This window comes from Athene noctua, chromosome 1 (assembly GCF_965140245.1).
Source record: "Athene noctua chromosome 1, bAthNoc1.hap1.1, whole genome shotgun sequence".
Taxonomy (NCBI): domain Eukaryota; kingdom Metazoa; phylum Chordata; class Aves; order Strigiformes; family Strigidae; genus Athene; species Athene noctua.
In genome coordinates, this window is record NC_134037.1 from 144197090 (window position 1) to 144339359 (window position 142270).

General features: G+C 41.5%; 5 protein-coding genes and 1 pseudogene across 11 annotated transcripts; all 6 read left to right on the forward strand.

Annotated features, from left to right (window-relative positions):
• Positions 1 to 1192: 1192 nt before the first annotated feature.
• On the forward strand, positions 1193 to 32985 carry TMPRSS7 (transmembrane serine protease 7). The gene is made up of 18 exons (XM_074899023.1): positions 1193 to 1292; positions 5422 to 5620; positions 6468 to 6598; positions 9074 to 9141; positions 9937 to 10130; positions 11039 to 11077; positions 14944 to 15172; positions 16570 to 16700; positions 17939 to 18051; positions 19710 to 19816; positions 23262 to 23398; positions 24496 to 24603; positions 25243 to 25353; positions 26464 to 26580; positions 28041 to 28218; positions 28395 to 28663; positions 30506 to 30642; positions 32815 to 32985. Exons 1-18 carry the CDS (start codon positions 1242 to 1244, stop codon positions 32983 to 32985), a joined length of 2490 nt encoding a protein of 829 aa, XP_074755124.1. The 5' UTR covers positions 1193 to 1241.
• A 1758-nt stretch (positions 32986 to 34743) lies between these two features.
• LOC141957476 (suppressor of tumorigenicity 14 protein-like) lies at positions 34744 to 58313 on the forward strand. Its single transcript, XM_074899034.1, has 17 exons — positions 34744 to 34838; positions 35180 to 35348; positions 36014 to 36138; positions 37047 to 37114; positions 38070 to 38251; positions 38348 to 38386; positions 39134 to 39350; positions 42169 to 42308; positions 43790 to 43887; positions 44879 to 44991; positions 45881 to 46014; positions 49597 to 49704; positions 50799 to 50918; positions 51536 to 51719; positions 52406 to 52677; positions 54806 to 54942; positions 57593 to 58313. The coding sequence occupies exons 1-17, from the start codon at positions 34758 to 34760 to the stop codon at positions 57749 to 57751; spliced, it is 2346 nt and encodes a 781-aa protein (XP_074755135.1). The 5' UTR covers positions 34744 to 34757; the 3' UTR covers positions 57752 to 58313.
• Positions 58314 to 60565: 2252 nt separating this feature from the next.
• C1H3orf52 (chromosome 1 C3orf52 homolog) lies at positions 60566 to 70586 on the forward strand. 2 transcript variants are annotated; one of them, XM_074899055.1, is made up of 6 exons: positions 60566 to 60850; positions 64477 to 64600; positions 65154 to 65287; positions 66166 to 66236; positions 68096 to 68295; positions 69269 to 70586. In XM_074899055.1, coding segments are annotated over exons 1-6 (582 nt in total). In that variant the 5' UTR covers positions 60566 to 60799; the 3' UTR covers positions 69271 to 70586. The 2 variants fall into 2 exon arrangements, with proteins under 2 accessions (XP_074755156.1, XP_074755147.1); XM_074899046.1 differs by lacking the exon at positions 60566 to 60850 and adding an exon at positions 61217 to 61561.
• Positions 70587 to 88208: 17622 nt separating this feature from the next.
• On the forward strand, positions 88209 to 96608 carry LOC141958050 (OX-2 membrane glycoprotein-like; annotated as a pseudogene).
• Positions 96609 to 106210: 9602 nt separating this feature from the next.
• LOC141958067 (nectin 1a-like) lies at positions 106211 to 110006 on the forward strand. The gene is made up of 5 exons (XM_074900567.1): positions 106211 to 106214; positions 106987 to 107325; positions 107599 to 107765; positions 108873 to 109022; positions 109656 to 110006. Exons 1-5 carry the CDS (start codon positions 106211 to 106213, stop codon positions 110004 to 110006), a joined length of 1011 nt encoding a protein of 336 aa, XP_074756668.1.
• Positions 110007 to 116973: 6967 nt separating this feature from the next.
• LOC141957493 (OX-2 membrane glycoprotein-like) lies at positions 116974 to 135949 on the forward strand. Of its 6 annotated transcripts, none has more exons than XM_074899083.1 (6): positions 116975 to 117037; positions 119774 to 119855; positions 120652 to 120978; positions 121655 to 121921; positions 123644 to 123760; positions 132935 to 135949. In XM_074899083.1, exons 2-5 carry the CDS (start codon positions 119798 to 119800, stop codon positions 123754 to 123756), a joined length of 765 nt encoding a protein of 254 aa, XP_074755184.1. In that variant the 5' UTR covers positions 116975 to 117037; positions 119774 to 119797; the 3' UTR covers positions 123757 to 123760; positions 132935 to 135949. The 6 variants fall into 6 exon arrangements, with proteins under 6 accessions (XP_074755227.1, XP_074755184.1, XP_074755200.1 ...); XM_074899099.1 differs by lacking the exon at positions 116975 to 117037 and adding an exon at positions 117613 to 117820; XM_074899093.1 differs by lacking the exon at positions 116975 to 117037 and adding an exon at positions 117968 to 118240.
• Positions 135950 to 142270: the final 6321 nt, after the last annotated feature.

Here is a 142270-nt window from a genome sequence, read left to right on the forward strand (position 1 = left end):
AGTAATATGGAATAAATTAATAGATTTTTGTGTGTTACTAAAGCGTTATTAAGGTCCAGACCTTACAGTATCACTTCATATGGTTAAAATATGTTGCAGTTCTAGAACAACTAACAAACAATGACTGAGGTCACAAATATTGTGCTTCAGGCCCTAAGCCAAAGACTAACACACAGACAAGAAATATATTAGTTTACAGGTACATTACCTAACTGTAGGAATTTCTGCCTTGTAGTTGAAGTAATCTATTGCTGGTTACACAGATGGAGCATAGATCATGTCTGGAGCTCACCTGTTATGCGGTCTGACTACTTCTTTTTTATTCTATACCTCTACATTACTGTGGTGCTAAAGTTTTTATGATTGTTAGTTTATGTTTTATATCTTCAAAGATAAATTAATAGAATGGTTATTTTTTTTTTAATAAGAAGTTGGCATTTCTCCAGTGTCATTTCTGAAGTTGACCCAAGGAAGGCATTGAGATTGTTAATCACTTGAAAGTAAAGACAGCTCTATAGTTAGCATCCATTGAGGAAAGTACTGTTTTACATCCTCTATAAATATTTAATTACCAAAGAAAATAGGATGGAACTGTTATGGTACAAGTGACTTCCTGCATCTGATTACAGAAATGATTCTCAGTTTGAAGTCCAATCTATTTTAACAATACAAAATATGTTGCCTGACCAGTTTAGTTTTTCGTTACAATAAAATAACCAACTTTGAGTATTCAAAAGGTACATTGCAAAATTCTAGAAAAGAGTCAAAATGCTCCTCTTGGTTTGCAGTTGTTACCTGCTATTTGCAGTGCTCTTTCTCAAGGTGCTTACATTTATTTTCCTACTTTTAGTTGCATGATTTGGCTCTCATAGTTACATTTTACTTGCTACATTTTCATAGCAATTAATTTTGTGAAGTTTTAATGATATATAGATTTTAGCACTGTGATTTTGCATTTTAACAAGTTGGTGTCTATTTCATCTTAAAAAGACTTATGAAAAGCCTATTTTATTCAGTCTGACTTTGATGTCTACAGTTACATGATAGCATCCTTCTAATATTCACAAAGGAGCAATAGGGCAGATGAGATTACAATTGGAAACTCATCAAAGTAAATTGATGCCTCTTTTGGTCCTGGACATTGCTGTTTGCTGTCTTCAGCTTCAGAAGTGGAAGTGGACTGAGAAAAGGTGCAAGGCTCTTTTTCAGCTCGGACAAGCAATAAAATTAACTCTGCTGGAATGGATGAAAAAAATGATCACCCAGCAGCTAAACCTGAAGATGAACTAAGCGTAAGTAGGCGACTTAAGCGTTCTTGATTTCATACACTTCTTGAGCCTGCTAAATCTCCTGTGATCTACTTCTCAAGTATTAAACTTAACATCACAGTTAGATTTCATATAATTTTCTGTTTTGTAACTCAGTCTGGTAATGTGAACATACGTTTGTGTATCTTCAGATATGTATTTTCAGGCAATTGAAATAATGGGCTTGTCAATGTGACAATATGAAAAATATGTTTTGGTGTCATAGCAGCATGTTTTTCCAAAAATAAATCAATTTATAGGCAAGAAAGGCAACATTAAGGTCAGTAAAGTGTTTTGCTTTTCCCTGAGAATACACAGAAGGGGGTTATTGCATGAGCGTTAACTCATGACAAAGAAGTAATTAAATAATTTAGTGTGTGGTGATAGTCAAATTGCAACTTTAGCTGGAAACCAATTCTAGAATACAAGAACTAAATTGCAGTAGAGAGGAACCCTTATTAAGAATTGTGATCCTTAGTAAAGGAAGGGGACATCTTAACTTTGCCTTTGTTTTTCTTACTATAAAATGTTTATGGTAAACTAATATAATCTAAGAAAATATTTAAAATGTAGTGCATAGAATTCAATATTCCTGTGAATCTTGTGTAACAGAGAACTTTGCCATGCAAGCCTTGATACATGAAGTGCATTTTTTAAAAATAAGGTTGAAATTGCAGTAGACACAATAAGTACATTAGTTGTTTCAAGTGCATGCTTATAGTCCAGTGATGTCATCTTGAGCAGTCTTTAATGATCCTTGACAGGATCTAATTTTTAAAAATAAATCTGTCTGACTAGGTCTATAGCTCCAAAGGGATGACATGAGAAAATTTAAATATAAAATGTCCTTGGGGGAAATCTTGATCAAAGTGGCCCAGATTTCAGATGCCAGGAGTGAGCATTCATTGACCTGTCTCAAGTGGTCATAATGAACACCTGTGTGTATAAGGGAACTGTACATGACAGAGCAGAGCTTTAAACAAATAGGTAATTTGGTTTTCATCCTTAAAAACAATTGTACTCAGTAAGATTTTTAAAATATACAGATGATGGGCAAAATGAGTCCTTCTTGAGAACAGGTAAAGCAAGTGCAGTTAGTTACCTAGCTACAAGATATGAGTCTGAAATCTTCAAGTTCAGTGTTTTCACATTTTGTTTGAGGAAACTGTGAAGTGTACTTACCTCTGGGTCTTATTACCCATTATTACTTATTATTCATTTTTCTTCTCATCTTTGAACATCCTCAACTCTGTGGTCAAAGATTTCTAGCCATTTTATTTGACTAAGGAACCGGCAGGATATTGGTGGGGATGTTGCTTATGCTCTCTCTGTGATGATACACAGACCTCTCTTATTGAAAGCATTACTAGGGCATAATATCAGAGGATCATAGAAAAATTTACATTAGTGGGGACTCCTGAAGGTTTTACTTTTTTTTTTTTTTTTAAAAACAGGGCTAACAGCAAAACCAGAACAGATTTCTTGGGGCATTGTCCCACTGAGTTTTGAGTACCTCCAGGTTCCCTGACCTCTCTGGGCATGGCTCAGGTGCATGGCCCTTGTGGTGAAATACATTCCCACCACCCCTACACCACAGTCTAGCTGGAATTTCCCCTGCTGCTGCATGTGACTGTTGTGGCTGTCTCTTCACTGTGCATCGGTGAGAAAAGTGTCCCTCTTCTCCATAGCCCAATTTAGATAGGGAAATCTATAATTAGATTTACTAGCACTGTCTTTGCCTTCTTCTCTCCAGCTAAACAACCCCAGGGCTCTCAACTTTTGGCCCTACATCATATCCTCCAGCCCTTTGCCTCTTGGTGGTCCTCCCCTGAAAGCAACATCTCTGTTATACCGATGGGCCCAAAACTGGATATGGTACTTCAGATGTGGCTCTACTAGTGTTGGGTAGAAGGAAACAACCACTTATTGTAGATTATTCTACAGCACTGCTTTTGCAAATGCCCAGTACTAATGCTTGTCACTTCCTGGGTGTCAGGCTCCATCAGCACATAGTTTTTGTAGCCACTCTATTACACTTGGCATCCCACGCTGATAACTTGGAGTGTAGTTCTTAGATGGGTACTTCTTGACTTTCACAGTCTTCTCCCTCCTGAAGTGAAATATAGTTAGTAGGGATGAAAAATGAGCCTTGTGTTCACACCTTTTAGTCTACGACAGGCCACGACCTCTTGCAGCGCACCTTCTGAAGGGCTTCAAAGAATGTAATGATGGTAAACAGCCTGGCAGCTTGTGGCAGCCTTCCTCCTTGTAGCTCTGCAGAGGCTAAGTAGGGCCTGTTGAGTACAGGGAACAGCAAGATCTGCCCAAGTCAGGGTCTGCTCTTGTATGTGCATCTGTTCTAGTGTGATTGTGAATTCTTCGGCATATTTCTGTGTGGGCACAGAAGGGAATAGGTGATGGGACAGGGGTTTTTCCCTCAGCAGAAAGAGGCTATCTGCACCTTGAGCAAATCATAGACCAGTTATCACTGGTCTTTGTCAAAGATTCTTGGTTTGCGTTGCTGAGAGATGCTGCACCTCTGAGTAGGTCCTAGACCACAAGTAGCATAACAACTGTGAGGTGAGGGCGGCCCATTGTGAAGATGCCCTTAAAATGCATCTAGATATTTCAAAGACATGGAAAAAGATCTTTTTTTAATTTTGGTGTTCATCTTTAAAATGGTGAAGTTCAGTTTTGTCTTTGTGTATGTGAGGTCTTGAGCCAGGTCTTTTTGTCTCAAAGGCTGTTTTGTGCTTCATAGAAGACTCCCCACTAAAAGTTTTGCTGCTGATTTCTGACTGGTGTTTGCAAACACCTCCATTCATGGAGAACCCACAACTTCCTACGGCAGCCTCTTGAGAGCTTCTCTCTCACTAGCATCAACATGGTTTTGGAATATTTTTCCTGAGTGTTCCTTATTGATCTGGCAATATTATGTAACTTACGTTATAGTCATGATATAAGGAGAAAATCTAAGGTTTTATAGATCTAATTCTGGTGCAGCTGAGTATCACAGCTATGCTTGTGTTCATACCAATGTACTTGGTCATTAATGCTCTGAGCTCTCCAGGAACTCTCCAGCTAACCTCTGCATAGATGAGACAATGAATTGATGTGAGAAAAGGTGATTGAACCTTTTGCTGATCTCTCAACAAAGTGTTTGACTGCCACAAGAGCTATCCAAGTGGGAATTTTATGCAGTCAAAGAGATTTCACCAGGCAGCTCTTGTTGTGCCTGCAGTGACTGATAGACATTATTTGTATGCTTAAATGCGTTGATTATCTCCTGCAGAGGAAAATGCCTGGGGGAGTGTCTGGTACAAACAGATTTTCCAGAACAGACCAAACTGTAGATAGATAAGATATTTATAGGAAGTAGAAACTGCTCCTGCAAATGCAGAAATAGTCACATAGTAGTTTTTTGTACCTAGATGAGATGGTCAGGAGATATTCTGAATCTAGCTTTAGAAAATCTGGCACTGTAGTTCTAAATAAACTGTCAAGGAGGTGGATATCCAGGTGATGATCTTGACCGGGTTACATCCCAGCAACATGTGCTGTGTCCTCTTGTTTGTTGGAGGGAACTTCTCAGAGGGAGCTAGACATGCAGGATGAGGATGTCTGTATCCACTGTTCCTCATCCTGAAAAGAAGTGGAGACTTTTTTTCTGAGGAATGAACGGGTTGAGCCCACTTGTATTGGGATATTCTGGTCTGAGAAGAAATCGGCTTCCTTTTGAACAGCAGTGACATTTTGACCAGCACTGTCTACCTTTTGGACTAAAGAGGGCTAATTTACACTTATGAGGTGTGCACAAGGATACTGACATTGATTCAGATGGTTAATGCTAGCTAGCTGTTGCATGGTGAGCTGTTATCCTAGGGTAAATGGTGGCTTTACATCCCTATGCAACAGGAACTGACTCCGTTATCAGCAAGTGTCTGGAAGAAAAGGACCTTACCTTCTGACTGGAGTTTTAAACTGCCACTAAGTTAATTTTAGTTGTGTATATGCAGTAACAAACAAATATATGTGGGAATCTGTTCTAGTCATTGGTCAGTCAATTGCTGTTGGAAATGTTCCACATTTTTTGTTGTCTTTCACCTTATTTTAGGTAGCCAACATCTCAGCCCAAATGGTAGCTGCAGAAGATAAGATGGCAAAGAGGATTCTGGCAAGGAAAAAGCATGGCAAATTGAAATTGAAGAAAAAAGATAAGTTGCTGTGGAATTTTCAAAATAAAATAATTCTTTTTACCCTCATTCTATTCATTTTAGGAGTTGTAACCTGGACATTACTCTGGCTCTTCATTGGTGAGTTGCTGAAAACTCATGCTGATTTCACACATCACTGTTCCCAATAACACTTTCAGTTGGGTTTACAATCTCACTTGTCCTGAAGGCTGTTTCTCAGATAAACATGGAACTTATTTAAATGGGGCCTGAAAGACTCTTGGGCATCTTTAAGACTTCAGACAGGTGAATTAAGTAATTTTAAGAGCAGGCATAGCTTTTCACTTTAGGAAGTGTGGCATATTCTAAGTGTTATGCAAAACATTTTTTCACATGTGCTAGTTAATTCCTAAGACTCAACAGTTCCTATGAACTTGATTCCTCAAATTTTGACTTCCACTGCGTTTCTTGGCCTGCTGAAGGCCAGGTAAATTCTTTGTGTCTCATGTAGAATAGATTCTAAAAAATAAAGGGGAGTAAAATATAGAAGGCAAATATTTATTTTAAGACCAGTAAAAACACTGGGGAGGACAAGAAATGATCACTTCTGTGGAGTGTTTCCTTCTTGCTTAATGTGTCTAAGTGGGCAGTAAAAGCTATGTTCTCCTCTTTAAACCCTCAATGCTAATACTGACTAAGATTCCTTAGGGATGCTCCAGAATCTGGATGTTGATATTGCCTTCGTTATGCTGGTTCATCTGTATGGTGGTATCTTATCATGCATGTAGGCAACAGGTGCTCAATTAGCCTTCATACTGTGGTACTCTTCTACAAGAGTTTGGCCTTGAAAACGTAGTGTTCATCTGGTAGTTCTTTTCACTGTAAGGCTGAATAGATTAATTTGGTTTAGAGTTTAATCAGAAAAAATTTCATTGTTATTAAAAAAAAAAAAAAAAAGGAGGCTAACTGTCTTTTTTGTTTCTTGCAGTCCAGGCAGAAAATAAAGATGCGTTGTATTTTGTTGGGCTGTTTCGTGTTGCCAACATAGAGTTTCTTCCAGCATATAGGCAGAAGGAGTCAAAAGAATTCCTCTCTGTGGCACAGAATGTACAGCATGTGGTAAGATGAGTGGGCAGCTTGGCTAGCAAAAAGAGCAGAGCTGTGAGCAAGAGGTACAACTTTCAGGTGCCATTAAGTCTGCTGTGGTGTTCTCCCCCCCCACCTCCAGAAGACTGTGTACAAAGGGTGGCTATCTGGAGGCAGGAGGGAAATGACTGCTTTCAGCTTGTTAATCACAAACTGAGTTTTGAAAAGATCTGTTTGACTTTTACATTTGCTAAAAATTTTATTTATTCCCCTCCCCAAATCTGTCTATGAATAGAACTCTACACAGCCCTTCAAAACTTAATTGCTACTTTTGAGACATTAAACCGATGAAGTCTTTTGCATTGAAATTGGTAACTGCTGCCAGTCTTAGAGCATCTATAATTACCCTAGAGCTCTCAAACATATTTACATTTACATTTCCCTCTGATGCCAGGTATTCTAAAGACCATTATTCTTCACAAACACCTTGCACCTGGCAAAGCAGAAATAGCACTGTTGTAGGCAGTTAAGGCTCCTCTACAGTGGGAAGAGAGGGGTGAGAATATTGGTTAAGACAGAATTTTACTTTAAAGACACTTGATGGGGAGGAAAAAGACTTCAATGCCAGGAAATGCAGCACTGTCCACATAAGGATTCAAGTAATAGTAAGAAAACTGATAAAAAACCAAAAAAATTATAATAACATCAGATGGAACCGAGAGATTTTTTGAACAATTGCCAATTTTTTGTCATTTTATAATATGAAATCATGTTCCTGTTTTCCAGCTCTATCTCTCCCCACCCCCCTACCCCCCCCCCCCAAAAAAAAAAAAAGAAAAAGAAAAAAAAAGCTGGATCACAAAGGACTTGAAAGCAGAGCATCTATTTTTCCTAGTCCTGCACTTTAACGACTGAAGTGCTTTCAGGTAGGGGTACCAGATGGTGACCACAAGAAGTGTCCTTTCCCCACTCTCCATGGAGCAGCCCTAGCCTGCTGTGAGCCCCAGGTCTTGCTCTTGTCCTAGAGCACCCTGCCATTGTCATTGTCACACATGGTGGGGAGAGGTGGCAGCAGGTGTGAACTGTCAGTGTCACCATCTCCTACCTGAATGTAACCCGGAAATTACTTTTTTGTCTGTAAACTTTGCCTGAACTCACCAGCAGATTTTACATTGCTGAAACTGCGCTTGGTGACAATGACTGTTGAGTAAAACTGTTAGTAGGGATGTGTGGGGGACATAGGATTTTGTTTTTCTCCTTGAAACCCTTTTGTTCATGCTCCTAGCCCAGAGACTCTCCAAGTGGTAGTGGAAGAACATCTCAAAATAGGCTTCTTTCCCCTTCAGTAGTAATAGTAATATTTGAAAACCCTTGCAGCCTAATATGGAGAAAGATTGATCTCCACCCGTTTTATTTAGTCACTTAAAATAATTGTTCAAACTTCCTGTGTCAAACCCTGAAAGTTAGGACTAAATAAAAGGACTAATATTGATGTGATTTTTACAGCATTTGCTTGAAAATAATCTCTGTTACAGTCCCTTGTGCATTATTTTAACCATGAAGCATCAGGATGAGGTCTGAACAGCTTGTTGTACATGCCACCTTGTGGTTTACAAGCGTCCCTCTGAACAAGAGGAATGAAAGTTATTGTCACACTGGTCTCATCACACACATACAAAGAACTGGTGGAACTAAGAGCTTGCTTTCCCCAAAAGCAGTCCCACAGCATGAAATCAGCAGTTTTTCCTTCTCCACATATCTTACACTGTGTATTGGAAAGAAATACATTAAGAATCTGTTAGTGAAGAAAATAGATAGAAACTGAATTGAAATACAAAAAAAATCCACAAAAACATTAGGAAAAACTGTTTAACTGTGAAGGTGATCAAACACTAGAGCAGGTTGTCCAGAGAGGCTGTGTAGTCTCCGTTCTTGGGGATATTCAAGTGGATGCGGTCCTGAGCAACTTGATGTAGTTGATCCTGCTTTGAGCAGAGGGGTTGGACTAGATGCTCTCCAGAGGCTCCTTCCAATCTCAGTCTTTCTGTGATTCTGTGGAAAAAGCTCTGACACGTGCTGTTAACTGCACCTTAGTACCAAGATGCAAAATGTTATAAGTACATGCTTATTTCGTGAACACTGGCCCCAAGTTTCAGCATCAGGCTAGGGAAGCCCTCTGTGTATGGGATTTGCTGGGCAAAGAACGTGCACTCTTTTCAAAACTCATTTCTTTGGAAAAAGCATTGCTGTACATGTCAGCTGTCCACGGGCAGAAGATTTGATGTTTCCTGTGAATATGGGACTTGTTATGGGCACATTGAAGAGCTGGTCTGTTCATGTCTGCTGCTCTGCCTCGCTTGGCTGCTGTATGTCTGGAAATGTGCGCAGACTGCATATTCTTGGTGGAAAAGAGGATGTTTCTAGGAAAGCCTAGGTATATAACATCTCTAGGAATGGCTGATTTTCAGAAATGCTAAATATTTATGGGCTTAATACTTTCTCTTTCAGATGAACTTGGTCTACACAACCTCCTCTTTCTCCAAATTTTATAAGCAGTCCACAGTTTCAGAAGTCAGGTAAAACTGTGGTTAATGTAGTTGTATATCTGTTGGGTAGTGTATAATGTATTAAGCCTACAAAAGAAGCCTATTTTTGGTGGTTATGATTTAATCTCATTGCTATGCACTTGATCTGATAGCAAAATACGTTTATAACGTGTACCAAGTCATTTCACGAAAGTAAGGGCAAACTAAAGTCATGTAAGTAGTTCAGTATTGCCTGCCAGGAGTATAATCAAAGGTAAACAGAAATAATATCCCTAAAAAGGTTTGGTGATGTTTTGGCTGATAGGTCACACAGACGTTTGACCACTAAAACATGCCATTAGAGCACAACTCCATGTTATTGACCATGTTGCACATATTTTATAAGTGATATTATTGGTATAAATCTGTTTTCTACTGACAGAAGAAGGGGAAAATCCCTATGCTGCAATAAAGTACATTTATTCTCATATATGCATGTAATTAATGCTAGAGGATTCGTTATTCCAATCCAGTGACATTTAGGAGATAATCCAGCTCTAATTCAAGTAGATATGATGATTTTCATAGATCTCAAAAGTGAGGAGCCCTTAGGAAGTCACCCTGGTGAAGATCCCCAACTGGGTGTGAGGAGTGCATTTTGGGCTTTTTTTTTTTTTTTTTTTTAATATTTTTTAGGAGAGAAATACATTCAGTATGTTAAAGCAACAAGGCAGGATGGAAATAAGACATACTCTTCTAACTTTGTACTTCAGAAGCTCATGCTGAGAATCTAGTCTTCAGAAAACTGTCAACATGATGGTAATCTGTAGGACCTTTTCATTTCAGTAACAACAACAATGGAGGCCTCCTTATTCATTTCTGGATTGTATTTGTGGTACCACAGGCGAAAGGCCAAGTGTTGTGTGAGGATTGTGTGGCTGCCATTTTAAAGGATTCCATTCAGACAAGTATCATTAACCGGACCTCAGTGGGAAGTCTTCAGGGCCTTGCAGTCGACATGGACTCCATTGTACTAAGTGGTTAGTATTAAGTACATCCCCATATCCTTGAGGAAACACCTTGTTGAGCAAATACTTTTATCTTGGAGTAGCAAATTCTATAAGTAAACCAAAATCTTTATACAGCATTTTTAGTTTCTAATATTAAAATTATTATTATAGGAAAAGGGGAAAAAAAAAAAAAAAGGAAAAGGAAATTTAAAACCAGATTTGAGGTCAAGTCAAGGCACAAAGTATCCCTGCGAACATTGATTGCAAAAATTCCTTTACTTGGAGTGTTTATGTCCAAATTCAGGAGCTAAGCCTGACACTTGGTAGTCAGCTCACATTTGAGTTAGTCTGTGACTAACTATATAACTAACTAAGTATAAAAAGATGAAGGGTTAAGGTTTCCGCATGGATAAGACTTTAGCCCCTCCACTGAGAATGAGATAAAGAAGCAGATTTTAAAACTGCCCATTCATTAAATCACTCTTGCACCATTCCTGTCTGGGGAAGAAATTAGCAATGCAGGACTCAATTAGCTGTTTAATGATATTAGCTATAACATGTTGTATGATTTTCAGCTCTATGTTCAAAGGACAGAACAAGCTTCATATGAACAAGTCTGTCCAACTGAAAACTGAAAAAGGCTGTGGCCAAGGGTGAGAAAATGACCTCCTGGGTACCTCTGCCTCAGTCCTTCAATTAAATTTGACTGCTTAATTGACATGCAGTCCCTTCGTGCCTCAGGTGCTAAGACCTCTGGTGACATGATACCTCCAAAGTTGCCTGCAGACTTTGCAGAAATGAAGGGGGCTTGTGCAACCTCCCTTGTTGACATACCTGTTCTGTCCTGTGTTACAATTAAAGAAGGGATTAAATTATTAAATCCTGAATTCTGGATTTTAGGCAAATGAGAAGACTCACACAACTCTTTTTCTGTACAGCAGGTCTTCGATCAGATTATTGGTCAACAACAGGAACAGGTAATTCATGATTTTGGCAGCTTCTTGACAGAGAAGAGGTGGAGAACAAAGCTTTTACTTCATGTCTTAGACTCAAATATACTATTCAGAGGGTTAAATTCACCCTTGGTATTTATGTCCTTGCTATAAGAGTGACCAAGAGTCTTGCATGTGACAAATACAGAAACTATCTGCCTTTAGTCTGACTGGTAAATTTTTCCGATGTACCAGGTGGCATGGTAGGAAATAAAATCAGTCAGTTGTTTGCTCTTCACTCTGTGTTGAAGAGAAGATTAAGCTTTTCTACACTGGGCAGTACTTAATTTAAATCTATTTATTGGCTTTTGAGATAAACAATAGCAATGCTTCTGTCCATTCTTTATCCTCCTTTACTCCTTTTTCTCCAAGTTTAATGATGAGTTTTTCTTTTGAATGAATTCCCTAACAGAAATTAGTTTAAGCAGTTCGGTTTTGCCAGGGCTGTGGGAGACACTACTTATATACCTGCTTGGTTTCATGTTGTAAACCTCCCAGTAGGGTTCTCTGACAGTGTGGAGAGACTTCACAAGTAGTTTAAAAGTACAGTGCATCTATGTTCACTAGTATGTGGATTAGCTACCTAGAAGAAATGTACTACTACTAGGCTTCCATAGCCTAGTGTGTTGGCCTCCGTTGTTCCTTGACACAGGCTTGCTTTTCCTCTTGTGAAGTTGCACCCTTTCAGTTTCTTAAGGGCTTTATAGCTTTCCATGTCGTATTTGCCTTTTCTGAGACATTAACTTGTGCTGTTTCAACAATTACATTTCTATCTGTGATTTCCTCTTCTGTTATCTTGCAAGGTTTTAGCCTGCATACTTTCTCAGAATTCAACAATTACTTTAGTCAGTGCAGCCAAGTAAAGGTCTCCTAGTACTGCTGTCCACCAGTGGACTTTAGGTCACAGACCCTGGCCCATGGTTTGCAATGTTTAGATTGATATCAGCCCATAATTTCTCAAATTCAAGTCAAGTTTTCTACAGCATTCTTTTGCTCAAAACCATTCCTGACTTAAACTGCAAAGCATAGCAATATCAGCCTTTGTCACATCTCCTTGCATGCCTTTTAATTATATAAAATAATTTTGTGCGTTAGTTCTAGTATAGCAATTTCATCTCCCAATTCAGTGTTCCAGGAATTAGTACAGTTGGATCTTACGTTTCAAATTATTCCACAGTGCATTCCCTAAAGGAGAAGAAAATAGGAGCAGTGAAACACAAATATTGATTCTAAGGCTTTTTTAGGACTTAAGTGGTATCTTTCATGCAAAGAGAGAAGGATGACCTGCCACATTGCAGACATCTTTCAGAGACTTACAGTGCCACAGGTGACAACTTGTATCTGTGAGAAGTGCGGTGCTGGCATGCAATGAAGTTGCAGCAGAACAACAACAGGGATTGCCACAGGAGTTGAGAAAGTCATTGCAGTACCTTGAAGTGTGCCTGCTTAGGACGACAGGATAAAGTGCAGAGGTGACAACTAATGCAGCAGCATATGAGGAAGGTGCATCACCTAGTTGTATTTTGAGAGCAATGGAGTTACTTTGGCATGAAGATGCACCTAGTTATTGGTTCAGGCAGCACATTTATTGAAGAATGGGTTGGAGAAGGGACTTGTAGAGATTCGGCTGGTGTGAGTGACTTGCATTGCTATGGTATCTGGCTATGCTGTATGACTGTAACCAGCTTTGGTTTCAAGCTGGTATGTTTGCATTACTTATAGTTCCAGAGCCAGCTCTGAATTCTCTCCATTGTGGTCCACACCAACAGTGAGCTAGTCACGTTATTAACCACTTAGTAGAAATAATGGTAGTCACATAATTCTAAAGATTATGATCAAAGTTGGCTTTGATAAGGGTGAGTAAATAAGAACAAATAACTCCTCTGAAAAGAATGTTATTGGAAAAAGAGAAGAACAAAAGGGAAGAAGGAAGAACAATGGCTCAATCAAAGCTTTAAATAGTTAAAGCAGTTATTCAGTTGAATGGCACGTGACCCCTACAGAACATTCATAGCATTAGTTTCACGACTATAAATTAGAAGTGGGAGTCAGACAAAGCTTGCCGCTTCCTGTCTTGATAACTCCTGGTTAAAAGGTCGACATTTAATTTGAGTCAATAACTGATAGTAAACTCTCACTGTGCTCTAATTGGTGTTCCACAATAGTAGCTATTTCAGAGACTTGTCTTTTTAATTAGCAGAAATTAATGCAAATATTTACTTTAGATCTTATTGTTCCTAATTTGCACTTTCCGCCTTCTTACCTTTCAAAGAGCTATGTTAAGAGTTTTAGATATGACAAAACAAAAAAATCCCTAAGCTTTTTGCTGAATGGGAGCTGCAATACTGAATTGAAGGCTAATGGTATCCCGGCTTGCATCAGCACTAGTGTGGCCAGCAGGGACAGGGAAGGGATCTGACCCCTGTACTCGGCACTGGTGAGGCCTCATCTCGATTCCTGTGTTCAGTTTTGGGCCCCTCACTCCAAAAAGGACATTGAATGACTCGAGCGTGTCCAGAGAAGGGCAACGGAGCTGGTGCAGGGTCTGGAGCACAGGTCGTACGAGGAGCGGCTGAGGGAACTGGGGGTGTTTAGTCTGGAGAAGAGGAGGCTGAGGGGAGACCTCATCGCCCTCTACAGCTACCTGAAAGGAGGTTGCAGAGAGCTGGGGATGAGCCTCTTGAACCAAGTAACAAGAGATAGGACAAGAGGGAATGGCCTCAAGCTGTGCCAGGGAAGGTTTAGACTAGATATTAGGAAGCTTTTCTTTACAGAAAGGGTTGTTGGGCATTGGAATGGGCTGCCCAGGGAGGTGGTGGAGTCCCCATCCCTGGAGGGGATTAAGAGTCAGGTTGACGTAGCGCTGAGGGATATGGTGGAGTTGGGAACTGTCAGTGTTAGGTTAATGGTTGGACTGGATGATCTTCAAGGTCTTTTCCAACCCAGACGATTCTGTGATTCTGTGCAATAAGAACCTCAATATGTTTGACTTGAAAGCAAAATTATTTCAGCTTAATTGGAAAATTCAATAAGAGTAGGGTAACTTTCTGGTGATTCTTATCTAAATTATGTTACAGCCACTTTTTGCCTTTTTTTTTTTTTTTTTAATGGAAGTGTTTTGTAAGTTAGGCTACATTGTTTACGTTTCACAGTACTTCCATTTCTGACCGTGACTAATGGTGCAAAATTTTTCAAGATCTGACAGGACTAACTCTCAGTCTGAATTATAATTTTGACCCTGCTTTGAGCAGGGTATTGAACAGGAAAGGTCCTAGCACCCTTTCCAACCTGAATTAATTGGTGAATCTGAATTTAGTGGTAGCACTTAGAGCTCATTTCACAATAAAACATGGAGAAGCCTGGTGTTTGATCATTAATCTAAACAACCCATAGTAACGCAAAAATTTAACGTGATTTTTATTTTGTGGGGATTTAATTTATTATAAATATTCTAATAACTGGAGGGGAAAGCAGTTGATTTCTGCCTTGATGAACGTCTCTCAGTGAACAATTATTTAAGTATTTTATCCTCTGGGGGCTCCACAGATCTTTAACTGCAAATACCTATAGTACAAAATGGCAGTGCTTTTGAGCAAATACCCCACAAAGACTTATTTACACATCGTACTGTTTGTGACGTTCCGTAGTTTTTATGAATAGACTTTTCCTTGACCTCAGACTTGTAACTAAGAAGAAAGAGTGGCATAGACTACTTTGTTTTCACGTTTAGCTATGTTTTCATGTGTTGCTTTAGTTTAAAATTATTTTTAGGACTATTTTTCTTTGTACTCCATGAGGATTTAACAGTTTTGTAGTGAGTGTCCAGTGTTGAAAATGTGATGTTTCCACAGGAACAAATTGTATGTATGATCTGTATGCTGATCGCCTACATGAGCACTTTCCTCTGGATATCCATGCTACCTCAGGGGGAACGATCTGCTATTTTAAGCTGATTGCATCAGTGGGCCATCTTATTCGCCTTTCAATAGTATCCCTTCAGATTGAAGCAGATAACTGCATCACTGACTCGCTAACCATTTATGACTCTCTGATGCCAATCAAATATAAGATACTTTACCGGTGAGTATAAATTTTCATTGAGAATTCACTGACAATAATTTATTTTGGTTTTTCTTCAGTTGATTTATTGAGCGCATTTTTGGTGGGATTTGGTTTGTTTTGTTAAAAATACTCTGATTTCATGCATTATGCACACAACACCTGGCAAAATACTGGAAAATTTGATCTTGTTAATTAAAAAAAAGGTTAAATAGTCTTTAAATTCTTTATTGTTCAACTGGAGTGCATCTTCACCTAACTACAGAACTATGAGAAGTTCACGCATTACTGGGCGGAATTTTCTGTTTCTTGTCAGGAAACAGGTGCTACTTAAAAGAAAATGTTAACATTTCCTCCTTTAAGCAAATGCTTCTTCCATTTGAAAGTTAGTGCTCTTCATATGAAGACTGAAGTTGTAAAACTAAGTCTCGTTATTCTTTGGATACTTACCACAGCGCCTTTTTTTAGCTGCTCTATTTGAATATTTTAGAGGGTTATTAAAATCTAGAGTTGAAGCTCTGATGGGTTAAGGGATATGGACTCTTTTTTTTATATATATATATATTTTTCTAATTTTTCTTTTTTTTTTTTTTTTTTTTCTCTCTTTAAAGATCCAGTAGGCTTGTTTGGTGATATTTTTTTTTGTTTTAAATTCCTGTTAACTAATACCATAGGGCTCTGTAATACCAGAAGGTGAAGACAGCACCTCCATCAAGTAAACGAAGAGCTCAGTGTTTTGACGCCTGAAATCCTATTTTGTGGACTGTCATTGTGTGTATAAGCCTCAAAAAGAGCATTGGCTTTTCAGTCCTCTTCAAGAGCTGTCCTCTAGTAATCTGAATTACTTGAATTACTCACTGACTTATCTCTGAAACAGCAGATGATGTTCACTTACTTGTCAGTATCTGTAGAGGACTGAGGATATCTGCTAGGTAATGCATATGGAAAATAACTTTTTTTTTTTTTTTTTTTTTTTTTGAGATTGGCTCAGGTTCTTAATTTCTGACTTGAAGGATTTGTCACTCTCCAATCCCAAGATAAATCTGTTGGTTTAAAAATAGATTTTCTCTTTCTGCAAGCCTTTTTTTACTATTGGCTTCATTCATTTGTGCTTGGAGTAAAGGTTGAAAGTCAGTATTTTCTCCCAGAGCTAACCATTCCATCTTCCTTTCATGTTTGCATTTTCTTTCTTTTTTGTAAGAAGTGACTTTCCAAAACTGAGTTTCTAACTGGACTTGTAACAGGTTCTTTTGTTTTGAGAGCATGGAGTTTTTACTAGGTTTTTGAAGTTGGTAAGCTCTGCACCAGTGGAAAACTTATACACAGATTGAGAGCAATGTGTTGGGGTTTTGGTTTGTTTTTTGTCTTTTGTTTTCTACCGATTGCTTTCATATGCTTTCTCCTTGCTTCTCCCCCAGAGCTTGTGAACCAGCTGATTCACTGATATCACTTGTGTCCACAAATAATCTCATGCTGGTAATGTTTAAGGCAGCACAAATAAAGGAACGGAAGGAATTCCATGGCTATTTTGAGGTCATTACACAAGAAAGTAGGTTTTTTCTGTGTTTGGAAAGGTTTTTTTGGTATTGTTTTTGTCTAAGATCCCAAAGTGGCTGTTGTGTTCCTGACTATGGCTAAATGACTACTGTATCTCAGTTTCTTTTTTTCTCTGTGCTTGTCTCTCGCCTTCATCTCCTTTGGATTACTGGGTTTCTGTTTTCCTCGTGAGTAATTTAATCTGTGCAGATTAGCTGTTTTAAAGTGAAATATGAAGGCAGAAGGCTGAAACCACTGAATTAATTCGGTCAGGACTGCAATGGGCCAGTAGATGGAGTTGTTATTCCAGGTGTAACACTGCTCTGGCCTCTCCTGGTTTGGGACTCGGTGGTGATGTTAAAGGTGGAAAGAGTTCAGCACTAAAAACTGCTTTCAGAAAATAAAACTTCAGTAGCTTTGTCTGCATTTTCTATCGATCCCTGCCTCCTCATTGGCACAAAGGAGTTATGTGCATCAAGTCTATCATCCGATTTTTATTGCTTTAATCTTTAAGACAGGGCTAGATCATAATCACAAATAGTACAAAGGACATCACGCTAGTAGCACAAGGAGAAGAATCTAACACAGCCCAATACAAGGAATTAAAAACTGCTCAGAAAGATGATGCATGCTTTCCATGTTGAGAGTAATTAAGCATAAAAATACCATCATAAAAGCATGTGATGAATTCTCCATCGTAAGTATCTTTAAATTCAGGGCTGTTATTTTTGGTTGATTGGTTTAAATTCGGGGCTGGGTTTTTTTGTTGTTTTTTGCGTGTGTATTTTTGTTTTTAAGGAACTCTCTAAATCTATTGAGCAGTCATAACAGACAGTTTTGGTTTCCAGGAAGCTGGCTAGATTAGCACGTTGTCCATTTCTCTTCTAACTGGCTGAATTTTAAGACTGGAGATCCTCATGTATCATGCAGCGTGGATGTACTGATGTGCAACATTGTTCACTGAGACTTATTTGCAGAACGCTCTTCACTGAAATAACCGATATAAAACTTCACAATGTTTTCTTCTGGTTCTGCAGAGCCCAGCAAGCATTCCTAGACTTTTACATTCCTCATCTGTCTGCATCATTAGGAAGGGTATCTCTTTACAACTCAAACCCAGATAAATGTAGTTCTTAAGCTGCCCTGTTTTTCAGTGGAAGACTTCTGATAAATTTGGATGCTTAGCCTACTGAATAGCTTTGCTGGAAGAATATTAAGGCTTACCAACTTTTGCCTCCTTTTCTCCCCTAGGGTGTGGAGAAGCAATAGTAACAAAAGAGAAAATTGGCTATGAAGGGAGAATCACAAGTCCATATTACCCAAGCTATTACCCTCCAAAATGTCTTTGTGCATGGAACTTCCAGGTAACATGAATCTCTCAGGCACTATTGTGTGTTTTGGCCACACAGAACCTGCAAGTATAGCAGAAACAATTATGTAGGGAGTAACCTGCATCCTTACAGATGTGGCAGTTTCTAGAAATTATATAGCTGAATAGCTGGCTGTGCTCAGGTTTTCTGTATTGGGTTTTGTTGGTTGTGTTTTTTTTTTTTCCTGTGCACTTACTTGTAATGAAGAGAACATAGTTCCTAAGCTGTCCAGTTATAAAGGTGAGAAGCTGAGATAAGTTTTGATGTTTAGCCTGCAGAACTACTTCATGGCAGAGAACAGAATACTTTACTGTTCCTCTCTTCCCACTCCCAAAAATTTGGGAAAAAAAGTATGTACGAAAGACTCCTCTAACCTACTTATTACTGCTGCTTCTCTGATATATCTTTTCAGTCTATTTTGTTATGCTTAATAAATTGAATTTTTGTCTTCTAAGATGGTCTGTCCTACCATCTGAATCCCACAGACTGTTTTTTCTTTGTATTTTTTTTCTGTATCTTTTCAGGTACTTTCCTAAAAGCAAATGACCAAAAGTTTACATTGATTTAAAATAGTTTTGTCATGCCTTGGCTGGTGACACTAGCGGTTCCCTATTGATGCTGCTAAAATATGATCTTTGATTTATGGTTTGCCCTTCAGTGTTTTCCTCTCTAAAGAATATGGCAATGGATATGATGCAGTACACTGTTTACACATCTTTCTGGTTACACTACTGACACTTCGTTAAGCTAGCGGTTGCCCATGTTGGACCACACCAGTCTGAATGGAGTCCAGCTAGCCATGATCTACGGCCTCTGCCCCTTCCTTTTCTCAAAAACTAAGGCAATTACTTTTTAATGAAATTTCAGGTCTTCAATTCACTCTGGACTTCTGAGGGAAAAGTTCCTGGATGCTTAACATGGGCAACCCCCAAGACTTATTTCTCAAAACAGATTAATTTCCCAGTAGCTCAATGTTGAAACTTCCTTCATTTCCCAAATCATGTTTTGTGTAAGAGAGAAGGAGAAAAATCTTCATTTCTGGATTCTTGTCCTAAACCAGCCCTTCTTTTTAAAAGAACATTGTCTTGTCTTGCAAAAAGGTTCTGTTCCTTTTAATAAAAGAAATTCAAATTAATTATGAACCCCATGATACTGCCAGGATTAAAAATCTTTTGGACAATGTTAAAGAATGCTTGGCTGAGCAGGTGCTATTAGAAGACTACAATATTGTGGTAGAAATAACTCCTAACATTACAAAGGTGACACGGGTATTCAGTGCAGTATCTTAGCTAACAATCCACTGGGGCTGTGTGTCCCTCCACAGGTAAATTTGGATGTGTTTGAGTGCTTTGATCTTGATACAAAAGCTGCTTTCTATGGCCAGTGGCTTTTTGAAGATGAAAGCACTGTTGGCTACAGGGGGAGAAAGCCTGCAGCTGTGGTGGGGCTTTGCCAACCTTTGCTTTTACTCAAGACTGAATAGCTGGCAGGTGACTCAAGTGCTGGCTGTTGAGATGGCAAAGTCAGCACAGGTCCCAGAGCATGGTATTGCCAAGCACTGTAATTGCTGAGATAAGCCTAAAGACTTTGCTGTACTATGTCCACAAAAGAAAAAAGAAGACTGCTTGCACTGTCTTTCTTGCTCACAACAGACTCCACAGAGGAGCCTTGGTATAGCTCTGAAGTTTCATAATTACACCATCAGTGAGAAGAATGTTAAAGGCTGTGAGCGAGGTTGGTGGAAAATTAATGAACACATGTAAGTACTTTTGCATGGGCTATTAAACTGTTACCAAAATAAATCTTCCTATCACTACTGCAGCTCACTTGGAGTTCCCATAAAGACTTCACTGGTGTCTCTTACCATTCTTTCACTTTGACGGATGATGTAACAAAATCTTTGTAACTTATATATACATATAAAAAAAAATTCTATTGAAAAGTATGACAGATCAAAAAAAGAGCCTTTGATACTCTCTGGACAGAAAGAAATGGGAAGAGTTGCATGAAGGCAGATGTTTTGTGAACCCTAAAATAATTCTGTGATTTCTGGGATCATTGAACAAGGTCTGTTAAAATGCTTTTAAGTGTAACTTAATTCTATGATTGCTCACAAGGATGCCAAACCTAATTAACTCCTCAGTGAAAGCAATTACAATGAGATTATTTGGAACAGAAGAGTAAGTTCTTCCACATTCCAGTCACTGGCTCTTGAAAGAGAAACCGCACAGGTTGACTGCCAAGGTATCACTTTAAGTGGTTTTTATTAAAATATTGCTGCTATTTTAAAATTTAAATACTGCTGCTGTCCCATGCACATTATCCACCTATTTTTCTCCTCAATTTTTAAAATCATCTTTCCATCACTGAGTGACGAGGCAAGGTTAGATTTGGGATGTTGGAAATTTGAATTTTTTTAAACACTTTGTTCAAATGGAAACCTCAGTAAGATCAGACTTGCAACTGAATTTCTGAACTTGTTACTGAAACTAAGCAAAGTCAGTCAGGCCTTTAAAAGTCTAACCGAAAAAATTACAGAGAGGAGAAAAAAGTTTCTCTATTCTTTGATACCATGTTGTAGATATACAGAGAAAATTCAATTCATCAGAAGTTCCTAAAATTGTGCCTTGATGGGAATTGGTTGCTGGACTAGATGGGTACATAAAAAGACCAGTCAAAACAGACAACATTTGGTGTGTCTGTGGAGTTTTTTGGTGTTCTTTTTATGACACAATTGGAAAGACTCAAGATACTAAGGATGGCTGAGATACGAATCGAATAAAAGCAAAAGCTGGAGAAAAAAACCAATGATGGGTTCAAATTGTAAGAATTCTCTATATGAAAGAGCAGCTTTTAAATAAGCCTACCAATTACACATTCCACAGAATTAAATGTCAGAGTGTGACCCTTAGAAATGCACTCAGGGTTACTTTTGAAGTACTGCACAGGAACACATGCTTCTGATTTCTGATGCAAGTTGCTGATGATATAAGTAGATCAAGACAAGTTTTTCTTTGAAAGCATCTTCACTGAAAACAAGGCTTTTGAACTTCTAAGAATTTCTGTTCTATGTCTGCTTTCCATGGAAAAAAAAATCATTTAAATCACAAAACACTTTGATATTTGTTGTCACCCCTCCATATTTTAATGGTTAATGAGATGGGGGTGAGGGGACGCCCACCTTTTCAGCTTCCTGCAATTGAAGCTTACAGCGTGCTTATTCTATCTAAAGTAAAATGGGTTCAGAAGCTTTAGGAGGCTGACCTTGGTAAATAAAAGCTGCTGCCGTGAAGATGGTGCAGATAAGGTTCCTTCAAACATCTAAGGGCAACTTTATCTAACAAAAGACACTGAATTCAACCATGCAGTTCTTCCTTCTCTTTCTTCCAGTGGACATGCAAATGTTCCTCTGCCTAGTTAGAGGAGTTACAGCTGATGAACTGCTTTCGCTGAAATTCCTATAGGCAGAAATATCGAGTCTCTGTGAGCAGAAGGTTAGAGGTTTAGGTGAACAAAAAGGTTGCCAGTGTTTTATTTTGGTTAAAGCTGTTGGTGCAATGTCCCATTGTCTCTGCTACAGAACGCGTATATCTACTCATCCCCTGGAAAGGTATCGCACTCCTTGCTTCAACGTATGGGACAGGATCCCCTTAATTAGTTTCTCTCTGTGGCAATGGCAGAATTACAGAAGGTGCCTTGCAACCTCCATTTGCCCTGGACCTGGAGAAATGGCTAGAAAAATGCCAATAGAAGGCTCCGATTGATCTGTAGCTCAGTCTTAGAAATCCCACAAGCATATGGCATTTCTCACTGTGTGCAGGGAATAGCTTCCTTGATGTAGCTGTCTTGGCTCTTTCACAGATGGGCTGGAGTTTCCTCTACTTCTGGTGTGATGAGGTGGTTTTATGTGGCTGAGAACTGGTCAATGGAGCCTGCAGGGGGGTTTTTAATGGTGCTAAGGTTTCTTGGAGGGAAGTTGTCTAAGTCATTGACAGAAGGAAACATGTAAAAAATGTCTGTGGGCTAATTGAGGGGAATCAGATGGTTAGGTGACATTTTGCTGTGCACTTTGGCAGGCTGTTTTTTTAGGTTGGGAACATTGATGGCAGAGACACTAAAATGAGTGAGAATATGACTTCACTCAGCCTTGATAGATTATTTCTTTTTTTTTTTTTTTTTCCTTTTCTTTTTCTTTTTTGACAGTTAACTCTCCATAGTCTTTTAGACTGATAAGTACTCTTCTTGGCAGGAGTCTTAAAGCCAGATATTTTTCTCGTAAGTGCTGAATTTTGGGGGCATTTTAGTGGAACCAAGGAGAGGATTCTTATTTCTACTTCTAGAACAATCTGTACTGTCAGTGTTCACTGCTTTACTACATTTAAAATTGTCTCCCATTTTTAAAGCACAATCCAGCAACTTTTCCCTGTTAAAGAGGTTTTTGGTTTGCTTTGCTTTTTTCCCAACTAGAGTAGCATCTAAATGCCAGTTGCAGCATCTTTGATGAAAGGGGCAATAGAAATGCATTAGCAATGTATGGATTAAATGTTTGCTTGAATCAGGGAGCATTCAGGTTTCTCTGAGTTAAATGGCACCTAGGCAGAAGTCCAAGGAAGTTCTTTGCCAAAGATGTGCACCCAAGGGTTTTGTCTTAATCTAGACTAGTTATTTGAAGTAATGATTTTCAAAGGTAAAATTCCAGAATATTAATGGTGGATGAAGGCTGGGTGACTACTTAGAAATATTTTCAGTTTCCCTAAATCTGTTCCCTTCTACCTCCAAAATTAGCTGGATCAATTTTACCACAGTGTCTTTATGCACCTTTTTTTAAGGGCAATCCTCAAGATCAGAGCACTGTGCTGACATTTCCTCTCCTACCAAATTTACTTAGTGTTCCCAAAAATCCAAATCTTTTGAAAACAGATATCAGAAGTGGTGACAAAAGTACCCATGTTTGTCTTGATAAATTTCCTCATTACATCTCTATTCTTTTAGACTTTCTGGCAAAACATCCTGCTTGCATGTGTGTGGCCATGAAGGACTACATCCAGCATTTTGGGCAATTTGTGTACTGTTTCAGATTTTGGTTCTTAATTAAAGTATGGCAACTGACTGTATTGTTGAATTTCAGAGATGTTGACATTTAAATTATATGTAAGGCAATTTTGATGTGGATGCTGCTCTAGAATTCCACTGAACACTTTTAGGTACTGCGGTTACTATGTTGATCACCAAACAGTCTTCCACATTGCAAGTTCTGCTGTCAACATTGAGCTTCAATGCAGTTCGAAGGTCTCGGAGAAGCCACTTCTGGTGGAGTATGGCAGCTATAACATCAGCCAGCGTAAGATGGATTTTATCTTTTTTAACACATCTTTGCATTTCAGACCCGTGAAGCAGCATTTTTCAGGTCCAGTAAGACTTAATTAGATTTATGCAGGAAATTCTCTGTTGGGTTTTTGTTTATCTTCTTTTCTAATCTTGTCAAGTTAGGTAAGTAGCAAACAATGAGCCTTTTCTAGCTTATCAAGGCTATGCAGCTAAGGTTTGTGGGCATGTGCAGCATGCTCTGGTTTCCTGTACGCACACAGTCTGCTGTTTTCTGCACAGTCCTTAAAGTTTCCTGCGTGGCTATGGCCCCAGTGCAGTCAGCTGAAGTAATCTGTTCCTGCTTGGTTTCATCCCCAACGTTTTGTTTGTAATGTTTCTCTTACTACAAAGAACAGAGAGTACCAGATAACCAACTGCCTATTCCAGTGTTTCCATCAATTTAAATGCAAGCAGAAATCTGAGCTGAAAAACATCTCAAAAAGTTGATAAAAGAGTCTACTTGAGTTTTTTTCAAGTCCTGAAACATGCAACTGTTTTCTGATACTTTCTCCCTTGTGTTAATCTTACATATTCATGTTGTTAAAATAGTAGAGAAGCAATGCTTTGTAGTCACAGTTACTTGTCACATTAGAGCAATTTTATGCATTGCATATATGTGGAGTATGTAAAAAGATGGTAACTTCATGATTTTATTGTAAAAGGCAAACATTTATGTAAGTCATAAGTCACCTCAATACAGGTTATTAACTGAAGTTGCAAAGTGCTGCAAATTTTGGTTATCGAAAGCAAGACTGTCTTTTAAAAGAAGATGCTATTCTGAGCTGTTTTGTGTTGCACCATAAAACACTGGCTGATTTGATGCAGTCCTAGTGTAGAGCCTGCAGTACATATTGCAGTAACAGCTGAATTGGAACTTTAGAGATGTTTTTGTCTTCTTTTTTAAATCCCAGTTTGAAACATCTGAACTTAATTTAAGTGTTGGCAATGCATACAAACTATTAAATTCAGATCAACTTCGTAATTCTTTGGAACAGCTGAGTGACTGTAAATTGAAATGAGCTGGCAATATCTGGGAAAAAGAAATTTTAAGTTGTTTTTCTTTACCTGCAGCATGTCCACCTGGACATTTCAAGTGTTCTACTGGCTTCTGCATCCAGCAGATGCAGCGCTGTGATGGGATAAACAACTGCTTCGATGAAAGTGATGAACTCTTTTGTGGTTTGTATTTACTTACTAGAGATCTTGACTGGAAAACTCAATGAATGTATTCTCTGGTCTTAGAAGGCAGTTGAGACAAGGTGAAATTTTTTTGGGGGGGAGGGTGGAGGGTAGGGGGGGCAAGATGTTTCCAGCTTCCTTTCTATCTTCAGGTACAGACTATCAGTCAGTCTCTTGAGTGCTTAATTCACAGTTAACAAGGGACAAAACTAAGAATGAAGAAGATACAGTACTGGAAAGCATGAGGAAGGAAGGAAGATGTGAAAAATAGCCATAATAGGTTATATTTTAGTTTTCCCTTGTGATAAATGCTGGTAAAGTCCTGTTCTGTTTTGACATGAGCTATTTTATTTTCATGGGGAAATGACCAATTAGGGTGCATAGAGTAGGTGAGAGTGATAATAAAAGTCCCCTGTGAAAAAGAGTTAGAGCTTGGGCTGCTCCACTGGGTGCAGTGTGTGAACTGGGATAGGTCACTGAACTCCTTTGTCCTTTATTTTCTCAGTGCATAATGTGGCATTCATACTCATCCTTGTACCATATGGTGGAAGTATGAAAGTGGTACCCGAGGGTAGTCAGAAGAGTAGTGGTAGCATTATAAGCACGCTTCTGTAGCTGATTTGACTTATGTTTTTAAAGCTGTCCCTGAGTGGAACTGTAACTCCAGCTTCACCATACAGGATAACCTGCTTGCCTGCAATGGTATAAATGATTGTGAGAATGGAAAAGATGAGCAGAACTGCACCCACAGTAAGGCTACTTTTGTGATTAATTTTTGTCTCTCTTCTGTTATCTGTCCAATCCTGACTTGAATACAGATGCTGTATTCAAAGAGTTAAGAGGCACTATCGAATCTAACTCAGGCTATATAATTCTATTCAGTGTTCTGATACGCTTACACACAAGTCACTATTGATTTTAAACTCTTTCTTTTTAATAAGCTTGTGAACATCTTCTGTCAGAATTTTGCTGAAACAGAAGTAAGTATTGTGGGTGCAGGATGGGGATCTAGGGATTTTAAAGCTGAATCACAGATTTTATCTCTTTAAAGCATAATCTGTGCAAATTATTTCCTAGATCTGTTTTATCATCTGTAAAATTTCTATAAAAATGACAGTTTCTCTGGAGCAGTTTTCAGGATTGTAAGGTTAATGTTTTTAAAATGCTATGCAAGCTATAAATTTAGCATTAGGTGCATGAAAGTTTTTAGCTGGCCATTTCTTTAGAATAAATGGACACCAGAACATATGAAAGGGAGCACAACTGGGAAGTACTACAAATAACTTCCTCAAAGTAATATTTTTAAACCTGTTCGACTAGGCAGTCTGCAAAAATGGTTACAGGATATTTCTGCGTGTTGACAAGAAAAATAAATTGGGGTCGATTGGCCTCATTTATTGCAAGCCACAGGAAAAAAGGAAAATGCCGAGGTTGGGAGTTGCAGTTTAGCTGAATACAATTAGTAAGACTGCTTTCACTGTGATCTTTCGTTTCATCTTTAATACTGAAGTATAAAGGAGGGCTTCTTTCTATAGTACTGGATGCTTTTTCTTTTTGGCCTAACACTTGCTACAGCTAAGTTTTCGCTACTATATCCATGTTCATTAGTGCTGTGGGAAAGGATGGGAGGATATCTTTGTTCAGAGTCAGCCAACTTGATGCAAGCTTTAGTATAGATGCAGTTCCTCTTGAATAGTTTATTCTACTTAGAGATTGGCTTAAGCCATCCTAGCTAAAGTGCTCTTTCACTATGTTCCCTCCTATCTATTAATGCATGTATGAATCTTTTATCTGTGCAGACGTGTCTTCACATCTTAAGCTGAGCCAATAGTATTTTTTTTTTCCCCACAACTATTTCAGGTATTCCTTGCACAAAGCACACATTTAGGTGCAGAAATAACATTTGCATTAGGAAACAAAATGCAAAGTGTGATGGGACTTTGGACTGTATTGATGGAAGTGATGAAAGCAGCTGCAGTAAGTCCCTCTCAAATGCTCTTTTTGTACTTTGACCTTTTCACACAATAAAGCCCTTTATTTCTTCCTGTTTTAGAGTGGGTACAACTCATGCAGCAGATGCTGAGTTTTTATTGCATGTTCTCAGCGATAGTGGGGTAACAATTAGCTATAACTTTGTCCAGGTCCGGTTGCAGAATTTTCTAAGTTCTTGTGGGAGGGTGAGCTTACTGTTATAGGGAGTCTTAGTCAGCTGTAATGTTTATTATAGCTATGTTAAGGAGCAGGGAAGCAGGGTTAATTGCAGAGTGAACTTGGCTAGCTGGTAAGGCAGCATTTTTGTTGCCTGCAGCAGTGTCAGGTGTTTCTGTTGGAGTCATACTGTATTTGGATTTCAGGAGTGATACAGCTGCAATGAGATAAACCCCACAAACTTCCCTGTATCTTCTGGATGGTTAAGACCCTAATATTTCATAGTATCAAGCTAGGTTCTATCTAGGTTATCAAATCTTCCTGAAGAAACCTCTGTACAAGCTTTTATTTTGCTGTAAAGTGAACAGATGACTGTTACTGAAGTAGCAATAAAAGCAGGGTTAGGATTAGTTGCTTAAACTCAATGTTCTTGGGTATTTTATTTGGCCCTCAGCTGTTTCTGGTATACTATGTGTAAATCAAATCTGCTAGTACCTGCCTTGTGTCCAGTAGGACACCTTAAAAGATTTACCTATATGCCTACTTGAGGCTGGAAACATTAATGTTGCTTTTGACTCTGTCTGGGTGCTGGAAAGGGCTTTATGTGCATATGTACTATGATGGGCACGAGGCCCTATAGAGAGATCTGTCTTCCTTACTCTTCAAATTAGCGTGCAGATTTTTGTGCTGAAACATGACTTCTTCACTCAGGAGTTAGCAATGTACAACATTTTCAGATTTTCAGTTGTTTCCATGCAAATTATTGATTGGACCACCCGGTTTCTGAAATAATAAATGACCAAACTCTACATATGTGGCTACTACTATAAACATATTTCTAGTATTGTTGCCACTGTTTTGGCAACAAATAAAGGTCCTGATGATGCTGAACTTCCTTTCCTCTTGATGGACTATTTTCAGTTCAGGGCTGACAGTATTAAAAAGAGATGAGAGATTGTTGATTTCTATATATTCATTCTGACGCTTATGAAATCAATGGATCCTTTGACATTTCCAACAAAAGAAATATTTAGAGGCCAAATTCTGCAGCAGAGCTGGAAAAGAAACTTATTAAGTTTCTCAGGTCAGTGCCTTTTTTTAATGGAGTCACCTCTTGTTTCAGGAATAGAGTAGCCAAATAGAGAAGTTTTCTAATTAGAAGAGTAGGGCAAGGAAATAGATTTCAAAACATTTCAAAGCTTAAGATCCTTTAATGCCCTGTGTGGGAAACAGTCTCGTTAAAGGAAAGCACTGGGGATGGGGATTATAATGTGGAATATCCATTGCAGGTTGTGGCAGCAGCAAGAGCAGCAATCCCATCTCTCGGATTGTAGGTGGCACGAACACTGAGGAAGGTGAATGGCCCTGGCAGGTCAGCCTCCATTTTGTGGGAGCTGCTTACTGTGGGGCATCAGTGATATCGAAAGAATGGCTTGTGTCTGCAGCTCACTGCTTTCAAGGGAGCAAGTAAGCAGTCTTCCCCCTAACTCTGTCCCAAACATCACCAGTGTCCCCAAATGCCATTAGCTTCCAGAGTTTGAACTGCACTGAAGTGGGATTTGTCCTCCTCTTTGTCCTGCTCCACTGCCAGCAGGTGTTTTGGGGTACTTTAAGAGATGGCTTGTTTGTTTGCTCCCAACCAGGCTGGCTGACCCCAGAGCATGGCGTGCTCACCTGGGGATGCAAACGCAAGGCCGTGCAAAGTTTGTATCTACGGTGAGACGGATCGTAGTCCATGAATACTACAACAGCAGGAACTATGACTACGACATTGCACTGCTGCAGCTGAGCAAGCCGTGGCCGGATACAATGAGCCATGTCATCCAGCCAATCTGCCTGCCTTCCTTTTCACACAAAGTCCGCAGTGGTGACAAGTGCTGGATAACAGGTTGGGGCCAAAAGCAGGAAGCGGGTGAGTTTTATAGCTTCAGTTGAGATAAGTTTGTTCCCAGGTGAACAGCAGCCTTCACAGCCATGGGTGTGCATGCAGGACACCTGCTTTTGTTGCATGACTGAGGTGTGCAGAAAATCATAATGTTTTGAATTTACTGTCCTATGAAAGTAGGTTTCCATGTACACATACCTTCATATACTCAGGAAGACTATCTGTTGCTCCTGTGGATCTGGAAGCCCTGTGTACTTGTGTTATTAGCTAAGGCTTGCAGGGAGCTACACTTACTCCGCAATAACATGGTATTGTTTTTCTGCTTTGTTACTCTTGGAGGTGTGTTAGCATGCCTAAATGGACCCTTTGCTGCTTGCTGCAGGGAGATGAAATGGGTGAGTCTCCCTCCTCCTGCCTCTGCAGGCTGAACAGCCCTGTAGCGCTGACCCCAGCTGTGAGTGCCATCTCCATCCTCAGTGCGTGCCTTGGCAAAATGGCCACCCTACTGACAAAATGGCCACACCTGTGATGGCAGGCTGCCCCATGGCAGGGGTAGGCCTAGCCCTCCCACCGGCTTGTCCTGAGCTGCCTCTTCCCTTCTGCGAAAGCTGGTACCTTCTGCCCCTCTTGTGGCCACTTTTCTGAAGACCTTCCGGTGTAACCGTAGGTGTGATGGCTTCCCTTGGCGTAAAGCCCTGGGTCTGCCAGCAAGGGTGGTTTGTCTGCCCCTGCAGAGGCCCATCCTCGCCTGCCCTCTCAGGGCTGACATCTCTGTGCTGGCCCGGCCATCCCGCAGCTCTTGGCGGGTTGTACGAGCAGCAAATGTATGGTGTGAGGCAGCAGCAGGTAGTTAACTTCCAGTATTTTGACTTGGTGTTCACAGCGACAATTACCACCTGCTACATTACATTCAGCCTCTCTATAAACTGTGAGGAGAATATATGGTTGTGAACCAAGTGCATCCACCTTGCTGGGAAATGACGGTGGTAAGGGTGTGTGGTGTAGTGTCTCTTTTTTGCCTACTGGTTAGTCATATGTGAAATTTAAAAGGTAACTATTTGAAAGATAAATGTGATGCCTCAAAAAGAAAAAAAAGGGTTTTCTTTTCCCCTTCATCAGTTTACACAGTTTTATTGCAAAGGCAGTCTTTCAGGTATTCTTTAAGTATACTTCGTTGCATACCAGCTTTATCAAATCCTGAAACAAAGTTTCACAATGTAAACCAGCACTTGCATATTTGAATATATTGGTGAGGTTTCTTTGGCTATTTCCAGATTTTGAGAGGATTACCTGATATTATTAGTGCTGTTGTACTGTAAGGACGGGACAATTCAGTTTCATTCTGTTTATCTGTAAGTATTTATCTTATAAAACAGAGGTATTTTATCAAAACTTTCAGAGGACCACATTTTGAGATATGTCCAAGTTCTTTATGCTGCCAAAAGAGCAATTTGCATTCTCTAGCTCTGACTCATAATCTTAATTTCAGATCCCACACCTTCAGAGATACCGCCCTAATTGCTATTCTGTCTTGTGATGATCGGAAAACCTTTGTAAAATTCTGTTTCCTTTTAAAAATAAGAGGAGAACAAATTATGAAGTCTTGAGACATTTGCAAAAGGCATTAGAAAAAACTTTTTGGCCAACCCTAGTGATTATGCCGTTGTATTTGGTGCAGCTAAAGGACACAGATATCTGATACTTAGAACAGGCTTTCTGTGCTATTGTAATTAATTACTTGGAACCTGGATTAACTTGGAGGTCAAAAGTATCTGTGGACATTTTCTGAAGAATTATTGTTTTGTATTTCAGTGGATGAGTAAAATGTTAAGCTCTGTTGAATGTTAAGCTCTTCTTTCTGTTTTCCAGATGATGAAGGTTCAGCAATTCTTCAGAAAGCAGAGGTAGAAATTATTGACCAAACATTATGTCACTCCACATATGGAATTATCACAGCTAGGATGTTTTGTGCTGGAGTACTGTCTGGGAAAAGAGATGGGTGCAAAGTATGTATCTTAGCCCACTTCGCATAAAGTTTATCTTGTCTTTGTTGCATGATGATATGTAAGAATTTACTGGCAGACCACTTTGTGGTCTATATATTTCAGTTCTGAAAAACAGCAATGTAAGAGTTCTCTATCAGCAAGTTCGTCATCTGGGTGTGTTCAGAGTTTTGCTGCTTTATGTGCATGAGTAGCATCACTAAGTTTCAGTTGCAGGCCAAGGACTGAGCAGTTTGTTATAAGCCCCTATAACAAGTTGAAATGAGGCAATTTTTGGCTCAACGGTCTCTCAGCTGAAGAAAAAAACTGGGAAACTAGCCTGCCTCTTTTCGGGACCCCTCCCTCCCAGCTTGGAACTACAGGGCTATCTGACGAGATGCAGATATATTTCAAATGTATAATATTTGTGATCTGGAAGTGCTGAAAGATAATAAACATGAAGTTCTGAGTCTAATTCTAGTGAATAGTAGTACAACTATATACACACACACACTATATTTATATAATATATAAGATTTTTATTATAATATTTAGAACTTACATAAATAATATATATTTACGACTAAAATAGTAGTAAATTTACTGCTAAAATAATAGTAAAGCTACTTTTTTATGATGGAGATGATCTGGAGTCCTCAAGATGTTCTAACTTTCACTGGTCTACATAAAAAGTGAGAGAGACCACAATGGCTATCAGGACAAGCAATGTCTGAGGGCTTTCTGAAGGAGTATAATGAACCAGATGCTTTTTAGAGATTAGTGAGACCATTGACATCAAGCATCATTTTCACTAACTGGATAATTTTTTTTCTGTAGTTATCTGTATGGCTACTCAAGATATAGCCAAAGAAAGGCAGAATTTACTCTTTTTTTTTTTTTTTTGGCTGCATTTCTGTAAGGGCAAATGATCTGTGACTGTCTGACTGTTAGAGCTGATAGAAATGTGAGATTTCTGTTTTGTGAAAAATGCTGATGTCCTGCTTTTCTTTTGTCTCAGTAATTAAAGAAAAAACTTGAAATTTGACTATTTAAATGCAAAATGTTAATTTTCAAGGAAGGAAAAAATTATCTAAGTTAAAGATTTAACAATTTTGTGAAGCAATTCAAGATAATCCTACTTTGCGCAGCAGGTGACTTTACTAGATCATCTCCTGATGTCCCTTCCAGCCTGCATATCCTAAGACCCTATAAAGTTAAAGCGAAAGAATTTGCTAGCTTTAACAAAATTTAGGACTGGAAGGATGGTACTTCTCCTGCAAAACCTTTAGATTTTAACAACTCACCTTTTGGTTTTGGAAGTCCTTTATTGCATCCAGTGTTCTGGTAAAGTTTAATTTCCTACTAGCTGTCTTTTTCAGAGTTGCTGTGTGCACAGCAGAGTCTTAACAGGAAAGTATAAACTTGGTTAAGAACTTTTCCTCAAATAGTGGCGCTTTTTTTTCCCTGAACCTCTACCAATATATTTCTACAAGAATACTCTATACAGGAAGAGTACTATTTGCTTTGTCCTGTATTATGGAATTATGCCATCCTGTATAAAAATTTAACATCCATAATAGACTTTGTTTTAAATACTCTAATTGCAAAGACATTATGTGCCCCTAAACATTACATGCTGGTTTGTATCTACTAGAGGACAACACTTAGGGTTATTTTTTATAAAAACCCAAATCAATTAAGGGATTCAATCTGTTTTCATTTACCTTTAACTTGACAGAAGTTATATCGTTATTAAATATTGTGGTTTATTTTATTTATTTGATTTTTGATTTTTTTTTTTTTTTTAAAGCTTACACTTTTTTTGGAGTTAGGTGTGTAACCTATAAAAAACCATACATATTAACTAGCAGATTTGGAGTCTAGCTGTAGGCTTGAGGATTGGAAACAAAATGTGAATTTCATATCTAGTCTATAAAAAGTAGTATTTTTTATTAGTGTCTATAAAGAGAGAGAGAGAGCTAGTCCTCTCTCCTGTGAAAGAACAAACTTTGGTACAACTGTGCAATGCCATCAGCTTCAAGGAAAAAAACCCCTGTTGACTGTCTAATGGTTTGAACTATGTGAATGGGAAAACAAAATAATAGTTGGAATTACTCAGGTAAAATATCTCCTGTGGAATTTTGTCTCAGCTTTAATAATACATACTGTAAACACATGCAAATCAATTCTTTTTAGGGTGATTCCGGTGGACCACTGTCATGTCAAAGCAATGGAGATGGGAAATGGTTTTTGACTGGCATTGTTAGCTGGGGTTATGGATGTGGAAGACCAAATTTCCCAGGTGTCTACACAAGAGTGTCAAATTTTGCACCATGGATTCACAGATATGTGCCTTCAGTCTTGTAACTTGAAAACTGTTTTCCTGGAATAAAATATGTCCTGGATATCTTCATTAAAATTTATATTTTGTAAAACTGTTCAGTGGTGGAATTTCTTTGCATGTCTACCTGCTGATTCTGCAGTACACATATGGAAGTAACAAATGCCCTTTGTTCAAGCCTTGGTGAAAGAGGAAGAGAACTATTCCTTGTGGTGGTGGTTCTATGCAGATGTCTGGAGACACAGCAGAAGGTGCAGTAATAAACTTCTGGCACTTTGTACTCGTTTTCCAGGCACCAAGTGCATGTGCAATCATCTGTCAGGAAGCTGAAGATACAACTGACCACCTAGAGGTAGAGCTTAAGTTTTACTTGGTCTTTTCCTCTGAGATGTGTATGGCCCAATTCAGTAGTAACTGTGAAGTAGCAATCAACTGTTAGTACTCTTGCAAATATTACTTTCTCTAGCTCCTCTACCAAGAACAGCTGACAAGGAGAGGAGGGATTGCAAAAAGTAATTCAATCCTCTCAGATCCACAGGGCTCTCATTTTTGGAGATCAGAAGTTTTGCAGTTAAGCATGGAACAAACCATTAGTCTTATTTGTTCTCCAGCTTTCATCTTAATTAACTGTATGATGTGAAGCTACTAACTTCTTTCTGCTTAATTTCCCCATATTCAATTTCATTGACCTGAGAATTTGAATTCTTTGTCTTCAGGCAACCTTAACAAGATGAGTAAACATGGTGATGTGTGTTATTGCAATGATCTCGTCCTTGCCCAGATAAAACTGATGCTTCTACCCTCTGAGAGGTATTGAGATGGAATTGGGTTCTCTGAAAGTATATAATTTTCAAAAAGTCCTGATAAAATTTTTAGAGATGATGTAAAAGAGCTTTTGTTTCCTATAGACTTTTTCTGTGAGTTTCTTTTCCACGAGGGAAGCGGCAAAGTATCAGTCAGTCAGCGGGTTGTGTGTGTAGTGGAGATAGGCTGTTGAAAGAAAGAGAGGACTTGAACAAAGCAGTCTGTCTACAGTTGTAGTTTGCATTCCTGGGCTGTGAGGATTGCTTTCCAATTAATCCCTTTTGTAGTCTCTGTGTTGGGATTTAATCCCTTTTTGTTTTCTGGGACTGAGATTTCTTGGGCATGTTTTGTTTTTCTAGGTTTTGTTCTTTGTGCTCCCTCGCTTTCTCAACATGTGTATAATACGCTTTTCCCTGCACACATCCTTGATTTTCTTATTTTACATGCAGAATACCCCGAACTTGTTGGTTTGCTGACTTAAAACTGTTTTAAATTTCAAACAGGAAACGTGAACAGGAATTGCTTTGCAGTTGTGTTTATTCTGGGGTACCAGCTTGAGGATGGAAAATTCTGATGGTCTGTGGAATTATGCATTTTTTCGCTCTCATAAATATTTCTGGATTCCACCAGGTGTTCTTTAGAAGTTGCCTTGTTTACCTTTCTTTGGGACATTTTTCTCTGTAAATTGCTTTCATGTCCTTTGCATTGTGTCATAAATTATTTCTTACTCTTGTATTTCTGAAAGAAGTGATCTGTTTTCAAATGATCAGATCCATATCCTACTTAGCCAGTTAGGAAAACAAAGAGTTACAGTGATGGTAACTTCTCTCCACCTTCTTTGATTGCAGATCAGCTGGCTCCAGCTTCAAGCAGTATGGCAAAGACGAAATGAGAGAAGCCTGGTGTGTGTGGTGGGGAGAGCAGCATGTTTAAGAAATGAGGTTCATTTAGGATTTTGTTATTAGGTTTGTCCAAAGGAATTGATCAGGGCATCATGATACGGTCTCTCCCCTCCAGCCGGGTTTCTGTGTACAGCATACCAGCTCCATACGACTCTGAGCAGACTGCAGGGCAGGTAAGAGACACCAGCTAAGCTTTATAAGTAGGAACACAGTAAATGATCTTTCTGTCCACTCTGGTGTGTATTGAACTCTGTTCTTCGTATGCAAATTGCTCTTTACCAAAGTGATAACAATTTTTCCCCCACTTATGTAGCTTTGAATGCATGCCGCAAATAAGCAGCAGAGAAATATGTGGGTTTCATGTGTGGCATAGCTGATAAAATGAAAGGTGTTATCTCAATTTAAACCTCTTTAAAAACTAGAATGGTAAATATACTAAAATATGGAACAATAAATAGCTCTTCTTCTTCTTCTGTTTTCTTACTAACTGATGCCTTCCCATGTCTTTCTCTAGGAAAATCTGCATATTCACTACTGCCCAACCGGCGGAGGAGGCTTGGGTCAGAAGTATTGTTTCTCCAAATGGATGAGGTTGTGTTTCTGGAGAAGATGGCTTCTAGGAATATTACCTATAGTTTCTTTAATAGTTACAGTAATCGTGCTAGTCCTGCACTATTCATTCTGTAAGTTTTACTCCCCATCATGGTCTGGATGGGTATTTTACAGTGTGGGGATGATTAGGAGAAAAAGCTCTGCACAAAGCAGCTAAGCATGTAATGCATGTATAAACTATTGACTTTCCCTTCTCTTTAATGTCTGCTAAAGCAACAAAATGCACAATAATTAGCAGTTAGTAGTTGCGCAAGAATAATGAAGGTATGTATTTTATCTCTAACCTTTTTGTCTCTGCTTGTGAATACCATCATTATTATGTCTTCATTCCCAAGAACCTATAAGATTAAACTGTCTATCTTTTATTCACTTTTTCAAAACCAAATGGATACCTAATTTATGTATGCTCCTTCCCAGATCTCAACACATAGCCATTAAAACTGTATCTCTTCAGAAGGGAGCACTAGAGCACTGCAAAAAATGGAAGTTTAACAATTAAAGCTTCCTAGTAGAAATGCCTCTCGGAACCTGTACATCATTGCTCTCCTTTCCTTCTGGGCATTACTCTGCTAATGGGCTTTACTCAGCACTTTGGCTATTACTTCATGTTTCTCTTAAGAACTAATACCTAGAGACACACCAAGGACAAGTACATGCTTCTGTAAGCTTCTTGTTCCAGAAGCTTTTCTGCAATGTTGTTAGGTGTGCTAATTTTTTTATTCTTCTTTTTTATTAGTTCCAGCTTTCTCCTTTATTTATATTGGTGGAAGTGTAGAAATTCCTAATTTGACTTATACAAATGACCTCAGTGATCCAAAGTCACAGAAATTCCTCCTGCAAGCAGAAGCAATCCAAAACTATGTAAGTTCCCACATGAATATAACCATAATTTCAAAATATTTACTACAGAATCAGACTGGGTATGGGGGCTGCAGTTAATCACATTTTTTTTTCCTTCAAAATTGTAAGGTTAAGGCTAGAAAGTGTCTTAGTGGTTTACCGGTTCAGGAATGTAGATAGACAGCAGGGGTTGTGTGTCTCGTCGTAAGGCCAACACTTTCTAGGTAATAAAACCTGGAGGTTTCATGGTTATGGACAAATTATTCTTCTTAAAGGAATCGGGACCGTGTTTTCTGTTTTGTTTTGTTTTGTTTTACTTTACTCAAACACTCTTCTTTGCTACATTTTAATATATTTTTTTAAATTGCAGCTCCAATTCAATGCTCAACTTTTTGTTTTGTTTTCTCTTATCCTCCACAACAAAGCTTGCTTTCTTGCACTTCTTACGTGAGTTACTATTTGTGAGATCAATGCTGTTTCCTGGGTACATGTGAACAGCAGACTTAAACACAAAGCTGTTGTCTGTTAGCCTGTATTTCCCAAAAAGAACTTAATCTAGTGTCTCAAAACTGCTTTGTGCACAGCCAATACGAGTTGCTCATGTCCAGATTATATGCCAGAAATTTAAAGACTGAAACAAAAATATAAAGGTATTCATAAAGGCTTCTTTTTCATGGCTAATTATCAAGAGCTATCTCAGTGGTCTTGAAATGTGATGTGATTTAAAAGTTTGGGTTTTTTTCCAGTGAAAATGAATGCACATTTATGATCCTTATTTGATACAGTTTGTGAAAATGATGGAGAGTACTTGTAATATGGGAGGACTGAGGAAGACAAAAGGAAGAAAAAGACAAATACTTTATAGTGTAAGAGATTATACTGACACTAAAATGTAACTACATTTTCTTATACCGTTATTGAACTGTCAGTTTGCAGAAACATATGGGTCTTCCTCCTTGAGAAAGTACTATATGAAGTCTGTAGTGGCTGCTTTCAGGTAGGTACTGTTACAGCATATCCTGTAAATTTGAGATACCCAGTTGTGTTTGTCTTTTTAAATGCATTTTAGATTTGTTATGTGAAGGAATATGCAGACCTCTATAACATAGAATGAAAAATGCAGAAATGCACTTAAGTATATGAGCTAAGAGCTAAATAGTGTGACTTCTGCCTTACCCTGTAGAACTGTGAAAGAAATGAAACCTAATTTAATTGTTCCTTGGGTTGTGGGTTGATTTGTAGTCTGTTCAACTACTTTTGATTTTTGAAATACAATTCTCTACCACCTGCAGAATCTTATTTTGGTTTTGTTTGTTTAAATGAAGTTCCTTTTTTAACATCCCTAAACAAAATATAAAGGTATAATTTTGGGCGGGGCACTCTAATTAAGCTCCTGGTGAGAAATGTAAATACATTGAGCAGATGGCTACTACTGTCCTGGCAGTCTCTGAAAACTTCTGAAAGGTCAGTCCATAGGCCGTTTTGAAAGGAGGAGTGTGATGGACTGTCTCATGTACACATACATGTTGTTTGTTTCAACAAGAATTGTCTGAAATGTCTTATCAAATATGGGCATAAAATTATGTTGTCATATGGTGCTAGCCTCAGTTAAAAACTATGAAGGAGAATGTATTGGACCTGTAATAATATCCTAAAACTGTATAATTATACAGCAGGGATGGAAACATCCAATTCCATACAAATTATTTCAAGGATTTTCTGAGAGGTGTAGTTTTCAGTCTCAGTATGTAACTGTTCAAGCAGAATATTTTCCAAATACAAACAATTGTTAAACAAGAGCTTTTTGCCACCATGTTCAGCTGCTACCCTTTGCACAGCAGTTGAACTGGCTTTGAAACTGCAAAAGCCAAAAATGCAGACCAGTGGAGAATATGTCCAAAAATACTAATAATTAGAGTGTATTTATGATGTGGGGTTTTTTCCCTCCACAGTGAAGGAGAGTCTGGACTCCGAGCTTACTACTGGAATACATTCTGGGCACCACAAGATATGGTTGCTTCTCTTAAAAAATTAACTCCAGTGGAACAAAAAGAAATCAGTAGTAAACAAGCAGCTCCCATGTTCAGTTCTTCAGGGGAGGAAGATTTTGATCTTGTTACAATGGAGCTTTTTGGTAACAATGTACCTGTCATTTAATACCTATTCTGTCTATTTTTCTTTCCCCAGTCTGTGTCTTTGGCTTGTGTGGCTGATAGTTATTAAATTTCAGTTTCAGATTCCACAGAATATGATATGATGCTAAAATCAGGTAATTATGCTTCAATCTGAACTGGTATTACTTTGGGGAAAAAAACCCTGTAAAAGAAAAATAGCAGTTTTCCAGTTATTCTTACACCTGTGGGGCCTATGAACCAAAACAGACTAGGGGTCTCCCTAGTTCCAAATAAAGGCTGGGGTGAAAACACATTATAGTGTTTATTCTGATGTTCTGACTAGAATGGTTGAAATTTAATAGTTCCCATTGAATTGCAATGAGCTGTGGCTCCTTTACTTTGACATCTTTTAAAAAGCTACTATACAAAATTATACATAATTTATTTGCCTTGTGACTAGATAATTTTGGTTATTCATAGTTAATGATCAGTCAGATACTGTAGAGCTGTAATTCACTTTGCCTGGTTTCTCCATATCAAGCACACCTTGAGATTGACTTCATATAATTAGTGTACTTACTACATGGAGAAGGGTGAAGAGAAAACGGCAGAGGAAGCGGTAGACTTCAAGCAGAGATGGTAGCAGTTGCAGCCAAGTTGCACATTCCTGTTTGCTGCGTGTTTGATGCGCAAACTTCCTTGGCCAGAGCAGGAGAAGGTGATGCAGCCTGGTAGGGAAAAGGGGATAGAGTTGTAAAGGTAAGGGAAAAAAGAGATTAGAGTAGTCAAGACTTGCAGGTAGGCAGTTGTTGCCAACTCTTCTGAAATTTTACCCAATAACTTAATTTATCTTCCAATTTAACAGTTTTTCAGTCACTGATCTAGCTTCTTTTGTATAGCAGTATCCTTTGACCTGTATGCCAAGCCAGGTAACAACAGGACTCTAACTCTGATGAATCCCAAAAAGTCTTCTTATCAATGGAGGCTGCGAGTTCCTTCTAACTATGTGGTGAGACTTGTAGTTATCACTTTGCATGGTGTCACTCCAGAGAGCTGTGCATCACACCACTTATCAGCATATGATTTCCTTCTTCCTCTGCAGAACAAGATCATTACAAGGTATGATAGTACAGAGCAAAAATGTTTTTTGAGCTGAACAGAAACTCTCTGAAACTGTAACAATGTCAAACTGATAATAAACAGGCTTCCAAAATATAAGATTCCAAATACAACTTAGTTAAAAATCTTGTATAAGGCAATAAAAATATCATCCATATTATCCACCCCCCCACCCACCCCCCTCCGAATTAGATTCATAGAGTATCTTGAGTTGGAAGGGACCCATAAGGATCATCATTCCTCACAGGACTACCTGAAACTAAACCATATGACTAAGAGCATCATCCGGAAGCTCCTTGAACTGACAAGCTTGGTACCATGACCACTTCCCTGAGGAGCCTGTTATAAATTCCTGTGGGTTTTATTTTACTTCATGACTAATTTTTAACGGTTTGGATTTCATACAATTGCTGTCACAACTCAAAAAGATACAGACTTTCTTTTTTTTTGAGTATTGTATTCTGTTACTTTTAGAAAATACGTGTTTTATAGCAGTTCAGTCACAGGCAAATCCCTGTTCATAACAGGGCTGTGTGTCTACAGAAGTCTTCATCCTTAGAGTCACTGTGTAGTCCATTTACATAAGTGAGATCAAATGATATTTAACCTTCAGTGGCCACACTGCTCCTGCTTTCCAGAGTCATATTTTATGTATGGACGTGTTACTTACCATGAACCTGTCTTCATTAACAAAACAAATAAAGAAGTTTTTAGAATCTGAGGATGGATGGTTTCAAGGAGGGAATTTTTTAAAATTTTCTTTTTTTAAAAAAGAACTTTCAGGGAGAGGCTAGCTGAGCATGCAGATTCAGTTAGCAGTGTCTGAAACACACTTATTTAATAGTGCTTTAACTTTCTTGAGTAGGGGGTCATCTTCAGTTCTGTTAACAGATTTATTTCTCTCCTTATGCAACAAGACATGAGATCTTACTACTGCTGGCAGACTGTCAGAAGGCCAGGCCTGAAGCAAACACAGGGTTTTATAAGGAGTTAGTCTCAGATAGTAGCATAGCATGGAGAATCCCATTCCTGATGCTGGGCTGCATCTGTTCTGCTGCTGATTTTGAGTTATTGCTGGGACTGTTACTCCATTGCGTGTTATTAGCAACAGCTGAGCTTTTTAGGAACCAGAAACATAGTCAGCCATGTGCATTAAAGCACCTGGAAGCTAGCAGAACCAACACAGGTGTATGATATAACATGTTCAGAGACCATCAATGCAGTAAGCTGTAAGACAGAAGGTTCAAGGACGTGCATTGATGTCTGTCTATCAAAGAACTGGAACAGAATTGGTGACTGAAATGATGTTAAAAGCCTGATTGTACCTCTTGTACCTCCAAAAAAGTCATCTCTTTTTGATTATTTTTTATTGCCACCCTAGCAAATGTGTGGTTTTGCATATGCCTTTTAGTTTTCTGCTTAAACTGAAAGCAGCTAGTGACATATATTGACAGATGCAGCAGAACTAATAATAATAATGCCTTCAATATCCACAACAGCCAGGAATTACTGTATTATAGCCATTATTCCCTGATGTTCAGGTCTAGGATCGCTCACACATGGTGACTAAAATGATTCTCATCATTTTTTGTAAACTGCAGTAATGTAACTGTTCATTGACCGATACTAAAGAGTAAGTGATCTGAGACTGAGAGATATACTGTAAAAGCGGTTGTCTCATGTGGACAACTCTTCTCATATGTGCTTGCCTTCCTATTCTGATAAAACTGTGACAAAAGGTACAGCCAGAAGATTAGCCAGGCTATCAGCTGGGTAGAAGATCAAGATGCTGAAAGATTCCAACATAGCAGTGTGGAGGGGATTCAAATTGTTCATTTTATAAAGGATTTAGCAGGTATTATGATAAAAAGGATATAATAATGTCTGCAAAAGAGAGGCAAATCACAGATCCATTGTACAGTGTCTCACATGAAATGGGAACAGGGAATAGCCTGCTAAAGCTAAAGATTAATACTTTCAGTTTAAAGTTCAAATATTCAATTTTGACGCTGCCACTCTGGATCTCAGTGATTTCAAAGAACTTGATGCAGGGCTGTGATAGAAATATTCTGTTCCTTTGAGGTCTAATCTTAATTGCTTTCATTTGTTGTGCATAGAAAACGAGAAAGCTGTTAGAAATCTTTTACAGACAGATTTGTAAATGAAAGAAATCTGAAATGCGCTGTGGATTTCCAAATGGAATAAATATAAAAGTGAATTTACAGATGCAAGAAATAACCTTCCAAATTACAAGTGGTAGTAAGTTTTCAAGCTTCAGGATATAGATTAACTCATCATTATTTAAACAAAAGAACAATAAGAAGAAATTGTTGCCATGCATGGGGCTTCACTTCTTGTGTGACAGCTTTTGTGACATGAAACCAAGCTGAATGGTAATAGAATGGAATGCTTTGGGCTTGTTATCTATTGCATATAGATGCTGCTCAACACTGCTACAATGGAACCTCTTGCTTTATCAGTGTTACCCACTACTTCTCAGTGCCATTATCACTACTGAAGTAATATAATCTGGCACTGCCTTTCTGATGCTTCTACAGGTCTGAAAACTCCAGGGCACCTGTTATGCAAGAATATCTGTGATGTTCCCCCCGAGTGACTAATCCTCAATGGTGGGAAACTAGCATCTTGTGTAGTATCAATTGGGTAGAAGAATAAAGGGGAAGTGGTAGCCAGGGGAATACTTCTGAAACACAGACAACCAGAACAGTGTTACTTCTGCCCAGTTTCTCAGCAAAGATGACTGAAATGTGGGGAATGTTTTGGGGGTTTTTAAATGCAATTTTCTGTAATATTTCAGATGGTGTGGACCTGGGGCCTGGACTCCTCCTATTGTACGTTTAACTTCATCAAGTAATGTAATGTTGCTTACCTTCTCACTGGACCGAAGAGAAGAAAGCAACATGTTAAAAGCTCATTTTCAAGCTGTTCCTAAAATCAGTAAGCAATTAATAGAAACAAGCATCTGACGTGAGCACACTTATTCCTGTTGTTGGTTCTAAAAAAGCTGATATTACCTGAACGTATCTGGGGGGAGGGAACGTTGGCATATAAATCAGGGAATTGTCATTCCGATCCACTTAAAATGTCTGAGAACTGAACAAAGAGAGCTGAACATGTAGAGAATATCCTTTGGTCTGGGCAATTTTTTGTCTTCCTGATTACTACCCAAGCCATACTTTCCAGACATTAATCTTTCTGCATGGGTAGCACTGAGCAGTGGTAGTGGAGCAACGAGCCAGATAGCACCACAGGCACTATATGTCTAAGCAAAACTAGATAGCCCAAATGATACAGCAGTGCTTTTATCAGTTTTGGCAATCTATCATCAGCTTGGGGAATGCGTCTTTAATGAAAATGGAAAACAAGAGCAAACACTTCTAATATGTCTTTTATTCTTTTCTGAAAGCACTGGTCAGTGTGATTAACTGTATAAAAAAAATGTATTCAAGACCCAAGAAGCATATTCCAAACCTATGGAGTGTTAAGAATTTTGCAGGAGTTCTGGATGATTAGTGAAATGTTTGAATAACAATAAACTGTAGTATTTTACAGGAGATATAGGGGCTTCACACGTGAAAGTAACCACAGTTATTTGGTAAGCTCTAAGTGAAAGAATTTTGACAATGAAGCAAATTTTTATTTTTAAACTTGTGGAATAAATTGTAAGGGATAGACTTCTCCAAAGCTTAGACATTTCAACTTATGTCTCTGTGGTTGCTGCTTAGGCAAATATTCATCCCATGCACATTACAAATTAGAATTGCTTCATTGTTCTGAAGATGGCCATTCCAAATTATGTATAGCCCAGGTTTTGCCATAAAATGTTGCTGTTTTCAAAAGTATCTCAATTTCTATTATATTCATGTTTGCATTTACTAAGTTACCTAAAGGGAACGAAAAGCACTAAGTACTAGATATCTAAGAGATTTCTTTGTAGAAAATAAGCCCTCAAAAATACTGTTCAAATGTGGCATGGATTTTCAGACTGAGAACTGACACACAAAATTCCTGCTTTACATGAAATTAATCTGAGGTTTCACTTCATTGGGCTGATTGCTTTTTAATTTTTGAAAATGTCTACAGAAAGGTCAGGAGTAAATTGGAAGGAGGAGGTCTGCTGTGTCTCCATTTAATTGCTTCTTCCACTTACCACGAAAGAATGTTTTTAGAAAAACCTTCAGAGGTGTTTTGTACTTATCCTTAATTGTAACTGGATCCAAAACTAAGATAAATTCAGCAGGATGGGGAAGTAGAAGCTATGTGATTTTCTGTTAATACAGGCAAAACTTGAGTTTAATACTCGCACAACACATTCTTCCACCCCTGTACATAAAGAAAGGTCCTAGCAAGTGAAGTAGGCTCTGTACTTTAGCCCTGCTGAGGTAACAGTGTTCCTTGCTGATATATTTCTCTCCTAGTCTGTGGTGGTCATTATATTTCCTGGAATGGGACACTGAGTTCCCCTTATTACCCAAGTTACTACCCACCAAACATTGACTGCAGCTGGATCATCAGAGTAAGTGCTGGGAACTCTTCTGAGCAGTGATGACTTTGCTTTATGTGATAAAACTGGGAGAAATGGCTTTCCATTTGGGTGAAATGGAGGGAAAACATACTAAGACCACTGTACCTGACTTCTCAGGCACCCATTTCTTTCCTGTCCCATGTATAAGTGCCAGCTATGGGAGGGAAACATCGCCAGCTTCCAAAAGTTTGAGTATTATTCATGAGAGAAACAAAGTTGATGGGTAAGATGAAAACTCATAGCAGCCAGAGAAAATCGCTTTGCTTCTATGTCAGAAAGAAAAAAAATGGTCAAGTAAATCATGCCTCATACGATGGATAACACACTGGATTTCCTCGAACTCTGCAGAAACAGGACCTTTTCTGGCTCAGAAATTCAGCTCTGGATTTCCACCAAGCCCTTTGGCAGAACTTAGAATATGCTCATGATTCCCATCAACTTCCTGGGGTGTTTATCTGTTACTCCATTTAAGCATTGAACTACTTTTTTAACTTTCCCTGGAAAGTTCTTCATGTCTGTGAGTTGGTAACAGTCTCTACCTTTCACCTGTTCAATGAAAATTATTAGCAGCTTGTAGCACAAAACTCTCATCTGTGTGCAGGAAAGGAAAGAAAAATGCTTTCTAAAACAGAGAGTTGTCAGCTAATGCAGTTGAGTGACTATCTGCCTTAGGTATCTTAAATCTTTTATTTGTCCTACTGGAACACGTGACAGTACAAACATAGCATGAACCTCAGATATAGTGCTTTGTGTTGGCTGCAGGAAGGTGTACACTCCTTTATCTGGCCAAAGTTGGATCTAAAAATATTTCTATATATGTTTAAAATAGCAAAGTTTTTTCGTTCTTCAAAGGTGCTGGTTTGCAAAATAAACAATGCAGTATTTTCAATCTGATAAGTCAAACAAGATTTACCACCTTAGAAGCACAGACCTTTTCATTTTGTGGCTGTGTGTATCAGGATATTTATCCTTTCATTTTTAGGCACCATTGCCTGGCTACAAGCTGTCATTAAAAATCCTCATAATACAAATTCAAGAGAAGTCTCCAGGATCCAGTAAATGTGATAAAGACTGGTTAGAAATTGATGGGGTTAGGTGAGTAAATACACTATTAATTTGCACTTTAATGTTCTGCACAACATACTGTACTTAAGAAAAAAATGTCTTGTCACTTCCAGTGCACAAAGATATATTTCAGCAAAACCTGGCATGCTTCCACTGAATTTCAGCAGAATAATGTTCTTAATCCTGCCCTGGTACTAAACACTTGTCATTATATTAATTTAAGCATCCTGCTTTTTCTGCAGTGTTAGGCACTTACTTTGTTGCTGCCCTCAAGAGCAATGAATGACAGAAAACTGCAGGTTTTTATACAGCTGCAGCTGAACTGTAAGCTCCTGGCAATGGTCTTGACATGAGTGAAGAGCTTGTATCATCTGAAGCTTCATTTTTCTATACCACTTTTCAGTGATTGTAATTGTTTTCTGTAAATAAGACAAATTGCAATCTGTGTGCTTAAAACAATACAAAGAAACAACACCACCTCACCCAAAAAGATCCCCAAATCAAAAAGCCAGTATTCAGAGTAGTTTGTCTCTTGGAAGGAGTGTATTGAAACCAGCAATTTGGTTGTATGATTCCATTACTGGATTTTTAGCCTTTGGTTTTGCAAACCTAAATGGGAAATCTGAAATCAAGCATGCTTAGAAGTCCTTTGTATTTACAAGGTAGATTCTGTCACTGATCATCTGGCTGTATTTCGTTTCAAAGTTTGCTAGTCCCAGGAAAGTTGTGGAGTGGAAGGAATTTGTAAATAGGCTTTCTAATACTTCTGTTGGGCTGTTTTAACACTAAAAAACAGCTGATATTTATTGTACCGTTTTAAAGCTTTTTGGCATTGTTAGTCTTTTGTAAGTGGAGAGGTAACTGGATGGTAATGATCAATCCAGTTAGAAATTAATTATTCTCACTTTTGCCTTGCTAGATACTGTAATGCTCTTTCAGAAAGCAACAGAAACAGAGAATATGGCTATTCTGTTGCAATCAACTTCCATTCTGATGAACTGGTTACCCACAGAGGGTTTTATATTGAATACAAAGCCTTCAGTCACACAGACCGTAAGTCAATAAGCGTGTACTTTGCTTTTTAAGGAGAAACCTTCAAGAAACCATGCTTGACAGACCAACCACATACAAATCAACCTGCCTTTTTTTCTTAACCTAATTGCAAGACATGAATGTTTAAAATGTTATTATGTATTTCATTGAACAAATAGATGTACAAAATTAGGTAAAAGATGTTTTTAGAAGCTAGTACTTATTTTCCAACTTTTAACGAACTTTTGTACAATGAGAAATAAAATTTCCCAATTGCTGTAGATCTAATTATTTGGCATTTTGCTGACATGTTAAAATAGCCAAGCTGCAAGATGAAAATAGTATGTCAGCGAGCCTCTAAGCATGCCTCTTTTGCCAACAGGAGTTAAGCATGAATAGTTAGTCCCTTTAAAATCAAAATCAGCATGTTCTGGATAAGCTTCCAGGTTTAGAGAAACTAAGTCTTCATGGGTAGTCAGTGAGGACCTCTCACTAGCAGGTGTTACAGAAATATGGCTGCGGTTCTTACAGCCCTTTCCTGACTCCCCGGTCTAAGTGCTTCTGGATCAGTGTTAGATTTTTGGGGGGCTTCCAGAGGGTGGAACAGGGATTTTCAGGAGATACACATATTTACTTGTGATATTTCTTTGAAAAGACACATCTACAATGTATCCTTTGTAAATGTTTTCTCTTTCCTTTACCCAACTAATGTCTAAAGTTCTCTGTGATTTCTAGAGATCTGTTCAGTTTGTACAACCTCTTCATACCCTCAGCTTGCTCGACTGAGTGTAGTTCTGTTCAGTGCTGACTTAAAAGTATTTATGTATGAAGGGTTCTGGTGCAGATTCTTGCTTCACGCCTTTCATTAGAAATAAAACAGCAGATTTTATGGCCAGTTGTTCTACAGGACTCGCATATTTTCAGGGATTTCTTTTTTCACCATCTCTTTCTATGGGAAAAAGTTACAAACTATACTGAGTCTGTGCCTACTCTGGTTATTGCCTCAAAACCGGTTCAGACACGAGTCAAGGAGTAAGAATACCTTTTTTAACGGAGAAAATCCCCAGCGTTTATTGCATGTACAGGTCTTCCTGTGTGTTCTGCTCAGTTTCTAGCACTGAGTCAGCAAGCAGACAGCTCAAAGTTGTGTAATCAGTTCTTAGTCACAATTTTAAGGATCTGTATTAAGAGTCACCAGGAGGGGTAAATTAGCTGTGACGTGTCAGTATGAAGTCGATACAGTAAAGGTATTTGTAGAGAGCTATCTGAGAGAGAAGAATGTATTGAGAGCACTGGTCTTCCACAACAGCCTTGCCTATAGCAGTAGTAAGGGGGGGCGGGGGGAATAAATTAATTTTCTCCTACAGCTTTAGTACCTGCAGTCACCCACCTCAGATTAGCTTCTTTCCATTGTTGGGAGCCTAGCAAAGCATGGTTATTAAAAAAATAACAGGCACTGCTCTGAGTTGACCCAGAAAGGAAATGACAGCCATCAGCTGAATAACTTCAGGGAATGATGAAAAGAACCTAGAGAGACTCCTGCTCTGAGCTAGTGCTGGCTGTGTAGTGTCCACTGGTGTCACGTGCAAGGCGGTGAAGAAAATTGAATGACCCCTGACTCAAACTGATTAAATAAATGTGGGACAAATGTGTTTGGTCCTTCAATCTGATCTAGCTGTTAATTTGCCTGTGGTGCTAGAGGGGAAAAAGAAACCTTAGCATTGATACTAGTCATTAGTTTAAGTGAAAGTGAAAGAAAATCTTGGTGAAAGGTGGTTTTGTAATGAAATTGCTGGAGTAGAAAAGTGTTTGATAAAGCACTTCACATTAGACATGAAGTTGGAATGCTGTAGTACAGAGATGAATTTCTACAACATTTTAATGCCAGGAAATTTATATTTGTAATACTAAGGAGAATTCCCTGTTTTGATTTTTTTTTTTTCTCTCTCTCCTCTGATGCTCCTGTGTAAAACACATTACCTTAGTACATTGAAGAGGTGTTCACTATTATCTATCACTTATCTGTGCTGAATCAGTTTCAACCCTTAGAGTGAGGTAGTGAATGTGAATTTAATTTTCTAATTCCATTTATGTGAATATTGATTCGTTTAATTCAGACTGCTTGATAAAAGTCTTTGGCAGATTATGCCAAGTAAGATAGCATTTCCTTTTTTAACATTCAATTTAGTTTATAAAGAACACTGACTTTGGATTTTAATAGCCATTTTAATATTTCTTCATAGTACAGACTTGCATTAACGCATTTAGATGATAACAGCATTTCTAGTTTGTTCTTAGATGTGCATATAGAACATGTGTTCCTTCAAGTAATCAGTCTGAAGGCTGGAAAGGCTGCTCAGATGTCAGTGATGAATTAGACTGTGGCAGGGCAATTATATTTTATTTGTGTTCTCCTGTAAAGTTTGTTCCAGGAAGTTTAGAGAGTGACTGAAATTATCTCTGAAATATTGGTGGCTATCTTTAAGATCACATGAAGGATGTGGGTGAAGATCTAAAAGTCTAGAGAAGAGGCTGTGTAATGCATGTTTTTAAAGAGTGGGACAGCAGAAAAAATTAGGAGGGAATTTTACACCAATCTCTACAAGTTAAGCTCAAAAAAAAAAAAAAAAGTCAACAAGTAGTCAAAGTAAACTATCTGCAAACAGTGAAAAAGTTATTAAAAACCAGCATGGAGTTTGTAATTTTATTTTAGTTCTCTGTTGTGGGAGAATAAATAGAGAAGTTGTACTTTGACACTGTCTTGTGTGACAAACTTATCAGTAAGGAAAGGAAACACAGTGAGAAAAAAAAAAAAAAAAAAGGGAAACTGTTTCCAGAGAATGATTGCCAGTGACTCATTGCCAAAACATAAGGATTATTTTTACTCTCATTCTGCCAGTATCTGTTATAGGACATCTCATAATTTTTGTTAGTGATCTAAATGATGGATTAGAGGAGATGCTTATGAAACAGGAAAGTGTCACACAATAGAAAGAGGGATGTATTTAAGAGGGATGCATTTATAAATGATCCTGACAAGCTGGAGAATGTATATGGAGAAAATTATACTCCATTCAGTAAAGACAAGATCTGAATTTAAGTAATCAAATAAACATGTGGATTGTCTAAATTGCTTTCCTGCTGAAAAATGGCTGGGGGGTGATAGTGGCTCAAAAGCTGACTTGGGAGTCACAAAATCGTACAATTTTCTGCGTGTGTTTTGTGTTTGTTTGGTGTTTTGTTGGGTTTATGTGTCACACTAGGGTATAAGACAGGAGTTTGCAAAGATCGTCCCAGTCACCACTGGAAAGGTTTCAGCTAGAGACCTGTATTCAAAGTGGGCACTGCACATCAAAGATAGTGAAAAATGAAGGGATGCCGGAGAGAGTGACCAGAAGGTAATCCAGGTAACCCAAGAGAACACAGCACAAGTTAGGTAACGCAGCAAGTCTCTCTGTCACTGGAGGCTATCAAAACCAAGGTAGACTCATGTCTGGCAGAGATGGGATAGTAACATCAAGGTGACCTCTGGTAGGGAGTGTAGCACATGGCTGCTAGCCAGCCACTTGGATTACAAAGCATTTACAGACATTTCTTCTTCAGGTTGTAATCCAGAAAAGTTGAACTGTGGTGATGGGAAGTGTAAGCATCAGTATAAGAATTGTAAAGATGATGACAGCTGTGGGGAGGACAGTGATGAAAACAACTGCTGTAAGTATATATTTTTAGCTATTTTCCAAAAGATGGTGGAAGGACAGAAGCAGGAATATGCCTATTTTAATGGATAAACGTAGCATTTCTCTATATTTTTTTTCATAGCACAAAGTACTAGCTTTGTAATGGTGAAAACAAAACGTGCAGAGAATAACTAGTTCCTGGGAAAGACTAGACAAGTAATTAATGAAGCAAAATCCAAGATAACAGTGATATAATTTAGGTGACCTAATCACAGCTTGCCGGTGATCCTGTTAGAAGAGCACTTTTTCCCCAACTGCTGCCAGATCAGTACCAAATAATGTAAGGGAGAGAGACATAATAGCTTTGGGACTTTTGCCCTTTGTCATGTGCATGGTCCCCTGACTATAGATCTGCCATGGTTACAAGGCATTGCTGGTACTACTAATGTCTTCCTAGTGACTTGCTCTATTTTACCTTTACGATTTTTGCCTTGCTTTGAATCTTCAGTCCCTGAGGTAGCCAGGAGTATATCCTTGTCTGTCGAAAAAAAAAAAAAATTAAAAAAAAATCCCTCATCCCTCCCACTGTTTAAAGGTTACTGTAAACAACTGATAATAGGAATGATAGTAATGGAGAGATCTGTCAGGATTCCCACATAATAAACTGTGATAGTCCCTAGCCAAAAATTTATTGGAGGGAGGTATAAAGCTCTTCCACAATTTTCTCAACTTTTACTTAAAAAAGGTTAACTTTCAGATTATACCTGCTGCGAAGATTTATAATTTGTAATGTCAGTAGCAATGGTGAAAGTAAAACAACAGATCTGACAAACCTGGCTTGCTCAGTTTAGAGTTAAGTAAAATGAGAGTGAGGACAGTTGGAGGCTCTGTCTTTTTACTCATGGGCAGTGGAGACTGAAATTAGTGTGTGCAGTAATAGGAGCGGAACACTCACCCTGTCCCCTCTCCATAGAGGGTTCAATTTACACAACTACAGACTATGACTTCAAGCAGTTTGGAATGTGTGTCTTGGAACAACTTTTCACCAAATTGGTTGAATGTACGAGGCTTTATAATTTGAAACTGTGATTCCAAACATGTGACACTATCTTCTCTCTCTTATTTCAGCCTACAGAAACTGCTCCCCTCATGCATACAAATGCCTCAATGGAAAATGCTTGCTGAAACCAAATCCTGAGTGTGATGGGAAAAGAGACTGTGCAGATGGATCTGATGAAATGAACTGCGGTGTGGTGACATTTATTTCAAAATTAGTTAATGACTTAGGAAGACGAGTCAGTAATTTGTGCTATGGTCAAGCATTATTGGATTAAGAATTGATTAAATCAGATGTGGATTTAAAAAAAATGAATCTCCTGGTAATATCTGTATGAAAATGTCTGTCTTCAGTTTTACACTGTTTCATTTTGAATGAACTGATCCATTCTGTCTATGATGACTTATTTCAAGCAGTGCACACTTCCAGGATACGCTGGTAGCTCTTAGTGCTTATTTGAGCTTAATGAAATGCAGTCAAGGAGCTGTGAATGTAAGGAGGGAGAAGATATGAGATTTTATTCGAGTGAGCTTTTGGAAACAACCCAGCTTAGAATTGTGCTTAAATGTCTTTTAGAGTTAGTAACCTCTTTACAAAGCTCTAAGGGAGTATAAACAATGATTGGCTTATTTCTGACTTGTCTCCTGAGTGAAAATAGGCAAGTACCCTTACATTTTTGCCAATTCCACAGTAGGAAAATACTTTTTTATCAACAGCATTTTGGTCTGTGGATAACTGTGTGTTAAATATAGCAAAGTGAAATGAGCTTGTGTCTTTTGTTACTATTTTATTCAATTATTTCTATCAGCTTGTGGAAGACAGCAGTTTAAGAAAAACAGAGTTGTTGGCGGTGAAGATGCAAGATCTGGAAAGTGGCCTTGGCAAGCAAGTTTACAGATGGGAGCATATGGACACATGTGTGGTGCGTCTGTTGTTTCCAACAGGTGGCTCATATCGGCTGCCCATTGCTTCCTGGATTCTGATTCTGTGAGGTATGAAGAAGTTATACTGTCATAGAGTATTTGCAGTTTAATAACCTCACAGTGATGCTTTCAAAAGTCTTCAGTAACTATTTCTTGTCTAGATGATTCAGGGTATAGCTGACATGATATCACTACTTGAACCCTCGATATTGTATTCTGCTGGCTTCATAAGTCCTAAGTATCTGAAGTAATTATTTTGCCTCTAATGTCAGTTAATCCTGCATGATAAACCAAAATGTTTTGTTAGATCTAGGGTAAACAGCACTTTTATAGAAGGCAGGGATTTTCTGAGTAGGACCTATGGCCTTTTCTCTCAAGAAAAGGACTATTTATTGGTAAGTGGGGTGTAAAACTCAACAATGTTCAGCTTAGTGTAAATTGAAAAGACATACCTCCTACATGTGGCAGAGGAAATACAGTTTAATAATATGTTTTGCTGACTTCCAAAGCATGGTGTATTGCAAGGAATTGGTTTCCTAATTTCCTGGAGCTATTATTTTCAAAATAGTAAGTAAAAACATTACTTAATATTTTAGGAGACAGAGACTATAGTGCATCTATCTTCCCAAGTGGTATTCTACTCCATTCACTTTGATTTTGATGAATGCCATCAAATACTGAAAAGCAGATAAAATGGAGTGAACTGACACTGCATTACTTTCCAATGGGATCTTCTAAAAACATTCTCTTTACAGATACTCTGTTCCTTCGGGGTGGAGAGCATATATGGGCTTACATACTATTAATGAAAAGAGCAGTCGTGTAGCTGTGAGATCAATCAAAAGGATTATTGTCCACCCACAGTATGACCAATCTATCTCAGACTATGACATTGCCCTGTTGGAAATGGAGACACCTGTGTTCTTCAGTGAGCTGGTACAGCCCATTTGTTTACCCAGCACCTCTAGAGTATTTGTTTATGGAACTGTCTGCTATGTAACTGGCTGGGGAGCCATAAAAGAAAATAGTATGTTCATTTCCTGGATATACTTCTTGCAAGTTTGGCTTAATTTTAAACTCTAACAATGAAATATTTATAGTTGTAAGAAAAAAACCCTGCGGTTTACTTAGTAGGTCTATAAAAGACTAGAAAATGTCCCCTCAGCTACTGTCTGTGAATTCTGAATGTTTGCTTGGGTGGCAGGTGATAAGTAACAATATTCATACTCAGGTGTCACAAGACCACTGAAAAGCAAATGACTGTAGATTTACAAAAATCTGCTTACTTTCATGCTTATGGCTCATTTTGTGAATAGATCATAAGCAACTTTACAGGTAAGGAAAACAGCAACTTGCAACTACTGCAGAGAAAGAATTTGTCTATAAGACTGTGTTAGACAATATTGGGCCATGAACAGCAATAACTGCAAATATATCGTGGAGGTTTTTTATTTTGTCTGTCTTAACCAAAGGCAATTGCATGTATGGACCATGAAGAGTTCTGCCTCTGAGCAGCTTGGAGTAGCATGCTGCAAGTGGGAGTGCAGGAAAAAAGCAAATGGAGTTGGAGAGGGGCAGTGGGGTAGCGCATGGGTTATTGGCTCTGTTTTGGCACTAAACAGGAGCCAGCTTTGAAACTTGGGCTTAGACAGCTCCTCAGCATTGCAGCGGTCCCCACAATTGCGCAGAGACCTAGTTCCTCGTGTTTAATCAGAAGCGATATACTATGGTAATTCTGGCTTTCTTAATATGCCTTCTTAAAAAAAAGGTTTAAAGCTAGATAATAACATAATAGCTTCATGAAGTGCAAATGGCTTTACAAGTGATAATTTATTACAATTCTTGCATTTAACAAAATAATATAGGTAATATCTAAAAGTCAATATAGTGGCATGTGAAAAAAACATTTTCCTATTTTACCTCTTTTGTTCCCAGCTCACCCTCAGAGCTGAAAAAGTAGCCAAACTAAAGCCCAGTACTTCCTCTGATCATCCAGATATTGAAAAGGCTGTGTTCACCATTGAGCCAAAACGTGACTGAGGATATTTAGTTCACAATGACACCTTATGCCAATACTATAGTACAGAATTAAACTCCTAGCATCACTTGTGACTTACAGGTTTGATTTAAAAAAATTATTTCTTTTTCCCCTCTCAGTTTCACTCCTCAGCTCCTTCCTTAGAAGTGAGAGTGTGGAAAAGAATGTAGAAATTTCATTTAGTAGGTCTTGGACAATGTTCACAGCACAACCATAGTGTAAATAACAACAAAAAACTTTGGGCATAATTTGAAATGGCATTCAAAATTATTCACACTGTGTGGAATCTTGTATTATATTCATAATTTTCCTGGCGTTTTTGCTACTTTCTATCAGAACAAGCTCATAAGGATAAAGACTAAGGAAATTGAAAGGTGGTGCTTAGGGTCCTTGTCCTGGTTTAAACCTGGACGGCAGCCAAACACCATGTAGCCATTCGCTCACCCTCCCCTGTCCCAGGGATGGGGAAAAGAATTGGATGGATAAAGGAAGAATCGTAGGTTGAGATAAAAACAGTTTAATAATTGAAATCAAATAAAACTGTAACAATAATAGGAATGCACAATGCGATTGCTCAGCACCCCCTGACTGATACCCAGCCTGTTCCCAGCTAGTGATCCTGGAAAAACCAAGATCCTGCAATCGCAATCCCGGAAGTAAGAGAGAACCCCCCCTTCCCGGCTGACCCTCCTTGGTGTACTGAGCATGACATTACAGGATATGGAATATTTCATTGGCCAGTTTGGGTCTGTTCCTTGGGCAGGACATGGGGAGTTGGAAAGCCCTTGATCTCCAAGCAACAACTGAAAACATCAGTGTATTATCAGCATACCAAATCCCATACTGAATGCAAAGCACAGCTCTATTCTAGCTACTAATAAGAAAAATTAACCCTATCCCAGACAAAACCAGGGCAGACCTCTGTCTAGAGGGTAGTGTAGACAACAGCTTTTGAAAGCTGAGGCCAGGCAGCAATTGAAGGGAGAGGGATTACTCTCCTGTCATCAGCTGGGTAGATTTTGAGTTTGGAGCAATTATTTTTTGTTTTGATAAGTGGTATCTCTGTTAGAAATCTGTACTACCATAACCTCTGCCATACCATTTGTATTTTTTCTAGGTCATCTTGCCAAAACACTGCAGGAAGCTCAAGTGAGAATAATTAACCAAAGTGTCTGCAACAAGTTGTATGATGATCTTATCACATCACGTATGCTGTGTGCTGGGAATCTTAATGGTGGAGTTGATGCATGCCAGGTAATCTGGATTTTATAGAAAAACTACAAAGGAATATTTGCTTTCATTGGAAAACTGTTCAGAGTTGTGGGTTGTTTGTGGGATTTTTTTCTTTTTTTCTTAGTAATGCAGTGAGATGTCTTGAGTGCATGGTTAATTTAACATGGCAGTTAAAGGCTCTCCAAAATAAGGAAGGAAATTTAGCATAGATAATCTCTGAATCTCTTGAGAAATGTTGCTTTGAAAAGACAAGGAACAAAATGTGTATCGAAAAGAATTCTTTTTCTTCAACAGTTACATTTCCTATAAAATAACAGAGATATAAGGATAAATGGAATAAAGTTAGGGTCATCTGCAATTTTTTCTCTTAATATTGATTTTTTTTTCCTTTTTTGATGTCTGGATGTGGGTTTAATAACTGCAACAGAATAATGAGTAGTGTATTGTTACATTTACAAAGAAATGCAAAAGGCAAAGGTAAGCTAGGTTTGGTAAATGCAGTTTAAATGCTCCCTTTTAGTTTCAAATGTTCATTCATGTGTATAACTACAAGTTCTGATTACATGGTATCATATGACCTAGTTTATTTGCACACACAATCAGAAACTGCTCTTGGAATGTACTTTAACTGTCTTGACTCTACTTTCCTTCTCATTCTCAGTTACTAGACTAATTGTGTACTTTACCAGTATTTAAATTTATCATGATGAAGATCCATTTTCAAAATTACCAACATGGTTATTATACCAGTTACTGTGTAAAGGGAGAGAAATGTCTTATTGATGTTTAGACTGTGTTAATTTGATAAAACTATTGGGCAATATAAAAATGTTACTGTTTTAATATAATAATTTTTGCAAGATCATAGCTCATAATGGGTCAAACTTCTTTATACACAATAGATTATTGGCAGGATCTTCCTTCAGTCTCTAAGTTCTAATTTTGATAATAAATTTGATAATAATAATGAATTATTATTCTTAATTCTAAATTTTAATTAACTATGTACAGTTTGCCTATTACCTTAGGCCTTGGCATTGTTTTACTAAAACATGTTGGTTTAGAGGCTCGATGTTCCTCCAGAAAATGTGTTGTTTAAGAAATGCCCTTGAATTTTTAGATGGACATACTAACCAATTCAGCTATATACCATACTGGTCACTCCAGTTTCCAACATAATATGCTGTGTTTGAGCCCTAGCACGCTGGCTCTCTGGGCCTTTAAGTTCTTACTCTGGGTAGTGCCTTTGCTATTTCTTTCTTTTCTGTCACTAGTGTATTTCCTGTGCAGTGCTAGGGAAGAATGATGTTGGCAGTTCAGGAAATTCCCACAGCACACTGAAACCCTTTTACTACAGTTCCAGACTTGTGGGCATCTTGATTTGTTTCATTTCTTCATGGACATGTACACTGTGCATGTACTGGATGTATTATGTGAAACTTCCAAACACCTTTCCTCTTTAGAGGATGTGATACTTATAGTGAGAAACAACACATTTACTCTTTCAGACTCTGTTTTCTTATCACTCCAGGATGTTTTCTGATCTTAGTTTCTCTTTTTAGGATCCTTCCTCTCTCCACCAGCATACAGCCCCTTCGGTCTTTCAGAACTGGTTGTGTAACTGGCTGGACTATGTAGCCTCCTTTCTTAAGGCACTTTGAGATCAGCCTCTTGGATTATCAAAATTGCCATTATGACAGCAGCCTCTTTCTGTCTTCTTTTCTTATCTCTAGATAGTTTTGTTTGGGTGGTGAAGGCTTTCTCTTTTCTCGGTATATGGCTTTCTTCTGACCTCTTCCATGTTTTAGCTCCAACAGGGGGCAACAAACAAATCTCAGGGTCAACTTGGAGGCCGCTGGCTGCATTGTATGCATGAGGAACAGCTGCAGACATAAGCTGCATTCAGAGCTGCTTGGAGTTCTCTGAACTGGTCTGTTCACAGAAGGCATACAAATTTAAACTGATAAAGGGTACAAAGTGTTTGTGATCCCAAATACATTTTGATTCTGCGAGCTGAAGTAAATTAGAATTTTTACTTTTCTACGTTACTTTACAGAGCTGCATGTTTCCTTTTGAGAAGCCAGTTCTTATTTGCACATTCCTTAGTTTTTGTTCCTTCCTCTCCCTCTAGGAACGTAAACGAGGTCTTGATTATGAAACTACTAATAATACTTAATTGTGCCTCATTTGGTTTTTTGGTTTTGTGTTTGGTTTGGTTTTCTTGGTTGGCGGTATGTGGTATCTTTCTGTTCCTTTTTAATACACAATGTAAGAGTTGTACCTTCAACCTGTGAACAATTTGTGGTCAAATGGTAGCAGAATTTCCACTTTTCTTCCCTGTCTTCTCTTCTCCCCATTCAGCCTGTGATCAGTTGCTTTACGAATCCTGTAATGGGACATTAGCAATGAGTAATTTTTTAAACAACTTCTTGCCATTGCTATATATTGATTAGTGTGCTACTTCCATAACTTAAAATAAATTTGACATTTAGCTGGGTACATTCTATCCAGAAATAAGATTATAATATTAAATTGTAATTTGGGAAAGAGGGGGGCCGGTATTTACTGTCCTTAAATAACCTGACAGTGCTCTGTGTGTGTGTGTGTGTGTGTGTGTGTGTGTGTGCGCGCGTGCCTGCATGCACTAATGGCTGAACTCCCTTCATTTTAGGGAGATTCTGGAGGTCCCTTGGCCTGCATGGGAAAGGGAAATAGATGGTACCTTGCTGGCATTGTGAGCTGGGGTGAAGGATGTGCTCGACGCAATCGTCCTGGTGTATACACTAAGGTGACAGCCCTTTATGACTGGATTCGTCAGAATACAAACTGATCTGCCAAGGAGAAAACGCAGATCATCTCCCTTATGAAAGCGGTTTCCTTCCATCATGTCCACCTCTGGTAGTGTAACATGAGAATGCCATTGACTGTTTCTCTGTGAAGGAATGCACTTTCTTTATGAAGAAACTATCATGTGTTGTTCACCTAGCAGTAACTGTTCAGATTCAGAGCAACTTCAAATTCCTTACGGATTCATTTTCATTATCCCCAGCAGCAGAAACAGCACTGCCTTAAAACCAAAACAAAATGGGTTAGAACCTGTAGCAAAAAATCCAGCCAAACCTCTCTTGAAAATCTTCTCCCCTCCTTTCATCTCACTTGATACCTATATGTCTCCATATATACATATCTGGATATACGTGGCCCAGTCCTGTATATACTCAACTCACATATATATTACCTTAGTCATGTTACACGATTCTAAACGTAAATTATTTCATGTTTCTTGGAAATACAAATACTATAATCAGCATAGCATACAAGGCTGAGATTGATTCATTCTCTAGTTACATTGTCACTGCACGACTTTCATTTCTGGGCTGTAACTTTTGTGCTGTCTCCTGTGTTTTCCTAAAAACATCAGATATATAGTTCACAAATGTTAGGATGCAAGAAATTTTCATTAAAGAACTTGAAGAGCATCATTTAGGTTGTTTGGAATGTTGTTTAAATAAGAGGAAAGAAATACTCAGTTTTAGTTAATTAAACAGAAGGAAACTTTAGTGCTTTCTTACATTCTCTTTACAATTTGAACATAGCCGTAGGGTCTGATACTTGAAATGTGTTACAAGTGTATTTCCCCAGCTCTGTCTCTGGCATACTTTGTGAATTGTTAGCATGCTCCTGGGTGGGTTTGCACTGCTTCTCCTGAAGTCCTTGGTCTACAGCAAGCAGAGTTTCAGGGTCAAGATTTTTGTTTTGTACCTCTTTCTGGGCTGTGCCCACATGGCCACACTACAGTGAAAGGGACATTAAAGGAAAAGGGATTTATGTGGCTGGATGCATCCTTGGACTCAAAGACAGTAGAATAGGCAATGGTAGCCACATTCCTTAACCCTAGCAGTAGATCTAGCTTTGATAATTACAATCTCCTGATGAGCTGATCTGCTCAAATCTAGCCGATTTAAGGTTTCCAAAGGTGTTTATGGGACTTAAGAATGCTGGTATTCAGTTTAATAGAAGATCTGTCTAGATGGTCCTAAAATTGTGCTCAGTATTTGGAAGTGTTTAGCTTTCATATTTAATGTATATATATTAAAAAAAGTTGGCAATTTGAATACCAGTCATTGCTGTCCACACAACACACTTTTATTCTACAGTACATCAATATGTGATCCTTTGTTTAGTTTTAGACCCACCTTGGCAGCGTGTGGGGAAAACACCGGAATGAGATAGCACTGTAATCTGCATGCAGGGAGATTCTTGTGTCTCACTGATACTGCTTTTCCTTCCTTTCTTGAATCAGTTTGGCCATTTCCCACTCCCCCCTGCCCCTCCCCCCTGATGCTTGTGTCAAACTTACTCCATAAGCTATACTCAAAGCCCATATTTTAGGGGGTTTAGTATCTTTAATGGCTACTCAGTCATTCATGCCTTCCTTTTTAATAAACACATGCTAAAAATGCAAGTGGTTATGTTTTATTCATTTGTGCCTCTGAACTCTAATCCCCAGGTGTAATCAGAACTACCTTTGTACCTTAGGGTTTCCTCTTTTTGTAAAGCTGAGCCTAGCTTGATGATTTTATTAAAGTGCACATTTAAGGGCACAAGTTTCCTTTCCCTATATTGAAACTAGAGGTGTTTTCACTACAGAAGAACAGTTCTCCTGCTCTGCTGTTTTAGATTAAGGCCTAAACCAGAAAGTTTGGATCAGTTCTTGGCTTCCTGTTTTCTTTAAGTTTCTCAGCTCCATGCGTCATAAGGGTTAGTTACTTCACATGCAAGGAAGGCACCAAGTGTGGAAGTTAGATCTATCAGATGAAAGTAACTCAAGATTTTGTAAGGAACTCCTTCACAGATGCAAATAAAAGGACTTTGGCTTTTTCAGGGTGAGATCCATAATCATTAACTCATTTGACTTAGAAAAAACATTCTGGTTTCAGACAGTTCAGTAGGAAGCTAGGGTCTTTTACTGTGATCAGAAATGAAATAAATTAAGCTCATCTCCAGCAGGAGTACTTGAGAACCATCAGGTAAAGGATTTCCTAGTGAAGATGTCCAGGTAAAATTTTGTGGATCCGGACCCATATTTTGATCTTGATGACTGCTCAGCTCTATCCTCAGTCCTCGTGAGTTTTAAGGATTCTTCAGAACTGAAAGGTGGGGTATGCAACTTGTATTTCTTTCTATTTGCTGAATGAAGCCAAGACATGTGCTCAACTTTATGGAGTGCCTTTTCCTGGATGGCTGTGACATGACATCAGAGTCTGAACCCTCAGGAATGCTCCAAGCATCAGTAGCCAGAGGAATTACACAAAGAGAAAATCTGGGGGGAAAGTATCCTCAACATTTGGCAAGAGAAAGAAAGAGCAGTGCTGTTCATGGATACTCAGCCAGCAAGGGAGGGAGTTGGAGAGATAGGCTTTGTTTCCCTCTTAATGTGTGACCCTCTCCGAGCTGTGACGAGAGTGAGCAGGAGTGCAGTTACTGGCTGTCTGCTCAACTCTTTGATCCAGAGGGGACAGAGGTGCTCTGCGGGGAGGAAGGAGAAACACGAGGGTGGAGTCAGAACAAGAGAAATGAGAGGAGGTATGATGAAGGATACTGGGGAGGTGGGGGGAGGAATCAGCCCCCGGCTACAGAAAGTTGTTATGAGTGACTCTGGCATGGGAGAGTTCATGTGGGAAGTTAGTGCAGACCAGATCTCAACTCACAACATGATTTACTTCATAGAAGCATGCCCTGTAGAGCACAGGCTGGAATGAAGGCCATCTTTCTCTTCTCTTCAGATTTATCCTTTTGGTTTTTCACATGGAAGCCACTTCTCAGGTTTAGGTTGGATAGTATGTGAATAGTCTTAAATGGTGCTGTAACACCAGACATGATGTTAGGCTGCGTAACAGCTAGAGAGAGGACAATTCACGGCACAAAGGTCAGTACTGTTCATTTCTTTATTGACTGTACAGGGAGACTAAAATTAGAAGCGTTGATGGATAAGTTACCTACACAGCCTAATTGTACAAGCAGCTGTGTGATCCTTTATTCAGCTTGTGCTGTTCAGAACCACATCTGTTTGTTTAGCTGTGCGGCGAACAGCAGTGACATTTTAACGTTTCGGTTGCTAGCAGCAGGGAAAGCAGTCTGGTTCCTTTAAAAATTGCCTTAGCAAATGACAACGTTGCTGAACGTTTAGTCACCTGCTTGTCAAGGGCTGGTACAGCAAGGTAGACAAACTGGAAAACCTAGTATTGCACAGCTGAGAGCTGTAGTTCTGACAGCTAGGCAAATCGATACTTCCTCCGCCTCCCGTTTCTCTCTAGCTAGGGCAGATGAAGTTATTTGTCCAAGGAATTCCCCTTATTTATCAGTGTTTTGAGATCAGTCTTGCAAAAACTAACACAACTCTCTATGTTACCGTGCCCAGCCTCACACCAGAACTGCTACTGACAATAAGTGCCACTGAAACCAGAAGGAAATGAGTTGTCGCCGTGCTTGCTTCAGAGACAGCAGTCCTTGTGCAGAGACAGAAACTATGAAACGGCAAAGCTCTGGTCAGGAGCATGACATTATTGAATTGCAAGAAGATAACATGGAGGAAAGTGAGGGTGATCATGAAAAGCCTCTAAATTCTCAAGCAAGAAAGGTAGGAATTTCACTTGCTCATTTGATGCTTGCTGTTGGGGAAAATACCACACAGCAAGAGAAACGACACTGCAGGAACAACTTGTAGGGGTGGTTTAATTTGTTTGAGGGAGAGGGAAGGTTTATTCCCTTGGAAATAAAGGCTGAAAACCTGCTAAACATATTTATTTTCTTCTTCTCAATGAAGTATACTAATATTGGAGTGGGATTTTAAGCTTTTTTATCTTTGTGCTTGGCTGTTTGTGAAATTACCTTAGAAAATGAAGGTCTAATTGGTACTCTGAGTTTTGCTTTCTCTTTTCATGTGCTGTCAGTGGGATCTGGGCTCAAAACTAGAAAGGAGAAAAGTTGAAACCCATGTTAGAAAAACAGGCTTTCTTTCAGAACAAATTAATCAGGAAAGAGCACTGCCAAAACAAGAATAGGATGTCCTGCAACAGTCTCGATTCTCTCTCTTTTTATCTCTGAGTAATTTGTAGTTGCTAACAATTACGAATTTGTACAAACAGAGTGTCCCAAAACCTCAGTTAAGACCAGCATGTGAGTCCTGAGGGAGGTAGCTTCCAGCTTTTAGTTTAAAGCTATGGAACAGACTAATGCTGGCAGAGGAGTAATACATACTCACAGGTGACTGTGGTAAAATGATTTTCATTACTTACTCAAGAGACTACCTGTGGCAGAGCTGTTTCCCACTTTTCTGTAGGGATGGCTGACCCCTCCTGAGAGCTCATCTGCATTAGTCATGCCACCCCTCCCTTCCTGCTCCTGGCAGAGCAACGGCGACTGCTTCCTTGTGTGAGCCCCACTGATCATCTTTGTGGGCTGATTCATTCCACCAGCTAGCAAAAACCCCATTTACTCTACTCTGTCGGGGGCCAGTTACTTCTCCTCTGGCCTGGTAAGCTGAATCAGCTTGCAGCAGGGTCAGACAAGTTCTAGGGAGGTGCAAAGAGGAACAGGAGAGGGTGGAGGAGAGGCCAGGGTGAGCGAGATCTGCTCAGCTGTCTTGAGAAACTCTACCCTTTTCTGTTTAGCCTTCCACTTCCCAGAAATGAATTTTCATTTGGGCTCAGTTTCTGCTGATTCTAGAAATTGGCTTCCTGTCCTTTAGGGACTGCTGGAAAATTATCATGTTCTTCTTCCTTCCGAGGTAGCAGGTTAATCAGAACAACTGCCCTGGCCACCAGGGAGAGGCTTTCTCTGTTGCTGCTCCCTCTCGGCAGTCTTGTGACGTATACGGGCAATGTCCAGAGGGTGTTGGGATAGTTGGGGAGCTGAATGTCTGCTTGAGATCAAGCCAGTTTGCTACGCATGATTAAGAATTACGCTTTTTTGATGATCTAAATATGTGGCTCATTCGAAACCTGGACTTGATAGTTGTCTGTCTCATACTGCTATGGCTGATTTCATAGTTGTGCTCTAGGCAGTACTTATGGGCTTTTTTTCAGACACAAAACAATACGCTAGTGTCAAGTATTAAATTGAAGCTTCATTCTTCTAATACATTTCAAAATCAAATAAAAAATACGTATGTAAACATGATCATACATGAAAGCATGCGGTAAGCTAAACCATATTCAGCCTTTGCCCTTCATTCTTCACCAAAGCAAAGTTCCGCATGCAGGAGAGCGCTTTCCCTTTCTCTGCCCCTGATCCTGGAGAAATTACTCTTGTAAGATCTTTGTGTGGGTGTCTGTTTTCTCTCCTTGTTCATCTGTCGCCCCCAAAGCAGCTTTAAGCCAGCTGGCGGATGTCAGTTGGATTCAGTGAAAGGCTTTCTGTTATGCTGAGTTCTTAGAAAGTTCAAAAAGTAAAGGAAGGTAGCCCGGGTTAATGTCTCCAGCCAGCAGCTGGTTCCTGCTAACCTGCATGTGTGTGGCCCAGACAACATACAGCATGTGCTTTTCTTTTCCTGGTACTGATGTCAAAAAGGACATGGACTTTAATGCTGGGTTTATGGCAGATGGGAAGGGGGAAGAGGAGATAAAAAAGCATCATGGTCTACTTATGAATTCATGCCCTTCCTTCAGTCTTCTGGTTGTGGAACAAAACAGTTGTAGTTTTTTGGTTTGCTATGTAACCTAAGTGGTTTTTTGTTTTCTGGTTTATTTTTTTTTTTTAATGTTAGTACTGCTGGAGTAATTAATTAAAAGACTAATTTGTGCCATGGTCTTAAATCTTACTAAAAATTAAATGGAAGGCCGGTATTGTCCTTTGTCTCCTATATGAACATATATGCATACACAATTGTTTTGAAGAGTTTCCTTGTGATCTCCTAGAACAAGTGAAATTTGTAATAAACTTCCTGTTAAATATATTCAGTAGCCTCCAAATTTGCAATTGTCTGAAGAAAAAGGGCATCAACTGTACATGTCCCAATTATTTTACATTGTTTTTTAATGCAGTAGTATCTAATGAATAGCAGTCCACGGGCTTTGGGTGCTGGCACTCAGGAGCTATGCAGATTGATAGCATCAACGTTGCAGAGTGAATGATTCTGGAAATTCCTCCACAGACATATTTTTGGTTGGGAGAGAGGGCAGACTTTAAAAGGATAGCTTGTGGAACATGTACATCATATTGATGTTGTTTTAAAAACATTTGGAACCCATGAAAGCACCTTTGTAGCACCTTAGCTTTATGGACAGTTCAGGAGTTGGAAATTCTGCACAAATGGGGAATGATAGGTTTCTCCTTCAAGTAATAACCTACCTGTGAATGTTCTTTGCCTTCTGCAGGTTCCCACCTCTAGCTGTATTTAATGCTGAGAACACCTGGTTGTAGGGCATTGCTTACCAATGAGGGTCTCCCATTCATATGGGGTTTTTTGTTTCTAAATGTGATAACAGAGATATGCTTCAATATTTTTTCCTGACTTATTTCATTAATCAATATGCTTTTTCCTTTTATAACTAGGAGAACGATCACTGGAAATCATGCAGGAATGTAGTTTTCTGGAAGTGTAAATTATGGATGGTTATCACTACAATTTTTCTAGTATTCTTCCTGGTCATTCTCATCAGCCTAATTCTTTATTCTAGTAAGTATCTCACTCATGGTTCATCCTCTAATACAAATGTTCAATACATGCAATCTAATATAATGCAAATTAAACAGTAGCATCCTTTAAACTCGTTTTGTAAACTCCTGAAGGGACTGAGATGCTGACTGCAGTGTGTGGTGTGTTGAGTAGTGGATGTGAATGTTTTTATTTTAGCAGGCAGCAAGCTACTGGTATCTGATTGGATGGCAATTCCAGTTTGTAGCTAAGTGAGAAAATGTTATGAGAACAGAGTCAGGGATGAGGATGGAAATGATGCTTGTAACATTGCAACAATTGATCACCCTTATGTGATACCAGTGCCTGTCAGGCTCCCATAGCAGCTGACTTTTGCTAATGGCTGCAGGTGATTGACCTCCGTGTGCTGTCACTTTACTTCAGGTGGCTTGCACTGTCTTTCTGTCACTCTCAGTCAATCATTACCTAGAAAAATTGTGAGAAAACTACCTTGGAGAAAGCCAAGAGGGTTTTTTTCAATACTTCTGCTAATTGGAATTTTTTCCTCCTCTTTTTATCTCCTTTTGAATATTAGCTGTTTACACAGATGAGGATGACTATTGGGATCCTGATGCACTACTAAATAGTGGATACTATCGCAATTTTTCAGGAACATTGGAGTTAATGTGTGGTCTCCCACACCTTTTCTCTGAAGACATTACTAAGAGGGTATGTGTTGATGTGCTTCTTGGCAAATCTGATTCTGCTTGTAACATAGATTTGGTGTTTTCCTTTTTAAGAAGTTTGTTTCTCTGTGTAGCTACTCAGTCATTTGCAAGTCCCCAAGAAATTGAGTTGCACTTTTTCTACTAGAATTTTAAATCCTGATCTAGAAAAAGAATTGTGTGCTTTTAAGCACACAAGCAGTTTACACTCATTAAAAAAAAAATGAAAAACAACAAACCAACTGATTTTTTTCCCAAATTTGAGTAATGGTTGGAACATAGTCTTTACCTTTTTCATAGAACTGTTTAATAATTTAGGTTAAGAGGTGCCTGTGAAGGTCATCTAAACCCAATACTGACTAAAAGTCCTGTGTGTTGCATTCTTCTGTAAGCACATGATGACAGCCTGGGTTTATAGCTGCTGTTTCCATTGAGCCATCACAGCACTGAGTTACAAGTGAAATAAGCTCAGCAAGCATGGCACTGCTGATTTAGACTTCCTGTGGAAAGTGAGTGTCAGTAGTGAGACCCTTCCCTCTACCAAGTAAGAGTAGAAGGGCTTTTTGGTACTAATAAAAAACCCAAGCCGAACAAGATAAATTGCACATGACAACATGTGCACATACTTTTAGTTCACCCTGAATGCCTCCATTGTGTTAAGGTAATATAGTAATCACTCAAACACACAGATTAACTTGTCTATCAAGCTTAAAGGGACTGTGTACCTTTTCCAGGGCAGATATTTGCTGATATTTCACCTTCAGCACCCGTGTTTATGCCCTTTAAAACAACTTTAATGATTTGCTGTACTTTCTTTTATGGGGAAGGGAGAGTGAATGGACGAAATTTTTTTTTCTTTTTATTTTCTTTTTTCTCTCCAAGTTAACAGATGTCTACAATTCATCTCCAGCTCTAGGACGCTACTTTAGGTCAGCTCAAGTGGTTTATTTCAGGTAAACGTTTTCTGTCACAAAAAAAATCTGAAAATTCTGGGCTTTTCAGAGACATACGTATGCTGATGTAAATATGCATGGCATTTAAATCTGGGAAAAAATAAGTTGTTTGGGTGGAGTTACATGTGTAAGTAGTGAAAACCAGTCAAATGGCAAATGATTCTAATAATATATAATGACAGTAACATTTTGTTGATGTTAAGTATCATCTGTCTGGTTCCAAGTGCAACCCTTAATGAGGAGAATGAGCTGCTGGAACCACTTGAGGTTGACATGGCTTAAATAGCCTTACATGATTAAAATGGGGTTCATGTGGAGGAGAGAACTGCTCTGTTCCCAAAAGAGCTAAAGGCAACAGGGACATACAAATCATGAGAGCCAAAACAGTAACAATACATTGCTGGTTTGTTTGGGCCACTTTTCCCCCTCACTTCATTTTGGACAACAGGAGCAAATCTCAAAGTAGGAACATGTTGGAGAGACTGATGGAACAGGAGTGAGAGGCAGAGCAGGTGGCAGAGGGGAGGCTAGGCTAGCCTGGGTGGGAGACTCATGCATGTGAACGGGAAGCTCAGCCACCGAATGCTGGTGGAGTCAGGACTAGCAGTGATGAGAAGGGAAAAAACGTCCAGGCCTGCCTTGCAGAGGCAACAGAAAGCTTCAAACTGGAACAAAGGGAGGATCTTACCCTCGGCAGAAACTGTCACTGGAGGAAGGCTGAGGAGTTTGCTGTGTTTGAGACTATAAAGTTTGAATCTATGCTGATACCACAGATTTACAACAGGAGGGGAGGCTGAGCAGCAGAGGGAAAAGTGGGGCTGGAAAAATGAGCTGCAGCGTGGTCCTTCCATGGGGACATAACAGAGAGGCAAGAGAAAGTGGTCAGAGAGCTTCCCCAAGGACTTCTGAAAAAGCATTGTTACAAAAGGGATTAGAAAGACAGAAGATCAAGGGAAGTAGATTTGCAAAGTCCCAAGGCCCTTGAGAGAGCAAGGACAGAGAAAGAGCCCCCTTGGGCTGCAGTAAGGGGCAGTCCTGAGGGCACTTTGGGGAATGTGCTCCCCTACACTGCCAGTCTGGGGCATGCTGGTGCTGTTCAGTGAATGAGCTCTAGCTCCTTAGCCCTGGTAAAAATGATGGTTTATCCATGGGTAAAAATTATGATTTAGATCATCAAGTGCAAAGCTGTAGTGCTACATATGTATCGATGAGCTGATTTATCTCCCCGTCCCCTGCTTTGTGTGTGTGTGTCTCTGCCTCTTTGCCTCGCTGTGTCTCCTTTATTTTTGCCACATCCAACTACTTTTTTAATGTTTTAAATTCTGTGAGTACAAAATGTAACTATCAAATTGTAGTCAGTGGATTTGGTAGACTACAAATAATGAATCTCCAGAGATGGACTCCAGCTGGGTGGTTTGTGTAATCCACTCCAGAACTGAGTTTGAAGCAAAGCTGGGTGGCCCCAGGTACTGCTAACAGGAGGGGAAATATTTCTGCAGGTTCTCAGGTAACCTGTGCAGGAGATATTGCAGCACCTCTTATCATGATCTACTTATGAAGCACGAGTGCTGAAAACCTCACCCTATTAGGACACATGTCCAACTGCCCTTTGTGCATTTGAAAACATTTGGCTTCAGGTTATGGGCCCAGTTTCTTTTAATGTCAAGAGCTGTTCTGAGAAGGGAGGGGGAGGAGTAAACTGGAATCTTTGTTGGCAGCTTTATCTTATAATGCTTTTCTTTGGAACAAGTCTAAAAAATATCCACGCCAACACTGATATGAAAAGTCAGTCTTCTCAAAAAAGAAGAGATTCAGCAGGGACTTGAAGGCATTCATTCTTGACTTTGTTTGTTTTTCAGTAATGAAAGCTCCACCGTATTTTATCAGCTAGAGTTTTCTGTACCACCACAAACAGACGGGTTTATGGAAAACATGATGAACCCAGATTTTATAAGAAATATTTTACGTCAAAATATTTATGATGAATATGATACTTTTAATCCTGAGACATCTGAGTGTAACACGTTAAAGCTTGACCCGACTTCTCTCACACTAACATGTAAGTGGTGTATGTTAGAGAGACTGTTTCTTTACAAAGAACAGAAGTATGTACTTGAATGGAGAGAAATTTTTCTGGAAAGATTTTGGTATTTGCTAGTAAATATATTTCGCACAACATTATTAAGAAAATTGTAAAATAGTTCTCAAGGAAGTCTTGCTATGCGTAGCTTATAATCTAGGATTCACTGTTTGGTCCTCTGATGAGGAAGGGATGAGAATGGTTAGCTATGGACTCCAACCAAACTTTTTAGATCTCTTCTTGCATTTTACGCATGCAAAGAAAATCTCTTATGTGTGTGTACCATAATGAGGAGCCAAACAATTAAAAATGTTTCTCCTCAGTGTATATTCATATTTGAATGTTTATAAAACAAATTTTATTTCAATTAAAACAGGGTAAGTAATTTGGGAGTGAGCTTCTGATTTTTTTCACAGACAAGGGTGAAAAAGCCTCCTCATTTTTGTCTTTTCAGAGTTTTGGGGGAAGATTTATTATGCACAGATACCTTTTAAAGGAATCAAATTTTCATTCTTCCAGGTTTTCTAGGTAATTATACCAATGACTACCAGTGACTAGGTCGTGATTCCAGTGCATTTAGATTATCTTGATTGAAATGTCAGTATAAAAGTCCTATGAGCTTTGAAGTTTTACTGAAAACAATGCATGGAGCTGCTTCCCCCCAACCCTCAACTTACTGAGCCACAGCCACGTGCTTTCAGAATAAATCTAGGCTCACACCTATAATGTATATAAGTAAGTTTGTGATTAACTCATATTGATCTTTATTGGTACTCTTATCAAGGGACAAGAGAGCAACAAGTCATGAGTTCCAACTCTCAGTATCATTTTTTTCCTTATATATTGACAGGATTCATAGAAAATGTAGTGTAAGAGGGACAGGAAAGAATATGCTGAAATATCTAACCAAAGTTTCTTTTTAATGTTAATAGTGTATTGTTTTAACTTTCAGAGAAATGATGGAAAGAGTCTTCATCATCTTCCCTTCCTAGAAGAGATGGGCTTCTCCTATCTATTATTAATCCCAGGGCAGGAAGCTATTCATTAGGTAGAAACACTTCTAAAGATGTTGTCCTGTAAATACCGGCTGTGATGCAATGTTGTAAATGGAAAATGTGGTATATTTATAACAGTGTTGTACTCCTATAAGAATGCTACCTCCTTTACTGTGGTCCTGATATCTCAACCCATGTCACTCTTGTGAAAATCATGTATCTTATCTGATACATGCTCTGTTGACTTTGAAACCTCTGCTTTGTCTTGCCTTAAGATTAAATCTGGATTCTCTTCATGAGCTTTAAAAGCAGCTCCTTTCTTCTTCTTCTTCTCCTGGCTCATCCAAGATTATCTGCACAGCTTCATCCTTAATGCTCGCTTCCACCCATGCTCATGTCTGTTACTTTTTCCCCTGCTAACTTCATATGCAATATTTCTCTGTTGTTTTGGGGTTTTTTGGTTGTTTGTTTGTGGGGTTTTTTTTTTTCCTCCTCATAAAACAACCTGGAAACTTAAGTATCATCCCTATTTTCTTTGATTACATGCAAGACCTTTGCTCTAGCTTCTTAAGTGAGCTTCAACTCTCATTGCTCCCTTGTTCATCCTACAGTCTTCCTGGATAAGGCAGTATCTGCTCCATTTTTCTCTTCTGTAATGTGAAATAGCAATGAAGGAAGAAACATGCCTTGTTCACTAATGCATCTGAATGCCACAGGAATCTTTCAAGGGTCAAATTAGCTGTGTGCTTTAATAATAAGCTATTGGTGCGGTTGAATAGACAGCTAGTTGACCCACATTTGTAAATTCAAAGAGAAACTAGTCTATACCCTTGATTCTAGTCCCTGTCCCAGCAGTGGGAATAAAAATGAACAGATGCAAGGTAATTGCCTTAATAAGGCAGGAAATAGTTGTTCTTGTTGACAAGAGATCGGGTGAGATGGACCAATGCCAAGAGAAAGGTGCTGAAGCAGACCACGTAGGCCAGCGTGGCATGAGTGTTACAGCCAGTAACATGCTATAACATGGAAATTAAAAAATAAGCATTAACTTTATGTGGAACGGAAAGGATTCACTACCATGTTAGTGAAGTATAGCTTCTTGTCATTTGTTTATAACCAGTATAAATGTTAGTACTGTTGGATAGACAAATTTATTTTAAGAAACCTTTAGTATTATAAGAAATATGGGAAATTGTGTTTCTCTCTTACTAATATTACTATTTTATTTAAGGAGAAATCTGACAATTACTGTGCATTAAATTATTTATTTTTACTCTTAAAGTGATTGTTCTTCATTCTTCAGCATCTCCAGTCTTTCAGCTTTTTGGGTTGGAAAATAACTTAACGCTGAGTGTTGTATGAAGCATCTGTCTGACACAGTTGTACACTCAAATCCATATTTGTTGTTACTTGAGTTTTAACTGAGCTTGGGAGACAGTCTGAACCAAATTAGTAGTTCACGTGGCTCTCATATTTGTGGTTAATTCTGACCCCATCTTGATTTGTAAGATGTAGCATTGGCTGTAAGAACCATAATTTCTCTTGATGCAACATTCTACGCAGCCTACAACTAGAAGAGATGTTCCTTCTAATTCTTACATTGGGGAAGGATAAAATTAATAGTTTATATGGTTTGTCCCAAAAGGAGCAGGCTATGAAAATACCAGCAGCAAAGAAATAATTTGTCTTTGAGATGCTGCTTGATCTTACTGCTCTTACTAAGATGCCCTTGAACACTTCTTTATCTTGATTCTGTTTCTAAGAACTGAAAAATAATATAATGATGATGCTTCTTTGTTGTGGTACCCCTGTGTGCATTAAGAATCAACAGAAAAAAGGAGCCAAACATTCTTTTTCTTTTCCCAGCCATCCTTCTCTGCCCCAGTACCTTTATTCCAGCAGTTCACAGGAAAGAAGAAGGTGGAGTTCTGGCAAGATGTTCACCAGAAAGTGTCCAACCTTACAGCCTACCTCATTGAAGAAAATACCAAAAAATGACAAAAAGTGGTTTCTGGTTTTATATATTTGAGGTAAATTGATCATGTAAAAGAAAATAACCACATAATTATGACTTCATCCACTGGGGACAGAGCACTCTGAAAACACATTATTTCATCAAGTTAGATATTTTATGTGAATGTTTAATTTTAATTTTAATAGAAGGAGTGTGGATAATACTTCAATGGCTGAGGCAACTGAGACACCGTTAAAAAGGAAGATAAAAGATAGTTCCGGTAATTCAGCTTGTGGAGTGTACAGCCAGCCCTTTGAAATCCCATGGCAGGCAGCCGTCTCTGTAGCCACAGTAGCTGGTACAAATTTTGGGCAGATTCAGCTGCCTGTCACTGCAGCAGTACCTGCAGAGTGCTGTCTGCACCATGCTAGCAGTGTGTCTGCATTAATTTTCATAGCCTTCTAAATGGCGGGAATTTTTGTTCTACATGCATTTTGTTGGGTTTTTATTTATTTATTTAATTCCAACTTGGTTAAGACTTCACTCTAAGATAAGTAGTATTAAATTAAGGGGGGGACACAATTTGAGAAACGAGTTATTAATCAAAATTGTACATCGTATAATGCTATATATCAAGCAGGCCAGAGAAACTTTGGAAAAGAGCAAACGGGCCTAACACGGGGTCTATGCTTTTGTTTAAAAAACAAAACACCTTAAAACAAACAATAAGGGGTGTTTTTATTGCATTTTTGTAATTTCTAGCAGTAGTTCTGTAAGACACCTTTTTAAAAAAATGTACAGTGAAAGTCCAGAAGAATGTGCAGCCTCAGTTGTTTCTAGTAATGATGCATCTAACTTTCTATAGAGAAACATTGTCTTACAATGGCAGTTGCTACTAATTCCTCCTGGTTTAATTGTCCTGTACCCTGTCCATATGTCTTTCTCTAATCTCCTTTTCATGGACAGATTTGTCTCATTGGAAATGATGGGCACATGTGTCCTAGTGAATAAACGAGAGAGAGACGTTTGTTTGAAGACCCAACAGCAGAAGTACAATGGTTAGCAAGGCTGTACACATTCAAGTAAAAGAGTGCCCTGGGAGCAGAAAGTGTCTGTTTCTAAGTTATCAGGACGTAATCATATTCACTGTGCTCTTCAGCGCTGGTGGTATTTTCCTTCCTCTTGGGCACATTGACAAGTGCATATTCTGACTGATCATTGCCTTTAATCACAGAGGTTTCATGTTTTACATCATGGTAGACAGTAGAGTACCACAGTTCGCTGGAGTTCATACAGTCTTTTTTGTCAAAATGTCCCTGAGAGAGGGGGAGGAAGAGAGAGAGAGAGAGAGAGATAATCAATGTGATTATACCTTGAAGAAATCTGCAATGTGAACAAATCTGGTGTAGCCAGCGTGCTCATGCAGTGGTATTGAGCAGTGTACATAGTACTGAGAATGGTTTGTAAATCCACAGTCATTTCCCTACTGTGCTGGCTGTGGCTGGACACCAGGAGCACCCAACAACATGTACACAGCTGGTGTGGGTGGAGGGTGGAAGCCTGACCCTTGTCCTGAGGTTGGACTGCTTAGCGGCCTGTTATGTGATAAGAAGCTCATCACCACACACACACACAAGGGAGCAAGCACATCAGCACAACTGCAGGAGGAAGCCTGGATCATTCCCTGCCCCAGCTTCCCCTCAGGGCTGTTCCAGGAGAGGCATCATCCCAGTGAGCCCAGGGGGATCATCCCACCCAGTGAGTGAATGGGAGAAGGTGGGGATGGAGGGGGAGTTACTAAAGGTATGGTACATATTATTGATGCATGTGAGGGGAGAGCATTTGGGGTTTTTGCAAGACTTAACATGAGATATTTAGGGGAGTAACTAAAGGGAAGGGGTCAGGCTGATTTGCAGAGTAAAAGGCATAGAAAACCAGAGGAATACAGGGAGGGCCAAGGGAGTCGCAGCCAGCTGCCAGAGAGACCGTAGCGTCTGAGAGTCAAGTAAGACCCCAAGTGTGTGTGTATGGATGTGTCTGTGCAGGAGACACACTGTCCTGGAAGGGGCCCTGGCCTCACAGGAGATGCAGCGATGGCTAACCCCCTCCCTGGCTGCCCTCATCTAAGGCTCTCCTTGAAAATGGAGGGAGGTGAAGGAAGAGCCGTTACTGAAGGAGGAGGTAAGCTTGTATGGGTAAATGCCTTCCCAACTCTGTTTAGACATGTCCCTCCTCTTGCCTCTTGAAGGTGTTTGCTAATGAGTTGTGGGTGATTGTGCATCTAAATAGCTATAGCAGGATGACTCATTAAATCTAAAGGGACAATGTGAACTGATTAAGTCCTTGGAGGCAGAACTTAAAAATTTGTTTGCCCTGATGCTCTTGATTTGAACCCACTGGGTAATAAAGCCAAGGAGTAAGTACAGGTTTTATCATGTTATCCTCTATTGTCTACGGGGGTAGTAATATTTTAAGTGGGTGTTGCTGAGTTCATGCTGACATTTATAGCCACCTTTCCTACTCTGTAAGTGGAACAGAGGTCTCTGCTTCACAGGTTAATAAAACCAAAAGGTTTGCTTTTATTTTTCAAACTTAGAAGTGAAAAAGAATTATTAGAACATAATTCTTGCAGAATCTGTCTTGGATTTTCCCAGTTTATATAACTGATTTTGTCTGTTTAGATTTTGCTCAGTGTGAAAGATTTCCTGACCTTGAGGATACTTCACTGAAAATAATTTCTGAGTTTTGATTTGAGGCTTTATAAAATTTTGAGGTTTAGAAATTCCAGAAGTTTTAAGGAGCAGAGCAATCACGGTGGACTTCCTTAAGAAAATTAATTCCCTAGTTACCTGCAGGGTTATGCCTCTCTCCTCCCCCACTGTCTATTGCAAAGACTTGGGAGAGCAGCAGTATTTCTCCTAATGTGCCTGTTAAGTGAGAACAGGTAGGGTCTTAATTTTCATGAGTGATTCGCTCCAAATCCACTGAGTGAAGTCTGGAGTGCCTCTTGTCCCATCCAACATATATGTCTATCCAAGACTTGCTCACAGCCACATTTTCCAGAAACCTTCCAGTCTACAAGTTTTGAAATGCTGTTATCATCGACCTCCTCTTATCAGCCGGGAGACTGAAGTGCAGAGGTGGAGTGTTTTGTCCCACACACTGATGGGGCAGAAGAAGGAAGCATGAAGAGTCTTGGATTTCATTAGTCTTTCATTATTCACAGGCCAAGTTTAATACTCAGAAGGGGCATCTCTCCTGTTGCACTAACAACCCTCCCAGGACTGTCTTCAAACCCCACTCTGGGGCTTTTACTTAGGACACCAAAAACTCTGAAATCTAGACAGCTACTTGGCAGGTTTCCCATTACAGTTCCACCTCCTCATCCTCTCTTCCTCCACAGTCCACCCCACACTCACATGTATAAACGATGATCTCATTTAATCACACCCTTTTCTGTCATCTTGCCTATTTTCTTCAAAATTTTCTGCGAAACACCCACATATCTGCCAGGCAGAAACTTTTTTTTTACTGATGTCATCTTTATAAAAAAAACAGCAAAAACCAACCAGGTTGGGCTGCTAAATGCTAGTACTTTGTTCTGGGGTACATAGGGCTTCTGGTGATTGTTTGTCATTGGTGACACAAGAGACAATTTCACTTACCCTCTGCTAAAATGAACTTTTTAAAAAGCAGAGGTAGCAAACCACAGGTACTGAGACCTGCTGCCTCTCAGAGCCCAGTGTATTAACACAGAAAAACAAGTACACACGACTGTGAAGTGCATCATCTGACAAGTGGCTGCTCCCCCCTCCACTGCCTTCACGATGATGAGTTTGGGCAAAGGAATAGGGCACACACCAAATTATATAGTTACCTCTTCAATTACCTTGGGATGCGTTGCCAGAGCTCCTGAAGACTGCCAGAGCTCCTGATTCTAACCCCAAAGCAGGGAAGTAAAATGGACTGGGCAATGTGTTTATCATGCCAGTCTTTCCTGCGTGTCCTGACCTGCAGTGCAAACATTTGATCCATTCTGGTATATAAGAAACTAATGTTCAACCTGACAGTGCATGTTTTTGTTGTTTTGGTTGTTTGGTTTGGTTTTTTTTTTTTCTTTCCTTTCCTTTTCTTCCTTCTAGATGCAGTGGGACATTGGAAAGGGAAACCTTATTCTGTTCCAACAGAGACTTAGCCATTCATTGAGATATCAGCTATTGTTTTACAATGGGAAGATTAACCAAAACCTTTTAAGCCTCCAAGTATTAAATCTCCCTTTGTCTTTCAACTGAAGACTACTTTTATTACTAAAGCTAGTTGTCAATAGTCCAGTTAAATGGCTTTTTATTAGAAGATATCATGCTGAAACAGAAACCTTTTGTGGAAATGTGCCAGTTTTCATGGAACCGTACGCAAAAGAATTTACTCTGGCTACCAGAAAGTTGAGGGGAGAAGGGAAGGAGGAGGAGGACAGAGAAATACTCTCACAAACATAACTTGCCCAGTCACTGTGGACACTCATCTAGGACACAATTATGAGGTTCAACCTCCTGAATTGTCTGATTCAGGCCAGGCAGCTTTACACTCAGCCTCAGAAATTATGAGGGTGTGTTGCGGCCTGGCCACTAGCTGTCTGAGAGTGGGGCTGCTGTCATTGTATGTACACTGTATGTAATATATGCACATAAACTACCATTGTTATAGTTTATATACATATATTTATTTCATACATAGGCTGATGTATTTCTGTATCCCAAGCAAATACCCTGATTATGGGCTTTTGTCTCTCCTGCGGGAACATGATGGACACCTGTCTTTCTGACACATGGATGTTTTGGACTCAATTACCCCAGAGAACAGCAAAAACATTCACTTTCAGTCATTACCTTGATGGTACTTGGTGAATAGCTGTCAGTCTGTGCTGAGGAAAGAGGAAGAAAACACATGTGATTGTCATTCTTTGGTGCAGTGACAGGACACAGATTTTCAGCAGCACAGGATTTGCTGAGACTTACAGTCCAAGCAAAGGCTGTGCAAAAGTGTGAGCTAGTGTGACATAGTTGGGGAAAGGTTAAATCTCTGAGGGCTAAGTAGATCTGATGGCTTTTCAAGATTTATATTTTTCTCTAGTTAACACGCACTTACGTCATGCAGTGCTGCTCATTGATCTTAATAAAACCTAGGTGTGCAACATTTTGGGGGTATTTTTGTGGGGTTTTTTTTGTGCTTTTTTAACTTAACTGAAATCAGTTTCATGTCTCTTAGAAACTGCTGTTCTTGCTTGCTTGTTCTCTGTATTTCAGCTTTATGGTCAATGCAGACTTCATTCTGCCTGGGATCGCAGGCTGGGTGTTGGGGTGCAGAGGCACTCCATGATGTGCTGCGTGCCTGAGTGTGCACTGGGTGTCTGTGCACATGGGTTCAGTGGGCTTGAGCTTTTCTGGAAATTTGTCTCTCTGTCCCACAAGCATCTAAATGGCAGAGGGTTGTTGTCTGCATCATCCTTTCTCAAAGCTTTATTTTTATCTGCCTAGCTGCTTCTTGTTATGAGGTTGATTGAACTATTTGTTACTCCTGTAAAATTCCAGAGCCAGGCTTTCATTTTTGCTTAATAGAATGGTTTTTTTAAGCATACTTATTTTGCAACCTGACTGAAGGAAAGACATCAGTCTCTCAATATTGCATTAAAGCTGCCATCTTAGAGAACTTGCAGTGTTTTGTGCTGACTTGACACTGCCATGAAACCGCCAATGTACACAACTAACAAGAAGCTGTTTCTCTCTGAGAAAATACAGCAACTTATGAAAGTGGGAGAAGCATTATACCATCCTCACATGAATGGCTTTACCCACTGATGGAAAAGGTAGCAGTCTGAATCGAAACCAAGACCTTGTGATTCACATGACCACACGTGATCCTTGCTACTATGTGAGTCGTCCCTATTTGCATACTTAATATGCAGAAACTGTTTTATTAGGAGAATACCTCATACTAACGTCTGTTCAGAAAAAGTCCTAAACTGTGTTTGTATGTGGGAAACAGGGACTGGCATGTGATCAAACGCAGGTTGTGCTGTGCTGGCAGCCCCCTTCCTCCTGCAGGCCTCCACCTCTGCAGGGGTGTAGCAGAGGCACCCTGCAGAGTGGGTGTTCCCCTGCTGTAGTCCAGGTGCTTGCAAGCCTGAGGGCCCCCCTGTGACATATGAAATCTAAGGTCACCACTGCAGGAGGGAGCTGTGAGGTGGTGGCCAACACACGCGTGGTTTAGGAGGTTGGGGGGGACGGTTGCCCCCTCACACTGCCTTCTCCAGAAATCAAAAAAAACAAAGAGGCACCAAATAACCCAGTGCAGTGGGGCAGCAAGAGGGCAGGTGCACTCCGCTGGATGTAAGGAGGTTTTCCCCCGCTGGAATGCAAAATGCCTCGCTATGGCTGCTGCTCGTGGCCGTGCCCATGCCCGCCGGCTGCCTCCGCAGCAGTGCTGAGTGTTGGCGAAGGGCTGCCCTGTGCCCCCACCCACATCCCCCCCGGGGTGCTCGAGGAGCCTCTTTACTTACTTTCCTTGTGGGAGTATCTTTTTCTCCTGGTGAAAGGGTATTTCCACCTAAGGTATGGAAGTAAGGGTGGGCAGGTTAGGTCTGGTGCTGGTTAGTCCTCACTCCCCACTGCCTGCCTCTGGGCACCCACGGTGACTTAAGGAGAGCCCTCCAGCAGCTTTTCAGACAAGCCAGTTTATGCAGCTTCTCTGCCTCTGCCCTCTCAGCTTTTGCCATGTCCTGCCTGGGAGGCAGCCCCAGGCAGGCACCGAGCCCTGCCCTGGGAGCTGCTGGAGCAGGGCCTGCCCCAGGCGAGGAGAGGCACAGATCACAGGTCCGCGGGTGGAAGGATGGCAGGGACAAGCCAGCAGCTGATGGCGGGTGTTACAGCATTTAGCTGTTCCTGCAAAGTACAGCCTCCATACCCCTGGGGAGCCTGGCAGTAGCTCAGCAGAGTTGGTAGGTTTGAGCAATCAACATTTCTGGGCTTGTTCATATTGAATATCTCCAGATGGGTGAGTGAGCAGTAAATACTGGGACGAAATAGGAGAGAACCAGCCCCATCCCCTCCCAAATTATTCACATCAGGGTACATCTGGCATGTCTTGGTGAAAATCAAAAGAAAAAGAAACATGGCAGTTGTGTAACCCAAACCGCAAACCTGCGGGTGAGTGCAAGGCTAGTGGACAGGCGAGTGCCTGACACGCTAATCTCCAGCAACTGAAATAACCTGGAAGTACAGTCTTCTGCTTAAAACAGCAAAGACTACGTACTGAGATTACCTGGTAAATTTAACATCCTTTAAATCACACGCAGGTTGCTGTTACCAAGCTTTTTGGTGATAAAAGATAGGCTCGATAAAGAGTGCACTATTGCTTATAGTTTACAATCTTGTGCTTGTAAATGTATGTAGAGTAATTTACAAACATTTTACAATGTGGTATTGATATTTATATATTAGTTTTACATGTATAATAAAAACTTGCTAGGGGACTGTAAAGCTGCCAAGTTGTATGAAGTTGGGGAATGAGTTCAACTTGCCTATTGAGGTGCATTATGAGTCACCTTCTAATTTTCATACGCTTTTTCTTTCCCAGGACTGAAGGTAAATAGGTAATGTCACCATCTTTGTTGCTGTTGATACTTTCCTTGCTAAACTTGTGCTCTTAGGTCTTATTTCTTTTATGTACTACCTAAGTTCAGCAATTTGTATGAAATAATTTCTTTCTTCGTGTGCCCCTGGTGTTCTTATCAGAGTAGCAGAAAGTTTTGAAAATATTAGTGAACTTCCTGACATTCTGTGTAGTGTCAGGATTTAGATCACTTTTATTACAGCTGGGTATAAAGATAAAGCTAATCCTACATCATTCTTTGAATTGTATATAGTGTTTTGCCTATACTGCGCATAAAGTCTTCTAGCTTAGTTGGAGACGCCAGTGTGAATGTTTCATACAGTTTGGTTCTAGAAGTCCTATGAGATACATTTAAAATAAAATATGTATGTACATCTTATGTATATTTATAATATACATAATTCACAAGTAGGAGTATATCATAACTTTCAGGTATCATGAGTTTGATGTATTTTTGTTTTCTGATCATCTGCTTATTCCACCTTTTCTTGTTTATATTTAGTTGCCTTCTGATTTTTTAGTCCCTCGCTTGAATGGAAAGGTTTCTGGGCTTGGATAGCTCCTCCCCTGGACTGTCAAAAGATAAATAACACATGTTCCCATAGCAAATTAGACCTGTAAACTGCTGCACAGCCCTTATATAAATTCTTCTTATTTAGTCAATAATGTGTAATCCTGTGGGGAAATATATCACGTGGTCTAGGAACTGAAAGCATTTCTCAGCATCTGCATTCATACTACAGACATGCTGGCTCCTTTGAGGCAGATGCCCAGCAGTTAGAGGAGGAGAGCCTGACTTGCCTGTGGCTGGAGGGTTTTTGTGGGGCTTGGCTCTTGTTGCGTTTGTTTAGAGGCAATTATAAATTTAGCAAAAATGCTGGGAAATAGTTCTGGACAGCAGTCTCCAAAGAGAAGAAATGTGGCTCAACTATTTAAAATAAAAACAAAGGCAGAATTAATTTTCTTTGTTTGCAGAGTAGCTGTATGAGCTGTTGTACAGGCTCTGGAGGCTGTCACACTCAGGAAGTGGCCAAGCCAAATATAGAAGTGCCACTAAGAGTAAGATCTCCAAATAGAAGGGATGAAGTGGCAGACTTAGGAATATATAATAATAAGAAGAGATGGTCAAGAAATTAAATACAGAAGAGGCAGTGGGGTCTATGGATAAAAGGTGGGGTCTGAAATCATTCAGCTCCCAGTTGCGACATTTTCTTCTAGCAGCTGCAGCATTAAGCCATCCACTGTTGAGAGCTCAAGTTTGTGTTAGGTCTGCATTGCACATCTGAAACTAAGATCGCCTTCAGTCTGATTTTACTTTAGGCCCACTTCTGTCAAAGGGCCAAGGCACTGGATGCTCTTTCTGATCCCGAATGGGGACTTCCTGGGCAGAGGTAGTGGGACGCTGCTGGTAAGGTCACACACGCATCCACCAAGCTACCTTTATAAGGGGTGATGCCAGTGTCACCTGCTTTCAGAAATATGATACTCCTCTGATCTGCTGCAGGACGTGACACCACTAGCCTTTAGGAGGTAGGATTTTAGTGGGCAGACACTGCAGCTCTTGTCTCTGTTTAACCTGGTCTCCCTCAACAAGAGGTTACTGGTCCAGAAATAGCTGGACCTTCCACCAGAAGTAGCTAATTACTACCTGTCTCCTTAAACCCACCACCTCTGACCCAAAACTGCAAAACCCTCAAAAAAGAAACCATCTGAGCAAGCAAAAAAACCCATCACCCTTGCTCCATAGCTGGCTGCTTGACAAAGAAAGCCCAACATCCCATTGCTTCAGTACACTGTAATTCCTGCCCTTGAGGTTTCATCCCTGGGACTCCACCAGCCACAGCTGTTCCTCACCTACACATGGGCTGATTCACCTCAAGCTGATGAACTTTACCTGCCAGTCTCATTGAAGTGAAAATTTGGGGTTATTTCCTCCACCTGGCTGCCAGTTTTCCCAAGCCTTGTGGACACTCCCCCATCTGCAGGTGCTCATCTACTTTGATTTTTTTTCCAGATCTGGTTAAAGCTACTCAGGAGAGATTCTGACAGCTGAATGGTGTGACTGCCTAAGCCTCATCCCTTAGGAATTTCGATTTATATCAATATAAGCTGTGAATGCAGAACAAAATGCTTTGGGGAAGATTTTTGGAGATGGTACATGCCTAGAGTCTAAGATAGGAAAGAGATGTGCTTTGGGGAGCCTTGGCACAATTACTATGGATCTGATCCCACAGCAGTATTGAGCACCTTCAGGAATGCAGGATCAGGTTGATGTGGATGGGCTGTCTGCTATGACATACATATAATCTTTTATGTCGTAACCTGAGCTTTTCTGTGAGCCTGATTTGAGCCTGCCCTGAGCTGTGGAGCAGAGGAGCCCTTTGGCAGCTGACCCACAGTTTCTGCCTCTCACGCTGCCTGGTGAACAGCGGCAGACAGGGCTGGACCTCCCCAGACCAGAGCTTTGCAAGGATGCTGAGTCACTGCACAGAAATGACAGTTTTTCTAAAAAAAACCCCTAAACCCTCGTCATTTCTCCATCCCTCTGAACTTCTGCAAGGTCTATGATTTTTCAGAAAGACCTAGTTCTATCAGCAGCCAGGCAGATATGGCTGAGGAATGACATACTACACAAAACCCATGGTAAGCTGGCACTGCTAATCAACAGGAGATGGAGCGAGATGGGTTGCAGTTGCTCTCTGTCCTGCGAGGGCAGCTAGTTAATGCTCCCCCCATGTTACATCTCCTGGTAGTGGTTTGTTAGAGAAGAGTTTTTGAAAGTGAGGAATGCAGGGTGTGGAGCTGCATGAGCACAGGGCATGACACAGCACCATGCCAGTGCCACCCTTTACAGCAGTGGACCTTCCTCCCCTCTGATGGGGGATATGGGTCTCATCGACAGCTAGCAGGAAAAATCTACTTTATGTAAACTTTGGTCACAGTGTTCTGATTCCTCCTCCTCAAAAGCAGTCAGGAATGTTTTAAAAAGCAGCAGGACTCCCATCCATAAGTGTGACACAGGCACTTAAAGCAATGGGGATTCAGCAAACTTGGGAGCTAAGAGCCTGGTGCTGAGACCCTACAGGCACGTGATCTCACCACTGCCACAGGTGAGGACCCACCAGCTTCATGTGGATTTTGTTGACCTTGACTCAGACTGCTTCTGAGAGCAAGGCTTCATGGTTTGGGGGTTTTGTCTTTTTCCCTCAAGGCGAGGTAAAGTGGTCACGCCTTCTTAGACATTCGGCCACAGACCTGCAAGGAGGTGAGGGATGCAATCTCTTCAGAAACAAGAATAACATTTAATTTTAGCAACGAGGTGCCTCCTCTGAGCTCCTTAAGATCAAGTAAGCAGTCAGGATACAGTACTCAGAACTTGCATGACTTTTTCTTTGGTCTACCGAGAAGACAATGGGAAAGGGAGGGATTTTTTCTCTCTGTAGGCCTTCAAGGAAATCATGTCAATACATTGGTTTTTTAGTTGCTTCTACTAGAAGAGGTGTTAACAGAGAGCCCTGATGACCATCCCTTGGAAGTGCAAAGACACAAACCAAGAGCTTGGACAGTATTTAGCAGAAGCAAGGCTGTGACATGAATACCCAGCAAAGCAATGACCAGAGGGGCTGGATGCCTGGGTGGGAGAGCCATCCAGCACCTGCTACTCTGCAGCAGTGTTGCCTTTTGCAGGTTTTTCCTATGCCTATGGCTAGCCAGGCCAAGCAAAACACCACTACGTACCACAACACAGCAAGGTTGGAGGGCGAGAGAGCCACGAGAATCTGTGGCACCGTGGTGGGGTCCCCCAGCTCATTTAGGCCAGCTCTGGACACCCTATACAGCACTGCCAGCTGCAGTGATGGCTCTCACCCCCTTGTGTCTGGAGATCTGCCTCTGACCTTCCCCATGTTCATAATATTTAGACACATGGGGTTAGGAACCCTCCTTGAAAATCCCAGGTTGCTGTAAGATAGCCTGTGAGTTTTCACCTTCCCAGAGCAAACCACCTTCTGTTCACTTTAGTGAAAGAAGTCATTGCTTGAGCCAGCCAGTTTTGTTGGGAGGAGTTTCATTACTGCTACTTAAAAATTTCCAGCTACGTGACCTTATTTATCTGCTTTGTAACGTGCTGCTTCAAGAACCCAAGCTTGTTCTGTTTGGGTGGGATAAACTCAGAAATATCCAAGTGCTTCACTATATCCAGGTAACATGGACATTTCTAATATAATTGAAGGTAAAAAAGAAATTTCTAATGTAATTTGCCCTCCTTTCTATCGGCAGCACCAAGGAGCACCGTACTGCAGAGTGATGAATCCTTCTGGAAACCCTTCCCCCAGAGCGGGCAGCGATGGCAGCCTGTTGGCTGAGCAGAGGGTCAGCCTGGCCGGTGCCCAGCAGTGCTCGCAGTCCTCTCACTGAGCATCTCTGGCACAGATGGTGCCGAAGGCAGCCCACCTGTGCTAGGTGGCTCCTGCCGAGCATCCTTCTCTGCTTCACAGCTCCTCAGGAGACAATCTATTCCGAGACACTCTTGTACATAACTGTGCTATACTTAAATATCCCATGTACAGCATTTAAATATATTGTGTAATTGAATCTATTTCTATACAGTGTATGTAAAAGCTTGTCTTTATGAGACACAGTGACAACAGGTAAGAGATAGCAAGGTGAACATCTAAGTGTCGTTTTCCTACCTGAAAACCTGGAGCAGATGACAATACTCTCTGCTCCTTGTTTTCCACACCTGTAACACTTTTCTCCCCTCAGCAGGCTCTCCGTGTTAGGAGCCTACGGATGAAGTCACCTCCCTAAAAATCATCCTAAGGCAATACTTTCTGACATACTAAGAACTATACTGTTCATCTTAGTTTGCTTGCTAAATTACCTTTGTTTAATCAAAAGACTCTTCATGGTGCCTTACATGGTCCCCTAAGGCTGATTCATTGCAGGTATCGTTTATTCCTTTTTTAAATAAAATCACTATCTTAGCCCTCTTGTTTAGTAATTAAAAATAAAATGGTATAGAACCTACCTTGTTTTTGGTAGGCAGTTTCCCATTCTTCCACTGGATCTCGTCACCCTTGAGTAGCCAGTTTTGGTGTGGTTTCCCTGCTGGCTGAATTGTTTGCTGCACTGTTGTTTTACAGAGTGAAACTCGAACAAAAGAGGCTCACTATCTCTCACACTGTAAGTGTATGCAGCACCCTGATATTGTGTACCTAAAAAAACCCCCAAAGCCTCCCACCGCAGGCAAGCACTGATGAGTGGGGGTGGGAGAGGAAGAGGGGACGAATGGATGAGTGACGTGGTTTCCTGGGGTGCTGGCAAGGGTGTACTGGTGCTAGTGGTCTCCACGAAGTGACTAGCAGGTTGCAGCATGGACTCCCTCTAGGATCCCCTGACTGAAATAGAAACTTGGGGTGCTCTTGTCAAGAGGAAACCGCATGACTAGACATCTTGCTCTTCTGAGAAACGGTGTGACAAACTGAATGGTAAAAACCAAACACTTCGAAACCCAACAAAGCACAGGCTTTGCTACTGAAGCTTTCCAATGCATTCTGGTTTTGCTTATTCCTTTTTGACCTTTTTATTCCTTTTTCTTTCTCCTGAGCTACAAGGAAGAAGAAAATCAGAAGAACCAGAAGTACAATTTGCAGGGCTGATGGCTCAGGGTGTAAGTGTGTTTTAGTTCACACATTGTAATTGTGGTGTGTTGCTGAAAAAGAAAAAAAAGTCTCTGTAAGACTTCAGGTGTCTGCAGCAATTTCATCAAAACAGAGGTAAGAAGTGTCGTGCAGTTAACTGGACAGTTTCACAACAGGTGCTGTCTCCCAGTAACGTGGTTTTGCAGATGGACATAGGCCACCATAAACTAGGTCTTGGCTAAGCAACACCACTCCTTCGTTTCTCTTTTGCACTTTGCTAGGCAGTCCCACATCAGATTTCAGTGCTGGCAGATGTAGTTTGCAGTCCTTTACTGCAACTGATGGCAGTGTGGTAGTGGAGGGAGGGAGCGCAGTTTGGGAAGAGACCACAGATCAAATACCTCCAAGTCAAACATGACCAAGGAAAAACAGCTGTGGCTGCATAAAAACTACCCGTGTGCCATCTGATCTAAAACTTGTGCACAAACATGACACTTTGTCTGTAACCCTGCCAAAATTAGTATCACCCACCTGTTCCTGCAGCATAACTTAGGCTGCAGGTCCTGCCACAGCCCACCCCAATGTAGTGACACAGGCTGCAGCATACGGTGGTAGATGCAGCTACTGTCTTTATCCCAGTGTACTGCAGCTCTCCAAACTCAGATGAGATGGAGAGGGATTTGCTGTATGCAGGCATTATTTATTATTTATAACTTACCAGGCCTGTTCAATAGCATTTGACAAGCTGCTTTCCAATAGTAACATCTACTACTAGTACTGATGGACAAACCTCCAAAAGTCACTACAGTTTGACAGTGGATTGAAACCATCTCCCTCTGTTTTGTTCTCTTTACAGGCAGTGCTTTGAGAGGTGGCACTGAATCCTGCTGACAAGGCAGGCAGCTACCTGGCTGGTAACCTGGTTTTAGAGGGTTGAAAAAATAATGGTTTAGATTGATGGTTGACAGAACAATGGTTTAGACTACAGTTGTGTCTGAGTGGCTCCTGTTAATCACATTTTCCAGAAGTTCAACTATGTGATTATTGATATGATTAGTCACTTGGTCTGGGTGGAAATGTTGTCATTTAGTGACTCTGCAATTATTTCTTCTGTGTCCTTTTTTGTTTTACTGGGAACTAGAGACAGCATCCTAGTGCAACAGAAAGCAAGGAAAGAGTATGACTTACCGGGTTTTTCAAGCAGTGGTTGCAGAACTATCTTCTGCCTAATTTATTCCCAAGCTTTCACTGGCTTTGGAAAGTGCCTGAAGCTCAGGCATGGTGTGCTGTTCTCAGAAATGAAGCCACTGTGCAACTGAATCAGGAGAGCATGGAACCTGACTGACAAGCAATCTGACTGACACCAGCAGTCAATGCAAAGACAAGCAGATCAGGAACTGTCTGAATAAATGTACTTAAAGATGCACTCACAAAATTGAAATAAGTGGTGTGGTTAATGAGTTGACCTCATATTCCTGCCTACCTTATGTTTGAAGCTGATTAGCTGCTGATGTTGGCTGGTCCCTGGAGGAAGAGGACATCAGAAAGAGATGCTGCAACAGTCGAATGGGCTTGCAGAGATGCAGGGATGTAGACTGGGAGGGAGGTCCCTGTATCGCTGGGTTCCCTGTGGTGTCAGCAGCAGTCGAGGGTGAAGCAGAGCCTGGAAGAAGCAGCCAGTGTCCATGGCTCTTTAGCACCAGGCAGGGGATGCTGTTAATAATTTAAAGTCAACACATTTTTCCAACTGCAATACCCATATCTATCTTTTTCTTGGATGTTGCTAAGACTGAAGGTTTACTCTTAATGAAAGGTGTTTGCTGTAGCAGCACCAGGTGTTCAGTGTTGTTTGGAAGGATCTTTGGAAGATTAGACTATTTCTGATGAAATTTAAGTTGTTGAAGCTGACAAAAACACTTCCTATGAGCTGAAAAATACATCGACTTGGCTTGCAGTTTTTTAAAATCAAGTGCAGTTCCTTTTGTGATCACTAAGTGGCGAAGTTCAGCTAGGAGGACTTCATCAACAGTGTCTGCAAGCTTGTGGAATATTCTGTTAAACTTTAGTTTCAAAATTGAAGCAGTGCTAAGGTGAGGGCACCAACAAATCCCAGAATGAATCTTTGCACAGGTCACTTGTACCCTTCTAGGAGGCTTTGGTGCAAAAGGACACGGTTTCAGCAAATCTTCAATGTTTTTTTTTTCAGTTTTGGATGTTCTGAGAGGCTGACAGTTGGAAATTAAATGTTCGCTTGTGAATCTCCATTTCAAGGCTGGTAGTTTTCCCTCTGACTTGGTCCAGAGCCTGTTGGAGCTATCTGCATTGCTTAATATCTGTAAAATGGTCTGCAAACCCCACCAGAACCATTATTCACTGATTTCACATTTTGGTCAGAGCAGAATGCCCTTCCAGAAATCTTTCAAGAAAATGCAACTATGAAAATAACTCAAGGAAAGGAAAATGAGATGTGATACCTCAAAGTAACAAGACAATAGCATAAAGCAGTTGCAGTTTGCAGAGTGACGGGAACGAATTACTGAACCTACTCAAAAACTCATCTAAAATGTTTCTTTAGAGGAATAGTGATACTGGAGCTGTTTTCAGATAATTAATTACCACGTGGGAGGAGAGAAGGAACTGTGTATGTGTGAGCATGACTGAGAATCTTTTTTGTCATGTTATGATGTGAGCCTGTCGGCTTCTCCCAACCTATTTGCATGATTCAAGGTTAATCTCTGCAGCAATTCAAGAAAACGTTTTTAATGCTATCATAGTCATGTGGAGCAGTAAGAATTTGCAGAAATGTAAGTCATCTAATCAGAAAGCAGAAATCCGTACAAGTTTGATTAGCAAATGAGGACTTCACAACCTGTGGGCTGAAGTTTTTGCTGGTTTCAGCAACGGGAACACAGCTGGCAGAAAGAGAGACACACAGGCGTAAAAATGACAAAGCAAAAAAGGCACGAAAACAATGACTCAAAAGGGCTGTGTGAGCTATTTTCATATCATCTCAGTTTAAGGCAGAGAGGAAGGGGTGTGCTTGAGGGATGGCAGCTCTATCTTTCCAAGGAACAGGTCTGGGGAAGGAGCATGGACCTGTAGAGATGGGGGTTACCTCAGTGGAGGAGAGGGGAGACCAAGTCTCTGCTTTTTCCCTGAGGCAACATGTGTTCTATGCCCTTGGTTGGGCGCTTGGCTTGCTCTGATCTCCTTACCTGGATAAAGAGTTGTGTTACAGCAGCATCAGCAGCTTCTGGGCCTCCACTGATTAACATGTGGGGTGCAGATCCTAACTGGGTTCTCTGAGTTACATGTTGGGGACATTTGTACTACTTATTGCAGCATGACTATTGAGCTGAGCTCCTTTCCCTGAGCTCAGGTCAAGACCAGGGTGGCCCACAGACATTGGGTGCTCAGCCAGCTTAGAAATCTGGGCTTGTGTTTAGGCTCTTACAAAAACCTAACCTTATGGAAAGGGCGCTTGTGAAGAACCCAGCCTTGTAACCCATTACACCTGCCCATCTAGCAGCCCAGCTGGGAAATCTTCAGTTTGTGGCTCTGACTTTTGTTGTCACGTCCCCTGAAATTTCTGTTATTCAGCTGAGTGCTGGAGGGCCAGGAGGTTTTTACGAGATGCCTATTACCGTATGTGCAGGGAGGGGGAATGTCCCTTGAGTAAGAGCAAAGTGTATAAAAAAGGGGAAGCCATGCTCAATGGATCAGTCGCTCGCTCATCTCGCTGAGTACACAGCTAAGATGATGGTTGCTTGTCTGCTCTTCTCCAGCATCTGGACCATTGCATCAGGTAACTCCCTTGTCTGTCTGTCTGTCTCTCTCATTACTGTGATGGCAGGTGGCCCTGCCGGCCTGCTGCTGTGCCAGTCCCTGCCTGGCATCCCCCCGGGGCCAGCCCAGCAGTGGACGACAGGGCACTTGTGGCACTGCAAGTGACTGCACTGCTCACATGGGGCTTCAGACATGTCACTGCAGGTTGTGCTGACAGCATCCTCTTCTTAATTTACCATTTTATAAGCTGGAGACAGATGTATGAATTTATTGCAATTTGCAGATCATAAACAAGGCAAATGTCCAAATGCTTCCAATGACTCATGTAAATGAAGCTTGATTCCATCTCCTGTGGTGGCTGGGATTTAGGTCAGAGTATGACACTAATTTGCTTTAGCCAGAACAGAATTATTTGTAGTGATGGACATGGTGCTTGTAGGTGTCTGTTCAGGTCACTACAAGTGTGGGTGTGTTTGGTTTTGTAATTAAAACTCAGGTAGAAAAAAATGGATTTGTTTCAAACTAACTTCCCCAATCATGGTTTGTATTCTGCCTATGGCACTACTGAGCTCTGAAAAGCAAATGGCTGGCAGAGCTTCACAGCTGGCTTCTTGGTCTCTGGCAGAGATTTGCCTGGCTACAGCCACATCCACAGAGAGGGCAGGACCTGAGAGAGCTTTGTCAGGTGGGTTAGCCAGGAGTACCTCTGGGCACTGCAGCCACACTCACCCCTCTTTAAAACCTGCAAAGATAGTTCCCTTCCTTGTAAACTGAATTTTATGTTTCCAGTGCTGTAACTGTCCCTGCTGATATGTCCCTTCCCATGCTGATGTACACAAATAAACTTTAAAAACTGTTATCCTAAGAGGTCTGCAGAGCTGAGCTGTCAAACTGGGAGTGTTCATTTTGCCTGCCTGTCTCCTTAATATTTTTTCCACATGTGTCTGTGAATTGTCAGAGGAGACTCATTTTTTTGTTTTTCTTTTCCCTGGAGATCTTTAATATCATGGCATTTATGCTATGAACGTTTTCTGTCTGTGGGTGTTCAGCACGGTCTCAGCTGTTTCCCAGCTGCATGGCCTGAAGTCTGAGATAGGAGGATGGATGCAGTTTGCCTCTGGTCCTCCCTACCTTGATTTTTCCTTCTGGTTTTCTGTCCTCTTGTCAGTCTCTGACATGTGGATACATGCAATAATTTTTAGCAGCTTTACTGATTTGCTTCTTTCTGCACCACGGGAGGGCTTAGAGAGCAGTAATGCACTGATGGCCCTTTGGTTATTAACACGGCCAAATGTTTAGGGAACCTCTCCATGGGTGTCCATGGGATAAGAGTCTTAGCAGACGGAAATAAGTCACTCCCGACACCAGAACTACCCTTCTCGGTGGCACTGTCTGCAGCACAGGTATCAGGCTGTTGAGATGCTTTGTGTGAGGGCTGTCAGGTCCAGCAAATCTCTCAGAGCAATTCTTTCAAGCTGAATTTTCATTTTTTCCCTGGGTGGAGGGGCAGAGACTCTCCAGAGCTGCTCTGCTCAGGAGTGAGGGTGAGGGTCTGGACGGGGCTCTGCTGGGGTTGGATTGCCGAAAGATGGTGGGAAATGCTGAGTCTGGCACCTGCTTCTCCCCCAGGCTCCGTGCAGGTGATGCACAGAAAGGTCCAGTCAGTCCGAGCAGGAGGAAATGTTACTTTTTCATGCCGGTCAGTCACAAAAGAAGATGTGCTACAAGTGACCTGGCAGAAGGAGACAGACGGGGCTGAAGACAACATAGCAACTTATAGTATGATAAATGGCCAAAAGATAGCAAAGGGCTATGTCGGCCACGTGAGCTTTTCCCACAGTGAGTTACAAGCCTCGTCCATCTCCCTTCGTGGAGTTACCCTCCAAGATGAAGGATGCTACAAGTGCATCTTCAACACGTTTCCCTCAGGGGCTGTCACTGGCAGGATGTGTCTCAAGGTTTACGGTAAGGCATCATAATTGCTTACAGGCTGTCATCTGAGACCAAGTTGTTTTCCCTAGGAAAAGCCTTCCCTAACCACTGGTCATTACTAAATTGCTGTGGCAAAGGTGGCTCATCTTCCTCTCTGGCTCTTCTTTCCTCTCTGTTTTTACCTCTGATGGGAAGTCAGTGTTCAACAGTTCTTTACTTTTCTTCCCCTTTAAGTCAACAACAGAGCGATCCAAAAGATGACGCGTAACACATGACTTCCTCCAAGTTTCCCTGGCTGTGTACTGTGCTGACAGCTGGCCTGCCACACTCCTCTGCTTCCTTTCGCTGCTGCTCTCACCTCCTAAGCCTGGAAATCAGGCACTCTTTTCTTACTCTGCCTTCTGTCTTAAAGAAATACAAGGTATTCAAAAGGCTGAGAGGCATATGCATCACCAGAGTATCTGGAAGATGTTTTTGAAGCTTTAGTAAAAATGACAATAGTTAGGCTGGGGTCAGGAAAGGGTTAGGAAAAAAAAAAAAGCTGAAATACAGCACAGCTTGTGGACTTTGCCACATGAACATCTTGTGCGGGTCAACATCAATTAGATTCAAGAAGATAGTTAAAACACAGCATGAGTCGAGGCAGCAGTATTTGACACCTCCATATGAAATTGTCAGCTAGCAAGTATAAGCTGAAATAAAGACAAATAGATGTACCCAAGAGTGAAAAGCTATTTACCTTTTGAGGGGTGGTCTTGGTTTTCTGCCAGTGAGAAAGCTGAGACATTAAACATGCCCTGAAGACACCCTGTTGCCTCCTGACTTTCTCATTGGTGACTCTGCTGTGGGGACGTTGGCCAAAGGTCATGTCCCATGTGGAAAATATTGGTGTCTGGAGCCTGCCACTGGTGGCATGAAACTTGCAGAGTATTTTGTTTATCCCTAGTACTTTCTGCTGACAAAGACACAGACACGTATGCCCACACATGTACCCATGTGCCAGGAGTCCTCTGCATGGAAAAAAAGATGCCCCTGGCTTATAGGGGAAAGATGACTTAAACAATAGGGGAAAGTGGGGTGAGGGGAAGTACAAGGGAAAACCAAGCCTGGGACAAAAGTTCTTTTTCTTCTCTCTTGGAAAAGCTCCTAGAGCAGAAAAGAGAAATTAGGAGAAATTTGCTCAGTATTTCAGATATGAAGAGGAAGGTGTTCCTAAAGATACCCAGCCCTGAGTCATTTAGAGGCTAAGCACTGATTATACATTACAGGAAAATATGGAAGTGCCTTGCAGAGGGATTCCATTCTTGTTAATCGTGTAAATCTAAACACAGAGTTAGATTTGCTTTGTTTTGTTGTTTCCTTGGTTTGTTATCCAAGTGGGGGAAATATTTCCCAAAGTCATGAGCCTTGTGGCTATGGTTCATACTTCACCAGAGCACTACTTTAAAAGAAAAAAAGTTTTTCTGCGGCCACACACACTCCTGCAAGCATCTCTTCCTGTGCCTCAGATGAAAACCCATCAACTGAGAAGGGCTTCACTTTTCTCGTGGGCAGGCATGAACCCTCTGCTCCTGCTGCACTGGCACAGGCCCAGGGGCCGCTGCCAGGGGCCAGCTCATGGGGGCCACCGTGGCCTCCCTGAAATGTGCTTTATCGAACATGGCCTCAAGGGTCACCGTGTATAAACTGTTTGGCACTGTGAGAGAAGATTTTGGTTCACATATGGTGTATTTCATTGAAGCTAATTTATGCAATGCTACTTAAAAGCCACAGTCTTACTCCCTTATTCCCCAACTCATAACGATGGGAAGAACTTGTCTGAAGAAGCCCAGAGGATTCCCCGGGGTGGAGCATGAAGCCAGCAGGAATCTCCCAAGGCTCAGGGATTCAGGGCAAGGTGAGCAAGACAGAGTCACCAGCTGAAAATGCAAAGCTGCCATGTCTTTGCCCTCCAGAGGGGACTGCCAGGGAGTTTACAAGCTGGTAATTGCCCAACTGCAACAGCCTTTGCAAAAGGGGCTCTTCCAGGACAGGCACCGTCACTGTGTGACAAGGGGAAGTGAAACTGCGTAAGAACTGGGTATAACACTCTGTAAAAAGAAAAAGGTATGTCTGATGGAATCTCAGACCTGCCTGGCTGAAAACAGAACACCCAAGAAGCAGCAGAACTTTCCTACCTTGTAGCCAAACACATTTTGGAACAGAATAGTTTAAAGTAGGCTTGGTGGGTCTTTTTTGAACAGCCTGCTCACCTTGCCCCTCTGTTTTGCTTTGGAAATGTTTTGTCAACTCTCACCACTAAAGAGAATGAGAATGAAACTCAGGAAGGGGATCAAAGAGAGGGGGTTATGCTACACAAGAATGGGCAAAACTTGCAGAGTCACAAAATTCCCTGGGCATTTGCTGGGCCATCTTCAGAGACCTTCTGCCTTCATTGTAGATGACACCATTCACCTGGAAGTCTTGAGCACAGCAGAGAGATGCCATCACAATTTGTTAGATAAGGAAACCGAGGCACAGTGTTGCTGGTAAACACCCATAGGTTTAGAAAAGGCTTTCTGTCATCACGAGACATACTGTAATTCCTAAAATTATTCTATCAGTCTCTCTGAGACCACTGTCAAGCCTTCAGACATTAAAAGTTCATCATGACCTGACAGTCCCCCTTTAATTACAGAAGACCATTACAGATAAGCAAAGCTGATATACTTCACTGGGAAGTCCCTTTTACAAATCCTTGGGAAGACTGCCACAGTCACAGAATTAGGGAACATTTGCATTACTGCTCTGCAAGAGCTACTAAAAGAAGTACTTGCATACTGACTCTCCTGCGGTACTTCTTCACTGGAAGAAAATATTTAGATGAAAGGCAAAAGAAGTGGTTACTTTAAGTGTATGTGTCAAACACCACCAGCAGGCATATGCTAACAAACAGCGTAGCAGGACTTCACTGCAAAAGCAAGCACTTACACATTTTGAATGTGCATCTATTACAGACACTTGCTAATGGGAAGCTCAACCCTACAGGATTTTTTCACATGATAATCATTCCTTGGGATCCAATGTGAGAAGAGAGAGGGTTGCTTAGTCAGAAGAACAGCAGGTGTGGAGTGCATGTGTTTCTTCCAAGATACTGAGCAATTTTTCTCATCCCCTCTGGAAACCTCTGTGACAGCTTTCCTTTACTACTTTTGGATGTTGCATCTAATATTTGAAGTTAATGCTGTGGGTGGATAGGCTATTTTTATGCATCCCGTGAGTGAAAGAAGAAGTTCAGAGGTCATTTATTAATCAAAACATAAACTGTTTATGACACTTGTCTTTTCGTACATGGGAGATTTTAAGAAATTCCAGCTGAAATCCCCCTGCACTTTTTGTTGCTCTCAGAGAAACACTAGTGGATTTCATCAATCCTGTGGGGTTTGAGTTTCTGTCTATGGGTGATGCAAAAAATGAGAAATACACTTTTTTTTTTTTTCTAGGCAGTAAATAAATGAGGTCTAGCCATAAAAAAAAAAAAAAAAAAAAAAAAAAAAAAGGCAAAAATGATGATATAGAATGTCTTGCTTCCACTCTCTGTCAGTTATGGCTTGGAGGATCCAGACAACCTTGTGAGGTACATCTGGAATTGTACCAGGAGGTTATAGGCACCGTTATGCATCTGACACAAGCTTTTTCTCCCTTTCACTGGATCATTTGGTGTCTGCTACACTTCATTCATAAGCAAATCCTTGTTTACCTCCTAAAAGTAAAAGGAATATTTTTTTTCCTAAGAAGAATAAACTGATTTTTTTGTTGTTGCTTAAAAGTAGGATCACTAAATGATAGTCATATGTTTGCTAGTGTTGGGGCAAAAATTAATTTCAGCATAAATATTGTGCTGACCATTGATTGTTATTTTTGCTATGTAAATAGTAACATGTAGTACTACTATATATAGTAATAGATACTTCTTTAATTAGAGGGCATTCATATTGACTCAAACTTGAATGAAACTAGAATTACCACTGCACTTAAATGGTTAAAAAAAGTAATATTCTCAGAAACAGGGACCTAGAAGTAGAGTGTGGTTTGGACCCCTGTGCCATCTGCACAGGCATGGAAGTAGAAGGCAGGCTGGTGAGCTGCCATACAGAAACCTGGGGATTGCACTCCCAAACGGAGCTACATGCATTTAGAGATCTTGGACTGAGCAAACTGAGCTAATTAGACTGGCTCTGAGCAGCAGCTTGGACTAGATGACCTCCAGAGGTCCTTTCTGACCTAAATTATGGCATGATTTGACAGCCAAGGAATAAATAGGTGATTTTTGCACCGGGGATAGATGTGTCCTTATGTGTTCAGATCTCCCCTGGAATTCTACTCAAGTTGAAGGCAGTTTCCTATACTCCTTTCTTTATTCCTTGCAAATACTGTTTGAATAAATAGGAATCAACAAGCAGGCTTCACATGAGTGAGTAAGCATGAAGGATGTCTGTAGTTCATCCTTCTCACTAAGAATAAATGTGACAGCATCCACAAATCCTCTAGGGTGAGAAGGGGTTCAGAAGAAATGATCTTTAATGAAGGTTTTGAGGGGTGCCATGACATTCTCAAAACCCGACACTAGAGGGAAGTTGTACAAGCACAAAGCCTCCACAGGTGAAATCCTGTGGTGTAACCCCATACAAATTCGCTGCTACTGTCTTGCATACATAGATGCACTTAGTCCTTTGGTCCACAAGCCTACATATCTCAAACAGCAGTAAAGCTAATCCTGCAGATACATCTAAGGGAAAAGATCAAGAATCTTGACTCACTGAAGCAGTTCAGCCCTTTCAGAGGGAGGAGGCCATGTGGTTTTATGGTTTTACTACCTGTTGCTTTTTACTTGCCCATAATCACCACTTCTCAGTTGGGATGCAGCAGTTCTGCCATTAATAACAGAATTGAAACAGGATGCTTCTACTCTTTTATACTTTGTTTTTTTTTTTTTTCCAAGCTCTTCTTTTCCAAACTGCTGCCTGATCACTTTCATGCTTATTTGTCACTTTGGGGGTGGCTTTGTCGTGTTGGGAAGGGAGAGGCAAGATTATCCTCCAAGACATCTGTGATAAACACAGATGCTCTTTGCTCAAATATGAGCAGAAAGTAATGAATTTTGTCGCTGTGTTTTATAGCCATCTTGGACCACAGAGTGGAGGCTAAGCTTATACCCAGTCCAGACAAAGCTGAGAAATCTGAGAAACTGGTGGGGATAAGCTGCTCAGCAACAGGGAAACCAGCTCCAAAAATCACCTGGCACCTTCCCAGCATCCTGCAGCAGAAACCAAAGGAGTACCACATCAAGCTTGGCAACCAGACTGTAACTGTCATCAGCAATTTCACTCACACCCACTCCAAAATCCTCCACGAGTACCCCATCGCCTGCATGATCCAACACCCTTCTCTAAATGTGACTCTGGTCCTGCCCACAGACAGCCTGGTGCAGGGTCAGTATGTAATCCTGCTCCTGCCCTGGAGTGGGGAGGAGAACATGAAACACCTGGGGTAGATCAGGAAACTCCTCAGAAGGTTGGGAGCAGGTGGAGAAGGCACCTGGAAGAGCAGCCAGGGCTGGGTTTAGGAGGGACGGAGGAGGTGTCGAGGACCATCCAGACTTACTGCTCACCCGCTCCCCTACACACCATGATGTGCCCCAGCTTCCCTGCCTCTGCAAGGACTTGCAGGGTTTCCCTGTCACGTAGCCAGACACGAACAAGACATGCTGGCTTTGGGTAGGTTGGAGGGGCTGGGTGCTGCATGCCTGATGGCAGCATCGGACCCCAAGCACAAGTCTGCTGGTGGTTCCCCTTGTGTGTGTGCTGGCGTGTGCTCCCAGTGCCCCTGTCCACTCCATCTTACCCAGGGCACTGGCCAAGGGATGTCTGAAATGGCTTGGGCGTGGTTTTATTTTCTCCATGCACAAACTGAATACCCGTTGCTTTCCCCACAGGTCCAGACAGCAGCATGGCACCTGCCATTGTCATTGCAGTGGGGGTGCTGGTCCCCCTGACTGCTCTTCTCCTGCTCGGCTGCCTCTTCTGCCGCTGCCTCGGGCACCTACGTGACCCGGAGAGAAACCCAGCCTGGCCGTGCTGGGTAGGTCTGCCTTTCCCCAGGGTGCTGCAGGGCTCGCCCCCACCCGTCACAGGGCTCGACAGCGGGGCCCAGCTGTGCCCGGCCACCCCAGCGGTGGCTGCGTGCTGCCCAGCCCAGGCTGTGTTGGAGAGGGACGAAGGGATTAGTCCCCAGCCAGATGGCTGGGTAGCAGCATGCTGGGAAGGGGAAACCTGAACGTGCTTAGCCAAGCCCATAGGCATCCAACAGCGATGACACCTAGAAAACATTCGCTTTCTCAATGACAAGGCATGCTGCAGGGGAAGCATCGCTCTGTTACTAATTTGTGCGCAAAATAGTTGTGCAAGCAGTGGCTGTACTCATGCACGATTCTTCTAAAACAACCACCCTCCAGCATGGCCAAGGCAGCTCATGGAGGAAGCAGCTTCGAGGATGTGTCTCAAATAAAATGGGGTCTTAGGCGAAGAGTGTGCCTCTGTGAGGAAAGCCCAAGACACTGCACTGCAGCAGGGGCTGAGATGCTGCTGGTTGTCCTCTGAGGCTGTCCTGACACAGGGGGTAAAGGATACAAGCTTGAGGTGAGGGTAAACTGAATGAGGTGGCATTGTTTCAGAAAATCATAGCATTTTTGTGCTGAAGGCACCTCAGCCTCCTCATGGAATATGCCTAGAGTGTGTACCCTGACTTCTGATGAGCATTTTGGAGCGAAAGAAGCAGTGGGAGGAAATGTGATATATGTCTTCTGTGGGCACCATGCTTCTAGGTCCAAGCTGGAGCCTGCTGGAGGGGTTGTGAGGGGAAAACTTCAGTCTCCCATCACACAGAGGTTTATGAGGACCCATTTGGTAACACAAGTAGCCAGGATTTTACCCTCACACTGAAAACTTCCATGTATTTTGAAGAAGGAAAAAAACCCCAAACACCTCTCTTCTGTTAGGTCCTTCCTGCCTGTACCAAGCCCAAGAAGTGTGGGCAGTATGGAGCTGCAGGCAGGCGGGCTCCCATGGTGCCCCCCCATCCCCGGCACACTGCTGAACACCTGAGTAGCTGCCCACCCTACACGTGTGAGAGACAAACATCTTACAACAGCACCTCGGACTTTCCAGCAAACCTGCTGTGACTCACTCCAAGAGGAATACAAAAAAAGGACTATTTATAAATAGATATTTATTTTTTTACACGATAATATTCCATTTTTTAGAAAAAAACCTGTAAAGTATTTATTTGAGACTCAGGCTGGATGCATGGATCTGCATTATGAAACTCATGTTTTGTTTTTTTCTGGGGTTTTGAATATTAAGTTTACTCCTTGCCAATATTTTAACGTTGCAAGCTCAAAACTGGGTGGGGGATTATCTGAAACAGTGCAGCATTTTGTAGGGGTGCTGGCCTGGGAGGTTTTGCTGATGATCCAGAGGAGACCCCACCAGGAGCCAGGGTGCAGAAAACTCGTGGAGCAGCCTAGTATGCTGATGTGAACTTCAGGTGTTGAACCTGCTCCCCAAAGGGTACGAGAGATCAGGCAAAGACTGCATCTGGCCTGAAATTGTAACCCAGGTGCCAGGAGTGACAGGCTTCAGGCCAGGAGTCATCAGGCACAGGGAAGGTGCCAACTCTGACTTCCACCAACCTTTCCTAGAAAGTAATGCAAAAGCAAAGGGCACATAGATGTTTCCTTCTCCCCTCCTTCTGTGCTTTTCACAACCCCCTTCTTAATTTCCCTAATCCATCACAGCTGCCTTATGTTTCCAGGCATCCCATCTGCCTGCAGGAGGCTGTAGGGAAGTAAAAGGGCAGTTGGAAGAGTAGTAAACTGTCTGGTGTGTCATGGTGCAGTGGCAGGTGAGTGCAGTGAGAAACAGGAGGCTGGTAGGAGTGAGGAGGTAGGTGCTGCATGTGGGCAGATGTACATCAGAGCAGGACAGCAAGTGTTACTTACTGCTGAAATTCATTGCTTATAACCTGTACATCAGATATGAGCAGTTCTGTAATTCTCTGACTCCCACCCTATGCTCATGAAATCTTTCCTTGTAGGCCCAGGGAATGAGATATGAGCCCACCCAGCTGGTGTGATCTTGTGGGCAGCATGAAGACAGCCAGTGCAGGCTGATTCTTCTCCTGGCTTCCCGGAGCAAGTCCATGTCATCTGGTTTTTTCCTCACCCATCTATTTCAAATGTGTATCCCAGATGAATCAGACTGAGTTGTAGTCAAAAAGCCAAGTAACCTAAAATGAAAGCAAGTGGGTGAGTTGAGAATGAATAAATATAGTCCTTGTCATAAAATGCTTTTTTAGGCTCCCTAATGCTTAGTAATAGCGCAGCTGGTGAGTGTGGGGAAAGGGGAACTGGCTGCAACTGTCACAACCAGGAATTTTTCTCCTGAGACCCGTAATTGCCAAAGGAGGAAGCCACGTTTTGTCCAAGCTTTCCCGCCATTGCAGCTTAATTTCCTCCTCCCCTGTGAGGGAAGGGGCCAGGGGAGAAGCAGGTTTTTTCCCCCAGGTTGGTGGTTCACCGGGGGCAGAGGGCAGGGCTCAGCCCCAGCACTCCCCTGATTGAGCTGAGCAGTGTCTGCCCTCACCACTGAGCAGAGTCCCCACTCATGCTTAAGGGTTTTTTTGAGAGGGTTTTTTGAGTTTTAAAAGAAGGTTTCTGCTCATGTTTAAACTTTTTTTTAAAGTCTTTTTTTAAAAAAGAGAAATTACTTTTTCACAGAATCAGGGAGTCTGAACAAGGGTAGTGAAAAGGATTTGCAGAGGGAAGGGAGAAAAGGCACAAAATTGGCAAGGAACCTTTGTAAACCCAGGATGATTGCAGACATTACCTATTCTTATTTTCTCCAAGCTGATCACCTGGAGTAGGGGAAAGCAGGATTTGGAGTAATGAAAATATCTGTTTACATGCAGGATTTTAGTTTCTTTTACTATTTAGCTGAATGTTGAATTGTGAAAAGCTTTTGTAGGTTTGTACTTATGAGTACGATAGGACTAGAGACCATGTAAAAGAGGAGGATGCTTACAAGCAAAACACTGTACAAAAAAGGAAGATAGCCATTTATTTGTCTTTAGTGATATTGGAATGAGAAGAGCAAATGACATACAAAGGCAGAACACTTAAACCCAATACATGTATATGACTTCATGCTATTTAAAGCCAGCTCCTAAAATGCAATGCCATAAAATGTTATATGCTAGTAATGTGGAGTTTGGCTTCATGTAGAAATGAGTGTGAGCATACACACTGTGTATAATTAACTGTCTCTTAGCTGGTAAAAACGGTACAAAATAGATACAAACCACCTTTCAGGGAAAAAAACAAGTGTGCGACTGAGGGGATCAGAAGATTTTACTGTGAGTGAATAACATCCCAACTGCTATTCTGAGGTATCTTTGTGATCATCTTGTGTTTGTCTGTCCAGTTATCTCTGTTAACAATTTGGCAGTAATTCTTTGGAGGTTATATTGCAGATGGGTTTATACAGATAGTATTTATGTTGATAAATAGTATCTAGGCTGTGAAATGTTGCAAGTTTTGAATAGGTCTTGAGAACTAAAAATAAACTAATAAGAAATTAAAGTTGGATGGACTGCTCTATTTTGCTGCTCCAATATGATTGATATGGAGCAGGTTAGCTTTATAAGCAAACAGAAGCAGAGCATATTTTTCAAAGCTTACTCTACAGGAATGTTCTGAGCTACTGTTGTCACCATCAAAAAAGAAGACCCAAAATGCAAAAAGCCCATGTTTTTGTCTGTTCCATGGCTAGGCAGTTGTCTGTCTGACCCAACCCTGCTTTCAGCCAGCTCCTGTCACTGCAACCTGTCCAGCCCTGGGCAGAAGTGGTGTTGATGCAAAGCATAATTTTTCCTAACAGATGCAAAAAGGGTAAGCAGGAGCACCATCCTCCTGCTTGCCTCTTACTTGAGTAAAACTGGCTCTGGGTAACGTTTTTGCAAACCAAATGGGATTATTTAGCCTGCATCTCTCGGCTCTGGGATCCTTAGATCTTGACATTAGCCAGCTTGGGTTAAACTTTAAACTCATGTAGGACCTTAAGACAGTGTCCTTTTAAAATGTGTATTTTGTATTTATATATATTGGTATGTAATAAAGGGTCCTCAGGCAGGATAAAATGTCCAGGTTGCTGTTTTGGCATGCCAGGCTGTTTCAGAGATGTAATCTGATGGTATTTTTCTCTGCCTGGGTACCAGGCTCCCCATTTTAAGAGAGCAGTAAGGCATAAAGGAATCATCCCAGCAGATTTGTATGAACATGTGACTATGAAATGTAGCTGAAATGCTGCCCTTAGACATTTTACAAGTCACTGGCTGAGACAGGAAGAATATTCTTTTCCCAAAACCGCTGCTAGTAGAGGGATGGAACTGAATCCACACAGTAAAAAGGAACTTTGTTTTGGTGATAGAAGATTGAAGGCGTCATTCATAATTTCTCTGTTGTGTGAGCCTGACGGAATGAGTCATCAACTAAATACCACACCAGTAGGGTTTTTTTATGAACTCAGACATGGAAGAAAATATAACCTATTGTTTTTCATCTGGTTTTCAGCACTGAGACCCTGCAAATCTGTGGAAATAACAGAGTTGCACTAATTGACTTCATTTTTCTCTTTCATAAATGATACTATTGAACCAGGCAGATAAAAATCAAGCATGTTTTTGTTTTCTCTCTTAGTATACCAGAAAATACTCATATCTTGGAAGCCATACAAACGGCCTTCCCATATCTCCGGTGCTTTCATCTTTGCTCATATAAAACTGTTTTTGAAAGTAGCACTGGACTTGTTCAAGGTGTTTGCAGATGGACTCTTGTAGTCTGTTCAGCTTTGAAAAAAACCACCTGAAATTTCTGGAAAGCCTGAGGGAATCCTTAGTCTAAGACCCATACATGATACAAACAGAGTTTTGACTTCTCTAATTTGTCAGAAGCTGCAGTCCTTAACTACCCTAAGGAAGGGGATGAAAAGGCAGCTTGTCTAGTAAAAGTACACTTGAAATTGTACATGAAAGACTAAGATGCAGTGAAAAGCTGGCAGAAAAACCCTACACTTTCAGACTAAAAATTAGAGGGTTTTTTCAATCAGAATGTTTTATTTGATATTATCATTCAAGTAAGTTACAGAATGTCCATCATCTCATCATAAACACCAGGGTTACAATTTAGGCTTAAATAAACCAATTTGCCTTGACCCTCCTTGTCTGCAGGAATGTAGCTATTTTCTTAAGTGAGATTGCGGTGATTTTTTAGCTGCCCATCAGCTGAGTAAAAAGAAATACCTTTGTTTGCTACAGGTTTTGCTTTAAATACCAGAACCTGTACACATAGAAGAGAAAAGATGGCCTGTCCTGGTATAGTTTTCTGAAGATCTTTGCCTATCTACTTCAGAACAGTTTAATTTTAAGGGTATTAAATGCAGGCTGTCTCCTTTCTAGAAAGGATTTATTAGAAGCAAGGTATCAGTTATTTACTCAATGCTTCAGTATTTATCTGTGTATATGACTTCAAAATTTCTTTCTGAAAATCTTTATTGTAAAGATTTCTGAACACGTCAGGACAATCAGAAAGCATTCCTCAGTCTAGCTCAGGCTGCATGGCGAAACCAAGACCTTGCCCCATCACCAACAGAAACTGCTGAGCTCCCTGCAGGTTCCTCTGGGGTAGAAGACTTCTGAATAGGATGCAAAAGGAAGGGGGCCAAATCCTGGGTCACTGGTAATAATATCCCAGTCTGAAGCAGGCTCTCCAGTTGGCTCTGTCCCAGCAGAAGGAACTTGTGGTCATCATGCAGTTTTAACTCCTCTAGTCTCAGGTTTGCGACTCTGTATCATTCTGCTGTGGAACTGGCAGATGTGGATTTAGAGGCCAACTTGGAAAAACTGAAGCCAGAAGCACCAAGAAACACCACCACTCATCACTGGGACAGATGTGTTTCCTGAAAGGTGGGAGGGAAGGTCTATGGATCCTCTACTTGATTCTCTGCAGCTTCCTTCATTCCTTTAGCACATTTCTTCTTCCTTTGCTCTTTTTCTGGTCCATGGAATCCAGGGCTGATGTACTATCCATTTCTGTTGCAAACAACAGAATGTTTGTCCTTTGCTTTGCTGTTACCTGACTCAGCCACATAGTTTGTCTCTCCTGGTCTGCTTGAGGTTGTTTCCCCTCCCAGATGTTATTCCATCTCATCACAACTTTGAAGATGCTGTCCTCTTGCCTGGATCACCCCTCCTCTGCTGGGCACCCCTTTCCCTTCTCCATCCAGGGTTGTCACAGGGCTGAGTTGGGAAGTGGGAGTCGGGGAAGGAGAGGGGACCAGGGCAAAAGGGCACATGCAGATCCTGAGGGCAGTGGAAGGGTCTCTAAGTGAAGCCAAATGGGGGAATTAATTCCCCTGGAAATCTTTCAGGTTGGCAGTTTGTTAGAAAACAAGTCTTTAGGACTTGGCTTCTTCCAGGAGACACACTTCTCACAAGATTAGCTTTGCAATGAGAATGTTATCTGAGCTCTATACTGCTCTGTGGCCTCTCACTTCTGTGGGGCATTACAGCCAGGGAAGGAGAGTGCTGGGCACAGCTGGGAGACGGTGCTGTGGGAGGGAGCTGGCACTGGGTATTGGTTTCTGATCAAAAGTATAAGATCTCCATACCCTCCTAACTGAAGTAAACAGGGAATGAAGGGGGTGAACCCTTTCAGTGACAACCTGCTCTCAGAGTGTATGCACAATGTTTGCCAGGCTGATGTCTGCCCTTCTTGGCTCAGCAGCCAGCATGTCTGGGCTTGCAGCCAGGAGTGAGCCAATATTTCCTTTCCTGCTCTCCCTTTCATCTACAGGCTGTGATCAGAACCAGGGTGCCCTTTGGTCTCTGGCAGAGCTGAGAACAAGAAACATGAACCAAAAGAAAGGGGGAGAAAATACAGCGCTGTAAAACTGCTGATGGACAGTCTTTCTCTTCACTTGTAATTCTCCTCTTTGGCACTAGCAGAAATAGCAAAACTAAAGTCTGAAAAAGAGAGTGGCCCCCAGAAGGTCATCTTTTCAATTTAATCCTATGGCAGCTCTGCAGACTTTAAATTTTTAAATTTTTTTTCTTCAGAAAATAAGAATTAATTAATTAAGGTCAGACTCTCCAGTACTTACAATCCATACACACTGCTTTATCTGAGAATTTGAAAGCATTGAGGTCTGGCTTGGACAAACAGTCTTCTGGGATAATTATTTTTAAACAAACAACTGCATCTTCCAGGGCCTTTGGTAAATGCCTGAAAGGAGAAAAACAGCTCTTTTCTTTTTGTGTGCAAGGTTCAGGAACTACATAAAATAAAGCAAAAGTTGGGGAGGAGGGATGTGGAAAACAGTGTAAGAAGTCGAACAGGTTGTGTTTCAATAATCCAACCTGTTACCAGGACGTTTTAGAGGTGCAAGTGCCATTTTTGTATGTCGTTATTTTGTATGTGAGCAGGTGGTGGCGTGTTTTGCCCCACAGCATGCAGCTGGCTGGTAGGATCCTTGCCCAGGTAAAAAAGGAGTGAGATTCAGAGGGTAAAGGTTATTGCTGTTGTAATAAAAATATCCACACCGATTTTGCTGCCTGCGTAATGAAGAGTTTCTAGAATGGGGGAAGTGAGCACAGTTTAAGGCAATTGCACAAATCTCTCCTCTCACATAGGAAAGAAATTGAAGCTATTCCTCCACAAAACTCTTTAGGCATGTTACCCAATACTGGTGCCTGCACCTGGGTCTGTTTTCCCATCTCCAACCAGGCTCTGTGGACAGATGAGAGAGGAGCACATCTGTTCTGTTCTGTCTACTGTACCTTGGGTGCAAGATCCACGTTGCAGTGGTATTTCTGTCAGCTGTTTAGCAGTAGCTAGGGCTGGATTTTTGCTCGGAGCAGTGAGCTCACTTCCCCATGCAGCTGCCCATGTGCATTCAGCATGATCACCTCCATTTGCTCTTTGGTCCTCCTAACACTGGAAAATCCTTGTGTGACCTTCACAGCATCCTCTCTTGTCCTTACCCTCTCTTTTTTGTCTCAAGTTGCTTCTGCAAGAAACATTGTTTTTGCTGAGGTTTTTTGCTTTGTCAATAAAGGGCCTGAATTTGGGTGGTGATTCTGACCCTGGGAAAGGGGACATAAGTGAGTTGCCAAGGCGTTCTCTACTATGTGCCACAGAGTTTGCTGCAGAGCATCACTCAGCAGGCGCCTGGGGTCTTGCTCCAAGTCAGAGAGGTGGGTCCCAAATGCTCCTACCTGGCTGCTCCTCTGGGGTGAGGCAGCTCCTTCTGCCCAGAGCAGAGGTCTGGGAAAGGAGACTGAGATGGCAGCCAGCATCAGAGGGGATAGAGCCAGGGAAGGGGAGAAAAGGTGAAAATCCCTGAGGAACCCTGTGCAAAGGCTCTGACGTGGTGGCTCTTTGCCTGCAGCACAAGCTGGTGCTGTGAGGCCCAGCGAGAGGCTGGACCGAGCCTCTTTCCTAACGGAGGTGTTGGGAGGGATGTGCTGGAGTCCATCTCACAGTTTTATGAGTTAATCTACAAAGTTAGGGGGGGAGAGGGAAATGTTAACCCATGGCAACCTGTGAAAAATTCAAAACATTATGCTGCCCTTCCTGATGGAGGGAAGAGTCAAACTAATACATAGAAGATATGAACAGAGACAGTATGTTTATGGTATTTGCTTCTCATATTTTCCTGTAAGATAGCTTTTTCCCTTTCTTACGGAAAAACCAAGAAAAAATTGCATAGAGTATGGTGGGTATCCTTCTCTAAATACAGCTAGGAACTTCACACGGTGCTTAATCTTACTACTGGATTACCATGTGGCCAGGAAGTGTGCTGTGTGGTTTTACAGCAAAACCCTCGGGCACAAAACCTTGCCCTTGAGCCCAGGAGCATTGTTGCACCCCTAGCTTTCCCTTTCTGGAATTACATGGGATGCAAACGCATTTGGGGTGGGGAGACTTCAGCCAAACCTGCCCTCTGCAGACACTGCTTTCATAATCAATTCACATTGTGGGGTTGGTTTGCTTGAGGTTGGGTGAAGCGGTGGCACCTGCAGGTGTCACCATGCTGCCCTCTTGGTGGAGAATCATCTGTTCTTGCTTGTGAGTCCTGTGTGCCAGATCCAGGGGAGGAAAGCGACCGCCCTGAGGACCCAGGAGTGGTGCCCAGCATGGTGCTCCACAAGCTGCAGAGGCGGTGATCCACAGGCAGCACCTCCCTGCCAAAGAGAAAGGGAGAGGAGGCTGTCAGGGGCCTCTGGCCCCTCGTTTCTTCCTTCTTCACCAGCCACCACCCCTGCTAACCAGGAAGATCCCACATTTACACCTTGCAAGGTACAAGACCTGATGGCACTCACAGAGGAGCTCAGCAGCGTGGGACTCATGGGGGCAACAGCAAGCTTTGCTGCTGGGGAAAAAAAAAGGGGAGGGCGCTGTTTATTTCCAGCTCTGGTAACCAGTGCTGTCAGCAGGGAGGCGAAGTTGTGCTATTGCTCAGCCATCTTGCTGAGATTAATGATTGACCAGACCCCCCCGGGGAGAGATTGAGGTGAAAATTCCCACGTGACTGGCTGCTCCCCGCCAACCCAACGCTGCTGATTGGCCTTCGAGGAGCGCTTTGACAAAAGGCGCCAAATTTCACTGTCCTCCTGGGTATGTGGCTGCTCTCTGAGGAATGCTGGAAAAGGGGGTGAGCTTTCCTGGGCGGTTGTTCTGTCCCACGATGCTTTCCCCCCTTCTTCGCTGGGCTGAAATCTGCCTGCTGCTGCTCTGTGGAGGCTGCCAGCCGGAGGAGCCGGCGATGGGTGAGTGGAGCGCCTTTTCCCTGCACAAGGTTAACTCTGGAGCCACATCAGCCTTTCTTGGCAAGCAGAGAGACCCAGATGCCATCCTTACTGAAAAATACTAACTGATAGCTGAAATAGTGGCTTGTAATCTGGGGGCTGGTCAGCAGCAAAATTGGGAAATGCAGGTCAGAGGGCACAGGGCAGTCTGTGTTTGCACCTATGTTCCTTTTCTTTTTAAGTGCTGATGAGTTCCTCAGCACAAGGGGTCGAGAAGGTTTGTATTTCTGGGCTGTGGGAGAGGCTGGAGCAGGGGAATATCCCTCTGTAACTGTTTGCACTGTCTCCCAGCTGTGGGGTGTCCTGGGCTGCTCTGCCCCCTCTGCACCCCTGTAGGTGCCAGTGAGAGGGGAGCAGGGATGCACTCAGGCGCATGTTGGGTGGTTGCTGTGTGTCAGGTCTGCGGAGGACAAATCTGAGCTCCTGGGGGCAAAGGCCAGCTAAGAGTAGCACACTGGAAAAAAGCAGGCAGACAAGCCCAGGGCTTGAGTTTGCTGTGCTTGTTAAGGAGCCTGCCTGCCCTCTGTTCCCATACCACCTTCCTCCTCACCACAGGAAATGTGCAGCATAGGCTAATGATGTGGTGGCCAACCATGAGACCAAGGTTGTCTGAGGTCTCCCAGTGTGCAACATGGCCTCACTGTGGAGTTCTTTGCTCCAGTGCTCTGCCAGATGTGACTGGAAGCTTTTGCTTTTCTTCTTGCTCTGATTTTGGGGGTTGCTTTGCTCCTAGGTTTGAAGGAAGCTGTGAAAGCTGATAGTGTTATTACAGCAGCCCTTGGTGGAGAGGCAAATTTCTGTTGCAACTTCTCGTCTTCAGTGGAAGTTTTGCAAGTCACCTGGCAGAAGAGAAACGGGTCTTCCTTCCAGAATATAGCCACCTATAGCACAAACCATGGGCCAAAGCTGATAGGGTCATTTCAGAAGAAGGTGCGTTTCACTACAGCAAGCCTGAAGGCCTCAGCTATCACAATCCAAAATCTCACATTCGAGGATGAGTCCTGTTACAGATGCATTTTCAATGTGTTCCCTCACGGCTCTGTCAGCGCAGATATATGCCTCAACATCCAAAGTAAGTTTTTTTTCTTTCTGGCACTCAGGACAGTTCTGATGTAGTCAGGAGTTGGGTGAGGCATTATCCCTTCCACTGCATGGAGACTTTCCATGCAGCAGCATCTCCTTGGCAGATAGTGTCCAGAATTGCCACACCTTTCCTCAGATGAGGTGAAGGTAAATAATCCAGGAGATGCTTTCAGATAAGAACCCCCATTCAGAGAGGTGACCCGTCCAGGTTTGACCATAAGCTCATCACAGAGTAAAAAGTACCTTCTCTTTTTGCTCTCAGCGATTTCTGAGCTAACAGTGGAACATGTTTCCCACCTGCCCACCAAGGGTCTCTTCACTGCAGTGTGCTCAGCAACAGGAAAACCTGCCCCGAAAATCACCTGGGTGGAAGACAGGGACCTGGATGAGTCCTCCGAAATACGCCATGTCCAAAATGCAAACGGAACGGTAAAGGTGACAAACAGACTTACCATCTCTACCAATCACCTCAGTGCCTTGGCTTGCCTCCTTGACCACCCGCAGGGAAGGAAAATTAAGGCAGTTTTCCCAGAAAAAGGAAGAGAAGGTAGGCTGTGCTTGTATGGAGAGGTGCAACATGTAGTGGGGAGCGCTTAGGGAAGTATCAGCAATTGTGGGAGTGCAGCTTGTACTTACATAGGTCTCGCTAGACATCTTTCTGGGGGTTCAGACCTCATGTTAGATGAAGATTTCATGACTTGAAACCATCCAGAAGACTCCTCCCTGTGATATCTTTGTGTCTGTATAGTAGGTGTGTGCATATATAGATATAAAATTATTATGTAGATTTGTGTGTACATATGTCTCTTTATATTCTACATAATCACTTATTCAGAGCAGATGTGATCAGCTCTCCACCATTATCCACAGCTGGAGGGTACCAGCAGAGAAGGTCCCTGGCTGGGGAACATTTCAGGTGGAAGATTTTGCAGGAGGGTATGTCTTAGGAAGGATGGGAGACTTTTCTCATGATAAAACTTCTTCATACAGAAAGAGAAACACCAATAGATCAAGAGTAAAAATGCTGGGTTTCTTTTCCCCTAATACCAGAGAAATGTAAGACAATGTCAGTATTTATTTAAAAAAAAAAAAAAATCATTCCTCACCTACCACAATGTTACATTGTTACACTGTTCTTTTCTCTTCTTTGCAGAATGAATGAGCACAAACTGATTAAGATTTCACTTCGGTCCCAGCCTCTGGAAGAGGACATGAGAAACATTTTGACATCCCTCTGTGTTCTATGTGAACTTACTGGTTTCCTTTTGCAGGTGTTCAGAATTGCATAATTATCGCGGCTGTGGTGTTCTTCATAATCTTCATATATTGCATCTACAGAGAAAGGAAAAAGTAAGAATAATTTCCATTTTCTTGCAAATGACATGGCTTGCCTGTGTTTACCTTGCAATTTGTCCTTCTGCTTCCTGTTGGTGTTTTTATAGACCTGCCCTGGAAACTTATCCAGGTGGTAACAGCATCTTTAAAATAGCAAGAGTCACTCTAAGTGCCAGGATATTTCTAAGCATTATGTGACTTGTTAATGTTGGGTTGTTTTTTTTCCCCAGACTGAAGAGATGTCCTGCACTTAGAACACCTGCAAAGGAGAAAGGCTTACACCAAGACCTAAGTGAGAAAGTCATGAGCCTGCACACGCCAAAGGACCAGAATGTTGTTTATCAAAATGAGGTAATGCAAATGCCCAAGGCTTCCAGTAAATATTCACATCCTTCAAAAGCCTTGGCAACACTTACCAGGAATGTGACAAAAGCCTTCCATTGAGAGCCAGGGTCCACTCCTGCTGCCATGTCTTTGTTGCATGGGACAGCCACACCAGGTAGATGACTCCATACATGCCCCATCTAACCTCTACCAATGCTGGGGAAGGCCTGGAGCATGGGGAAGAAAAGTTAGTCAATGGTTAGGTGAAAAGACATGAAAGAGGTACTGGAAATGCCCAGGACGACAAATGGGATGTCCCTTCTGGACAAAGGTGAGGGAGCGCTGCAGACCTCAGGTGCTGTAACCAGCAGCCTCATGCAGAAGTATCCCCAGGAACAACTGTCCTGCTCGTCACACAGCCATGAGGGTGCTCTGGAGGGCTGGTGGCATCCACAGACCAAACCAGTAAGTGGCCATAGCTGAGAGTCACCCCCACTAGCCACTTTTCTCTGATCTCTCTCAGATTCTCTGTCTTCCTTGCAAGCTCTTGCTAGCCCTGTGCTGGGAATGGGAGCCCTCTTCTCTTCTCGTCACTTCTATCTGCCAGATAATGTAGAGCTTTGTCATGGTTACAACATCATTGTGCTGGGTCTTTTGCAGAAACAGACACCAGGCTCCTCACTTCACAAAAGGCTACCAGGTCTGAAAAGAAACCCGAGAAAGACAAAATATTGCAGGCACTTGTTTTCAGAGGAAGCAGAGAACCTGAAAAACAAGGTCCATGGCATATCTGAGAGAGGACCTGTTGGGTTATGTGTCGAGGAACCCGGCTGCACACCCCTGAAGGAGGACAGAGAGACAACAGCAGGTGGAACAGTCCAAATAACACGTGACCCTGGCTGGTCCCCAGCCCAGGAGAGGAAGGAGAGACATCATCCCGCGAAAGACCCACCTTCACAGGCCCAGAGGAGCACAGGGGCCCAAGGGCAGGTGGGGACCTCAAACTCTTAGGACTGAGAGGAAGGTGCACCTTGCCCAGTCCCCTCCCATGGATGTCCCAGGAGATCCTCAGCACCAAGGTCTGGTTGTGAAACCCCTCCAGATGAGTCATAAAGTGAAGCACCTTTTGAACTGAGGGGGGTCATTGCCTAAAGGGGTACGGACACATGACGGGATGCAAGGGAAGAGCGTTCTGGGATTGCATGGGACTTACTATAGGATGCTTAGGGGAGTGTCCTGTTTTGTCTGGGATAGGGTTAATTTTTCTTTTTAGTAGCTAGAAGAGTGCTGTGCTTGGGGTTCAGTATGGAATGTGGTATGAGAAGCATGCTGATAATACACTGTTGTTTTCAGTTGTTGCTGAGAGATCAAGGACTCTCCAAGCCCCTGTGTTCTGCCCATGAGCAGGTACACAAGAAGCTGGAAGGGAGCAGAGCCAGAGCACCGGCCCAAATTGGCCAATGAAATATTCCATATCATGTAATGTCATGCTCAGTATATAGAGGAGGGAAGGGCAGGAAGGGCAGGGGTTGTCTCTCACTTCCAGGATTGTGACTGTGGGATCTTTGTATTTTGTGAGTGATAACTAGGAACAGACTGGGTATCATTTGGTGGGTATTGAGCAATTGCATTGTGCATTACCCATTTGTCCTTCCTATTATTGTTATTGTTTTATTTGATTTCAGTTATTACACTGCTTTTATCTCAACCTACAAATCTCCCTTTATCCCTCCAAAACCTCCCCATCCCACAGATGAGGGAGGGTGAGAGGGTGGCTCTGTGGTTTATGGCTGCCGGCTGGGTGTGAACCATGACAGGAAGGAACCAAAGGTGAGAAATGGATGAATTAAGGGGATTTGGGGATGAAAAAGCCTGGGAAAATGGAGGTATAAATGGATCAAAGGCTCTGGTTGCACGTACACAGGAGGCTGGTCTGTACACTTGTCTGGCCACAACAGCACCTGGTCACCACAGTCTGTCCCATCTTCTCATTAAACTCCATTTCTAACTCTTTTCTTGGGTGAAGGACTCCCAAGCCAGTGTGCATGTATGTATGGGGGCCTGATGCCAGCACCTGGGAAGATCTGAGTGACAGAAACCAGGTGCCAGCCACCAGTATGGGCCAGGGTCAGAGCCTGTGTGTCCCTGGTGCAGCATCTGGAGCGAGCACCGGTGAGCATGCAAGCACCAGCAAGGGGCAAGCCAGACAAGCTGGTGAGTAGATGACATGTCCTGGGACACCGTTTGACGTTTCACAAGTAATCAGGCAGGAGGATTTGTGCTACAGATGCAGCATGATCTGTGGAACTGTACCAAGATGGGTATTTTGAAAGAAGTTATGTTTTTAAGGGCTCAAGATGGGAAGTTTCCCTTCCAGCTCTGTTTCATTACACAAGTTGTGTTAGAAATGTCTTTCCAAAGCTGTGCGGTCGACACACTGGAGGGAAGAGATGTGCTATCCAGAGAGACCAGGACAGGCTGGAGAGGTGGGACCATGTAAACCTCATGGAGTTCAACAAGGCCAAGTGCAAGGTCCTGCACATAGGTCAGTGCAATCCCAAGCACAAATACAGGCTGGGTGATGAGTGGATTGAGAGCAGCCCTGAGGAGAAGGACTGGGGGATGTTAGTGGATGGAAAACTGACTATGAGCCAGCAATGTGTGCCCACAGCCCAGAAAGCCAACTGTGTCCTGGGCTGCATGCAGAGAAGTGTGACCAGCAGGTCGAGGGAGGGGATTCTCCCCCTCTGCTCTGCTCTGGTGAGACCCCACCTGCAGTGCTGTGTCCACCTCTGGGGGCACTAACATCAGAAGGACATGGGCCTGCTTGAGTGGGTCCAGAGGAGGCCACGAAGATGCTCATGGGGCTGGAGCACCTCCCCTGTGAGGACAGGCTGAGAGAGTTGGGGGTGTTCAGCCTGGGGAAGAGAAGGCTCTGGGGAGACCTTATAGCGGCCTCCCAGTACTGAAAGGGGCTACAGGAAAGGTGGGGAGGGACTCCTGATCAGGGAGTGTAGGGATAGGACAACGGGTAATGGTTTTAAACAGGAAGAGGGTAGATTTAGATTAGAGATAAGGAAGAAATTCTTTCCCGTGAGGGTGGTGAGGCCCTGGCAGAGGTTTCCCAGAGCAGCTGTGGCTGCCCCCTCCCTGGCAGTGTTCCAGGCCAGGCTGGACGGGGCTTTGAGCAACCTGGGCTAGTGGAAGGTGTCCCTGCCCATGGCAGGGGGTGGAACTAGATGGTCTTTAAGTCCCTTCCAACCCAAACCATTCTGTGTTTTGCAAAGGCTCTGCTAACAGCTCGTGTCACGGTGCAGCCTCAGCACAGAGCACTTTGGTAATAGCAGAGTACCCTCTAGCGGGAGCGATCGGGAATGAACGTGCAAATGCTTCCAGTGAGTCTCCCATTAAAATAGTAACGAACAAGTGCTCTTTTTTTTTTTTTTTTTTTCTCTGAACTTTCAAACAGTCTTTCAGTATCCAGCAACCCTATCTCAGGTGTCAAGAAATTACAGCCACTGTATCCAAAGATATTCAGGAACAATACAACAAAATTACATTATGAGGGTTGTCCTGCAGCAGACACTGAGTGTGGTCGCTGGAAGAGAAGGTATTGAAAGGGACTCACAGAAGGAACTGGGCATTTGTTTTTTGTCCTACCTCGCTCTTCTGGAAAAAGAGCTTTTGGAAAGGACCGGGGGAGGAAATGTGGCAAAGTTCCCAAGTCTGTTCTCCAATCTGCTAGGCTGGCCTGTGATGGATAAAAGATGTGCTAGGGGAGAAGAGGGAATGGAAGGGATCTGAGCTGCCTAAATCCCTATGATAAGTTCTGCCCAGGTTTGCCTCCTGAGAGAACTGGATTTTCTGCAGCTGGGCTTCTTGGTCAATAGATCTTTAGAAAAATATCTTAGACTTCTTGGCTAAGGGACCTTTAGAAGTCAATCTCAAGTGTTGTTTGAACCAAGAGTTGCTCAGCAGTTAAAGGACAACTGTTTCCTGCAATCTGAATATCACATGCTGATTCAGTTTGCCTTGAAGTTTGTCATGCCAGATGCATGTAGGTAACAATGGGGGGCTTCAACCTGACACTCCTGAGATTTTCTGAGATTAAATGATCATTAATTTTACTTCTTTCCAGAGAAATTCTATGTGTTTTTTTTCCATGGTAGTCAACACGTACGTGATCTTCAGCTGTGGCTATGATTGAAAGCCATCAATATATGTAAAGACACATCAACAAATGAAGAGGTGAGTGAGTTTACCTTCTGCTTTTTGAAAATAACTCTTTCCCTGGAAATGAAAATTGTGAAAAGAAATGTGTAAGCTCAGTGCTGTGAGATAAAAACCAGTGGTACTCCAGCTGAGTGGTTCAGAACCTGCTGAAGGAGTGGGAGAGGAATGGCCTCCCCTCCATACTTCTGGCAGTGAGTACATGATTTATCCTTGGTGCAAGAGTGTAGTTTTTTTAAAATTTAACTTTGGCGACTGAGAATGAAAAATGAAAACATGATTAAATGTGGACCAAGGACTCCGAAAACAAATAGATAGAAAAGGTCTCAATTTTTCCAGAACATTTCACTTGAGGGCTTTTTTAAAAACAGTCTAGTACCAGACTTCTACAGGGCAGATGACCTGTTTTTCACTACTCTTCAGGTAGGAGTTTAGAAGTGCTCTTTGATTCTTCCTGGTGAAACTGGATTAATTATTTCCTTCAGTCTTAGTAATTGTGTTGTTTCCTTTCAGAAGGAAAAGTATTATCAGCTTTAGAAGCAAAACAAAACAAAAAGCTGAGACCAAAGCTGTCCCAGAGCCAGCCTCACTAACAAGACCCAGGTAACATGCCCAAGCTTGCTTTCAGTGTGCCTGTCCTAAGAGCTGAAGGAGACAATGTGGGATGGCAGAAACAAATGTAAGAAATTGTAATGATGGTCTCACCTTTCTTTGACAAAATATCCTTCTTTCCTGACTGTCAAACTGATTTTTTTCCCAGTTACTCATCCCTAGGAAACTAGTATTTGCACTGTCTGAGGTGCAAGTATATTGATTTGTGTAATATGCACAGGTCCCGCACAACCACTAGTATCCACAGCCCCTGGCTGCCAGGATGCTCAGCTCTCATGCAGAGAAAAGGCACAGGAATGAAGATAAGTGAGAGGGACATGAACAGTTATTAACATAAAAAGAGAAACAGGTTTCACTGGGAAACAAGAGAAGGGAGGAGCCATGGATATCTTAGATGTACCAAAGGTGCACGGCTGTGTGATGCTCAACAACCCCCACTCCTGTTAAGTCCATCCAAAGCCCCTTTTACAGCAAAGTTTAAATTTTAATTAAAATATAATAATTAAAATTTAATTAAAGGCATCTTCCATTTTACACAGCTATTCTAGAGATGGAAAACAAAGCAAAATGTAGAACGTCTGGCCACATGAAAGGACACCAGAAATTTTCTGTGGTTTTACGTCCCCACACAGGGTTCACTTCCTTTGCTGGGAAATGCAGTGCAGTTTGCACTGGAGAAATTAGCAAGATTTCAAACTATAAACTGTTTAGCATTTGCTTGGTTTATAGAAGTAAGTTTGAGAGAGAAAAGATGTGATTTGTCCATGGTCATGTGGTTGAACCACTAGCAAAATGACAGCTGGTGGCACATCCTCTGGACCAGGCTGGACCTCCTAGTAGACCTATTTGAGCGTTCATGACCTGAGGAAGCGTCGCTTGAATATGATGATTAAGGGGCGTATGCTAATTTATAAGAGCCAAGCAAGAAAGGAGTTGAATTATCCAAGCTTCACAGTCCTGATACAAGCATCCAGGAAGCAACACACCCTGCAAAACTTAGTGGGTTTTGTTTTACTGGAATCTGTGTCACTGACTCCAGCCATCCTCTAAAGCTTTTTTTTTCTTTCCCTGTTTAATAATGGCAATTTGCACCAGCTGTATCATATTCTTTTCCTTAAACCTGTACAAGTTTCATTGTTTACTAGCTCAAATGGTTCTGCTTAAAGAGGTCGTTAGTCCAGAAATCAAGGGAAGAACTAAGAAATATATTAACAGCAGAGTGAGTCTATCCAGAAGGCAGAGGAAAGAATAAAGAATGGACCTCATTTGTGACAGAAGGGATTTCAGATTGCTTCTTCCAACAGCATGCAGGGTGTATTGCAGGTGAAGAAACAAAAGGAGAGGAACAAGGAACTCTCTGGATTTTAGGACAAGAGGCCTCTACTTACTCTCCTTCTCACTAACTTCAGAGGCTTTGTAACGCCAGAGAGTTGATGTCATCTCAGCCACCACCAGCTCTGGAGAAGGTGACGTACAAAGAACTTTACAAAACCCACCAGAAATTGCTGAGCTGAGCCAGGTCCTTATACAAGACATGGCTGACACGAGAGCACAGAATAGGGCAGAAAGGGCTTTTTGTGTCTTGTTCTTCTACGTATATAAAAAGACTTTGAATTTTTTTGCCATTGCTGGTCTGCCTGGTGTACTTTCCATTTGCCTGTCCCCCCTGAGGTTACCCCTGGTCTTCACCTACTACTTCAGAACCATCCTTTCCTTCCTCAGCTCTAGTTTGCTCTGTCTCTTCCAAAGAAGCAGCCCTCCTGTTTTCCAGACGTTTACATCATTTTCTTCTTTCTTCTCTAAATTTCCCCAGTGCACTGAAGAAGCAGTAAAATTTGGATAAATATAGAACTTCCCCACCTCAGTAGGTGTGAGTTATAGGGTAAGCTAATATAAAGTATCGCTCAAGCCCCGCAAGCGTCTCCTTTATTTTCATGAAATAAGGACAGGAAGATGTCCCTGGGACTTCCCCGCTTCTGTTGCTTTGAGGGCACAGGGCATTTCTGGATAAATTTATTTTAAGCTGTGTAGCCTGCAGTTCTCTAGAGTTCCCTTTGAAATCCCCTCAACTGTAATGAAGGCAGGTGAGCACAGGAGCCTTGCTCCTGCATTTTTCTCATAAAAAGAAAAATGTGTGTGGAGGGTGTAGGTAGGTCAGCCTCAAAGAACAAGTAGTAGGTTAGTTGCTGGAGATCTGACCTGCTCTAGAGGGAACCCATTCTCTACTCAGAACAAAAAGGGAAAGACCAGCAAAGGGAAATTTAAGTGATTTGAGATCTACTCGTCAGTCCTAGGAGATAAATGTTGAAAAAGGAGCCTGGGCTTTTAGTTGGCAGAGGAAGGGACTCCACAAAATAGAGCATGATGGTGGAGATGTCTCCAAGGATAGTTGTATTCAGCTGGAATAGCCACTGCCCTGACCCCCAGCCTCCAGCAAACAGGTTAGTCCTTCTCTGGTGGGGGTGGCAGGGGCTTTCTTTTTTTGCAGGTCAGAAGGCACTGCTTTGTGCATTGTGGTACCAAGAGCAGCAGAACAGGCACAGGTTAACACACGGGTGAGCCTGGGGTGACTCAGAACAGGTGCAAACACCACTCTGTTCCTTAGCAGTGCTCCAAATATTCTCCCACACCTGTATCTCAAATTAGAAAGGGTTTATGCAGGCCACTATGTGGGCATCTTTGTCAATTTGGCAGGGGCTTGAAATTGTGACAATTTCATAATTTCTGATATTTTTCCCATGAGAAATGATGTTTTAAAACAGGAGACCTTCTAGGGCATGGCAAGAAAAATATTAAAATTGATATAAATGACATATGAACATGCATGTGTGTGTGTCTGTGTGATAGCAGCTGAAGAAACAGCAGACATCAAATGTCCTGTGTTGATGGCAAAGGGTGCTGTTTCTAATTAATCAAATTGAGAAATGGGTTGTTTCTGTCAAGCCTGGGACAAGCCTGATAAAACTACAACAGACAACTTGTCAGTGGCAGATCCTGTAGCCTAACAACAGGAAGATGGCAATGAGATTGTCCTGTATCATTCATGCTGCCCCTTTTCTTCTCCGTCCAACAGGATGGTAGCAGAAAAAGCGGAAGTTCACATCCAATGAGATAAGAGACATATCCCAGAATCAGTTTCTTGTCACCAATGAAGAGAAACACAGAGGATCCTGGCCAGACAGCCTGAACACCTACAGCTTGTGAGTATGAAACTGGACATAAAATCAACTTGCCTAGAGATTTTGCATAATAAAAGGACGTTCCCTTTAACAGATCTTTTAAATGTTCATTTCCTACAACTTAACATCTGGAAAAAAAAAAAGGTATTTTTTTTATCTGGGCTGAGGATCCAGAAAATATTCACAGCCTTGGTCTAGTATGGAAATTTTATTACGGACTGTTGCCAGGCTGGTGACCTGCAGTTACTATTACAGTTTGGGTAGTTAAGAAAAAAACAACTACCAGTTTTAGCAAAACCTTGGTACATTTTTTTTTTTTTTGGTGAAACCTGGCACACTTGTGAACAATAAATAAATTTGAGAAATTAATCTGGTTTGAAGAAAAGCAAATACTTTCTGGAGCACTAAGTATTCGGAGTCCAGTATCCGGACAGTGAATGTCACAGCTCTTGGCCGTTAGTATCAACTCATTATTATTACTATGTTATGTTCCTGCTACTGAATTGTAGTTTTAGCGGTTTATGACAGCACAGAAGTCTTTAATAAAAGCTCATTGTTGGTGTGTCTGTCACTACCCTCGAACCGATACCAGGGAGGAACTTACTTTGAATGGAAGCGCGATTTGCTCTGTTAGACGCTGGAATGCAGCCTAAAATGTCTTAGAAGGAAGTCTGGGTTTCTGCAGCTGCTGCACGCTCATCCTTTCCGGAGAGCTGTTGGAAATAACTCTGTGCTGAGAGCCTCCTCTCGCCGCCTTCCCCGCTCCTCCCGGCCGCCGCTGCTGGGCGCACTGACTGGTCTGAGGTGGGGTTTGGGTTGGGTTTTTTTGGGTTTGGGTTGTTTTGTTTTTTTTTTTTTTTTTTGGGTGGGGGGGGGGGAGTGGGCAGCCTACCGTGGCCGCAGGGCGGGGGGAGCCCCGGCGGCGCTGGCAGCGGGACCCGGCCGAGGAGCGGGGAGCTGGAGGAAGGGCCCGAAGCGGGGCTGGGGGGGAGAGGCCGCTCACCCGCCCCGTCCCGCCGGCGCTGAGCCCCTGCCCGCTCCCTCCCGCCTGTCCCGGAGCGCCGGCGCCTGCCCCGGCCCTTTCTCACCCGCGGTGCCAGGCTGATGCGGCGGTGGCCTTCGGGTGTGAGCCGGCAGGTAGCGCCGAGTGGTTATCCGAGCTGCTGATACGTACAAGAAGGTGTTAAAAGTTGGACAATTGCCCCAGGTGGTCGCCGAGGACCGGTGAGTCCGGCGCAGGGATGCGGTCGGGGACCGCACTCTGAGGTGCGGTCTGGAAAGGTATGGCAAGTGAAGGGTTTGCTCTTTACTTGCCCGAGGCTTACACGCGTGGGGTTTGTTGGTTGGTTTGTTTGTTTTTTTGTTTGTTTGTTTTGTTGCCCCTCCTCCCCCTCCCCCCGCCCCTGTCCTTTATTCCACCCCCCCCCCCCCCCCCCCCGTAACACGCTAGCCCGGGCTTGTTATCTAAAGGGACCTTTTTCCCACCACTGGTATAGCTTCACAACAGCCTGGTTCCTCCTTGTGTGAAATCTTGTAACTCCTTTGGATGTGAGCAAACGGGTATTAAAGCAGTGAGTTATAAGGCTGCTACTGAAAAATCTTTTCCTGCAGGTGTGGCACATCTTTCACTGGTTTATAAACGCTTCTGTAACTCAAAATTTCTCTCTCTTGCTCAGCTGGCCCTTGATTTTTGCGCGTTTTTAGAAGGAGTTTTCTGACTTTCTTAGAACCATGCTCAAGTATCTGGCTACATTGTATCCTCTGGCAAATTCATTATTTGTCAGGCTTGTTGCTGATTGATTCTTGTTTCCTGATTTTACACATAAGAACTTGGTCAGTATTCATGCTTGGTAACTGTGGAGTTGTATCAGGAGTTGTTTTAGCATGGTGTGTTTAAAATTTAAAGGCAGGCTACAGGCTGTGAGTGTATGCATGGTGTGTACGGATTTGCTGGGAATTTGTTTCTTAAATGGATTTCTTTCTCTCTAATTCCTTTATCGGCCCTCCTTTTTTTAAGCTATGTGATAACATAGAAAATGCTTTACTGTTGATTCTATTTTTTGCATGTAAAAAATCTTTAAAAAGTTGGGCTTTTTTATATTCTTGACAGAAGACACTCCCAAGACACATCAGTTAGTTTTGCAGACATTGGCTAAAAAAAAATTCGCTATAGGTGATGTGTGTTACAGAGGTATTTTATGTGAAATACTGTTTCCATGTAAATATGACAGCAGCTTCAATTCCAGGCAGATCTACAATGCAGTTGTGTTGTGGCAGTATTAACTGATTGAGGGAACAGGAAGCAGGTCAAAAGCTGTTCATTAGGGAAAGCAGCAACACACCCTTTCCCACCTTTGTGCGCAGCAGATGCAGTATGCCCCAGAAGTTCCCCAATTCATGCATTATGCCCAGAAGTTCTCCCAACTCGTGGGGAGTCCTCAAGTCCTCAGAGAAGTTCCTTTATCCCTTGATCTCACAAGCTAACCCTACCTCTCTCCCAGTGCCGCAGCTTGAACCCAAACAACCAGTGCATCTGACTTCTTGTGGGTTTATGCTTTTCTAACTTCCAACGAGCAACTTTTTTTTCCACCTTGGCCACTTTCAGTGTTGTGTAATGCGAGTTGTCAAAACTCACCATCTGCCCCCAGAACTATGTTTTCCTCACATGACAAAGCTATCGTAAATGTTTGCACCCAGGAAATGTGGTGTCACTGGAAGATGTCACTGAGTTGGCCATGTCTCCTTATCTTTCTTCAGGTGACACAGATTTTCCCTTCCAAAATGACTTTCCGAGCTCTGTTTTTGTGTCTGGCTTGTGCTGGGTTTGGAAAGGCAAATGGTAAGTTGAATTTCCTGAAATCTACCTGGAAATGGTTGGGGAACTGGTTTCTGATTCCTGAGGCTTCAGCAGACAGGGTAAGAGGCAAAAACAGGTGAAAAACAGATTGCTGGTGCCATTTGACATGTGTTAGATAGCTGAGGCATAGACATGAAGATGGCACATGTGACACAAGACCTCCTAGAGCAGCCTTTGGAGGTGGGAGGGACATGCAGCATCCCATACCTACAGAGACACTGGACAGAGTTGTTCACCTGAGTTCACAACTTCCCATAGTAGATCCCTCCCTCAGGAACAAATCTCTCTCTTTCTTTCTTTCTTTCCCTCCCTCTCAAATGCACTACAAACTCTGAGCTCCATAGTCTAGAAACTCTCTTGAGCCCATTTTGGTGCTCAGTTCTCTTGAGAATGGCTTGGCATGCACTTCCCTTGTGCATTCAATCTTCTTCTAGCTTTTAGGAAACAAAAACTGAGTCTCTGCTGAGAAAGGGAAGCCATGAGGTGATTTAGTAAAACTGAAGGGGGAAGTCTGCATGGATGGGTATAGAAGTAGGATGTGTCTTTTAAACTTTTAAGAAGTTTAGAAGAAAGCCAGAGCCTCAGCCAATGTAAATCAACATAATTTCATTGATTTCTAGGAGGATGCAGGAGAAGGAATTTTTTGGTGGGGGAAAGCTGTAGAAACAATATACAATTGATGGAATTGTTGTCTGTGGGTAATCCAGGCCTTAGAATCAACATTAGGCTTCTAAATATGTGTGACAACTGCCCATTTCACTATTTCATGTCACTGCAGTGGTTCCACAGGATGAACACAGAAAAGTGAAAGTAGGCGACGACGTGACTCTCAGCTGTGCCCTGACAGAGCCCAAAGATGTTTTGCAAGTAACGTGGCAAAAGAACTCCGACAAATCACAGAATAATATAGCTACGTACAGTACTGCAGTAGGATTAAACATTCACAAGCCCTATCAAGGCCGAATGAATGTCACAAGTCTGGTACTCAATGAGACAAGTATCACTTTTTGGGACGTAAGAATGGATGATTCAGGCTGTTACGTGTGTCTCTTCAATGTTTTCCCTTTGGGCTCCTTCTCAGGACGTACCTGCCTGAGTGTCCTTGGTAAGGTTCTCTCCAGGGATATGTCTCTAGTGGAAAAATCGGTGTTTTCTCACCCACGGCGTTTCCTTGAGTGGACTCAGGAACTGCAGTGGTAGGACCATCCCTTGGTGGAAGGTGGTGTAGGAGCAGAGCGTTACTGCTGTGAGCGAGAATTCTGTGGGGTCATATTCAAGGCTGTTGTGGTGGGTTTGGCTCTGGGCTGTCCTTGTTTGTTATTCTGCGAGTAGCAGCTAAAAAGCAAGGGGTGGGATCTTTGTTTGTAAGACCCTGAGCAGTCCCAGCTGGAACTTGGGCTAACCAACATTGCCTGTTGCAGTTTCTTCTTGGTGCCAGGTACAAGCCTAGTGCTGTGAGCTGCTGTGCCGAACCCTCCCAGTGACAGGGAATTAGCAGATAGGAGAGTAGCACGGACCAAGAAATGGTTTTACTTTCATAGATTATTTAAAAACCTGGGATTTCGGGTTGAGTGAAACTTTTGGGGTGTGTAACTTCATTATAAGGAAGGGAGTATTGAAATATGGTGGAGACCTGACCCAATGAACATTCTGTGCATTCCCATGCCATGGGGCTCAGTGCAAATCCAGTAAGTTTTGCTCTGATAATGGTTAAACTGCTACTGCTGCTTATGATCAGGTGCTCATTGTGGTGACGGGTTGTCTCATTTGTGTGTTGGAAGGTCTCAATGCGTCTGTCCATTACAACACTTCCAAAGGTCATTTGATTGCTGTCTGTAATGCTGTTGGCCTCCCAGAACCCACCATCACCTGGAACAATTTGTTCAATTCTACTCCTACACAGAAGACGGTCAGGCACACCAACGGGATGGTGTCCATCACCAGTAAACTGGAGATCTACAACACTCAGAGCATCGGTGAGCAGGACTTGACCTGCAGAGTAAGCAACATGAATGAAACAGTGGAATTGCCCGTGAAAATGAAAGGAGGTAAGTGAACAATACCAGCTACTTGGTAGCATTCTCTTGGCCTCCGTGTTTTGCAATAGAATGTTTGGATAGGAATCTGCTGGGAAGAGGAGGGAGTGAAACGCATATGTGCCAAGTAAGAAGAAAGGAAATCCTGTTTTACCTTCATTGCCGTCTTTGAAACGATAACATATTGGGGTTCTTTCCAGGAGGGAAAAAAGCCACGCTATTCAGGTAGGGAGCCATGGGGTTTAGAGGCACCAGGCGTTCTGCAGCCTGTAAGTCTCCTTACCTTTACCTCTCCAATTCTCTCTCCCATCCCCCTGTGGCAGGGGAGGGTGAGCAAGTGGCTGCATGGTGTTTGGCTGCCAGACAGGCTTAAACCATGACATAGTCTAACTTCAGTTTTCACACAGGCCTTCATAGTTTCTTTGACGGCCCAAAGATAGATATAAATGTTTGTCACCTGATCTCTACCTAGATGAAGTAAATACTCTGTGGATCACTTAATAAACACTTGAGTGGAAGTTTTGAAATTAATAACAAACTGTCTCTCAACAACAATTAACCAAACGTTTCTGTTAATCTTGCTACCTGTTTTGGCACAGTTAACCTGTGTATTATGTTTTAGTTTCTCTGTCATTTTTGCTAAGACACACATGCATTGCTGTAATGGCCAGGGAGGAATAGTATTTTCAGGCAAACAGCAAGGTGATCGGTTGAAGATATTTATATTAGTTTTATGGGGAAATCTTAAATACATCAGTGTAACATCTCCTTATTTTCTTCAAACGTTCTGTTCTGCTTGAAAGACTTTCACCCCAGTTCTGTAGATGAGGACTAGTTAAAAGCTGAAGTACTGTTCTCAGTTCACACAGGAACATTGACTTGGGTGATTTAAAATTCATGTGTCTCCAAATCTGGAGCCTTAAAAGGAAAACCACCTGGGAGCTAAGAAGACAAGAAAAGCCGCTTGAGATTGTGGGTTAATTCCCAGATTACATACTCAAGTGGTTGTTATAGGAATAGTAGTAAAGAGTAAGATCTGACTTTTAATATCTTCTCTCTAAAAGTTCAAAAGCAAGTTAGTTCTTAATTCAGAGTGACACTAATTGAAATAAATCTTTTTGTCCTGTCTCAACTACTATATTGTTTTGGCCTTTTAAAAAGGAAATGTGTATCTCAGAAAGCAGGAAACTAAGACTCTTGTTATTCCTTGCTAGGAGAATGAAAAATCATGTAATGGATTGTTGTTTTAACAATCTTATATTTTAGAGAAAGAGAAATTCAGATGAATAGTTCAGCCTAGCTTTGTTAAAAAACATGATAGTTTTGGCTTGATTCAAATAAATTTTAATTCATAAAGTTTTCAAGGTAATGTCAGTGAGCATTGAAATGAGCCTTCGTATTATCATTTTGATTAATGGCAGCCAAATTAAGTGGCTAATGACTAACAAGGGAGGGACATTCATGCTCAGATGTTGGGTAAAGCTACTTGCAGGCATGACAACATAGCCTGTCGTCTTTTCTGAAAATTAGTTTAGCCTTTGTGACAGTGATAAGTGGTTCAATCTCTCTTTTGAGCAATTGCTGCCCAATGTAGCTTAGCAATAACTTTTACAGTCTTGATGAGGAAACATTGTAATTAATCAGACATTTTGCTTATTTTGGTCTTCTTCCTATATAAACAAACTTAGTTTATATCGGAACTTAGTTTGGTGTGGTTTTTTATTGTTTTCACAGAAGAGGGATCCTCCTTGCTTTGGCTGATGATTACTGTGGGGATTTTACTTGCCGTCATAGTTCTGATTCTGATCATGCTGTTCTGTGGGAAGAGGATATGCAGGAGGGGTTGAAGTGGTGAGTCACTGATGCATGGAAACCAGCGTTTTTTGTAGAGCCTATAATAAGATCAGGTCATCTGCAGAGAAGAATGAGTCTTTGTTGAGATACTGTAGGTATGCTGTCATATCGGACAGGTAAACTTATAATAATGTGTTTACAGTTATTAGAGGTTGCCTCAGTTGCATGTAATTTTAAGAGCTGTGTTCCCAGTGCTACAGTTGAGGGATGGTACAAGACTATCAATAGCGAGGGGAAGATCCAAGCAGAGCAGAACATGTTTTGCTTTCAGGCAGAAATCTCAGCAGAAGTCATTCACTGGCCATTTGCATTTCATGGAGGGCCACAAAAGTGTCAAGTGTAAGTATGCCCAGAGAATTTTTGCAGAAGAGGTATGTTGGAGAGAAACCTGCTTGTGCAGTGATGTGCCCTCAAAGGAAGGGCTTTCTTCTGGTCATAGCATCCTTTTTGTATTTTTAAGACAAACAGTGTAATATGATGGAGAAGTGCGCTCAAACTTGACATATGAGTCTGCTTCCTAACACTGAATGAAGGAGAAATTGCAGCCAGTGTCATGTCTTTGTATGTGTGATGACCTGATCGTGGATCAACTCAACTTTCTAGTCTTAATTGCTAACAACAGAATGAAAGCTAAAAAAATTAGAGGAGAGGCCTTAGGCCTCAGAAATCACAGAAATTTGATTGTCATTGGTAGCTTCCCTCTTGCTTAACTAGATCAAAATTCTGTGTCTGGCTTTAAATTCTACTGATATGTTTAGAAACACCATCACACATTAACTCAGTTTCTGAATATTTAGATGCTTGCTTTACGATGATAATGTGCTATAAGGTAAAGTAGTGTTTCCAGGAGTATCAGACCTGTCTATTGTGAAATTAGAGCTATGTCATCTACCGTTAAGAGGGGCTGAACTAGTAAATCTGCTACTGCCAGAGACACAAAAGTCTTCACTGAGAAGAAAGGGAAATGAACACTTCTTACATGCCAAATATAACTTCTTAATTGTAAAACATATGTGAGCTTTCCATTGGTCCTATAAACAATTCAGAAGAGAAAATGTCTGTTGAATATTCAGACCAATCTGTAAGTTAAAGGGCAAGGAGTTGGTTGGTTGTTTTTTTTAAAGGATCAGAAGAAGGTGAAATGCTCAAAAGAAGGATGCATCTTTAGAACAACCATTCCAAAACAAAGGAGCTTGTACTAAGCAGGTCTTGAAGGAGAAACCTTGAGGCAGAGGTGACCTGGCAGAGGTCTGGGATCACTGGCTAGAGTGGATCAGAGCAAAGGTGACCAGGCAAAGTGAGTGCTGAAAAATGCAGGTGCTGCCTTGCAGAGTTTTGAAGCCTCTTTGTTGCATGCCAGGTGAGGAGAACCACACTGGGATGCTGTGACTGCACTGGTGCCAGGAGCAGGAGCAGGGGCAGTCAGTGAAACATTGCTTGGCGAGACTAGGTTGTTTGTGCGTAGACTAGGCTGAGGACGTTAACATACCTCCTAGCATGACTCTGGGCCCTGGATATTAGAGGTTCCCCAGGCAATGGCCACTTGTTCCAGCAACAGCTTATAACAGGACCATCCCCAGCAGGCACTGTGGGTAGCTTCACAACAGGACTCCTATGCCCTATACCACCTGCTAGGTATTGGGCTTGGAAGCCTCAAACCATTTCACGCATCTGTGTGCCATGTCGTGGGCCATACAAGACGTGATTTCCTGCTGTGGAGACACCGCTGCGATCGCAAGAGTATACACGTTATTTTGGAAACTTTGAACAGAGCTCACTCCCCCTATCTTGTAAGGAAAACACAGGACACAGAAAAGCATAATGTGTTTAAACTGAAAGCGCTGGGCCCCTTTCTCTTTAGCTAATGGCTCAGAGCTTGAAGCCCACCTGTGTCAGCAAGAGAAGGGGGGTCTCACGCCCCGCTGCCTGGGGAGAATGTCTGGATTCCTGGCTCCACGTGTGTGCCGGCATGTCACAGGGTGAAGACTCCTGTATTTACCTGTTCACCGGGGCAGAGGGGGTAAATTAGACAAAGAGTGTTTAGCAGCGGTTGTAAATTTGTTGTATTCGAGTTTATCAACAGAAGCAGGATTTGAAGGACTTCATTTATTTGTATTCCTTTTCATTTATCGTGGGTTTTGATTGACTGTGATGCCAGGATGTGACTTCTGCAGTGGGCTTGTAAGTTGTTCAGTCTCTGTTCTTTCGATGCAGTCTGGTTTTTAGCAGTCTTAGTCTGTATCTTTTCCAGTTGCTTTTCAGTCCTGTGTTTTGAAAACGTAATGTGCTGACCTGGATCCTTTTTGCGTGAAGGCAGCATTACTTTATACAGTGCAATTTTGATCAGCTGATCCTATTCCGTCATACAGTGACCAGTTTAGGGAAATGCGTAGTCAATATTCCTAGGGTACATCTGTTTTCCTGAAGGTCTCATTAATTAGTTTGTTACTGTTGTCACGTCCCGCTCAGATGAGGGAGGCAAGTGACTTAGATTTGTAAATCCCCAATGGAGTGGACAACAGTGGGACATGTCTCAAAGTCCAGATATTTATTAACTTCCCACAATGTACTAATTGGATACACGATAATTGGCTAAGTATAATGAGTTGTGACAAGCAATACAGAATACCTTGTGTTACTTAATGATAGTGAAGGAAAACGGGGAAAAAGGAAAGGAGGGAGATGGAGGGAATAGAGGAATAGAGATCACCGGTCTGTGTTCCTGCATCAGTCCCACCAGTGAGGGTTCAGGGAGGCATCCATCTTCTTTGCTTCACTTCACTCTCCAGGCCCCCCCCCTTCCTTGCCCTCCCTCAATTTATACACACTTCCCTTGGGTCCATCCCCTAGGTTGACACACATACCTATGTATCCCATGCATGGGCAGGGGTAAGATGTTTCATGGTATGATGCAATTAGTTTGATCTTGTTAATCATTGTTAGCATATTGAGGGGTGTTAACTTTAATATGCATTTCATGGATAATGAAGCCAAGGTCAGTCACTGGACAGGTGTCCCTTGAAATGTGACCAGGTGCCCTAGAGCAGAACCCTCCTGTCTCCACAGGGCTGCCCTGTCCAACTGCATCTTGTGTTATTTGGGCAGCCTTATCAGCTTTGACCTCCACACTATCCATCCCATGACTATAGTTTCATTACTTACAAGTGTTTGAGACATTCCATAGCTCAGAGGGCCTCCACTCCCCCCACTATCCTTTACCTCTTTCTTAGGCTGTTTTTCTTAGTCTTTGTTTCTCACAGGCCTGTTTCTTTCAGGACCTATTTTTACAAGTAATCTCTCACGGTTATAAAGGTCCAGTACCGGTGCAGTTTGATCACTCTGTCGCCATCTGATATTTTTTTTTTTTTTTTTTTTTACCTGGATGCTCTTTTCTGCCTGTTGATAAAAGCTACTTACAGTTCATATTGTATATGATTCCACTGTCACTTTCCCAGTCAAATCCTTAGAATGCCAAGAATTCCCATGGAACTAGAGTAATTTTTAACGCTATGTTTAGAGTGCATCACTACTCCACCAATACCACGCTGTAATGAGGAAATCCCCTACACCACCTTAGTTTCTGTCTGAGGTGCATACAGTGGACATTAGTCCAGTTTGTGGTGACTTGTTTTTTCCCTGCCCATCTGTGAAATCTCTTTATGTTATTTAAAGCCTTGGTTGCAGCTGATTCACCCAAAAGAGAATAACATCTTGCAGAAAGCTCTTTTCTGGTTTTATCGTCTACTATTCTCAGACTGTGTTGGAACAAGGAGCGGCGCCTACATACTTATTTCTGGACGTGCTTTTTTTCCTGGAACAGTAGAGGTAATAGTGCTGGCTGGAGGATACCAATATCTGTCCAAGGCCATTATCTGGGGCTTCAATACTTCCTTTCGTTCTGCACTAGATAACAAGCAAAGCCTTTCCAGTCTTGTTTTTAAAGTAAAACAACAGCTTTTGATCTGGGTGGTGAGGGACACTTTTCCATCAGAGTTTCTTCTCTTCTGCTTCTGCTGTTGAGAGTATGGTTGGTTTTTGGTTTGCTTTTATTTCTGTTGTTTCCCTTGTTTCCCTTCTCTTCATGGTAGATGCTTGGGAATCAGGTGAAGAGCTGGGGCTCAAAGCTGATGTCCCATCCTTAAGGCATTTGCCTCCTGTATCAGTTACGGGGCATACATACATTTTGATTCTTCCTAAAAACATCCCAAGTGAAGCATCTGCACCACATTTGGCTAAAAATCACTGTCTGGAAACAAACTGAGCAGCCTGTGTGGTGAGAGCTGGTGCAAAAGTTTTGGAAAACTCACATCTTCATCTTCTGCCAAGCAGAGAGGCAAACCTAGATATGCCTGTCACTTTATGTGCGATAAGCAGGCTGCAATGAATCACCAGACATGACTTCACCCATGCTAGAGGTTTCTCAGTGCTATTCTTCTGGTAAAAAGTGACACAGTTTCCTACGTGGCTCAACTAATAGAGCTTAACTGTAGACCACACCAATGTAAAGCAGTCTAGTTAACAAGCCAAGTGCCTGGATTGAAGCAAAATAAAAGCTATTAGTCTAAATAAATTCTGTTGACTTACCTATTGCATACATGTCTCAACCCGAATGCTTTCCACAGCATTGTTTATTTCAAGGCTTGCAGAATGTTCATGTTTCAGCCTCACCAGTTAAAAAGCTTTATAGTCAGTTCTCAGGACCTAGCAGTCTGCAGGGGGATAAAATTTCACGCAAACATTTTCCTGGATGCCTGTGAGGAAGGGCTATTTCACAAATGGATATAAAGGCCAGCATGTTTTTTTGTTGGTTTCTTTTTTTTTTTTAAGCGTTGTTATGTTGATCTCTCTTGGGTAGCTTATGCATGTTTTGCCTGGAAAGCCTTAGATCTAAATTAAAGTCCTTGTTTCAAGGTTTTTGTGTCTGAATCCAGCCAGCCAACTAACTGCACTTCAGAGATGCTGAACCTCAGTGTACCTCCAGTGTTACACAAGTGCTATAAAACAGATTGACAATACCTCTTTATTACCAGCTAGAGATCACTTAATACCCTGAATAGGGATTTAAGATACCCTGATTATTATTTTTTGAAGTTTGGAAGTTGCTACAGATAATACAGGTTCAGGTCTGTTAAGGTGCAAAGAACAACTTGGCTGATCAACTATAATATGCAGGTAGAAACCTAAGGTTTGGTGACCAAAAATGTTCTGAAAGGTTGGGAAATATGGCAGCCTTGTCCAGGAGATTCCAGTTATTTGGGAAACTTTACAAGAACAAGTACTTGAACACACTTTCCATTGCTTTGTTTATAGTAGAGATAGGAACTATTTCTGGAATAGCTATTACAGCAGTATACCCTAGTGTTTATTCAGTTTGGAGAAGGCTGTGTTTCTAAGCTTTGGCTGAAAAATTATGGCAACTCTTATTTTATCTGTATGACTTGGCTTGTTTGCTTTGACATAGAGCTGTTTTTCTTAATAGTGAAAGACTAGGTACTTAAGAAAAATATAGTAGTAACTCGGTTTTAGGAGACTTTTCAGAATCATTTTTTTCTGAATTGACAGCTAAATACCAGCCTTTCAGAGGATAAACTCAGGACATAACTCCCTCTTTCATGAGGATATAGATGGATATAATGCAGCCTGCTCACAGATGGATGGGTCTCTGCCATCGTGTCCCAGCTGGGGAGGCTCATTTTAGAATCGTCTTGTTTTTTTCTGAAGTGTGGCTTTATCGTGCGTAGGAGATTATATTCTATTTTTAATTCCTAAAAATATCTAAAATATGCATGGTATAAGTGAAAGTTGTTTTGCTTACAACAGCCTTATTCCTTTACTCTCCTTAGCACTACACCAAAAAAAAACCCAAAACCAAAAAAACCCCCCACAGCATAAAAACATTATAGCCAAACAGACCTAATTATGCAATTCTGTGTTGAGGCTGCCCATCAGGTTCCCTGCAGACATAAATATTTCTCAGCCCAAGTGATGTTTTCTGGGCTTAATCACACACTGCCTTCTGACAACTCCTGTTCCCTAGTAAGTTACTTAATTTTCTGTTCACAGAAATGTGCCTGGCAATACCCCCCCAGTCTGCATCATATATACATAGAAAGCATGGGTGCTCTTTTCAGCTTTCCACAATTTAGTGTTACGTGTTTCCACTGTGAAAGACAGGAACGGCCGGTACTTTGTTCATTTTTGCATCATGTTTTCTCCCAGCATAATTTTCTGACAAGAGCATGCTCCTTGTCCTGCTTTCCATTTTAGAGAAGAGCTGGGAGAAGGAGTGGCAGAAGAGGAAGGAGGGGAAGATGCCCGGGTGAATTCAGGTCTCCTGGGACATGGTTGGGGTTTTTGTCTGAAGGATGAAACAAATGCTGTTTGATACCTACAGGATGAAGGTACCAATGTAGAAAACATCTCAGAACTTGGCCTGCCCACCTAAAGGAGAAGAGTTGAAGTATAAGCTATTAAAAATGAAGCCCCTTCTTTGCAAACAGGGAGGTCTTTGCCATGTGTGATTAACACATTTTCTAACCTCTGCATCATATCTGTGCTGGTATTTAATTATGAAGTAATTTTCCAGTCTTTCATTCTCCTTTTCATTCCAACAATAGGGCTTTGTATGTAACCAGAAAAGAAAATGGCTGGCAGTTGAAAGGGAGAAAAAACAGCATTCTTGTGATATATGAATAGTTGCCTCGCTGTTTCAATTTCTTGTTTACTTCCTTGGTAAGATTTATTTATATGCTGAATTCTGAAATATTTTTCCTTTGCAAAATACTTCGGCTGTATGCAGGGCTATTAGATAAGGAGATGGAAACCTTTTTCTTACTCTTCTACACAAAAAGTAAAGATGCCATGTATATTTTCTTGGGTTTTTTTCAAAGCCACGTAAAGGTAGTGTCATAAATTGGGTCTCAAATATCAGAACGATATTCTGAAATATTAAACTATTTGTATATTCAATAAATGATGCTATTTGTGTGTATTACCAACCAGGAAAGTTGGTTTGCTTTTCACAGTTTATAAATCCATTTAGGGTTCTGTATATTCCTCACTTATATCTCTCTGCCATTTTCTGAACTCTGCATGTGTGTGGTTTCCAGGATTAAAAAGAAAGTTTGATTTAGTAGTAGGTACATAGTAAATTTAAAAAAAAACTAAAATCACGTAACCTTGTCTTCAGACGAATTTTTTAAAAAATCTGAAATACTGCTTGAACAGGTCTTGATGGTCTTAGTTTAATGAAGAACAGTGTAATAACTTCCCTGATTCATTTGGTATTTTATTAGCAGGAAATGGAAAATGCCTTTTTTTTTCTTTTTTTTTTTTTTTTTAGTAAATCATTCTTATTGTATGCAAATAGAGTAAGATTAATTCTGAAAATTTGTCATGCCATATTACGTGTGTGCTGTTTGGAAATGCTGTCTTATTTTCTTCTAATGTTTAAATATGCAGTAAGGCTCTGCACTCAGCTGCCAATATCTGTATTCAAAAAGGGACAATTGTACTTTCAAGGTACCTTATTAAATTTTTGGGAGATGCAAGCAAGTGAATCTCACGCCATGTTTATGTCAAGGCAGAGGGTGAGGTTCTGGGGAGCGCTGTGTAGCAGAGATTCAGGTGGCTGCGGTCAGCTTGAGGGCTGGCTGGCTGTGCTGTGCAGCGTGAGCAGTGCCATGACATGCTTGCTGCTCCAGCCTTCACCTGAAGGCAGGAATGGCTTTTGAGCCCATCTTTCCAAATTTTCACCATACGTGCTATGGTAGGATGTGCAAATTTCATCCTGGTGTGTGTGTAGATCTCCTCCAGGTTTCTGAGAGGGGCTGGCTGCTGTTTAAAGCAACAGGAAAGGGAAGGACAGGATAACCTGAGCTGGCTGGAGACTTGTGACCATGTGTCTCCAGGGAATGCTCCAAAAGCCAGCAGGACAAAGGCTAGGGGTCTTTTTTTAATCATGTCTCTTCGGCTGTTGTCTCTAGGCACTGTAATCATAGCTGCAGAGTGATTTAGAATAATTTTATGGTAGGAAGACAAAAAAAATCTAGTAGCTGCCTTTGATAGAGTACTATAAGCTGGACTGATTTTTAAATCTTGGTGACTGAAATCATTGGACAGGAAGCTTTGATTTAAATCTTCCAATGTAGTTCTTTTTTCTCCTTTTCTGTTTTCATTAGTTTACTTAAATATTTGGTTTTGTGGTTGTACTGTAATAACTTCAGGTTTTCCTTCAGTGATCATAAACTGAAATTCACATGTAAATTTCTATCTTGTGTGATATAAGCTTTAAAACACCTTTTTCAATAGTGTACTTCCCTCTACACTGGTCATGTCTTTTGTTAGCTACTGCCGAGCAGGATCACTTGGCTTCCTCCCCAGGTGCAATCGTTTCTAAGCCAGCTCCTGCCCCGCTGCTCATAGTAAATGGCTTTGAATGGGGTGTTGATTAACTGGGTAGTTTATCCCCACCCAAGAAGAAAATGTGGTTGCATAGTGTGTAGCATGATGTTTTCGTAACTGTTGTTTTCAGGCTTTCTCAGAAATACGCTCCCAGAAGGAATTTCTGTTGCTTAAAGAGAGTTTTAAGACTATTCCTCCTTGGAGCATAACAAAATATTGAGTGGGGTGAACATCTCTCAGAGTATCCCCTGTGAGAAGTCGGGGGGGGGGGGGGGGGGGGGGGCGGGTGTTGTCAGTGTGGGGCAAGCTGGATGGAGTGAGCGCTGGCACTGGGAGCGGTGCTGCCTCTGGGCCTGCACACATCTCCTGTGGTCCTTGGGGCAAGCGGTGCTGGGTGCAGGTTTTCTGGGTTCAGGCACAGATCCTTTCATGTAATGACACTTTGTGTGGCAGGTGTGTGTCTGTGCTGTTAAAGATAAGGTAGCTTCTTAAATTTAAGGTAAGGGATCATTTGTAGTGAAGCAAGGAACCATGGGGGAACACAGGCTGAAGCCTGTTTTGCTGTGTTTTAGGAAGATGTGCTACTCGTTGTACAGCAGGGAACGTCCTATGGTTGCTCACCAAAGGAAGGTTTTATGACCGTTCCTCTCCACTTTCCCCACTGTGTGTTTCGCCCACACTCCCACCACCACAGCAACCACAGCAAGACCTGAGGCAGCAACACAGTAGCCATGATTCACTTTTTCCTGTTTTTGCTTTATTTTCTAGGATCCTAGAGGATTTCCATTCACCTACCAGATTGTTACAGCCCAGCAGCCTGAAGTCCACATTACAAGCAGTGACTTGACTGGCTGGAAGGAAACAACAATAAAATAGAACGTACACTACCCTATCTAGATGCTGACTTGATCCTGAAAAGACTAGCACAGTGTTTATCCGGTCTAGACTCTTAATCATAAAAAGTAGGACCAGAGGGACCACTTAGTCCACTCCTCTACTGCCAGACAAAATCTGCTTTGCTCGTGCCACCTATTGGTATGGAAATTTTCTACTCTGCTCATTCTAAACCTGTAAATAGAACAATGACAGCATAACTCACTAATTTAAAAGTGTTGTGATCTAAAGGAACCTAGAGTGAGTTACTCCAGCTGCGTATAAACGATGCATGTCTGGTTAACATTAAAATGACTGATAGGAGAGGATCATCCTGCCTTGGGATGATGATCCCCACAAGGTGGATGATTGTCTGAGAAGAAAATCAGCAGTAACTGCGGAAAAGGTAAAGGCACCGGCCGGGGGAGGAGACTGCAACCACCAACTCAGTTTAAGATCAAGAAGATGTGCCCCCCACCTTTGAGTTTGCACAGAAGAATTTAAAGACACTGTAACTTCAAATCAAGACAAGGCATGTTGTTAGCCAATGAGGGACAAACTGATAAGAAACTAAACAGTGGTCATTACAGTAAATGTATATTCATGTAATCTGAAGTTTATAAATATATCAAGTTCTTTTGTGCAGTGTGCTAGTTTGGAATTACCACCTAGCTCCCCACTCTGCGCGGGCACGGAATAAATAAGTACCTCTGCTCTGTGCTTATATTGGCGTATTGGACACCGGTTAAACGACCCCACTTGAGGGACAACAGTACTTCTAGTGTGCAAAATGTATTTGCCTTCTTCCAGTTGGGTTTTGAAAACATTTGTGGATGGAGGCTCTGCAAGCTTTTTGGGGATCCTCTTCCAGTGCCTAACTGATCTTGCAATAAAGAGGGATTTAAAATTTACCAACATATGTCTGCAATTTTATTTGCAGCAACACTACGTTCATTGCCCTCTTCCTGTCCTCTGGTTTTCCTTCTCTTATCCAGCTGATACAACTCTTTCTTTCTCAGTGAATGTGCCAATAACTGCATTGCTTAACTCTCTCTGGAGAGACCTGCTGGACTCAAAACCCAGGACTCAAATCACACCAAGTCTGCCAAAAATTACCAGCAAAAGGGCTCCAAACAGGCCACAGATTAGAGGCAGTAGCAGCCACAGCTGGGAAATAACAGAAACAATTTATTTTATTTGGCTTTTCTTTCTAATCCTGGGGTGGTTTGTTTTTTAATCTATAAGTGAGAAGATGGAAGGAAAGCCCAGTAGTGGAATTATTGGCATCCCCATCTTTCCTTTCCTTTCTGTTTTGCTGTCATGTTCTTTCTGTTTTTTTTCTGAAACAATTCTGTTCATACCCCAGCCTATTCCTTGCTTAGCTGTCAAAATGCGTGGACTAGGTTTGTCAGTAGTTCTCACGGTCATTTTATGCACTGTTCAGAATAGTCTCCCATGTCTTCATCCTTCTTCGTTGTGTCTTTTTAAACAGAGACAAACTGTCTGTTGCTGGCCGAAAGCCATTATTCCATATTTGGACCTTGTTGTGTGGGATGTTACACTCTGAGCTAACTATCGTCTGTCACTACTGTGAATGTATTTAATAGTACCAGTGGGGAGTCTTACAGAGATTGAATTTACTGCTTTGCCATGTTTTTGGTAGCAGATAAAGACACTGCGTTACTCTTAGGAGCTGGGACCTAAATCTGCTCCTGCTCCAGGTACAGTCGGAGCTCCACTCCCCACCACAACCCCTAGTTGCTCCTCACTGCCTGCCCAAGCCTGCTGATCTGGCCATTTCCAGACTTAATGCTCCAGTTGCCTGTCCCCTCTACTTGCTGTGTGGCAGCAGGCTGCTCATGAGAGCAGAGCTCTCCTGGGCTTGCCTTCCAGCTCATTGTGTTTGTGAGGGGTGGGAGCCTCGGCATGCCCTGTGCCTACTTCACAGGGTGAAGGTTCCTAAAAACAAGAGTACCTCTGGGCATACTGACTTCATGGCCCATTTTAAATAGACAGGCAGGAGGACTGCAGAGGGTCCTCTGGTGATTTTTGTTCTGCTGGAGAATGCTAATGCTTAAGGTGTTTCTCTTCCTTCTGTCTGAATACTTGTCATCACATTGGGATCACTACCAGTATCCTCTGATCTTTTGGGTTCAATTAGCATTTGTGCATCTGAAGTATTCCATCTTACAAAGTGCATAGCATTTTGGATTGTGCTTTTTATGTGATGTATTTACCAAGAGTGCAAACTTCAATCTAAAAAAACAGCAGAGAAGACTTAACAGATGCAAGACTTATGACTAAGTGTTCAGAACCAATACTTTGACTGGCAGCCTCTCTAGAGTCTGGTGAAAAGTTATATGTGCATATATGTCTGTGTATATTACTAAGGATGTGAGGGGGGGACATTTGCTGTTACTATTGTAGGTGCAATATGAATTATTTATTTATATATTTCACTTTTTCTAATTAAAAAACCCCAAACTGATCCAACCAAAGCACCATCTGGTCCATTTTTTTTCCTGCTTGTTTGGGATACCAGAAACGCTTCATTGCATGTTGGGCTTTTTTCTAGTTTTAGGTTTACAATTTGTAGTGTAGGTTTACACTTTGCTTCCTTTATGTACAAAAAGTGGGACTTCAGGGGTTTTTTAGAGTGTTGGGTGGGGTTTTTTTAAAAAAATTGGAGCAAAAGAACTTTTGAGATAAATTTACAGAAGTATTTTTGGCTACAGCAGCTGCAGTTTACTTCAGATTATGTTAAAATAATCTCAGATGATAAAAACCCTGTATTTTAAATTTTTATAGGTATTGTGTGTGTGATGCTTGTTGCTTAATTATTCTTTATCTGAAGTTACATGCTTTACTGATGTATTGACTATCCTGTTTTCTGTATTTACCTTAGATTAAAAAAAAAAAAGCTAAATAAAGCAGCTTTAAACATAAGGCCACATGATTCCTTTCATTTGTAGCACACTTCTTGTGAGCTTTTATAAATTGATGAGAGAAGCATCACATATGAACTCTGAGTGCATGAATAGTTCCTTTGGGAAAGGCAGTAGTGACCTGGTGTATTCTTTAAGACGTATGACCTTTTGAGATGAATTGTGAAACCGCAATAATTTTTCTTTGTCATGGCATCAGCTTGCACTTTTCTTCTTAAAAGATGTGACAGTGAGAAACTTAGATCTAGTTAAAAGGACATGGAACACTGCCATCTCCCTAAAGGAGCTGAGTGTTGTGGGATGATGTCCTAGGCCTTGCAATACCAGTGAAAGACAAGAGTTTATTGTCTGAGCTCTACCAGTGAATAGAATAGAATAGAGTAGGCAGTGATTTCCAGAGGTTTTGAGATTGCAACATAAACTCCCACTCTATTTTTCAGGGAAACAAATGGTTGCTACTGATGGTTTCTGAAGAACTTCCTACAAGATGCTGGCCACAAGTGCAAGTTTCATTACTGACGTACCTCCCCCTGAGTGATGGGAGTTAGCAGTTCCTTCTCCTGGGAATCTGGTGCTCTGAGATCAGCCAGGTCACCTCTCCATGCACAAACAGCAGGTAGCGAGCCAACAGCACCACTTCCCTGAGGATGGTGCAGGGCAAGCTGTTGTTTTCCCAGTCAGAAGAGCAATATTTACCATGCAGAAGAGCAGAAGGGCTGCTTGCCATGGCCCAGGAGCTACTGGCAGAGCTGGGTCAAGTGTTGCTTGGCCCACCAGTCACGAGGTGAGTTGTGTTGGCAGAGCAGGGCAGGAGCCAAACAATGAGGGCTCGGGTGGTTCAGGCTGGGGCTGCAGTACAATAACAGGGTTGATGACCTTAGAGAAAGTAGATGGGCCACCCATAACTTCAGAAAATGTAAACAAATACTGAATAGCAGGTTTCCTCAGGGAAACCTCAAGGTTGCTGTAAAACCTGTAAAAGGTTGCTTTTTTGGTTGCTCCTCAGAAACCTGTCAAGATGTTTTCTTTGGTTTTCAAGTCACAGTGAATGGTTTAGTTCCTACAGCTGTGTCCTTTCTTTGTGTGATTTTGTCCCTGGCATGCTGAAGGATGACATTATTCTTAGTCTTGAATTGTGCTGACATACAGGGCAGGAAGTTGAAGTGTGTGCTGAGATAACAACTTCCATGCATGGCCCTGGTGATGGAAAGAGAGTGTTTTCAGAACCCCAGCAGTCAGGGCTGAGTTTCTAGGAAAGAGGGAGTTTGCAAAAAAGAAAAAAAAATTACTTCTGAAGGCAATATGAGGATGACTTTTTGGTTTTGCCTCAGGTGTTTTCTCATTGCCTTGCTACACTGACAAGCCAGCCTGAGGCTGGGACAGCTGCTCTAGCTGCCTCTGAAAAACTGACAAATGCGTGCTTGGATTTTTTCCTGCATTCTTTCCTCATCCTTCACTGATCCATGAATTCTGCCTCTGCACAACGTATTTCCAGTTTCTGCCTGAGAAGCAGACTTTCTGGACAACACAGACTTCTGTGTTGCCCAGCTGCTGCCCTGCTAACTAAAATGCTATTCATTTTAAAGGCATGGTGGCAGCTGTCCTCAAAGTCTGCTGCATAAAAAGAAGTCAAGGAAGAAAGTGCAGGATAATTTCAGAAGCTAAGAGTATGTATGGGGTGGGTTTGTCTGGATTTTTTTTCCTTAACATGACCTGAAGTTAAGGGCAGAATCAGCACTGGACAAGAATTTGCATATTGATGACCTGTATTTATCACCTGGAAAGGCTTAAAGAGCTTTCAACATTAAGTTGACACTTAAAAATGTGTTTTTCTGAGACCATGTGCAGTATCAACATTTGCTTTCTGTGTATAGGTGTCACCTGCTTCCTTCTGTCAGGGACCTCATGTAATTTTTCATTCTGAGTAAGGTTTTTCTACTTCTGTGGCCATAATCTCATGACATCCTGCTGGAAATCTCCACTTCTGTAGGTCTGTTTCTGTACAGTCAGCTGCCTCAATGGTGGCTAATCATTTTGTGTGCCAGAAGAAACTTGCTTCAGGGTGTTTTCAGTGTGTCCAGAAGCTCATCAGCACTAGAGCTGGGGTGGCAAACATGTCTTCTGACATTCAGCAGCTTTCATGTGTTGTCTTCAAAAAAATCTGCCTGGACAGAGTCTGAAGCAGGCTGTCTGCCCTGCCTTAACAGGAAAATGTGTGGGTAGTGAGTTTCTTAGCCTCCCCAACTGCTGAAGACCTCATGCTGAAGCAAGCGAAGCAATCTGCAGTTTCCTCATGCCAAAAGGATCAGTATCTCCCCTGGGGACTACAGGTCCTTCTGCCACAGGATCTGTAGGGATGGCTTGAAGGAGATAGGAAAGACAAGACGCAGTGCTTTGAGTCACTCTGCTTGCGAGAAGGAAGTCTGGCCGCCTGAATGGACAGAACTGAACACTATAGAATAAGATTGCAGCCCTGGCCTTGCTAATCTGGATTTCCTTAAGGAAATGGAGGAAATAGGTTTTCTTACTAATTGCAGCCTAGGAAATTGCTTCTGGAAAATGTAGCTGAGTGTAGTAGACTGACAAAAGGAAGTGGGTTGTTCCCAATGCTTACTTGCTACAGGGTTCAGGCGGATCACTCCTTGGCAGATGACGGATGTATCAGACACTTCTGGCAATAGTTAGCAAAATACTAGTTAATGTATTTTGGTAAGGAAACCTACTGTAAGAGAATGACTTATTTATATTTGATTTCACCCACTCTTAAATTGTTTCTGATTTTAACTTCTTTCTTTCTGATTATGTCCTTCACTTCTCAGGCTTCCCTGACTTGTTCCTCAGTCCTGGAGAAGTCCCTTCCTGGTTGCTCTTTTGTTCTTTGCAAAAGATTTTGCCTGGAGAGTGCTATTTTCTTGCTTATCACACTCTTGATCTGTCTGCTGCCTTTCCCTCTTTGATACCCAAGAGTTCACAGCAGTCTCTCCATCATGTGAAGGTGTTATCATCTCTCAGGGTCACAGTAACCATGCAGTAGCTCTGTTGAAAGCCCATCCTTGTTTCCAAACCAGAAGGCAGCCCCTCTAATGAAGACAAATAACCTGGAGACCAGTAGACAGACCTGGGAAAAATGGAGGTGACTGTCCATCTGCATGAGCTTCACAGAGCCCAGATCCTGGGCATGCACCACCTGGAGCTCATGTGACATGTCTTCTCCTCCCTTGCTGGTCTGCATGATTGTCCTATCAAGATGCATGGAAAAAGAGAATGTGCAACTGTGGGCCTGACAGAGTAATGTGGTTGGTGTTTTACCCTGGAGAAAAAGGGAAGTGTACTCTCACCACTGTTGCACTAGTGTTAAGTTTGATTTATTTTGAGTGGTTGGGGATTTCAGTTAACTGATCTTTACATAGGGGTGATAAATATTGGCATTGTTCTACAGATAAGGAGATGTGAGAAGAGAGATATGAAACATTTTCCAGACTATGTGGAAGAACCGGACTGGAATTCAGAGTTAAACAAAGATAAAATCATCCTGCTTGACCTGGAGTGATGGTAGGATCTCAGATAAACTATAGGGGAATATTTTTGCACTGAGCTGTGTAATGTTTACTGGGATCTGAGATAAATATTTTAATTTTAGGATTTTTAGGGAGTTTGTTGCAGTGTTATTGTTGATAGGGTAGAAGTGCTGTTAACCAGGCTTCTTCGGCAGTGAGCAGCTCCTCTCTCCACCTGCCCCCATCACTCCCACCTCATTGAAGCCCTTCCTAATTTGCAGCTGAGAATTCTACTTTCTAAACTGATTTTGGCACTGGAGGGGCTAAATCTTATTGCAACTTGCATTAGTAACTGTGAAATCAGATCCTTTTCTCATCTGCTTCACTAGAAACTGTTACTCTCTCCAAGCTGACCAGCCACATCTTGGTTTGGTTGCCTGGCAGAAATGCAACATTTGAGAATGGGCAGATTGGCCACTTGAGAAACTGGGAAATTGGAACTGGAGAAATTGGGATTCTTGAGCAGGCTGGCTGCCTACTAAGCAAAAGTTGTGTTTACACTGGAAGAGCAGAAATCCCAGTGTCAGGGAGGAATAACAACACAAGTTCATGGGGTGCACATAGGAGGTGGCTGATGGTCTACCAAGAGTGAGAAATGCTGAGGGGGATCCCCTCCGGTCTGATTTTGTTCCCTCCAAACTGGTAAGGGAACAGAGGTGGTGTGAAGCCCTGTGGCTGACCTATGGTATCAGACTGCAGGAATTACTCAGCATGGTCTTGTTTAACAAGTGAGGTTGAAGTTTCTGCCACTATCTCCCAGCTGTGCTTCCTATGAAGTGCTTTTTGGGACTATGAAGTGTTTATTCGCTGAGTGTTCCACTGAATTTAACTGTTCAGGTTCACATAAGATCTGGACTCTGTGTCTTCCGACACATTTCTGTTAGTGTTGTGCAGGCCAGATTTGGGTGAGATACTTCAGTGTGAGCTCGGATTTGGGAAACATAAAACTCTCTCTTATGGGATAAACATGGTGCCCAACAGTCGAAATAAAGATCTCATTATGCCTTTTTATGGCATGTAAGCAGCACTCCCATCTATGGAAAAATCTCTCCATTCCCACAGGGGTAGGAACAGTGTCTCTGCTAGCCAACCCAGATATTTTCCCTCTCCCTCCTGACGCAGCTTTATATGTTTATCTAGTCAGTGTAAAGAAGCTAGGGGTAAAATTAGCTCTAGAAAGCGGTATGGGCACCCCAGCATCTAGGAAAATCATTATCCTAAAAGCAGGGAAGACTGAGCCTTTGCAAAAGATCAGACGTGTAAACCTCAAATGGTGTAAGCAGCTAACTGGACCAATTAGAATAGATTTCTGGTTTCCTGGAAACACTCCTAGGGATATTTTCCCCTGTGTTTGAAGTGTGGTTTCTGCTGTGAGGTCTTTCTTCCTCAAGCTTTTCTATATTAGCTGAAAGGTCAGTATTTTAACATGAGGGGATATATTCACAGAAACTGCACTATTGTTTCTTCCAGTCTTTATGACCTTTTTATAAGTCTGAAAATTTGAGGGGATAAGTGGTAAACAATAGGCACAAACTTATTTGCTATCAGCCTAATTTATATTGTGTGGATAATAGGACAAATTATTCAATACAAGCTGTAAATCCTCTGCTCAGTGGTTTTATGCCCCTCTTGGGATAGCACAAGCAGACTTAATATCCTTGCTTTGTTTGCTTGCACTGTGTACAGAATGGCTGTTTTGATGGTGTGTGTATTATCCAGAGTGGGTTTGGGCAGGTAGTTTTCATATAGTTATGTGTTTCATATGTGTAACTGATTGTATCGGTAGGCATTTGTTAACCTTTCCTGCTGAAATATTTGGGAGAGAGTTTTGAGCTATGTTTAGAATTTACAGGCACTTACATACTTTTTGAGAAATAATTCACTTGGGACTGTTTCTCAAAGAGGAAATGCCCCGAGTGGGCATTTAGAAGAAGTGAGGCTGTTGATACAGCCCTGTCTCAGTTCAGATATTGTATGATTTAGATGTTTACAAATCATTCTTCTCTGCTGGCATACACACATATGGTGTATTCTATTTTAAAAATAAAGAATTCTTGTTCATATTGTCACAGTGTAAATAATGTTAAGTCAAAAAAGGAAATGTTACTTTAACATCTTTACTGCCAGAAGTTTTGCTTCCAAAAATAGGGTAAATATAAACAATTGCTTTTTTTGCCTTTCCCAGTAAGATGGCGCAGACTGAGACTTTAGGGTTGTTTTTTTTTTTTACGAATCTTCTTTCTCAGTGGCATTTTCAAACAAGTAACTATTTGGAAATGGAGATGCCTCAGTTTCTCTTACGTTGCATGAAGAGGAATTGTCTTAAAGGAAGAGCTGAGAACAACCTCCACACTACTCTGTGTTCTTGTCTCCAGAGCACTGAGAGACAGACAATGGTGGACCCAAGTTCCCTGGGCAGAGGAGAGATCTGGAACCTGCCCTGTATGACGTGGGGTGCCATCAACACCGGGTTATAGAGCATAAGAGGAACTTTGTCAAGTAGCAGACACGATTACAGGAATTACAGAGGATTACAGGGGAGAGTTTAACTTTGTGAAGAGGAACCTAAGGAAGCCACTTCTTAGTGTGATGGACAGGGTTTTGAGAGGAGTACAAATCAGAAGCCAGCTGCACTTTGAGGTGCACTGGGAGAGCCCCTCTCTCTGGAGAGCCTACACTTGCAGGAACCTGACGCAGGGCTTCTTCAGATTTTTGCTGCCTGTATGAAC

What these genes read in the sequence shown, in the direction of transcription:
- TMPRSS7 (XM_074899023.1), top strand. Translation starts at nt 1,242, where the DNA reads ATGGATGAAAAAAATGATCACCCAGCAGCTAAACCTGAAGATGAACTA. An exon ending in TTGGTCAACAACAGGAACAG is followed by an intron (nt 11,078 to 14,943) that starts GTAATTCATGAT and finishes ATGTTTCCACAG; the next exon opens with GAACAAATTGTATGTATGAT. An exon ending in TGAGCAGAACTGCACCCACA is followed by an intron (nt 25,354 to 26,463) that starts GTAAGGCTACTT and finishes CAACTATTTCAG; the next exon opens with GTATTCCTTGCACAAAGCAC.
- LOC141957476 (XM_074899034.1), top strand. Translation starts at nt 34,758, where the DNA reads ATGATACGGTCTCTCCCCTCCAGCCGGGTTTCTGTGTACAGCATACCA. An exon ending in CAGAAGCAATCCAAAACTAT is followed by an intron (nt 36,139 to 37,046) that starts GTAAGTTCCCAC and finishes TTGAACTGTCAG; the next exon opens with TTTGCAGAAACATATGGGTC. An exon ending in AGCCTTCAGTCACACAGACC is followed by an intron (nt 46,015 to 49,596) that starts GTAAGTCAATAA and finishes TTTCTTCTTCAG; the next exon opens with GTTGTAATCCAGAAAAGTTG.
- C1H3orf52 (XM_074899046.1), top strand. Translation starts at nt 61,394, where the DNA reads ATGAGTTGTCGCCGTGCTTGCTTCAGAGACAGCAGTCCTTGTGCAGAG. An exon ending in TAAATTCTCAAGCAAGAAAG is followed by an intron (nt 61,562 to 64,476) that starts GTAGGAATTTCA and finishes TTTTATAACTAG; the next exon opens with GAGAACGATCACTGGAAATC. An exon ending in CTGAAGACATTACTAAGAGG is followed by an intron (nt 65,288 to 66,165) that starts GTATGTGTTGAT and finishes TTTCTCTCCAAG; the next exon opens with TTAACAGATGTCTACAATTC.
- LOC141958067 (XM_074900567.1), top strand. An exon ending in TCCAAAATGCAAACGGAACG is followed by an intron (nt 107,766 to 108,872) that starts GTAAAGGTGACA and finishes ATTATGTGACTT; the next exon opens with GTTAATGTTGGGTTGTTTTT. An exon ending in ATGTTGTTTATCAAAATGAG is followed by an intron (nt 109,023 to 109,655) that starts GTAATGCAAATG and finishes GGTCTTTTGCAG; the next exon opens with AAACAGACACCAGGCTCCTC.
- LOC141957493 (XM_074899083.1), top strand. Translation starts at nt 119,798, where the DNA reads ATGACTTTCCGAGCTCTGTTTTTGTGTCTGGCTTGTGCTGGGTTTGGA. An exon ending in TGGGTTTGGAAAGGCAAATG is followed by an intron (nt 119,856 to 120,651) that starts GTAAGTTGAATT and finishes ATGTCACTGCAG; the next exon opens with TGGTTCCACAGGATGAACAC. An exon ending in TACCTGCCTGAGTGTCCTTG is followed by an intron (nt 120,979 to 121,654) that starts GTAAGGTTCTCT and finishes GTGTGTTGGAAG; the next exon opens with GTCTCAATGCGTCTGTCCAT.